Source organism: Salmo trutta, chromosome 14 (assembly GCF_901001165.1).
Source record: "Salmo trutta chromosome 14, fSalTru1.1, whole genome shotgun sequence".
In the NCBI taxonomy this organism is placed as follows: domain Eukaryota; kingdom Metazoa; phylum Chordata; class Actinopteri; order Salmoniformes; family Salmonidae; genus Salmo; species Salmo trutta.
The window spans coordinates 77,908,491-78,027,393 of NC_042970.1; the positions used below are offsets into that span (position 1 = coordinate 77,908,491).

Genomic DNA, 118,903 nt, shown 5'->3' on the forward strand with positions numbered 1-118,903 from the left:
TTCAACCACCCCAGTGCTACTCAGTAGTCTGTCTTTCAGTCAGATTAATGGTTGTTGTGTTGACATGTCAGTAGAGACCACTGTGGTACAGTACACTGGAATACCAGGTTTTAGTGTAGCTGGTGAGACATACAGAAGTACAGAGAAATAAGCCAGTTGTTATGGACGTATTATAGGGATATTTTCCAACAATTCTTCTCGTATAATAAGTGTGCTCCAAAAATGCATTTCTTGTAAAGACCTTCACTGATGTTTTGGTTGTTAGGAAGAGGCATCATGAAGACAGGACGCCAGCTCTGCATCACCATTTTAGCCCCTCAGTACATCTAGCTGGTGTCAACCTCAGACATCACATTATTCTGTTTCACACAGTCAGTAAGGTCCCCTACCAAAAATCTCTCTCTTCACCATGTAACACTTGATAATATATTATACTGAACCTTACCATTCTGGTTTATTATATATGTTTGCATTATGAATGCTTGCATGTGGGTATCATTGTATAATGTACATCTGGAGTGTGGTTTCATATATTTTGTTTTGTTTAGCATTGCTGATTCCACATAAATGTTTTAATAAAGACTGTTTAAAATAAATACTAGTTGAGTATGGAGAGGAGACCAGGATATGTTGTTGGCCTGGGTCCCAATACTCAATGTTATAGTCATGGTCCTGAGAATAGAGACCAGGATATGTTGTTGGCCTAGGTCCCAATACTCAATGTTATAGTGATGGTCCTGAGAATTAAACAGGTTTAAAACAATCAACAGAGAACCACGTGTCTTACAGTGCTACACATCTGTTATAATAAGTGCTTTTTTCAATTGAAGTATCAGGATTAGTTACTCACCAGTTATAAAGTGTGTTTTAGTTGTTTATCTTCATGTTTCTAAGACTGCAGGGAGGGTGATGCAACGACGGCCTTGAGAACAGCAGGAAGTGTGTTGGTGGTCTTTCTCTCTGTCTCTGTCACGGCCCCTCCTCTGCAGTGCAGGGGCGGTTCCTCCTCCAGGCAGCGGAGGGTCGTTAGTGATTGGAGCTGGTGTGATTGGAGCCACCTGGGCTCAGGGTATTTAAAACTGCTACACTAACCACTCTCTCTCTCTCTCTTTCTCCCTGCTCCTCCAGGTATGATCCTGTTTTGTTTGTTCCTTTGTAGGTTTACTTATTTTCCACTCAGTTATGTTCACACACACAGATTCATGCATCCATGCACTTTATGACATTTCCACACCTCATTCCTTTTTCTTTGTTTAAAGTTAATAGTTTTTTGGTTTACAATAAGGAACCTTTTGATTGGCCTATACCTGTTGTTCATGTCCCCTCATTTTTGCCACAGGCTATGATCCGGCCTGTGACACTCTGTTCTGTGGCAGGTTTGGCCTCATTCATAATTTTTCAGTAACCATTTTTCTTCTATGCTTTGCAACTCAATCTATATACATTTTTAATAAAGGAAAGTTGTTTCTCAATGTTTTTCTGGCATGCATTGTTCATATTTAGGAGCTGTTCTTCACAGATGCACTAGTGGTTTCCATAACTCTCTCAGCAACTGTGAAACTAACTGAGTCAGAGGGATCAGAGGGATGCTTGTCTGTGGTTGCTATTCACACTCAATTTTGCAGCTACGGTAAACAAGTGTGGACAAACTCTACTGTCAGTATGAGCCAACAGGTTTGTACTTAATTTAATGTCCTTATTTTGTGTGATTGTAGGTAGGGGTAAAAGTGACTAGGCAATCAGCATGTGTGTAATGTTGAGATGGAATTGTCAATCAGTAAAGCAGAAGCCAAGGGGTTAATAAGAACAGTAGCTAAAAACAAATGGCAAGAGTTGTGGAACAAGGAGAGAAAGGGAAGACACCTGTATAAGATCCAGGAAAGGGTGGGGGCAGGGAGGTCCTCAAGCCGAGAGAGAAGGGAGGAAAGTGTAGTCACAAGGCGGAGACACAAGGCTAAATAGTACATTGAAATTGGTGGGGAAACATCTGACTGGGAGGTGTGATCATTGCCAGAAATATGTGAGGGAAAGTGAGCGATTGTTATTAGTTTTGAGGAGTAATGGGGTTGAACAGCCAGGATTAAGTGAACAGCTGGAGAAATCTTCAGGGGATGAAGATAAAAAGAGAGCAAACTAGAATGCTATTAGGACATAAACAGAGAGTACACAGTGGCAGAGTACCTGACCTCTGTGACTGACCCAAAATTAAGGAAATCTTTGACTATGGACAGACTCAGTGAGTATAGCCTTGCTATTGACAAAGGCCCCCTGAAGCCAGACCTGGCTCTCGAGATGACGGGCTTTGTGCACACTATCCACAAAATGAGGTGGAAACTGAGCTGCAATTCCTAACTTCCTGCCAAATGTATGACCGTATTAGAGACACACATTTCCCTCAGATTTAACCGATTCACAAAGAATGTGAAAACAAATACAATTTTGATAAACTCACATATCTATTAGGTGAAATACCACAGTGTGCAATCACAGCAGCAAGAAGTGTGACCTGTTGCCACAAGAAAAGGGAAACCAGTGAAGAACAAACACCATTGTAAATGCAACCTATATTGTTTATTTATTTTCCCCTTTGTACTTTAACTATTTGCACATCATTACAACACTGTATATAGACATAATATGTCATTTGTAATATCTTCATTCTTTTGTGACCTTTGTGAGTGTAATGTTTATTGTTAATTTTTGTATTGTTTATTTCACTTTTGTTTATTATCTATTTCACTTGCTTTGGCGATATGTTTCCCATGCCAATAAAGCATCTTAAATTGAATTGTGAGAGAGGGAGAGAGAGCAGGGTTCAGTTGGTAGAGCATGGTGTGTGCAACGCCAGGGTTGTGGGTTCGATTCCCACGGGGGGCCAGTACAAAAAAAAATAATAAGAAATGCTTGAAATGAAAATGAAATGTATGTATTCACTACTGTAAGTCGCTCTGGATAAGAGCGTCTGCTAAATGACTAAAATGTAAACTGTAAAATGTTGTCCACCTTAGTTATATGGTAATTCAATACGTAAATTCCAAAATGGTGACAAATACTGAGATTTTATCAATTACAAATTATATGACCCTCCCCCTGGACTAAATAAAAAAAATACTAAGCCCTCCCCCTAACTGAAATGGAAAAAGCATGACCCTGCTCCATTTGAAATACAGTAATTGCTTACATGTCTGAATAATGGATTTATACTATAGTCCAGTTGGGGGCGGTATTGCAAGATATTGGGATGCCAACCACCAATGAAGTAAACTGAAGAAGAACAACAACAATTTCGTCTTCACAAATATTTTCCGGTATTTGAGGTAATTTAATTGTTCTCTGTAATATCGTATAGATTTGGATTCGTGACATTATCTACTGGTAATGAAAATATACAGGTTTCTCGACTCATTCCCTGACTATTCGTTTAGCAACCGCGTGACCCAGCATGACAACGTGAACCAGATTGTTCGACAGTCTGCTGGGTGAGGCGATATACGTTCCTCCATTCATTAACGAATGGGGTTCCTATATTCTCCTTTCTTTAAATATCTCTACCATGAACTCTTAAATGGAGATAGCTGTGTATGTTGCTACTGAATGGCCAGTGTGAGCCAGAATGCTAACTAGCCAGCTACATGTCAGTCTGTAGTTGTTCTTTCAAATACGGTGGTGACTGGATAAACGAGCTCTGAGTTGAACATATGTCAGAAAACGAACTAGTAGCCAGTTGTTGTTGCCCATGGTGGAATCATATCAAACCCACAGGCTCCTGAAGCACATATGTCCCTACACGAACTCCCGAGTCAGCTAGCATCGCAAACTATCATTTCGCTAGCTAGCTAAGCTGTTATATGACAAAACGGGTTATATGAATCAAACACTAACATTAGCTAGCAAGCCTCCTCGGCGACAACGTTATTGTGGCGCAGGAATGTTATATTTGTGTTTTAACTTTGTTAACTGTCATTGAAGTTGATGCTTACTATTAGCAGATCCAAAGTATGATAAATTGTCCGTTATGTTGTGTGTTTCGTTAAGGACTCAGAATTTCGACTCCCGGAACACTTAAAACAAAGTAACTGTACTACTGTAGCCAACACACTTCTTGTCTAAGACAAGTTGTCTGATGAAGAAACAATAGATTCCACAACGGAACCGTTAAGTCTGGTTTCCTTTTAACAGTATAGGCCTGCTGATGCTATATAAAATGCATAGGCCTATGTAACAGGTGTAAAATATACGAAAATCCATCATATTTATTTTAAGGTTATTTTGAGATATATTACATTACTTTCAAGAGTGAACTATTTTATTGTAATTATTTTCTAGGTCGTGTTAATGCTGTGATGTCATCAACGGGAGCCATTATTTTACTCCTCAGTTTGATCAGCGCGTGATGAGGAGAGGTGTGTGTTATGTAGCTTCGGTCTTTTGAATGCACAAGAAAAGACAAGCTACATTTATATCGTCACTGATTTAGTGTTGCATTGCTGTTTATATGAATATATTAATGTGAATGGGGATAATGTTCGAGTGCAACTTTGCAAGGCTAGGCCAGCTACTGTTAGCTTTGTTGCGGGAGAGGGTCTCTTTCAGGTGCATACATCTTGAGTTTTCTGATGATTTTCTCAGGGCATTCTGCACTGTCTTTTATCAGGCAAATATACTTGTATGGGAGTCCAGATGGCAGCACTAACTTTTGCCTTGTATTTGTATCCATTCCTTCCAGGTATGTTGTGAAATGTGACGATTTTGTATTTCATGTGCCTAGTTAGCTGTCGTTCATTTTGCTACCTGTCCGGTCATGTAAAAAATGGCGTTGTTGCTTCATTTGTATGCCTCAGGTATAATGGTACAATAGTACACTCTAAGAAATATTTAGCACTTATTAGCAAATTATTAGTGTATTGGTGTACAACATTTTGAAAACAAAATGTGAGTTTAAAAAAAAAAATAACATGTCTTTTTTGTTGATACTTTTACTAATGAGTTTGCTCAGAGCGTGATGAGGAGAGGCAAATATACTTGTATGGCAGTCCAGACGGCAGCATTAACTTTGCCTTGTATTTGTATCCATTCCATGAAGTCATTAAAAGAGAGACAACCAGCAGAATTGTGTCCAGGGCCTTGTCTTCCACCTACACCTTACCAGAACACAATGCTGAAAGGTACTGGTACAGAACCGGTTACATTGGTGCCGTGACCCAGATCAACGTGGATTGTTATGAATCGCTGTTGATCAACACCAGCTTGGTCGCCAGGAGTTGCTATGCTATAAATAGTTTGGAAGTGAAATCTCTTACACACACAAAAAAATAACTTATGTTTTGTTTGGTATATCTCTTAGATTAACTGATAAATTTGAAATTGTTGATGCATATATTCCATTTTATTTGTGTAGTTTGATAGTGAATGTGACTTACAGTTGAAGTCGGAAGTTTACGTACACTTAGGTTGGAGTCATTAAAACTCGTCTTTCAACCGCTCCGCAAATTTGTTGTTAACAAACTATAGTTTTGGCAAGTCGGTTAGGACATCTACTTTGTGCATGACAAGTAATTTTTTCAACAGTTGTTAACAGAGTATTTCACTTATAATTCACTGTGTCACAATTCCAGTGGGTCAGAAGTTTACATACACTAAGTTAACTGTGCCTTTAAACAGTTTGGAAAGTTCTAGAAAATGATGTCATGGCTTTAGAAGCTTCTGATAGGCTAATTGACATCATTTGAGTCAATTGGAGGTGAACCTGTGGATGTGTTTCAAGGCCTACCTTCAAACTCAGTGCCTCTTTCCTTGACATCATGGGAAAATCAAAAGAAATCAGCCAAGACCTCCGAAAAAAAATTGTAGACCTCCACAAGTCTGGTTCATCCTTGGGAGCAATTTCCAGACTCCTTAAGGTACCACGTTCATCTGTACAAACAATTGTATTCACGTATAAACACCATGGGACTACACAGCCGTCATACTGCTCAGGAAGGAGACTCGTTCTGTCTCCTAGAGATGAACGTACTTTGGTGCGAAAAGTGCAAATCAATCCCAGAACAACGGCAAAGGACCCTGTGAAGATGCTGGAGGAAACGGGTACAAAAGTATCTATATCCACAATAAAACGAGTCCTATATCGCCATAACCTGAAAGGCCGCTCAGCAAAGAAGAAGCCACTACTCCAAAACCGCCATTTAAAAAGCCAGACTACGGTTTGCAACTGCAAATGGGGACAAAGATTGTACTTTTTGGAGAAATGTCCTTTGGTCTAATGAAACAATAATAGAACTGTTTGGCAATAATGACCATTATGTTTGGAGGAAAAAGGGGGAGGCTTGCAAGCCGAAGAACACCATGCCATCCATGAAGCACGAGGGTGGCAGCATCATGTTGTGGGGGTGCTTTGCTGCTGGAGGGACTGGTGCACTTCACAAAATAGATGGCATCATGATGAGGAAAATTATGTGGATATATTGAAGCAACATCTCAAGACATCAGTCAGGAAGTTAAAGCTTGGTCGCAAATGGGTCTTCCAAATAGACAATGACCCCAAGCATACTTCCAAAGTTGTGGCAAAATGGCTTAAGGACAACAAAGTCAAGGTATTGGGAGTGGCCATCACAAAGCCCTGACCTCAATCCTATAGAAAATGTGTGGGCAGAACTGAAAAAGTATGTGTGAGCAAGGAGGCCTACAAACCTGACTCAGTTACACTCGCTCTGTCAGGAGGAATGGGCCAAAATTCACCCAACTTATTGTGGGAGGCTTGTGGAAGACTACCCAAAATGATTGACCCAAGTTAAACAATGTAACAGTAATGCTACCAAATACTAATTGAGTGTACCTAAACTTCTGACCCACTGGGAATGTTATGAAAGAAATAAAAGCTGAAATAAATCATTCTCTACCATTATTCTGACATTTCACATTCTTAAAATAAAGTGGTGATCCTAACTGACCTAAGACAGGGAATTTTTACTAGGATTAAATGTCAGGAAATGTGAAACTGAGTTTAAATGTATTTTGCTAAGGTGTATGTAAACTTCCGACTTCAACTGTATATTGTTGGAAAAGGAGACTGTGTTTTCAGTGATGAGCTTGAACTGGGTCTTGGGAGAGGGAGGTTTTTCAGAGATTTGCCTCAGACCCCAGCTAGAACTATAGATGTTGTAGATTCACCACATTTTTGCTCTACTCGGGTGCCAAACGACACACCCTCAACTCCTGTAAATATGCTTAGTGACGCTCACTCAGATAGTTCAGATGTGGCCAGTCCTGATTTGGGAAATCTTACTACACAACTCGCCCATCAGATAGGACCGTCTATATCAGCTCAAAATAGGAAGGAGGCTAGAGAGCTCCAGTGCAGGCCAGACATTCACTGACACACCCTCCCTTAATATATCATGTCCAAGCTTCTGGGGAGAGCTAGAGACCTCGTAAATATAACACTCCGCAGTAATACATCTCTGAAACCTCAAGAGAATCCCGAAGTGATAATAGATATACTGAAATAACTTTTCAGGGAGTCAGCATATTCATCCATGCGTCTTGCCTAATTTTTTTATAACACTTTGCAAGTACTAGGAGAAAATGCCATGGAGTACCGGATCCGTTGGAACAAGGCAGTAGATGTGGCGACGAGTGTTTGAGGAGGCAGGGTCGGAGCATCGAGTACTCCAGCTGAGAGGTAACGATGATGTTTGTGAAACACTGCCCAGATCCTTCTCTTTCTGCGGTTTTCAAGTTTAAAACAGCTGATAGGTGGATGGAAGCTGAGATACAATAATTATTTTCTCACGGGCATTCCGCACGGTCTTTTATCAGGCAAATATACTTGTTTGGTGGTCCAGACGGCAGTATTAACTTTTGCCTTGTATCCGTTCCATGCAGGTATGTTGTGAAATGTGACGATTTTGTATTTCATGTTTAATGTGCCTAGTTAGCTGTCGTTCATTTGTTACCTGTCATGTCAAAAATGACGTTGTTGCTTCATTAGTATGCCTTAGGTATAATGGTACAATAGTACACTAAGAAATATTTAGCACTTATTAGCAAATTATTATTGTGTTGGTGTACAACATTTATAAAATGAAATGTGAGTCTTTTGAAAATACGAACATGTACAATGTATTTTTTTGTTGATGCTTTTACTACTGAGTTTGCTCAGAGCGTGATGAGAGGCAAATATACTTGTATGGGAGTCCAGACGGCAGCATTAAGTTTTGCCTTGTATTTGTATCCATTCCATGCTGTCATTAAAAGAGGGACAACCGGCAGAATTGTGTCCAGAGCCTTGTCTTCCACCTACACCTTACCAGAACACAACGCAGAACGGTACCGGTACAGAACCGGTTACACCTAGTTTTCATAGTCTTTGATCCACCACATTCCTGTGGACTGTTAATGGCTGGACAAAAAAAACATGACTAAAACTTGTTGGGATTTTTCTTCCTTCAGCAAAGTAACCTACTACTTTAACATGTGTAGGAATCTGTGTCTCTTATCTCTCATTCCTCTTAGTGTATACTTATTCACCTCAACTGATTTGAAAGTCTCATCAACACAGCAAATGAGTCAGAACATATAACTACTCTGCTTGACTTCCTCCAACCACTGCAAGGTCAACAGTACGACCATCAGCTCAGCCTGGTGGTCTGTAATTTGTCTTCTGACAGCCACCCCACTTTCCTGTTCAACAAAGGCTGATCCAGTCTGACCTGTCCTTGGGTCTTCTGATCCATCTGTATATATGGGCAAAAAGACACTGATTTGCAGTTTCCAGTCGCCTTTTAAAGAACTCTCATGGATCAACCCCCTCCCTGTCTTTCCGTACTCTCTCCAACACTTGTAAATCAACTACTGGAGGTGGGAGTAGCCATGGTGGACTCACAGGGATAGGTACCGTGGGGCTGAAGTCCCTGCAATACAATCCCATCTGCCTCTCCTGGTTGTCACCCACCCATCCAAAGCTTTTATTCTGTCCACGTTCAGGCTCCCAACTTCTCTGTAGCACCTCTTTTGTGGGGTGAGACATATCATGTTCCTTTAAATTAACCTAATAAATAATTCCCAGCGATTGCCTTCTAATATGTAATGGCAGTGAAAATAAATTTCTTAAATGTAAGTTAGTCGATTCCACAGCCACAAAGTAAAAAATGTATGTCGTGGAAGTTCATGGGGAAAAAAATGTGCTTTTTTATTTTAAGGTTAGGGTGAGTCATATTAACAGTGTGGTTAAGGTTAGGTTTAAGATTACATTTTAAGTAGATCCATTTTTTAAATAGGCGTGGTTCATGACTTTGTGGCTGTGGTAGCTAATGTCGACCTGGCACTATTGTTTTTTTCTCAAAGTTGCTGGCATGGCACGTGTCCTACTTTTATCAGTATACTCGTAACAACCTAATCATTCTGATACGGATATAAAATAATTTACGTCACAAGTCGCCTCTTCCTCTGTTTTGAAAGGAAATTACTGGTATAATAAATATGGTGGAAACTGACTAGCCCATGCCTCCGCCAACCCAATGCTATTAGATTTTTGGGACGTAGTGAACAATTGAACATTTGAGGAAAAAGGAGATATTCTAGGGATTCCCAAATAGACTAAATTAATACAATATTTGGTTTAATGATAAACTATGTTTAATATTTCTTGCCGCCAGAACCAGGGGTGGAAATCTCGGGGGGGACGGGGGGACACGACCCCCCCCATCCTGGGAAAAATATGATTTGTCCCCCCAATATATCACTGAAACATAACTATGTATTTTAAATAATATTAATAATACGCAATGAAAGCAATTGTGCTGATTATAGACACTTAATAGCGCGTTTTTAAGTTTCAAAAGATTGCAACCCCCCCACCCTTTGCCTCACAATGGTTTGATCCACTGCCAGTTCCTTAGCTTGCTACGTAACTGACGTGAGGTTAATCCAGTCAATCGCGCACACACACACTAGCTGAATATGCAGAGCTAGCGCGCAAATATTAACTATTAAGCTAGCTAGTACCTATTCCATTTATGTGGTGTCGTCAAAGATGGAATCAGCATGCAGATGATGTAAGTTAGTGCTTCAAAGTCCCTGTGATAAGGTTAGCGATAAACTGAAATCCAAATGAACAGAACTACACTCTCTTCTACCATTGTCTTAAATATATTTAATGGTCTCGTTGCAAAAGCTAAATTGTCGCAAGTGAACTTTTATTTATTTATTTTATTTCACCTTTATTTAACCCGGGTAGCAAAGATTATAGCAAACACCACTGAAACTGAATTGGTGCTCGCTAGCTTTGCAAATTCAGCTATTGTTGGAAGCCAGCCAATATGAAACAAACTATTAAAATTACAAAAGGTTGCAGCATATGTTGTGTAAATGGTGAACTCATACAGCTGTCAACTCTTGTCATTTTAATCCGTTTCACATTTGCTAGCTACCTTTTAGATCGAAGCCCAAATAGAATGATAAAAGATAAGATGATAGAAGCCCATCTCCTACTGTAAATAACCTACACTCTGTGTGTGTGTGTGTGTGTGTGTGTGTGTGTGTGTGTGTAGCCAGCCAGCCAGGTAGAAAAATGGCAGAAAAATAAAAGACGGACATCAGAGTATTTTTCAGTACACCAAAAGGCAAAGTAAGAACCCTAGTAGCCTAATATCTCAAAGACTAGTTGATAAAATGTTCATAAGAAATAAATGAAATTCTAATGGAAATGTTTCACAATGATGTCATTAGGCAAAGCAGGCAACAGACGGCACACAGACAGCAGAGTTGGGGACAGATATGCAGGGACAGACTGGCAGAGACAGGGAGTCTCAGGTAAGTTTGTTGAGTCTTTGTTTGGCAACATTATGAAAGGTTCTCAATTTTTTTTTAACTTGTAAAATAGGAACATAATTGGAAAATGCCATGGATACCCCCACTCTCAACTTAACCTGGTGACTGAACTAAGATTTGTTAAAGGCAATGGTATTGCTGTTGTGATTAGTTGTGTAGTTTTGGGTACCGGTAGTTAGGAGTACGGCAAACACCTTATTTCTTTGTTTCCTCAATATACATTTACCATATTACAATGTAGGCTATGTGTTACAGCACTACTTTTGGTGTCACCCTCAGGAATTGCTCTTGAGAAAATTTCATGTAATTGTCCTCTCCAAAGTTGATATCAGATTTTCGCCCCTGCTTCTTACATCAGCTGATATCTCAAAGTGCTGTACAGAAACCCAGCCTAAAACCCCAAACAGCAAGCAATGCAGGTGTAGAAGCACAGTGGCTAGGAAAAACTCCCTAGAAAGGCCAAAACCTAGGAAGAAACCTAGAGAGGAACCAGGCTTTGAGGGGTGGCAAGCCATCTTCTGGCTGTGCCGGGTGGAGATTATAACAGAACATGGCCAAGATGTTCAAATGTTCATAAATGACCAGCATGGTCAAGTAATAATAATCACAGTAGTTGTCGAGGGTGCAACAAGTCAGCACCTCAATAGTAAATGTCAGTTGGCTTTTCATAGCCGATCATTGAGAGTATCTCTTCCGCTCCTGCTGTCTCTAGAGAGTTGAAAACAGCAGGTCTGGGACAGGTAGCACGTCCGGTGAACAGGTCAGGTTTCCATAGCCGCAGGCAGAACAGTTGAAACTGGAGCAGCAGCACGGCCAGGTGGACTGGGGGCAGTAAGGAGTCATCATGCCAGGTAGTCCTGAGACATGGTCCTAGGGCTCAGGTCCTCCGAGAGAGAAAGAAAGAGAGAATTAGAGAGAGCATACTTAAATTCACACAGGACACTGGATAAGACAGGAGAAATACTCCAGATATAACAGACTGACTCTAGCCCCCCGACACAAACTACTGCAGCATAAATACTGGAGGCTGAGGCAGGAGGGGTCAGGAGACACTGTGGCCCCACCCGATGATACCCCCGGACAGGGCCAAACAGGCAGGATATAACCCCACCCACTTTGCCAAAGCACAGCCCCCACACCACTAGAGGGATATCTTCATCCACCAACTTACCAACCTGAGACAAGGCCGAGTATAGCCCACAAAGATCTCTGCCACGGCACAACCCAAGGGGGGGCGGCAACAGTTACTCAACCCACTCAAGTGACACACCCCTCCTAGGGACGGCATGGAAGAACACCAATAAGCCAGTGACTCAGCCCCTGTAATAGGGTTAGAGGCAGAGAATCCCAGTGGAGAGAGGGGAACCGGCCAGGCAGAGACAGCAACGGCGGTTTGTTACTCCAGCCTTTCCATTCACCTTCACACTCCTGGGCCAGACTACACTCAATCATAGGACCTACTGAAGAGATGAGTCTTCAGTAAAGACTTAAAAGTTGAGACCGAGTCTGCGTCTCACATGGGTAGGCAGACCATTCCATAAAAATTGAGCTCAATAGGAGAAAGCCCTGCCTCCAGCTGTTTGCTTAGAAATTCTAGGGACAATTAGGAGGCCTGCGTCTTGTGACCGTAGCGTACGGTAGGTATGTACAGCAGGACCAAATCGGAAAGATAGGTAGGAGCAAGCCAATGTAATGCTTTGTAGGTTAACAGTAAAACCTTGAAATCAGCCCTCATTCAGAGCTGCAGGTGAAGGTGTCTTCCTCCACAGAGGAATAGAAGAGAACACTGACCTGTAGCACCACCTGTCTTCTGACTGACAACCCCAACCCCACCTACATCTGGTACAAGAACGGACAACATCTCCATCACCCTCCTCCCCAACAATACTCCTGTAATACTCTAGTGGTCTGGTGTTACTCTGCAGACAGTTACTCCTGTGCTGTAAAAGACCATGAGGAAATTATACAGTATAATAGAAAAGGTATAAAATTCCTGGTATCTTACCTTGTTATAACGTTTTAAAAAAACATATATTTTTTTATCAATTTTAGAATAAGTCTGTAACGTAACAAAATGTGGAAAAAGTCAAGGGGTCTGAAAACTTTCCGAATGCACTGTATGTGTCTATATTTTTAATTAATTTTAAATGAACCAATCCAATACATTTAAAACACCTAGTCTCATTATTGTTTGAGGAATTGATCAGATACATTTTGTCTCAGATGTTCGTTGTCAGAGCGGTTTGAATGTGACTCACACCAAGAGGAGTATATGTGCCTTGAAGGGGTCAACAGTGGACATTACCTGTACGTATAGACATCCCAGCTGGCATAACGTCACAGAAGTATCCTGGTTCAACAAATGGGAGTCTGGAGTTACTACAGATCTAAGCCAGGACCCAGAGTATGCAGGTAGTGTGAAGTACCATCCTACTACAGACAATGACTCCACCTTGAGAATCACAGACCTGAGAGAGAGTGACTCAGCTGAATACAAGTTTAGATTTACAACAACTGAGGTAAAATGGGGATACAGATGACCTGGAATAACTGAATGTCACAGGTATTACTGTCCTTACAGTATTATATCATCTAGTCTAAGTCATTATATTATTGGTAGAAATAATGATGATTGTGCTATTTTGTCTTCATTTACCCATTTAAGTCATTTAGCATTTAGCAGACCCTCTTATCCAGAGCGACTTACAAATTGGTGCATTCACCTTATGATGTCCAGTGGAACAACCACTTTACAATAGTGCATCTAAATCTTTTAAGGGGGGGGGGGTTAGAAGGATTACTTTATCCTATCCCAGGTATTCCTTAAAGAGGTGGGGTTTCAGGTGTCTCCGGAAGGTGGTGATTGACTCCGCTGTCCTGGCGTCGTGAGGGAGCTTGTTCCACCATTGGGGTGCCAGAGCAGCGAACAGTTTTGACTGGGCTGAGCGGGAACTGTGCTTCCTCAGAGGTAGGGAGGCGAGCAGGCCAGAGGTGGATGAACGCAGTGCCCTTGTTTGGGTGTAGGGCCTGATCAGAGCCTGAAGGTACGGAGGTGCCGTTCCCCTCACAGCTCCGTAGGCAAGCACCATGGTCTTGTAGCGGATGCGAGCTTCAACTGGAAGCCAGTGGAGAGAGCGGAGGAGCGGGGTGACGTGAGAGAACTTGGGAAGGTTGAACACCAGACGGGCTGCGGCGTTCTGGATGAGTTGTAGGGGTTTAATGGCACAGGCAGGGAGCCCAGCCAGCAGCGAGTTGCAGTAATCCAGACGGGAGATGACAAGTGCCTGGATTAGGACCTGCGCCGCTTCCTGTGTGAGGCAGGGTCGTACTCTGCGAATGTTGTAGAGCATGAACCTACAGGATCGGGTCACCGCCTTGATGTTAGTGGAGAACGACAGGGTGTTGTCCAGGATCACGCCAAGGTTCTTAGCACTCTGGGAGGAGGACACAAGGGAGTTGTCAACTGTGATGGCGAGATCATGGAACGGGCAGTCCTTCCCCGGGAGGAAGAGCAGCTCCGTCTTGCCGAGGTTCAGCTTGAGGTGGTGATCCGTCATCCACACTGATATGTCTGCCAGACATGCAGAGATGCGATTCGCCACCTGGTTATCAGAAGGGGGAAAGGAGAAGATTAATTGTGTGTCGTCTGCATAGCAATGATAGGAGAGACCATGTGAGGATATGACAGAGCCAAGTGACTTGGTGTATAGCGAGAATAGGAGAAGGCCTAGAACCGAGCCCTGGGGGACACCAGTGGTGAGAGCACGTGGTGCGGAGACAGATTCTCGCCACGCCACCTGGTAGGAGCGACCTGTCAGGTAGGACGCAATCCAAGCGTGGGCCGCGCCGGAGATGCCCAACTCGGAGAGGGTGGAGAGGAGGATCTGATGGTTCACAGTATCAAAGGCAGCAGATAGGTCTAGAAGGATGAGAGCAGAGGAGAGAGAGTTAGCTTTAGCTGTGCGGAGAGCCTCCGTGACACAGAGAAGAGCAGTCTCAGTTGAATGCCCAGTCTTGAAACCTGACTGATTAGGATCAAGAAGGTCATTCTGAGAGAGATAGCAGGAGAGCTGGCCAAGGATGGCACGTTCAAGAGTTTTGGAGAGAAAAGAAAGAAGGGATACTGGTCTGTAGTTGTTGACATCGGAGGGATCGAGTGTAGGTTTTTTCAGAAGGGGTGCAACTCTCGCTCTCTTGAAGACGGAAGGGACGTAGCCAGCGGTCACGGATGAGTTGATGAGCGAGGTGAGGTAGGGGAGAAGGTCTCCGGAAATGGTCTGGAGAAGAGAGGAGGGGATAGGGTCAAGTGGGCAGGTTGTTGGGCGGCCGGCCGTCACAAGACGCAAGATTTCATCTGGAGGGAGAGGGGAGAAAGAGGTGTGGTGGCTAATTTCCGCATTACCAAATGAGGATTTACAAACACACCAGTTCGAGTTAAACTACATCTTTAATACTTAAGATACTTTTGCAAAAGTTCTTGACCCCCAATAATGCATTCTCTCGAATGAATCATTTAATGAGGTGCTTACAGAATGGCTCAGGGATCTTTTATAGCAACGATACAGCCCCTTCAACGTACATTGACAAACCACAGATACTTAGTAACAGTTCACAAAGGTTACGTTTTGTATGACAGATATCAATAAAACACATCAGACAGTAACTGCTATGTCAACCTGGTTCATTATATAGCCCAGTATCTGGTCTCCTTAGAACTGTCCCTCCCTGGTACGGTATAGAACGAAAACACCATTTCATCCAATGGCATATATCAATTGTCAACTCTAGATACTCCCATCTCAAGCAAACCCCCTCTTGACCCCACTCCTGGACAGGCTCACTGGAGGGAGTGAGCCTCTAGGCCATATATTATCACAGGATAAGTGTGAGATCTAAAAGACCATGGTCCCAGACACTGCCATAAACCTCCACACAATAAGGAAAAGGAGGGTGTGACTTGCTCACAGACATTGTGGAGACAAGTCATTGGTTCCCCATTAATCACGCATCCCTTCACATGGTTTAAGAAATAGGTAAAGACACATTCCCATGACGACAAGTCTGACCTCTCCCCTCTCTGGGCCCCAAGTGTCTGAGCCCCAGCTAAGGTAGACATGCAACTGAAAAGACACCAGAGTCCAATGGACACTTTCTAATGACAAGTACCTCAAATAAGCATATTATACTAATAAAACATCTTAATTTCCTATGTTACCCAACTAATTCTGATTCGTCCACGACACCTTCTCTATAAGTTTACTAAGTCTGATTACCATGGTAACCTGTGTAGTATGATATTCAGCCCTGGATCCATATGTATCAAGTGTGTTGGAGTAGTGGTGCTGATCTAGGATCAGGTCCCCTATCCATGTATTCTCATTTTGATCTAATTGGCTTAATATCATCATGGAAAATGTCATAGTGAACCGTTTGTGTGTAGTGGGGGATGTTGAGGTGGGTGGGGGTGTTCAGAGCTGTATCTTATTTAAATAACTCATATTATCCATTAAATAATTGTATAATGTAGAGTAATGTTTCAACAATACTAGGTGTGTATTCTTGAATTCAGTAGATCAGTATATTAAATACATTATCTGCTCAACCACATCTGCTTCTCACTTCATTTAAGTGTTGTTTTTTATATGGACCAGAGCCCTCTTCTAGAATAAGTTTTCTCCAAAAAGATCTTGACATATTTATTGTAAAACCTTTTACCAGGTTTTAGTGCAGCTGATGGGACATACAGCAGAATGCAGCTATAGGAATTGTAGTTGTGGTTTTCATCCTCTGTCTCTCTGGGTTTATGTGGTTCAGGTGACCATCTTTATAAGACTTATCTTATTTTGACTGTTATTCAATGACTCGTGATTAATTAATTAGTGTAAAAAAGTTTTGGAATGTACAGGTGAGTTGAGGTCAAAAGGTATTTGTTTTCTTTCAGATCTTTTTATCAGTGCTCGATTAATCTTGACTGGCACAATGGAACCAATGGAATAGTCCCAAGGTATGCTTATATTGTCTGTCTTTTGTCCTCTAGGGAGACTCAGTCCAGTGTATGACGTCTCGGGCATGGCCATGGCCCCTATTGCAGCACAGACGAGCAGGGTGACGTTCACTACGCCAATGTCCACCTCTCTTAATAACCAGGAAGTAACTCTGTACTCCACTGTCCAACTGCACCAACACAAGAAAGAGGATGAGGATGTCCAGTATGATGGTGTGAAATTCAACTGCCCCAGTGCTGCCACCTGGTGAGCAAGTCAAGCCATTACAACATCTCAGATAATTTTTTAATTAGATGGTTCTAGCGCTTGACAGTTAGGAATGCATACAGACCAGCAGTTGGTTGGTTTAAATGTATTAACATCTACATGATTACTTAAAATGAGACCCCAGAAGTGAAGATTGGTGATGACATGTTGCATCTCCTTTCTTCCAGGCTGCATCACATCCGGCCGTCATTGGGAGGCGCACAATTGGCCCAACGTCATCCGGCACAAGAAGCTTGGGAGGACCCCTCTGTGCTATATAGAACAGTCAACAAACCCAGAACCAAAAAGACCACAATCAACAGACCTGAACACAACAAGACCTGAATTCAGGATGGGCTTCCTCTCACTACCATATTTGGAAACGCCAAGCGGATGCTTCACATTTCTACATCCGGTGAAATATCTGTCTCATTGTTCTGTGATACTACAACAAAACAATTAGACATTTCACCGGATGTAGAAATGTTCCAAATGGTACCTTGTTCCCTCTAGTGCACTATGTAGGGAATAGTTGCCATTTTGGATGCACTCTGAACACCAGAAGACCTGAACACAAGATGATTCAATCAAAGTTGCATTATGGACAGGCATACTGCACTTGAATTTTTAAGGTAATAACACTTAAGCCAAACTCCATAGCATTTACCATGAATGTGATTGTAAATGTCAGGGAAATTGTCTTTAAAAGCTGTGTTGTCAGGAGCACAGAAGAAAGAAGTCTCTATTTTTATTCAGACTTTTTATTGTTAAAATAGTGTTTAATATAGTATACTATAGGCTCTACTATAGCATTTAATATAGTATACTATAGGGTCTACTATAGGGTTTAATATAGTATACTATAGGGTTTACTATAGGGTTTAATATAGTATACTATAGGGTCTACTATAGGGTTTAATATAGTATACTATAGGCTCTACTATAGAGTTTAATATAGTGTACTATAGGGTTTAATATAGTATACTATAGGGCTTGGACAATTTCTACATGGGTTGTGGGCTCATGGCTTGAGACTGTGCTGTGGCTAAAAGCTTTGCTTTGTATATCGAAAGAGAACAAGATAATTTACCAAACTCATCATTGTGCAGTTTTTTTTTTTGCTCTTTGTGTGTGTTTTAGCGAGAGAAAACTGTTGTAAATGTTGTAAAGTGTCAGGGGTCATGGCACAACAAACTGATAAATAATTTCTGTAACTTCATTAATGTACAAGACTATACACCCACACTTCGGACCCTATTCAGACTTGAGGACTTAACATCGACTTAAGTCCCAAAATATTTCCTAATGTCCATGTTTTATTGACTTAAGTCCATGTTACATCAACATATCTCAATTACGAATCGGGCCCTCCATACACAACATGCAATTAACATTGTAATTGTTTTGATTTTTAGTAAAATGTTTTGTAAAATCAATATAATTTAACATGAGAAGGATTTTCGGTTAAACCATCCCTTTTTAAACAAAAATATGCTGGGCTTGATTTCACTAAGTACACTCCATGTATTAAATAACACAATATAATCAGCTTTATTTAATGAATTCTAACAATACATCTTTACAGAGATTTGAACATTTTCTCTTTCCGTCCTGAATGAGATAAGTCACAGGTCCCAGTCTCCAGATTACTGTCGCCTGAATCCATTTCTCTTTCCCTGTCGAACTTGTTCTTCCTCCTGGAAAATTTGATGGTGTAGTCCACCATTGTCATGGTGTTTATTTTGTTTGGCATGTTTGTCTTCCACTGTTTTAGCTAAGTCAGGTCGGAGTAGGTTGAAGAGTGCTCGGATCTGGCGCTTCAGGAAGAGCTCAGCAGGGATCCGACATGTGACACTGTGGGGGGTACTGCGGAACATTGGCTAAGCGATCAGAGCTCGCTTGAGTATCTAGACTGACCTTTCTGCTGTGCCATTCGAGTCAGGATGGTAAACAGGAACAAGGGTCTGCTTGATTCTGTTGTTTTGTAGGAATTGTTTGAAATCAGTAGAGACCAACTGGAGTCCATTATCAGAGACAATTTATTTGCACAATCCATCGGCTGCAAACAGCCTTCTTAGGTTTTCGATGAAGTTCGTAGATGTCATTGAAGTTATGTGAAAAACTTCCAACCACTTTGAATGGCTGTCGATTATCACCTCGTAAAGGAATGTTCTCACCTAACAAAGGAATGTTCTTCCCTAATAAAAGAATGTTCTTACCTAACAAAGGAATGTTCTTACCTAACAAAAGAATGTTCTCACCTTGCATTGGAACGTTCTCACCTCGCAAAGGAATCTTATCACCTAGCAAAGTAATGTTCTCATTGAGCAAAGGAATCGTCTCACCTAGCAAAGGAATCGTTTCACCTGCAACGGAATCTTCTCACCGAGCATAGGAATTTTCTCACTGCGTTTTCTTTCATGGCAGGTGAGTCAGAGCATCATGGTAACACAGCTCCGAGACCAGAGAGACAGCGGCCTCTGTGTCTAACTGCATGTCCAAATCCTTTTCATCCAATGTCACATTCATTGTAACGCCCTTTTTCCCATTGGAAGTAGTGTAAACTGTATATACACTTCTAACAACTTTGAATCTTATTCCCCCTCAGGAGACTGAAAAGATTCGGTATGGGTGCTCTGAACCTAAAAATGTTCTATAGCTGCACCATCGGCCTTCGACCGCAAGGCACTACAGTGGGTAATGTGTACAGTCCAGTACATCACTGGCGCCAAGCTTCCTGCCATCCAGGACCTCTATACCAGGCGGTGTCAGAGGAAGGCCCTAAAAATGGTCAAAGTCTCCAGCTATCCTAGTCTTGGACTGTTGTCTCTGCTACCGCATGGCAAGCGGTATCGAAGCACCAAGTCTAGGTCCAAAAGGCTTCTTAACAGCTTCTACCCCCAAGCCATAAGTCTCCTGAACAGCTAATCAAATAGCTACAAAGACTATTGCTCCTCTTTACGCTGCTGCTACTCTGTGTTTATTATCTATGCATAGTCACTTTAACTCTACCTACATGTACATATTACCTCAATTACCTCGACTAACCGGTGCCCCCGCACATTGATTCTCTGTACCGGTACCCCCTGTATATAGCCTCACTTCTGTTATTTTACTGCTACTCCATTATTTGTTCAATTTTTTTACTTAACATTTATTTTTCTTACAACTTCACTGTTGGTTACGGGCTTGTAAGTAAGCGTTTCACTTTAAGGTCTACACTTGTTGTATTTGGCGCATGTGACAAATAAAGTTCGATTTGATTTATACCACCCCTAACTTGTCACAACACAACTGATTGGCAACACATAAAGGAGGAAAGAAATTCCACAAATTAACTTTTAACAAGGCACACCTGTTAATTGAAATGCATTCCAGGTGACTACCTCATGAAACTGGTAGAGAATGCAAAGAGTGTGCAAAGCTGTCATCAAGGCAAAGGGTGGCTACTTTGAAAAATCTAAAACATAACATATATTTTGGTTTGTTTAACACTTTTTTGGTAACTACATCATATGTTTTATGTCTTCACTATTATTCTACAATGTATTAGTAGGTCTGTCCAAACTTTTCACTGGTACTGAATGTCGGTTGACATTTGGGATGCAGCTATCCTCTCTAACAGTTAGAAGCCAAACAAATAATGCCAGGAACTCCAAATGTCCTTATGTCAGTCTTGTGGCTTGCCGATGCAACAACGTCACACAATTATTCAACGCCATGGTGATGCGCCAGGACTATTTCTTTTGACGGTTGAAGTGTTGTCGTCGAGTGGGCGTGGCAACACTACACTTTTAGAAAATAAAGGTGTTATCTAGAACCTTAAAGGGTTCTTTGACTTTCTCCATAAGATAACCCTTTTCACTTCCAAATAGAAACTTTTTGGTTCCAGGTAGAACATTTTTGGGTTCCATGTAGAACCCTTTCTACAAGGCATTCTACATGGAACCCAAAAGGGTTCTCCTATGGGGACAGCCGAAGAACCCTTTTGGAATCATTTTTTCTAAGAGTGTACCCTGCATGTGTCACAGGTGTAACCATGGTCTTATAATGAGTGACATCATCCTCGCCTCCTCCATGATGGCAAGACTGTCGCTCCTGGCAACGGCTCAAGGTTCTGAGCATGGTCGCTAGGCGACAGTCCAGGGAGGAGAGATGCAGCTCGGAGAGGGGCCCCAGAGAAAAGAGGATCATGGAAAAGAGAGTCCCTCATGACATCACAAACTGTACTAGGGCAGGGAGAGGAGACGCAGACAGACGCAGTAGGGTGGAGCGACGGATCCTAGAGAAGGAGAAAGAGAGCGAGAGAGAAATGGAGTGAAAGTTGAGAAAGAAGAAGGATTTTTTTTTCTCCATTTATCATGTTCTCTTCACTAGCTGAGTATATATGTTCATGATAACACAACTTATTGCACCTTAATGTTTAATTATGTACCATGTTTTACCTGCAGCACTGCTCCAGAGGTGTCAGGATAGAGGGTTCATCTGTAGAGTGGCCTCCAAACCTGTAGTCAGCACACACAGTCTCAATGTTACAATCAACTAACGTTAGTTAAACCTGTAGTCAGCACACACAGTCTCAATGTTACGATCAACTAACGTTAGTTAAACCTGTAGTCAGCACACAGACAATGTCAGTGTTACAATCAACTAATGTTAGTTAAACCTGTAGTCAGCACACACAGTCTCAATGTTACGATCAACTAACGTTAGTTAAACCTGTAGTCAGCACACAGACAGTGTCAATGTTACAATCAACTAACGTTAGTTAAACCTGTAGTCAGCACACAGACAATGTCAATGTTACAATCAAATAACGTTAGTTAACCTTTCTGGGCTAGGGGGCAGTATTTTCACGGCCGGATGAAAAACATACCCAATTTAAACAGGTCACTACTCTGACCCAGAAACTAGAATATGCATATTATTAGTAGATTTTCATAGAAAACACTCTGAAGTTTCTAAAACTGTTTGAATGGTGTCTGTGAGTACAACAGAACTCATATGGCAGGCAAAAACTTGAGAAAAATACAACCAGGAAATGAAAATCTGGTGCCTGTAGTTTTTTCAAGTCATTGCAAATCGAACACACAGTGAGTTAGGGTTCATTGCACTTCCTAAGGCTTCCACTAGATGTCAACAGTCTTTAGAAAGTTGTTTGAGGCGTCTATGATGAACAGAGACCGAACAAGAAGGCTGGGAAGTTGGTGACCCAGGGAAGGACATCAGTTCATTGGCGCGCATTCACGTGAAGAGGTAGCTGTGTTCCAAAACGTTTTTCAAGACAATGGAATCGTCCGGTTGGAATATTACTGAAGTTTCACGTTAAAATGGCCCTAAAGATTGATGCTATACAACGTTTGACATGTTTGAACGACTTTTCGTCGTGACATTTTCCTCGCGCGTCCTACATTTTGAGTAGCTTACTGAACGCGCTAACAACATGGAGTTATTTGGACATAAATTATGAACTTTATCGAACAAAACAACATTTATTGTGGACCTGGGATTCCTGGAAGTGCCTTCTGATGAAGATTATTAAAGGTAAGTGAATATTTATAATGCTATTTATGCATTTAGATGACTCCAAAATGGCGGGTATCTGTATTGCCTAGTGTATTTTTCTGAGCGCAGTACTCAGATTATTGCAAAGTGTGCTTTCCCAGTAAAGTTATTTTGAAATCTGTCAATGCGGTTGCATTCTGGAGGTGTTAATCTATAATTCTTTGAATAACAGTTTAATATTTTATCAACGTTTATAATGAATATTTTTGTAAATTGTTGTGCTGATTCACCGACAGTTTTGGGGGAAATACATTTTCTGAACGTCACGCGCCAATGTAAAATGCTGTTTTTGGATATAATAAAAATAATAATAATAATATTCCACCCGGACGATTCCAATGTCTTGAAAAACGTTATGGAACACAGCTACCTCATCACGTGAACACGCGCCATAAAACTCATGTCATTTTCTGAGTCACCAACTTCCCGGCCTTCTTGTTTGCTCTCTGTTCACTGCAAAAGCCTGAAACTAGGTTCTAAAGACTGTTGACATCTAGTGGAAGCCTTAGGAAGTGCAAAATGAACCCTAAGTCACTGTGTGTTCGATAGGCAATGACTTGAAAAGACTACAAGCATCAGATTTCCATTTCCTGGTTGGATTTTCTCAGGTTTTTGCCTGCCATATGAGTTCTGTTATACTCACAGACATCATTCAAACAGTTTTAGAAACGTCAGAGCGTTTTCTATCCAAATCTACTAATCATATGCATATTCTAGTTTCTGGGCCCGAGTAGTAGGCCATTTAATTTGGGTACGTTTTTCATCCGGCCGTGAAAATACTGCCCCCTACCCAAGAGAGGTTAGCAAAGGACATATTAAATATTCATACTTTTACTTTTAATACTTAAGTATATATGAGCAATGATATTTATTTAGTTACATAAGTATATTTAAAACTAAATACTTTTAGACTTTTACTCAAGTAGAATTTTACTGGGTGACTATCACTTGTACTTGACATTTACAATTATGGTATCTTTATTTTGACTCAAGTACGACAATTGGGTACTTTTTCCACCACTATTTTTTTACCGGAGAATTACTTGTGAATTAGGTTTGATGCAACCATTGCAAAGACTTGCATAAACAGCTATTTGTCCTGTCTGTGCTGGTAATGTACAGCAACCGCCATTATAGCAGCAGCCAAAGACCAGAAGTAGTAATTCTCAGACACCTCTCACGAGAGGCCTATTCAAGATACTCCCTCTTTGCGCATGTGTTCCAAGTGACTGCCAAGCAAAGGTAGAAGATAGTAGACAACAAGATTCTTAACGTTTTCTTGACTTTACTCGACTTTTATAGATCACGTAAAATGTTATCCAGGAACTTTCTGAAGTAATATTAGGCTACATGAGACGTTTATTTGTTTCAACTTAATTCCGTTTTGATATTGAAGTAGATGTTTGATTGCTCTGGTCTAGGGACGCATCATTTGCAGCCTTGGGAATCGTATTTTCTCTCCGCAACTCCTTAGTCATTATCTCTACACTACAACAAAGAAGTCAAACTGTACTGGAGCCTACAACATTTCATTCCATACAAAGAAACAATAGCTTCCACAATGGATCGGGTAAGTCTGGCTTTAACAGTATATGCTTGCTGTGTTGTACAAAATGTCTAGGCCTAGTTTAAATCGTCTTTGATCCTCCACATTCCTTGTTGGGTTTAAACGGTTCAACAAAAAACACAACGGTAAAACTTGTTGGGATTTTTCTTCTTCGTCAAAGTAGCCTGCTACTATATCATGTTTAGGAATCGGTGATTATGAACGAATTATCTCTCCTTCCTCCACAAAGTGTTCAAATTCCTTTCGAACACGTTATCCATTATTTGACCATATACTCAAGTGGCCGTTCTAACAAAGAAAATAAATGTTTTCAACAATGGAAGGCAATCAGTAAAGAGGCAAGATCAGGTGGGACCATTATAGCCAATGAGAGGGCAGACCTGCGTGTTTACACAGCCACAGGCGTCTATATCGCATTTTTATTTATTTCGGGTTAGGAATAACGTTAGAAGTGTTGTTAAGTGTTGTTAAGGTTAGGGTTAAAATCACATTTTAATAAGATCAATAAGATCAATGGTAGAAATGGGCGTGGTTTATGGCTTTGTTTGCGGTAACTAGTGAGGTCCAGGCACTACTCCCATATGAAGTTTCCTACTTTTATCAATACTCTCCTAACAACCTAATCGTCACGAAATGTATATTAGATCAAATAAGGCAGAAGCCAGATTTTGGGCCCAGTTATCCTTCTCGCTTTACCTCTTCATTGCTGTTTGAAAGGAAATGAATTGTATGAGATATGGTGGAAACTAGCCCATTCCTCCACCAAACCAATACTATTAGATTAGTGGGAAGTAGTGAATGATTGAACATTTGAGGAAAAAGGAGATGTTCTAGGAATGCACCCAAGTCAGAGGTTTAGACTGAATTAATACAATATTTGGTTTAATGTTAGTCTATGTTAAATACTTCCAACAGGACAAATCTAGCCCGTCCCTCTCCATCCACACTGAATCCCCAGGTCAATCGCCTCCCTGTACTTAACTGATGGGTCTAGTTCATCTGCAGGAAAACAACGGGGCAGAGTGGAACTGAGAGAGGAGAAGAGGAACATGGAGATTTGATTTCATTAAGTAAGAACCATGGTGTGTGGATAAGATTACAGTCTGCTTCAGTAACAATTTAATTGATGAAAATATCTGGTCGTTCCACCCAATTTTCATTTTAGTTGTATTTATTACCCCATTATTTAACCAGGTAGGCAAGTTGAGAACAACTTCTCATTTACAATTGCGACCTGGCCAAGATAAAGCAAAGCAGTTCGACAACATACAACAACACAGAGTTACACATGGAGTAAAACAAACATACAGTCAATAATACAGTAGAAAAATAAGTCTATATACAATGTGAGCAAATGAGGTGAGATAAGGGAGGTAAAGGCAAAAAGGCCATGGTGGCAAAGTAAATACAATATAGCAAGTAAAACACTGGAATGGTAGATTTGTAGTGGAAGAAAGTGCAAAGTAGAAATATAAATAATGGGGTGCAAAGGAGCAAAATAAATAAATAAATAAATACAGTAGGGGAAGAGGTAGTTGTTTGGGCTAAATTATAGATGGGCTATGTACAGGTGCAGTGATCTGTGAGCTGCTCTGACAGCTGGTGCTTAAAGCTAGTGAGGGAGATAAGTGTTTCCAGTTTCAGAGATTTTTGTAGTTCGTTCCAGTCATTGGCAGCAGAGAACTGGAAGGAGAGACGGCCAAAGGAGGAATTGGCTTTGGGGGTGACCAGAGAGATATACCTGCTGGAGTGAATGCTACAGGTGGGTGCTGCTATGGTGACCAGTGAGCTGAGATAAGGGGGGACTTTACCTAGCAGGGTCTTGTAGATCACCTGGAGCCAGTGGGTTTGGCGATGAGTATGAAGCGAGGGCCAGCCAACGAGAGCGTACAGGTCGCAGTGGTGGGTAGTACATGGGGCTTTGGTGACAAAACGGATGGCACTGTGATAGACTGCATCCAGTTTATTGAGTAGGGTATTGGAGGCTATTTTGTAAATGACATCGCCGAAGTCGAGGATCGGTAGGATGGTCAGTTTTACGAGGGTATGTGTCAAAGGAATTATTCTATCCCAATGATAATAATTAACAATCAATAAGCCTTGACTAATACCCAAGGTTTGTAAGACAATGGGTTAATAATTAGGCAAGGACTCAGCTTTCTGCAAGAGGTTCGTACAGTTTATTCAGAGAACGTTCTGCCCAACATTAAGAAAGAAGTTCATTTTATCCTCTCCGCTTACGCACACACCTCCACACCAAAAGTAGATAACCTACGCACACACATACACACAAACAGTAGGTGAACAGTATCTCTCCCCGGACTTCCCACCACTGTTAATCACTATCGAAAGCTTTGGCCAGGTCAATGAATACGGCAGCACAGTATTGTTTCTTATCGATGGTGGTTACAATATCGTTTAGGACCTTGAGCGTGGCTGAGGTGCACCCATGACCAGCTCTGAAACCAGATTGCATAGCGGAGAAGGTGCGGTGGGATTCGAAATGGTCGGTAATCTGTTTGTTGACTTGGCTTTCGAAGACCTTAGAAAGGCAGGGTAGGATAGATATAGGTCTGTAGCAGTTTGTGTCAAGAGTGTCCCCTCCTTTGAAGAGGGGGATCAAATCAAATCAAATCAATTTTATTTATATAGCCCTTCTTACATCAGCTGATATCTCAAAGTGCTGTACAGAAACCCAGCCTAAAACCCCAAACAGCAAGCAATGCAGGTGTAGAAGCACAGTGGCTAGGAAAAACTCCCTAGAAAGGCCAAAACCTAGGAAGAAACCTAGAGAGGAACCAGGCTATGAGGGGTGGCCAGTCCTCTTCTGGCTGTGCCGGAGATTGGAGATTATAACAGAACATGGCCAAGATGTTCCAATGTTCATAAATGACCAGCATGGTCAAATAATAATAATCATAGTAGTTGTCGAGGGTGCAACAAGTCAGCAACTCAAGAGTAAGTGTCAGTTGGCTTTTTCATAGCCGATCTTTGAGAGTATCTCTACCGCTCCTGCTGTTTCTAGAGAGTTGAAAACTGCAGGTCTGGGACAGGTAGCACGTCCGGTGAACAGGTCAGGGTTCCAGCAGGTCTGGGACAGCAGGTCTGGAACAGGTAGCACGTCCGGTGAACAGGTCAGGGATCCATAGCCGCAGGCAGAACAGTTGAAACTGGAGCAGCAGCACGGCCAGGTGGACTGGGGGCAGCAAGGAGTCATCATGCCAGGTAGTCCTGAGGCATGGTCCTAGGGCTCAGGTCCTCCGAGAGAAAGAAAGAGAGAATTAGAGAGAGCATATTTAAATTCACACAGCACACCGGAAAAGACAAGAGAAATACTCCAGATGTGACAGACTGACCCTAGCCCCCCGACACATAAACTACTGCAGCATAAATACTGGAGGCTGAGACAGGAGGGGTCAGGAGACACTGTGGCCCCATCCGATGAAACCCCCGGACAGGGCCAAACAGGCAGGATATAACCCCACCCACTTTGCCAAAGCACAGCCTCCACAACACTGGAGGGATATCTCCAACCACCAACATACCATCCCGGGACAAGGCCGAGTATAGCCCACAAAGATCTCCGCCACGGCACAGCCCAAAGGGGGGGCGCCAACCCAGACAGGAAGACCACGTCAGTGACTCAACCCACTCAAGTGACGCACCCCTCCCAGGGACGGCATGGAAGAACACCAGTAAGCCAGTGACTCAGCCCCCGTAATAGGGCTAGAGACAGAGAATCCCAGTGGAAAGAGGGGAAACCGGCCAGGCAGAGACAGCAAGGGCGGTTCGTTGCTCCAGCCTTTCCGTTCACCTTCACACCCCTGGGCCAGACTACACTTAATCATAGGACCTACTGAAGAGATATGTCTTCAGTAAAGACTTAAAGGTTGAGACTGAGTCTGCGTCTGGGTAGGCAGACTATTCCATAAAAATTGAGCTCTATAGGAGAAAGCCCTGCCTCCAGCTGTTTGCTTAGAAATTCTAGGAACAATTAGGAGGCCCGCATCTTGTGACCGTAGCGTACGTGTAGGTATGTACGGCAGGACCAAATTGGAAAGATAGGTAGGAGCAAGCCCATGTAATGCTTTGTAGGTTAGCAGTAAAACCTTGAAATCATCTCTTGCCTTAACAGGAAGCCAGTGTAGGGAGGCTATCACTGGAGTAATATCATCAATTTTTGGGGTTCTAGTCAGGATTCTAGCAGCCGTATTTAGCACTAACTGAAGTTTATTTAGTGCTTTATCCAGGTAGCCGGAAAGTAGAGCATTGCAGTAGTCGAGCCTAGAAGTAACAAAGGCATGGAATAATTTTTCTGCATCATTTTTGGACAGAAAGTTTCTGATTTTTGCAATGTTACGTAGATGGAAAAAAGCTGTCCTTGAAACAGTCTTGATATGTTCTTCAAAAGAGAGATCAGGGTCCAGAGTAACGCCGAGGTCCTTCACAGTTTTATTTGAGACGACTGTACAACCATCCAGATTAATTGTCAGATTCAACAGAAGATCTCTTTGTTTCTTGGGACCTAGAACAAGCATCTCTGTTTTGTCCGAGTTTAAGAGTAGAAAGTTTGCAGCCATCCACTTCCTTATGTCTGAGACACAGGCTTCTAGCGAGGGTAATTTTGGGGCTTCACCATGTTTCATTGAAATGTACAGCTGTGTGTCATCCGCATAGCAGTGAAATTTAACATTATGTTTTCGAATGACATCCCCAAGAGGTAAAATATATAGTGAAAACAATAGTGGTCCTAAAACGGAACCTTGAGAACACCGAAATTTACAGTTGATTTGTCAGAGGACAAACCATTCACAGAGACCAACTGATATCTTTCTGACAGATAAGACCTAAACCAGGCCAGAACTTGTCCATGTAGACCAATTTGGGTTTCCAATCTCTCCAAAAGAATGTGGTGATCGATGGTATCAAAAGCAGCACTAAGATCTAGGAGCACGAGGACAGACACAGAACCTCAGTCTGACGTCATTAAAAGGTAATTTACCACCTTCACAAGTGCAGTCTCAGTGCTATGATGGGGTCTAAAACCAGACTGAAGCGTTTTGTGTACATTGTTTGTCTTCAGGAAGGCAGTGAGTTGCTGCGCAACAGCTTTTTCAAACATTTTTGAGAGGAATGGAAGATTCGATATAGGCCGATAGTTTTTTATAATTTCTGGGTCAAGATTTGGCTTTTTCAAGAGATGCTTCATTACTGCCACTTTTAGTGAGTTTGGTACACATCCGGTGGATAGAGAGCCGTTTATTATGTTCAACATAGGAGGGCCAAGCACAGAAAGCAGCTCTTTCAGTAGTTTAGTTGGAATAGGGTCCAGTATGCAGCTTGAAGGTTTGAGGCCATGATTATTTTCATCATTGTGTCAAGAGATATAGTACTAAAACACTTTAGTGTCTCCCTTCATCCTAGGTCCTGGCAGAGTTGTGCAGACTCAGGACAACGGAGCTTTGGAGGAATATGCAGATTTAAAGAGGAGTCCCTAATTTGCTTTCTAATGATCATGATCTTTTCCTCAAAGAAGTTCATGAATGTATTACTGCTGAAGTGAGAGCCATCCTCTCCTGGGGAATGCTGCTTTTTAGTTAACTTTGCGACAGTATCAAAAATACATTTCGGATTGTTCTTATTTTCCTCAATTAAGTTGGAAAAATAGGATGATCGAGCAGCAGTGAGGGCTCTTCGATACTGCACGGTACTGTCTTTCCAAGCTAGTCGGAAGACTTCCAGTTTGGTGTGGCGCCATTTCCGTTCCAATTTTCTGGAAGCTTGCTTCAGAGCTCGTGTATTTTCTGTATACCAGGGAGCTATACATGATGACAGCAGCTGCTTTCCAATCTTTGGAAGTGTACCAAAAAAAGTTTGATTTCACATCATTTTAACATTCTGTCATAAAGATCACGTGTTCAACTTAATAAAACACATGTTTTGCCATCTCAAGAGGTTAAATGAAATATAAATACTATAGTAAGAGCCAATGTGCCAAATAAAGTAACAGGGTTGACCGTAACAGGGGACTAGTGAAAACAACAAAACATTACATTGGTAGAATAGTCCTTTAAATCAGTCATGAATCTGCTTGTGACAGGGGGAATGGAAGCTAGTATTGTGCAACAGGGAGTAGCAATTGAATGCAATCTTAACAAAAAAAAGTTATTGTTAAAACAGTATGTTTATGTATATATATATATATATATATAGTAAGTTTATGGATAGAAGGGTTGAGATGCTCAGTTTTCCACCACAAAACAGCAGAGAATTTACAAAAAGTAGAACCAGCTCACCTCCTTTTACTCTGATTTGACTATTAGATGTTCAATGTTTCTTATGCAAAAAAATATTTTTTTAAAGATTAGTTTAACCATATTAAAATGAGAGTTCAGTTCATGTAACAGGGTTGACCTTAAAATGAGGGACAGACGTAAATGAATCACTAATCACATGAAATAAATCATGTTCAGAAATGACTGTCATAGTAACCAAATAACTAGGGCTTTACATGCACGCGAATCATTTCCTATTAAACTGATTATGGCAGAAGGCCGAGTATGGTGTTAGTCATGTAAACGTCTCTCTGCTTATCTTAATTGATGTAAGGTCATAACCGAAGTAAGCATATGCCTTTAAAAAGACCTGGTTTTCTGAACAATCTGTAGAATGATTAGGACATGTAAACACTTTAATCAGAGTTATAGAGGTGTATTTAATCTGTGCATGTGCTAACACAAGCAGCACAAGCTAACTTCTTTTGACCGAGTCCAGTGAGTTCAGGAAAAACTGAAAGTATGCAGCTTAGAAATAGTTTTCACATACAAACTTTAAACTGCTTCAAAATAATAGCATAGTCGTTGTAGTAGACCGTTTATTTTGCTTGGCAATTTTCAGCGTTTATCAAAGTCCCGTCAGGTAGCCTTATTTCAGATGTGTCCATGTAAACAGGTTTATTAGGGAAATTGTTTTTTCAAAGCATGTCAACATTTAAATCAAACTCCTATACTAATTGACTATTCACATTAATCGTATTATTCTGCGCTTGTAACTTGACTCAATGATGGTAAAACTTGGAGTAATTATTGTATTAGGTGGATTAAAATCTTTCTAGAAGTTAAATAGGGTTGACGGAGGGACCTGTTAAAATGCTGAATTGTGTCACTTCAGCAAGTTTTTATTCAAATACAAATCTGATTAATTGAATTCTCCATGTGTTCTGTATTAACTGGCACTTTAATATAAGTTTTCAAATTAAATATTAGTATGCAATTATTACAGGAAAAATGCCAAAGGGACCCAAAAGGCATTCATTTCATAGAAAGACATCTGTTTATGGATCCATATTTGCAAAACGTAATTATTCAATGTCTTTTTTTCACAGGGGACAGCTGTAATCATTGCTCTTTGTGGGAGGGGCTTATCATCTGTGGAGCCTCAACAACATCATGATGCTGACAAGAAAGAGAAGAGTCTCTCCAGCTCAGAACACCTCAAGAAACACCAGCAGAGACGAATAGGGAAGAAACCTCACCACTGCTGTTCTGACTGTGGGAAGAGTTTTGCTAAACAGATGGAATTGATGATTCGTGAGCCGATTCACAATAGAAAGAAACCGTATCACTGCTCTCAGTGTGGGAAGAGTTTAGCTGCATCTAAAATCTTAAAATCTCATCAGAGAATTCATACAGGGGAGAGGACTTACACCTGCTTTGATTGTGGGAAATACTTCAGTCATTCAGGAGACCTGACTGCACACCAACGCATACACACAGGAGAGAAGCCTTATAGCTGTGATCAGTGTGGGAAGAGCTTCAATCATTCAGGAAACCTGACTAAACACCAACGCATACACACAGGAGAGAAGCCTTATAGCTGTGATCAGTGTGGGAAGAGTTTCAATCAATCAGGAGCCCTGACTGTACACCAACGCATACACACAGGAGAGAAGCCTTATAGCTGTGATCAATGTGGGAAGAGCTTCAATCGTTCAGGATCCCTGTCTACACACCAAGGCATACACACAGGAGTGAAGCCTTATAGCTGTGATCAGTGTGGGAAGAGCTTCAATCATTCAGGAACCCTGACTAAACACCAACGCATACACACAGGAGAGAAGCCTTATAGCTGTGATCAGTGTGGGAAGAGCTTCAATCAATCAGGAGCCCTGACTACGCACCAACGCATACACACAGGAGAGAAGCCTTATAGCTGTGATCAGTGTGGGAAGAGCTTCAATCACTCAGGAGCCCTGACTACACACCAACGCACACACACAGGAGCGAAGCCTTATAGCTGTGATCAGTGTCGGAAGAGCTTCAATATTTCAGGAGACCTGACTAGACACAGACGCATACACACAGGAGAGAAGCCTTATAGCTGTTATCAGTGTGGGAAGAGCTTCAATCACTCAGGAGCCCTGACTACACACCAACGCGTACACACAGGAGAGAAGCCTTATAGCTGTGATCAGTGTGGGAAGAGCTTCAATCGTTCAGGAAACCTGACTATACACCAACGCATACACACAGGAGAGAAGCCTTATAGCTGTGATCAGTGTGGGAAGAGCTTCAATCAATCAGGTGCCCTGACTACACACCAACGCATACACACAGGAGAGAAGCCTTATAGCTGTGATCAGTGTGGGAAGAGCTTCAATCGTTCAGGAAACCTGACTATACACCAACGCATACACACAGGAGAGAAGCCTTATAGCTGTGATCAGTGTGGGAAGAGCTTCAATCTTTCAGGATACCTGACTACACACCAACGCATACACACTGGAGAGAAACCTTATAGCTGTGATCAGTGTGGGAAGAGCTTCAATAATTCAGGAGACCTGACTACACACCAACGCATACACACTGGAGAGAAACCTTACTCCTGTTTATGTGGAAAGAGCTTTGCTCATTCAGGGTCACTGAAAAAACACAAGGAAAGACATGCATGTTTTCTTTCATCTCCCTCATCTCCGCCACCGGTTCCAGATTCCTAAAAAAAGTTTAAATGGAAAACAACCTGTTATCCATCTCCCATTTTCTAACAGTTAACTAAGTCTGATTACCATGGTAACCTGTGTAGCATAATATGCAGCTCTGGATCCATATGTGTCAAGCGTCTTGGAGTAGGAGTGCTGTGTGTGTGGTGGGGTGGGGGTGTTCAGAGCTGTATCTTATTTCATTAACTCCTATTTTTCATTAAATAATGGACAATAATGTTTCTCCAATAATAGGTGTATATTCATGTGTGAGGGAAACGTTGTCTGAAGGGAGAGCCTTGAATTGTACATCTTGTCTCATACAGTCATTAGTTCCTGTAGGTGCTGGGTAGAGATATGAGGGGGAGACGGTCATGACCCCCTCAGACATTTTGACAGAACATCCAGAATATGTTCTATAAGTTACATGCAGGAACCAAACGTTAATGATGAATAATGTAAATCAAGATAACTTGTCTGTGTAAGCAGTGTATAAGAGAACTAACGGAACTGCCCGAAAGAGCTGCTGACGGACGTGTACTATGGTGCATTAAGTTTGTTGGAACCTCTCCAGCTTGCTGATAATAATTAATGATTCATTTTTGTTTGACTTTGATTCTCTGCTGGTAATTTCCATGACGTTTTCAATACATCAATAAATGAAATCCATGATCTTATGTGAAGGAGATGTCGCACTGTATGAGGCAAATGGTGGTCACACCAGACACTGACAACCTTAAGGTATCTGTGACCAACAGATGCATATTTGTATTCCCAGTCATGTGAAATCCATAGATTAGGGTCTAATTCATTTATAATAATTGCCTGATTTCTTTATATAAACTGTAACTCAGTAAAATTGTAGAAATTGTTCAGTTTATATTTTTGTTGAGTGCAATAATAATTGAAACTAATTGAATAAATGATTGGGCCTACTACTGTTTTAGGTGTTCTGGGTAAGAACTGTTTCAACGTAACTTACACCCATCAGAGTATCTGTGCTGTGAAGGGCTCAACAGTGGAACTGCCCTGTACATATCAACATCCAAGTTATCATGTAGTCTCAGAACTAAACTGGTATATCCAAGAGAAATGTAATGAGGTGCCTAAAATCCTGAGCTCGGTGCCACAGTATGCAGGTCGTGCAGAGTACCTTGGGACTAAAGAGAATGACTGCAACCTGAGAATCTTAGACCTGAGAGAGATTGATTCAGCTGAGGACAAGTTCAGATTTAAAACACTGAAATTCATTTTAGTATAAGGCTGTAACAACAAAATATGGAAAAAGTCAAGGGTTCTGAATACTTTCCGAATGCACTGTGTGGGTCTATATATGTTTTTCATTTTAAATGAATCAGTCCAATACGTCTAAAACACTTGAAAATAGTCTCATTATTGTTTGAGGATTTGATCAGATACATTTAGTTTCAGGTGTTAATGGTCAGAGCTGTTTTTAGCTACATAAAAAGCAGCATTCCCCAAGAGAGGATGGCTTTCACTTCAGCAGTAATACATTCATGAATTCTTTGAGGAAAAGATCATGATCATTAGAAAGCAAATTACAGACTCCTCTTTAAATCTGCATATTCCTCCAAAGCTCCGTTGTCCTGAGTCTGCACAACTCTGCCAGGACCTAGGATGAAGGGAGACACTAAAGTGTTTTAGTACTATATCTCTTGATACAATGATGAAAATAATCATGGCCTCTAAACCTGCAAGCTGCATACTGGACCCTATTCCAACTAAACTACTGAAAGAGCTGCTTCCTGTGCTTAGCCCTCCTATGTTGAACATAATAAACGGCTCTCTATCCACCGGATGTGTATCAAACTCACTAAAAGTGGCAGTAATAAAGCTCTTGAAAAAGCCAAATCTTGACCCAGAAATTATAAAAAACTATCGGCCTATATCGAATCTTCCATTCCTCTCAAAAAATGTGAAAAAGCTGTTGCGCAGCAACTCACTGCCTTCCTGAAGACAAACAATGTATACGAAACGCTTCAGTCTGGTTAGACCCCATCATAGCACTGAGACTGCACTTGTGAAGGTGGTAAATTACCTTTTAATGACGTCAGACCGAGGCTCTGCATCTGTCCTCGTGCGCCTAGATCTTAGTGCTGCTTTTGATAACATCGATCACCACATTCTTTTGGAGAGATTGGAAATCCAAATTGGTCTACATGGACAAGTTCTGGCCTGGTTTAGATCTTATCTGTCAGAAAGATATCAGTTTGTCTCTGTGAATGGTTTGTCCTCTGACAAATCAAATGTACATTTTGGTGTTCCTCAAGGTTCCGTTTTAGGACCACTATTGTTTTCACTATATATTTGACCTCTTGGGGATGTCATTCGAAAACATAATGTTAAATTTCACTGCTATGCGGATGACACAGAGCTGTACATTTCAATGAAACATGGTGAAGCCCCAAAATTACCCTCGCTAGAAGTCTGTGTTTCAGACATAAGGAAGTGGATGGCTGCAAACGTTCTACTTTTAAACTCGGACAAAACAGAGATGCTTGTTCTAGGTCCCAAGAATCAAAGAGATCTTCTGTTGAATCTAACAATTAATCTGGATGGTTGTACAGTCGTCTCAAATAAAACTGTGAAGGACCTCGGTGTTACTCTGGACCCTGATCTCTCTTTTGAAGAACATATCAAGACTGTTTCAAGGACAGCTTTTTCCATCTACGTAACATTGCAAAAATCAGCAAATTTCTGTCCAAAAATGATGCAGAAAAAATAATCCATGCTTTTGTTACTTCTAGGTTGGACTACTGCAATGCTCTACTTTCCGGCTACCAGGATAAAGCACTAAATAAACTTCAGTTAGTGCTAAATACAGCTGCTAGAATCCTGACTAGAACCAAAAAATGTGATCATATTACTCCAGTGCTGGCCTGCCTACACTGGCTTCCTGTTAAGGCAAGGGCTGATTTCAAGGTTTTACTGCTAACCTACAAAGCATTACATGGGCTTGCTCCTACCTATCTTTCCGATTTGGTCCTGCCGTACATACCTACACGTACGCTACGGTCACAAGACGCAGGCCTCCTAATTGTCCCTAGAATTTCTAAGCAAACAGTTGGAGGCAGGGCTTTCTCCTATAGAGCTCCATTTTTATGGAATGGTCTGCCTACCTACATGTCAGAGACGCAGACTCAGTCTCAACCTTTAAGTCTTTACTGAAGACTCATCTCTTCAGTAGGTCCTATGATTAAGTGTAGTCTGGCCCAGGAGTGTGAAGGTGAATGGAAAGGCTGGAGTAACAAACCGCCCTTGCTGTCTCTGCCTGGCCGGTTCCCCTCTCTCCACTGGGATTCTCTGCCTCTAACCCTATTACAGGGGCTGAGTCACTGGCTTATTGGTGTTCTTCCATGCCGTCCCTAGGAGGGGTGTGTCACTTGAGTGGGTTGAGTAACTGACGTGGGCTTCCTGTCTGGGTTGTGCCGTGGCGGAGATCTTTGTGGGCTATACTTGGCCTTGTCTCAGGATGGTAAGTTGGTGGTTGGAGATATCCCTCCAGTGGTGTGGGGGCTGTGCTTTGGCAAAGTGGGTGGGGTTATATCCTGCCTGTTTGGCCCTGTCCGGGGGTATCATCGGATGGGGCCACAGTGTCTCCTGACCCCTCCTGTCTCAGCCTCCAATATTTATGCTGCAGTAGTTTATGTGTCGGGGGCTAGGGTCAGTCTGTTACATCTGGAGTATTTCTCTTGTCTTATCCGGTGTCCTGTGTGAATTTAAATATGCTCTCTCTAATTGTCTCTTTCTTTCTTTCTCTCGGAGGACCTGAGCCCTAGGACCATGCCTCAGGACTACCTGGCATGATGACTCCTTGCTGCCCCCAGTCCACCTGGCCGTGCTGCTGCTCCAGTTTCAACTGTTCTGCCTGCGGCTATGGATCCCTGACCTGTTCACCGGACGTGCTACCTGTTCCAGACCTGCTGTCCCAGACCTGCTGGAACCCTGACCTGTTCACCGGACGTGCTACCTGTCCCAGACCTGCTGTTTTCAACTCTCTAGAGACAGCAGGAGCGGTGGAGATATTCTCAAAGATCGGCTATGAAAAAGCCAACTGACACTTACTCTTGAGTTGCTGACTTGTTGCACCCTCGACAACTACTATGATTATTATTATTTGACCATGTTGGTCATTTATGAACATTTGAACATCTTGGCCATGTTCTGTTATAATCTCCAATCTCCGGCACAGCCAGAAGAGGACTGGCCACCCCTCATAGTCTGGTTCTTCTCTAGGTTTCTTCCTAGGTTTTGGCCTTTCTAGGGAGTTTTTCCTAGCCACTGTGCTTCTACACCTGCATTGCTTGCTGTTTGGGGTTTTAAGCTGGGTTTCTGTACAGCACTTTGAGATATCAGCTGATGTAAGAAGGGCTATATAAATACATTTGATTTGATTTGATTTTTGAATGTGACTTACACCAAGAGGAGTATCTGTGCCTTGAAGGGGTCAACAGTGGACATTACCTGCATGTATAGACATCCCAGCTGGCACAACGTCACAGAAGTATCCTGGTTCAACAAATGGGAGTCTGGAGTTACTACAGATCTAAGCCAGGACACAGAGTGTGCAGGTCATATGAAGTACCAAAGGGTTCAAAGGTTCAAAACAATTGACAGAGAAACACTTTACTTACAGTGCTACACAACTGTTATGATCCACATTCTGCATGCAGTTTGGTCTCTTCAACACGGCTTCAACATTTGTGACATCAACGTACATTGACAAACCACAGATACTTAGTAACAGTTCACAAAGGTTAAGTTTTGTATGACAGATATCCATAAAACACAGCAGACAGTAACTGCTATGTCAACCTGGTTCATTGAATAGCCCAGTATCTGGTCTCCTTAGAACCGTCCCTCCCTGGTACGGTATAGAACAAAAACACAATTTCATCCAATGGCATATATCAATTGTCAACTCTAGATACTCCCATCTCAAGCAAACCCCCTCTTGACCCTACTCCTGGACAGGCTCACTGGGGAGGGAACCTCTAGGCCATATATTATCACAGGATAAGTGTGAGATCTAAGAGAGGACATACAAGGGTCCATTTACTGCCATAATCCTCCCCACAATAAAGAAAAGGAGGGAGTGACTTGCTCACAGACATTGTGGAGCCAAGTCATTGGTTACCCATTAATCACGCCATCCCTTCACATGGTTTAAGAATAGGTAAAGACACATTCCCATGACGACAAATCTGACCTCTCCCCTCTCTGGGCCCCAAGTGTCTGAGCCCCAGCTAAGGTAGACGTGCAACTCCAATGGACACTTTCTAATGACAAGTACCTAAAATAAGCATATTATAATAATAAAACATCTTAATTATCTATGTTACCCAACTAATTCTGATTCGTCCACGACACCAGTGAAGAACAAACACCATTGTAAATACAACCTATATTGATGTTTATTTATTTTCCCTTTTGTACTTTAACTATTTGCACATCATTTCAACACTGTATATAGACATAATATGATTTGAAATGTCTTCATTCATTTGGAACTTTTGTGAGTGTAATGTTTACTGTTCATTTTTGTATTGTTTATTTCACTTTTGTTTATTATCTATTTCACTTGTAAACATATGATTCCCATGCCAATAAAGCACCTTAAATTGAAATTGAGAGAGAAAGAGAGATAAAGAAAAGAGAGAGAGCAGGGTTGTACACTGAGGTTAGATGGGAATTCAATACGTACATTCCAAAATGGTGACAAATACTGACATTTAATCAATTACAAATTATATGACCCTCCCCTGGACTAAATTTTTTTAAAAAACACTAAACCCTCCCCCTGACTGAAATTGAAATAGAATGACCCTCCCCCATTTCCTCCGTGAAATACAGTAATTGCTTACATTTCTGCCTGTCCCTAAAGCATAATGGATTTATACTATAGGATTGGGGGCGGAAATGCAAGATATTGGATGCCAACCACTAATAACGTCCACTGAAGAAGTACAACAATTTTGTCTTTGCAAATATATTTCGGTATGTGAGATAATTGACTTGTTCTCTGTAATATCGCATAGGTTTGGAATCGTGACATTATCTACCGTGGAGGAAAATAAGCAGGTTTCTCGACTCATCTGACTTTTCGTTTAGCAACCGCGTGACCCAGCATGACAACGTGAACCAGATTTTTCGACAGTCTGCTGGGTGAGGCGATATACGGTCCTACATTCATTAACGAATGGGATTCCTATATTCTCCTTTCTTTAAATATCTCTACCATGAACTCTTAAATGGAGATAGCTGTGTATGTTGCTACTGAATGGCCAGTGTGAGCCAGAATGCTAACTAGCCAGCTACATGTCAGTCTGTAGTTGTTCTTTCAAATACGGTGGTGACTGGATAAACGAGCTCTGAGTTGAACATATGTCAGAAAACGAACTAGTAGCCAGTTGTTGTTGCCCATGGTGGAATCATATCAAACCCACAGGCTCCTGAAGCACATATTATGTCCCTACACGAACCCCCGAGTCAGCTAGCATCGCGAACTATCATTTCGCTAGCTAGCTAAGTTGTTATATGACAAAACAGATGATATTAATCAAACACTAACATTAGCTAGCAAGCCATCCTCGGCGAAAATGTTATTGTGGCGCATGAATATCATATTTGTGTTTTAACTGTCATTGAAGTTAATGCTTACTATTAGGTTTCAAATCCGAAGTATGATAAATTGTCCGTTATGTTGTGTGTTTCGTTAAGGACTCAGAATTTCGACTCCCGGAACACTTAAAACAAAGTAACTGTACTACTGTAGCCAACACACTTCTTGTCTAAGACAAGTTGTCTGATGAAGAAACAATAGATTCCACAACGGAACCGTTAAGTCTGGTTTCCTTTTAACAGTATAGGCCTGCTGATGCTATATAAAATGCATAGGCCTATGTAACAGGTGTAAAATATACGAAAATCCATCATATTTATTTTAAGGTTATTTTGAGATACTATTTTATTGTAATTATTTTCTAAATTGTGTTAATGCTGTGATGTCATCAACGGGAGCCATTATTTTACTTCTCAGTTTACTCAGTGTTGCATTGCTGTTTATATCAATATATATTAATGTGAATGGGGATAATGTTTGAGTGCAACTTTGCAAGGCTAACCCAGCTACCGTTAGCTTTGTTGCAGGAGAGGGTCTCTTTCAGGTTGTTAAGTCGCGTCAATTCGAATCTGGTATCGGAACAAAATAGTCAGCACATAGTAACTAATGATTTCTTTGTACTTTAATTAATGCAAACACTTGAAGGGTAAATAGGTGGTTCGTATATACGTGCTCCCTGCAACACCTCGCAGGGCATTAAATACTCTGACAGAGATAGTTCCCGCTCACTGCTGGCCTGTCAGAGGGAGGATGAGCGTGGTTTAAATTTACTCATCCAATCGTTGGCGTGCAGGTTGGTCCCAACCTCGAGACGCCTCCTGTTGCCGGGCGTAGTTATTATCTTTGGCAGTCGATTTATCTTGTGGCTGCACAACGCACAGTTCTCTAAAACCCCGACACCCTCCGCATATACATTTCACCCATATCCTGCATTTAACAAGCTCTTCCACATCCCTGATTTACAGCATCTGCATTCTTTCCATATGACTCACCATCCCATGAGCCCCTTCCTCTCACACAGCAGTATGAGTATAGAGTAGAGTATAAACTTAATATTATAGCATAGCTTCTTTGTTATATTATATAGGTTATGTAAACAAATAGTTGGTCAAACCCTAACAAGGTGCAGACATCTTGAGGTTTCTGATGATTTTCTCAGGGCATTCTGCACTGTCTTTTATCAGGCAAATATACTTGTATGGGAGTCCAGATGGCAGCACTAACTTTTGCCTTGTATTTGTATCCATTCCTTCCAGGTATGTTGTGAAATGTGACGATTTTGTATTTTATGTTTAATGTGCCTAGTTAGCTGTCGTTCATTTTGTTGGCTGTCTGGTCATGTCAAAAATGGCGTTGTTCCTTCATTAGTATGCCTCAGGTATAATGGTACAGTAGTACACTCTAAGAAATATTTAGCACTTATTAGCAAATTATTAGTGTATTGGTGTACAACATTTTTAAAACGAAATATTTTTTTGTTGATGCTTTTACTAATGAGTTTGCTCAGAGCGTGATGAGGAGAGGCAAATATACTTGTATGGGAGTCCAGACGGCAGCATTAACTTTTGCCTTGTATTTGTATCCATTCCATGAAGTCATTAAAAGAGAGACAACCAGCAGAATTGTGTCCAGAGCCTTGTCTTCCACCTACACCTTACCAGAACACAACGCAGAACGGTACCGGTACAGAACCGGTTACATTGTTGCCGTGACTCAGATCAACGTGGATCATTATGAATCGCCGTTGATCAACACCAGCTTGGTCGCCGGGAGTTGCTATGCTATAATAAATAGGTTGGAATGAAATCTCTTAAACACACAAATAAATAACTCATGTTTTGTTTGGCATATCTCTTAGATTAACTGATAAATTTGAAATTGTTGATACATATATTCAATTTTATTTGTGTATTTTGATAGTGAATATGACTTACAGTTGAAGTCGGAAGTTTACGTACACTTAGGTTGGAGTCATTAAAACTTTTCAACAGTTCCACAAATTTCTTGTTAACCTCTCTCCGCTAGGTGGGACGCCAGCATCCGGTGAAATTGCAAATTCAAAAATACAATATTCGGAATATTAAACATTCGTAACATACAAGTGTCCTACATCATTTAAAAGCTTAACTTCTTGTTAATCCAGCCGCTTTGTCAGATTTCAAAAAGGCTTTACAGCGAAAGCATACCATGCGATTATCTGAGGACAGCGCCCCGCACAAAAGAGCATTGCATTCATTTTTCAACCAAGCAGAGTCATCCCTAAAGTCAGAAATGGCGATTAAATAAATCACTTACCTTTGAAGATCTTCTGGTTGCAATCATAAGAGTCCCAGTTACATCACAAATGGTCATTTTATTCGTCGAAGTCCTTCTTTTTACCCCAAAAAAGTCAGTTTAGCTGGCGCGCTTGACTCAGTAATCCACCGGTTTCCCTCGTTCAAAATGAATCCCAAACGTTACCAATAAATTTCTCCAAACAATGTTTATAATCAATCCTCAGGTACCCTATTATGTAAATTAATGATAACATTTAAGATGGAGAATAGTATGTCCATTACCAGAGATAAACAAGAAGTAAGCGCTCTCATCCTGGTGCGTCATAACACTACAAGCCGAAATGGGAGCCTCCTGGAAAAACTACAAATTCTAGCTAATTTTTCTAAAAACAAGCCTGAAACTTTTTCTAATGATTGTTGACATCTAGTGGAAGCCCTAGGAACTGCAATCTGGGAGGAATTCCTGTTATTTTCCCACTGACAGGCATTCTAATCAGGGGTGAGCTGGAGAAAAAAAAATTCTGGATGGATTGTCCTCTGGTTTTTCGTCCTCATCCTCGCCATATCAGTTCTGTTATACTCACAGACATTATTTTAACAGTTTTGGAAACTTTAGAGTGTTTTCTATCCAATACTACCAATTATATGTGTATCCTAGCTTCTGGGCCTGAGTAACAGGCAGTTTACTTTGGGCACCTTATTCATCAAAACTTCAGAATTCTGCAATTCTGAAATTAACAAACTATAGTTTTGGCAAGTCGGTTAGGACTTTGTGCTTGACAAGTCATTTATCCAACAATTGTTTACAGACAGATTATTTCACTTATAATACACTATCACAATTCCAGTGGGTCAGAAGTTTATGTACACTAAGTTGACTGTGCCTTTAAACATTTTGGGAAGTTCCAGAAAATGATGTCAATTAGCCTATCAGAAGCTTCTAAAGCCATGACATCATTTAAGTCAATTGGAGGTGTACCTGTGGATGTATTTCAAGGCCTACCTTCAAACTCAGTGCCTCTTTCCTTGACATCATGGGAAAATCAAAAGAAATCAGCCAAGACCTCAGAAAAAGATTTGTAGACCTCCACAAGTCTGGTTCATCATTGGGAGCCATTTCCGAACGCCTGAAGGTACCACATTCTTCTGTACAAACAATAGTATTCAAGTATAAACACCATGGGACTACACAGCCGTCATACCGCTCAGGAAGGAGACTCATTCTGTCTCCTAGAGATGAACGTACTTTGGTGCGAAAAGTGCAAATCAATCACAGAACAACAGCAAAAGACCTTGTGAAGATGCTTGAGGAAACAGGTACAGAAGTATCTATATCCACAATAAAATGAGTCCTATATCGACATAACCTGAAAGGTCGCTCAGCAAAGAAGAAGCCACTGCTCCAAAACCGCCATTTAAAAAGCCAGACTACGGTTTGCAACTGCACATTGGGACAAAGATCGTACTTTTTGGAGAAATGTCCTCTGGTCTAATGAAACAAAAATAGAACTGTTTGGCCATAATGACCATTATGTTTGGAGGAAAAAGTGGGATGCTTGCAAGCCGAAGAACACCATGCCATCCGTGAAGCACGAGGGTGGCAGCATCATGTTGTGGGGGTGCTTTGCGGCAGGAGGGACTGGTGCACTTCACAAAATAGATGCCATCATGATGAGAAATTATGTGGATATCTTGAAGCAACATCTCAAGACATCAGTCAGGAAGTTAAAGCTTGGTCGCAAATGGGCTTCGAAATGGACAATGACCCCAAGCATACTTCCAAAGTTGTGGCAAAATGGCTTAAGGACAACAAAATCAAGGTATTGGGATTTGTAACTTCTTGACCAGTGTGGCAGGGGGTGTTTGTTTTGTGTGTTTTGGGGTTTTGATGCATGTTCTATATTTCTATGTTCATTCTATGTTCCCTATCCTTGTTTTGTATTTCTGTGTTTTGGCCTGGTATGGCTCTCAATCAGGGACAGCTGTACTTTGTTGTCGCTGATTGGGTGCCATACTTAGGTAGCCCTTTTTCCACCTGTCTTTTGTGGGAAGTTGATTTTGCACAGCTGTGAGTAGCCTGCAATACTGTTCGTTCGTTGTGTTTTGTTTATTGTTTTGCTGGTTCACGTTAATTAAAATATGATGAATCCAACCCACGCTGCGCCTTGGTCTACTCCTTCAGACGGACGTTACAGGAGTGGCCATCACAAAGCCCTGACTTCAAGCCTAAAGAAAATTTGTGGGCAGAACTGAAAAAGCATGTGAGCAAGGAGGCCTACAAACCTGACTCAGTTACACCAGCTCTGTCAGGAGGAATGGGCCAAAATTCACCCAACTTATTGTGGGAAGACTACCCAAAATGTTTGACCCAAGTTAAACAATTTAAAGGCAATTCCACCAAATACTAATTGAGTGTACGTAAACTTCTGGCCCACTGGAAATGTGATGAAAGAAATAAAACCTGAAATAAATCACTCTATCTACCATTATTTTCTCGAGCGTCGTAGTGATTGGACCAAAATGCAGCGGGGATGTGAATGCTCATTTTCTAATTTATTAAATAAATGAAGACTGAACAAAAAGAACAACGAAAACAGTCCTGTCAGGCACACAGCTAAACAAGAAACAACTACCCACAAAACCCATAGAAAAACACCCCTACTAAATAGGACCTTCAATTAGAGGCAACGAGGAACAGCTGCCTCCAATTGAAGGTCAAAACAATAAACTTAACATAGAAATATAATAACTAGAAAATATAACATAGAAATACAAAACATAGAACACTACCCAAAAACCCTGACAACACAAAACAAACACACCCCTGCCACGTCCTGACCAAACTACAGTAAGAAATAACCCCTTATACTGGTCAGGACGTGACAATTGAGCTCAAATTAGGAAGGAAGGTGAGCGGAAGGATGATGGAGGCGCACATGCTCAGAGCTCCAGTGCAGGCCAGACATTCACTGACACACCCTTCCTTAATTTATCTGGTATGAAGTTGGTCATGCAGTCTGATGTGAGAGAGCCTCCATGTTTCAGAGGGGAGGGGTCTGACAAGTGCTCAGTACATGATGGGAGGAGCTCATGGACGCTTACCTGAGAATGAGGGGCGTGCCGGTCATAGAACAGTCACAGGAGATCATGTCCAAGCTTCTGTGGAGAGCTAGAGACATCGTAAAGATAACACTCCGCAGCAATACATCTCTGAAACCTCACAAGAACCCCCAAAGTGATAATAGATATACTGAAATATCTTTTCAGTGAGTTGACATATTCATCCATGGCTCTTGCCAAACATTTTTTATAACACTTAGCAAGTACTAGGAGAAAATGCCATGGAGTACTGGATCCGTTGGAACAAGTCAGTAGATGTGGCCGTCGAGTGTTTGAGGAGGCAGGTCGGAGCATCGAGTACTCCAGCTGAGAGGTAACGATGATGTTTGTGAAACACTGCCCAGATCCTTCCCTTTCTGCGGTTTTAAATTTCAAAACAGCTGATAGGTGGACGGCAGCTGAGATACAAGAATGATTTTTCTCACGGGCATTCTTCACTGTTTTTTGTCTTTTATTAGGCAAATATACTTGTATGGGAGTCCAGGCGGCAGCATTAACTTTTGCCGTGTATTTGTATCCATTCCATGCAGGTATGTTGTGAAACGTGACGATTTTGTACTTCATGTTTAATGTACCTAGTTAGCTGTCATTTGTTTTGTTACCTGTCCGGTCATGTAAAAAATGGCGTTACTTCATTAGTATGCCTCAGGTATAATGGTTCAATAGTACACTCTCTAAGAAATATTTTGCACTTAGCAAATTATTGTTGTATTGGTGTACAACATTTATAAAATGAAATGAGTCTTTTAAAAATATGAACATGTAAAATGCATTTTTTTTTAATGCTTTTACTACTGAGTTTGCTTAGAGCGTGATGAGGAGGCAAATATACTTGTATGGCAGTCCAGATGGCAGCATTAACTTTGCCTTGTATTTGTATCCATTCCATGAAGTCATTAAAAGAGAGACAACCGGCAGAATTGTGTCCAGAGCCTTGTCTTCCACCTACACCTTACCAGAACACAATGCAGGAAGGTACCGGTACAGAACCGATTACACCTAGTCCTTACATTTATAGGGTCCTAGACTACAGATTAACAATATATATACATTATGAGGTTTAATATTGTTCCACAGTGCTTTTCTGGGCTCTCTGCCACTTATGAAGAAACTGTCTGAGAAATGTGTGACAGTGAAGACAGAACTCTGCAGGGGAGTGTAAGAGATAGAAGACTAGTCAGACGTTCCACTATAAATCAACTTGGACATTTACTGCTAAGCTTTTAGATAACACTAAAAGCCTTGTTTATATAGCTGTGTAGGCATGGTTTTGGTCTCATGAGTAAAAGATAATGACGTAGGCAGTGACATCACTAGGGCTGTATGCCGTGGAATATTGCCTCAGAAATATAACACTCTTACGAGAACTTGTGAATTCAATATAGACTTTAATACAGAGTATCAAAGCCTAGCCCTTCCATGGAAGGACCCTATTATACACGTAACAGAGCCGAGCCCTTCCATGAAAAAGACTAAATTCTCATATTACAGAGTCCTACCTTTATAGGATTCTGTCTTTGCATAACATATTGAGTCCCCTCCCTCTATATGAAAATAGCTTTCCTTGACCTTTCTCCATTATTATCTTTCCATCTCAGTTCTTGCTTCTTAACGCCCACATCTGACAGCTGTATAGGTTATAATGGTAGCAGGGCCTGGTCATATATGTTCCATTCCTTATATGGCTATTCTGTCTCAGCTCTTCAAAGTGGACAGCCTAAATGCTGCTGATAATGGAAATGTAATCATAGTCATGAGTTTTTCTCACACATGGAATTTGGGTTTGATAAAATAACTTGGGACCATTTCATTGATGCAGAACTTACTCGGAAACATGCGTTATGTTCCTGTTGTCAACTTCTGTCTGCAATTGCATTAATAAAGGTTTTTGAATGATTTAATTAAAGATATTGTCATAATGCTAATTTCACCAATGAGGCAATGATTGACAAGGAACAAGGAAACGAACCCCAACAGCTTATCAAACTCAATTCCTGTACCCCTTCTCTCTCATACTGTATCAGTCTCTCTTTCCCTATCATACTGCATCAGTACATGCTCCACTGTCTCTGTTTCCTGGCAATAATCACATCTTCCTGTTGAATGATTTCCTATCACATTTCATAACTTATTCAGCTGGCTGTGCCCCACTCTTAGCCTTGTAAGGATAGCCTCCTTCCTCTCTTCTGTCCATTCCTACCATCCTCCCCTACTTTACTCTGTACCTGGAATAGGGGTGGCAGGTAGTCTAGTGGTTTATAGTGTTGGGCCTGTAACCCGAACCGACTAGGTGAAAAATCTGTCAATGTACCCTAGAGCAACTTAATCCTAATTGCTCCTGTAAATCGCTCTAGATAAGTGTCTGCTAAATGACTAAAATGTCAACAATGAATAGATGCCTGCCTTATTGTCACTGTTCCACTGCTCCTGTCATCTCTGCCCATATCATTCCCTTAGCCTCTGCTTTGCTCATTGGCACCTCCACCTCCTGTCTCCTAAGGGCCTGTTTAGCTAGCACATCTACTTCCTCATTCCCTTCCACCCCCACATGGGCCGGGACCCAAGCAAAGCTTATTAGGACACACATCTGTCTCACCTGGGCATGAATTTGAATTCCTTCATATAGCAGGCCTTTTCTGCTTAATGAGCTAAATGATTACAGGCTCATCAACACAACAAATGAGTCAGAACATATAACTACTATGCGTGACTTCCTCCAACCACTGCAAGGTCAACAGTACGACCATCAGCACAGCCAGGTGGTCTGTAATTTGTCTTCTGACAGCCACCTCACTTTCCTGTTCAACAAAGGCTGATCCAGTCTGACCTGTCCTTGGGTCTTTTGATCCATCTGTATATATGGGCAAAAAAACACGGATTTACAGTTTCCATTAGCCTTTTAAAGAACTTGCATGGATCAACCCCCTCCCTGTCTTTCCGTACTCTCTTCAACACTTGAAAATCAACTACTGGAGGTGGGAGTAGCCATGGTGGACTCACAGGGATAGGTACCGTGGGGCTAAAGTCCCTGCAATACAAACCCATCTGCCTCTCCTGGTTGTCACCCACCCATCCAAAGCTTTTATTCTGTCCACGTTCATGCTCCCAACTTTTCTGTAGCACCCCTTTTGTGGGGTGAGACACATCATGTTCCTGTAAATTAACCCAATAAATAATTCCCAGCGATTGCCTGCTAATATGCAATGGCAATGAAAATACATTTCTTAAATGTCAGGCAGTCGTTACCACAGCCAGAAAGTCAAAATGTATGTCGTGGAAGTTCATGGAAACAAAATTTAGCTTTTTTATTTAAAGGTTAGGGTGAGTCATAAGGTTAACCGTGTGGTTACGGTTAGGTTTAAGATTACATTTTAAGTAAATACATTTTTGAAATATGCGTGGTTCATGATTCGACTGCAGGAAAACACCGAGGCAGAGTGGAACTGAGAGAGGAGGAGGAGAAGATAAGGAAGATGGAGATTTGTTTTCATTAAATAAGAACCATGGTGTGTAGATTAGACTACAGTCTGCTTCTGTAACAGTAGCAGAGGTGCATAAAGATGGCGGCCCGCATGTACTTACCACAAATTGCCTCATTTTGCTGAGTTCACTGTATTCTACATTCCTCTCCTTTACTGTTGGTATGGTCATTAGCACAGTAAACATGATCCCAATTTTAGTTTCAAGATGCTGTAATTTAAAAAAACGAAAAAGATAAAGTAACGGTGCATAGATGCGACAAGGAATACAACGTGGCTGCTATGAAAGTGAATTGTGTCTACGCCTGATCAGGGATGTGTTCGTTCCCCCAATTCTGTTAAAATGTTTCTTGAACAGAACCAAATGGAACAAAATGGGGATGAACATACCTGAAGTTGAGCTAACATCAAGGCGGTGACCCGATCCTGTAGGTTCATGCTCTACAACATTCACAGAGTACGACCCTGCCTCACACAGGAAGCGGCGCAGGTCCTAATCCAGGCACTTGTCATCTCCCGTCTGGATTACTGCAACTCGCTGTTGGTGGGGCTCCCTGCCTGTGCCATTAAACCCCTACAATTCATCCAGAACGCTGCAACCCGTCTGGTGTTCAACCTTCCCAAGATCTCTCACGTCACCCCGCTCCTCCGCACACTCCACTGGCTTCCAGTTGAAGCTCGCTTCTGCTACAAGACCATGGTGCTTGCCTACGGAGCTGTGAGGGAAACGGCACCACCGTACCTTCAGGCTCTGATCAGTCCCTACACCCAAAGAAGGGCACTGCGTTCATCCACCTCTGGCCTGCTCGCCTCCCTACCTCTGCGGAAGGGTTTGCGACATTCAGAAAATGACTGATGAGGTAATAATACATTAATAAGTGACTGTAAATCAATAATATATGAAAATGTGAAGAAAGTTACATTCGAGAAATAGTGACTCTATAAACAACCTTTTCCCATGGTGCCCCGACTTCCTAGTTAATTACTGTTTACGTGATTAGTTTAAATCAGGTAATAATTACACATAGAGAATTTATTTGATATAACAGTCTTCACATTAACCTGTTATGGATAGGGGGCAGTATTTTCACGGCCGGATAAAAAACGGGCAGGAGTAGTTTCTGGGCAGGAGTAGTAACCAGATTAAATCGGGTACATTTTTTATCCGGCCATGAAAATACTGCCCCCTATCCCAAAGAAGTTAAGTCATAGATGGTTTTCTCTGCTCTGGTACGGCAAGTGGTACCGAAGTGCCAAGTCTAGGACCAAAAGGCTCCTTAACAGCTTCTACCCCCAAGCCATAAGACTCCTGAATAATTAATAAAATGGCCACTGGACTATTTACATTGACAACCCCCCACCTCCATTTGATTTGTACACTGCTGGTATTAGCTGTTTATTATCTATGCATAGTCACTTCACCCCTACCTACATGTACAAATTACCTCGACTAACTTGTACCCCCGCACATTGACTCGGTACCGGTACCCCTTGCATATAGCCTCGTTATTGTTATTTTATTGTGTTACTTTTTAATATTTTTACTATAATTTATTTGGTAAATATTTTTTTAACTCTTTCTTGAACTGCACTTTTGGTTAAGGGCTTGTAAGTAAGCATTTCACGGTAAGGTCTACACTTGTTGTATTCGGCACGTGACAAAACGTTTTATTTGATTTATACCACCCCTAATTTGTCACAACACAACTGATTGGCAACACATTGAGGAAAGAAATTCCACAAATTCACTTTTAACAAGGCACAACTGTTAATTGAAATGCATTCCAGGTGACTACCTCATGAAGCTGGTTGAAAGACCCAATGCCAAGATTGTGCAAAGCTGTCATCAAGGCAAAGGGTGGCTACTTTGAAGAATCTAAAACATAACATATATTTTGGTTTGTTTAACACTTTTTTGGTTACTACATGATTTCATAGTTTTGATGTTTTCACCATTATTCTACAATGTATGAATAGGTGTGTCCAAACTTTTGACTGGTACTGAATGTCAGTTAACATTTGGGATGCAGCTATCCTCTCTAACAGTTAGAAGCCAAACAAATGATGCCAGAAACAGCAAATGTCCTTATGTCAGTCTTGTGGCTTGCCAATGCAATGACGTCACACAATTCATCAACGCCATGGTGATGCACCAGGACAATTTCTTTTGACGGTTGAAGTGTTGTCGTCGACTGGGCATGGCAACACTACACTTTGAGAAAAAAAGGCGCTATCTAGAACCTTAAAGGGTTCTTCGGCTTTCTCCATAAGATAACCCTTTGAAGAACCCTTTTCACTTCCATATAGAACCTTTTTGGTTCCAGGTAGAAGCCTTTTGGGTTCCATGTAGAACCCTTTCTACAAAGGCATTCTACATGGTAACCAAAGGGTTCTACCTGGAACCCAAAAGGGTTCTCCTATGGGGAGAGCTGAATAACCCTTTAAGGTTCTAGATAGCACCTTTTTTTTCTAAAAGTGTAGTGTTGCCACACCCACTCAAAAACAACACTTCAACTGTCAAAATATTTTTTTTCTAAGAGTGTACCGTGCATGTGTCACAGGTGTAACCAAGGTCTTGTAATGAGGGACATCATCCTCACCTCCTCCATGGCGGCTACACTGTCACTCCTGGCGACGGCTCAAGGTTCTGAGCACGGTCGCTAGGCGACGGTCCAGGAGAGGGGCCACGGAGAATAGAGGATCATGAAAAAGAGAGTCCCTCATGACATGACAGACTGTACTGGGGCAGGGAGAGGAGACGCAGACAGAAGCAGTGGGGTGGAGCGACGGATCCTAGATAAGGAGAAAGAGAGCGAGAGAGAAATGGAATGTCTCCTCTAGCTGAGTATATATGTTCATGATAACACAACTTATTGCACCTTAATGTTTAATCATGTACCATGTTTTACCTGCAGCACTGCTCCAGAGGTGTCAGGATAGAGGGTTCATCTGTAGAGTGACGTCCAAACCTGTAGTCAGTACACACAGTCTCAATGTTACGATCAACTAACGTTAGTTAAACCTGTAGTCAGCACACACAGTCTCAATGTTACGATCAACTAACGTTAGTTAAACCTGTAGTCAGCACACACAGTCTCAATGTTACGATCAACTAACGTTAGTTAAACCTGTAGTCAGCACACACAGTCTCAATGTTACGATCAACTAACGTTAGTTAAACCTGTAGTCAGCACACAGATAGTGTCAATGTTACAATCAACTAACGTTAGTTAAAACGTGGGTCAGCACACAGACAATGTCAATAATACAATCAAATAATGTTAGTTAAACCTGTAGTCAGCACACACAATCTCAATGTTACGATCAACTAACGTTAGTTAAACCTGTAGTCAGCACACAGACAGTGTCAATGTTACAATCAACTAACGTTAGTTAAACCTGTAATCAGCACACAGACAATGTCAATGTTACAATCAACTGATGTTAGTTAAACCTGTAGTCAGCACACAGACAATGTCAGTGTTACAATCAACTAACGTTAGTTAAACCTGTAATCAGCACACAGACAATGTCAGTGTTACAATCAACTGATGTTAGTAAAACCTGTAGTCAGCACACAGACAGTGTCAATGTTACAATCAACTAACGTTCATTAGCTAGCATTCGAGGGCTGACTGTTCTCAAATATTTGTGCAGTGTAAACATGACATTTTGGTAATTGGTGTAGTCTGACTACTGCAGCAGGCTACTGCTTGTCCATATGGTAACTAACAAGAAATCCAGACGAGAGAAACGTGAACGCATCCAGGCAGCAGAGAAGAGCTTGTCATTAGCTAGCTAATGTTAGCTATATTGTAGCTATAAAGCATTATGTTTACTGTTATTTTGAAATAACATCTTTATTTTATACAAGTTATATACATAGACAGAAGGGAGTTAGTTATAAATACAGTATATTTGGCTGTAGTTTAGTTTAGAAGAAAGACTTAAGTAAAAATACTTTAAAGTGCTACTTAAGTAGTTTTTTGGGGGAATCTGTACTTTGACTACTTTTACTTCACTACATTCCTAAAGAAAGTTAAATACTTTTTACTCCATACATTTTCCCTGACACACAAAAGTAAAATTTGAATGCTTAGCAGGACAGAAAATGGTTAAATTCACACACTTATCAAGAGAACATCCCTGGTCATCCCTACTTACTCTGATCTGGCAGACTCACTAAACACAATTGTTTTGGATGTAAATTAAGTCTGAGTGTTGGAGTGTGCCTCTGCCTATCTGTAAATTTTAAAAAACAAGAAAATGTTTTGCTTATTATAAGGACATTTTAATTATTCATACTTTTAATAGTTAAGTATATTTGAGCAATTACATTTATTTTGATACATAAGTATTTTTAAAACCAAATACTTTTACTCAAGTAGAATTTTCACTTTTACTTGTCATTTTCTATTATGGTATCTTTACTTTTACTCAAGTATGACACTTGGGTACTTTTTCCACCGCTGGACTTAAGTTTATTTTTGACCGGAGAATTAATTGTGAATTAGGTTTGATGCAACCATTGCAAAGGCTTGCATAAACAGCTCTTTGTCCTGTCTGTGCTGGTAATGTACAGCAGCTGCATTATAGCAGCAGCCAAAGACCAGAAGTAGTAATTCTCAGACACCTCTCACGAGAGGCCTATTCAAGATACTCCCTCTTTGCGCATGTGTTCTAAGTTACTGCCAAGCAAAGGTAGAAGATAGTAGACAACAAGATTCTTAACGAAAGGGGGTGTTGAACGTTTTCTTGACTTTACTCGAATTTTATAGATCACGTAAAATGTTATCCAGGAACTTTCTGAAGTAATATTAGGCTACATGAGACGTTTATTTGTCCTAACTTAATTCCGTTTTGATATTGAGGTAGATGTTTGATTGCTCTGATCTAGGGGCGCATCAGTTGCAGCCTTGAGAATCGAATTTTCTCTCCGCAACTCCTTAGTCATTATCTCTACACTACAACAAAGTAGTCAAACTGTACTGGAGCCTACAACATTTCATTCCATACAAAGAAACAATAGCTTCCACAATGGATCTGGTAAGTCTATATGCCTGCTGTTTTGTACAAAATGTCTAGGACTAGTTTTAATCGTCTTTGATCCTCCACATTCCTGTTGGGTTGGGTTTTAACATATCGACAAAAAAAACATAACGGTAAAACTTGTTGGGATTTTTTTTTCTTCTTCAAAGTAGTCTACTACTATATCATGTTTAGGAATCTGTGATAATGAACTAATTATCTCTCCTTCCTCCACAAAGTGTTCAAATTCCTTTCGAACACGTTATCCATTATTTGACCATATACTCAAGTGGCCGTTCTAACAAAGAAAATAAATGTTTTCAACAATGGAAGGCAATCAGTAAAGAGGCAAGATCAGGTGGGAACATTATAGCCAATGAGAGGGCAGACCTGCGTGTTTACACAGCCACAGGCGTCTATATCGCATTTTTATTTATTTAATGTTAGGCATAAAGCTAGAAGTGTTGTTAAGGTTAAAATCACATGTTAATCAGATCAATTATGGTAATGCGGTGGTTTATGGCTTTGTTTGCGTTAACTAGTGACGTCCAGGCACTATTTCCATATGAAGTGTCCTACTTTTAGAATCCTAACAATCTGATCTTTACGAAATGTATATTCGATCAAATAAGGCAGAAGCCAGATTTTGGGCCCAGTTATACGTCTCGCTTCACCTCTTCATTGCTGTTTGATAGGAAATGACTGGTATGAGATATATGGTGGAAACTAGCCCATTCCCACCAATCTAATGCTCTTAGATTTGTGGGTTGTAGTGAACGATTGAACATTTGAGGAAAAATGAGATGTTCGAGGAATGCACCCAAATCAGAGGTTTAGACTGAATTAATACAATATTTGGTTTAATGTTAATCTATGTTGAATACTTCCAACAGGACAAAGCTAGCCCGTCCCTCTCCATCCTCCTGGAGTCCCCAGGTCGACCGCCTCCCTGTACTTTACTGCTGGGTCTGGTCGTCTGCAGGAAAACACCGGGCCAGAGTGGAACTGAGAGAGGAAAAGGAGAAGAGGAACATGGAGATGTGATTTCATTAAGTAAGAACCATGGTGTGTGGATTAGACTACAGTCTGCTTCTGTGACAATTTAATTGATGAAAATATCTTGTCTTTCCACCCAATTTTAAGAAGTGTACCAAAAAAAGTTTGATTTCACGTAATTTTAACATTCTGTCATAAAGATCACGTGTTCAACTTAATAAAACACATGTTTTGCCATCTCAAGAGGTTAAATGAAATATAAATACTATAGTAAGAGCCAATGTGCCAAATAAAGTAACAGGGTTGACCGTAACAGGGGACTAGTGAAAACAACAAAAACATTACATTGGTAAAATAGTCCTTTAAATCAGTCATGAATCTGCTTGTGACAGGGGGAATGGAAGCTAGTATTGTGCAACAGGGAGTAGCAATTGAATGCAATCTTAACAAAAAAAGTTATTGTTAAAACATTTCTAGCATGTCTGTGTAAAAGGGTTGAGATGCTCAGTTTCCCACCACAAAACAGCAGTAAATTGATAAAGAGTAGAACCAGCTCACCTGCTTTTACTCTGATTTGACTATTAGATGTTCCTTATGCAACAAAAATATTTTCTTATTTTTTTTTTCAAAGAATAGTTTCACCATATTAAAACAAGAGTTCAGTTCATGTAACAGGGCTGACTTTAAAATGAGGGACAGATTACATGAAATAAATTACATGAAATAAATAATGTTCAGAAATGACTGTCAAAGTAACCAAATAACTAGGGCTTTACATGCACACTGTCGTGTCTTTGGCATCATAAAACTGAAGATTAATCTTTATCAAAAATTCTCTGTAATTATTATTACGTGATTAAACTAGTTAATCATGTAACTGTAATTAACTAGGAAGTCGGGGCACCAAGGAAAATATTCAGATTAAAGTTATAATTTTCCTAATATAACTTTCAGATATTTTAATATCTGATCACTTAGTCTTCTGATTAAGGATTTATTCTTTACCTCATGTTAGTCTCATTCCAAACGTCGTAAATTGTTGGTTATCTGCACGAACCCAGTCTTCACTATGAGTCACCCATACATCAATTGTCTTAAAATAATTGTTTTACTAAGTGCTCACACAAATGCATCACACAAACAAACAAAGTAGATATGGTTACAAAGAAATGATAGTGGATGTGGGCTAAACCGGCATGGCGGCTTGTTAGACAAAAGGGGAGTGGGGGTCAGCTGAGAAGGCACTACAGAGTTGATAATTATAACAATTGAAATGCTAATCCTTTGCACATGAACGCTCAATAGTTGCAATCAATATATTTACGCTCAATGTGTCATCGGGATCTCTGTTGAAAAGTTTGTTTCTGTTGGAGAGTTTGTCCGCCCTCTCTTTCTATCTGCCGTGGTTAGGATGGATAGTTCAGAGTGACATTCATTCATGTCGTTATAGGATAGATGTTTCGGCGGTTGTCGGTCTTCGCGTTCAATGATACCGAATTCCTAGCTGCAGACTAGTAATTAATATCAAAGACTTGTTCTTATTCTGTCGGTAAGAGTTTAACAACGTGGGATGGTTAAAAGATTCAGCAATCTACTCAGACCCTTATTGCCCTCTGTGATAGAGGTACTGGTCTGGTCTAAAACCTTGGCCCTCTCGTGGAAATCGAGGTAGGCTGGTCTGGTGATAGAAAACCCAGGTGGGCGTTTTATTCGGAACATAGAAAAGGGCTGTCTCATGACGCCGGGTCCTGTCTGTGTCCCTGGGGGCGTGCCAATGACTTAGTGAAACTTTAAACAGAAATACAATTCTCTCACATTAACATCATTACATAGCATCACATCATTTCACAAGTTTCATCTTTACTCATTCATTTTGTACAACAATTAGATGTAAGCCTCATAACTGAGACTGTTGTATAAACAGGATTATGGTAATGTGGCGATATTGTCTCTCATGAGTTTCATAAAATTGTACCAAACGGACCAGTTCGTAGCTCGTTACTTCACCGATCTTTTATACATTCTTCAGAACACGAATATTGTTCGGACCTCAAGTTCTGGTCCCGTGTGGCTCAGTTGGTAGAGAATGGTGTTTGCAACGCCAGGGTTGTGGGTTCGATTCCCACGGGGGACCAGTACGGAGAAGAAAAAAAATAATGTATGAAATGTATGCATTCACTTCTGTAAGTCGCTCTGGATAAGAGCGTCTGCTAAATGACTAAAATGTAAATGTAGGTGGAAGAAATTCCTTTGTTCTATGAAAACTCACTCTCTCTATACTGTCTGGCCATGAGGCAGGATTCTCCTCCAGGAATTTACGACCTGAGGTTGTACCAGCCTGGGTGTAGGAGAGACAGAGAGAGGGGGAATAGTGCTCGCTGTACCCAAAGAGTGCAACGTCATGACAACGCCAATCATTTCCTATTAAACTGATTATGGCAGTAGACTGAGTATGGCATTAGTCATGTAAACATCTCACTCTGCTGATCTTAATTGGTGTAAGGATACGCCTTTAAAAATACCTGGTATTCTGAACAGTCTTTAGAATGATTAGGACATGTAAACACTTTAATCAGAGTTCTGGAGGTGTATTTAATCTGTGCATGTGCTAACACAAGCAGCGCAAGCTAACTTCTTTGTGCAGTGCGTTCAAGAAAAACAAGTATGCAGCTTAGAAATAGTTTTCACATACACACTTTATTTGTCCAAACTCAGAATCAAATATGCTTTAAAAAATGACATGGTCGCAGTTGTAGAAAGTTTATTTTGATTGACTACTTTTTGCATTTATCAAAGTCCCATCAGGTAGCCTGATTTCAGGTGTGTCCATGTAAACAGGTTTATTAGGGAAATTGTTCTTTCAAAGCATGTAAACATTTAAATCAAACTCTTATACTAATTGACTATTCACAATCATATTATTCTGCGCTTGTAACTTTACTCAAAATGCTAAAATGTCATTTAGAAAGTCTTTATTCATATTAAAAATCGGATTAACCTAATTCTCCAAGTGTTCTGTATTAAAGCGCACTCTATTTAATATAACAGAGATTTAAAATTGAATATTGGTGCACAATTATTACTGGAAAAATATCTAACGGACACAAAAGGCATTTATTTCATATAACGCCCCATCTGTTTATGGACCCATATTTGCAAAACCTAACTATTCAATGTCTTTGTTTCACAGGGGACAGCTGTAATCGTTGCTCTCTCAGTGGGAGGGGCTTATCATCTGGGGAGCCTCAACAACATCATGATGCTGACAAGAAAGAGAAGAGTTTCTCCAGATCAGAACACCTCAAGAAACACCAGCATAGAGGTATAGGGAAGAAACCTCACCACAGCTGCTTTGACTGTGGGAAGAGTTTTGCTAAAGAGAAGGATTTGATCATTCACAAACAGATTCACACCGGAGAGAAACCATACCACTGCTCGCAGTTTGGGAAGAGTTTCCCTGCATCTAAAACCTTAAAATCTCATCAGAGAATTAATCCAGGGGAGAGACCTTACACCTGCTTTGACTGTGGGAAATACTTAACTCAATCAGGAGACCTGACTACACACCAGTGCATACACACAGGAGAGAAGCCTTATAGCTGTGATCAGTGTGGAAAGAGTTTTGTTCGAGATTACAGTCTGACTATACACCAACGCATACACACAGGAGAGAAGCCTTATAGCTGTGATCAGTGTGGGAAGAGCTTCAATCAATCAGGAGCCCTGACTACACACCAACACATACACACAGGAGATAAGCCTTATAGTTGTGATCAGTGTGGGAAAAGATTCAATAATTCAGGAGCCCTGACTACACACAAACGCATACACACAGGGGAGAAGCCTTATAGCTGTGATCAGTGTGGGAAGAGCTTCAATCATTCAGGAAACCTGACTAAACACCAACGCATACACACAGGAGAGAAGCCTTATAGCTGTGATCAGTGTGGGAAGAATTTCTCTACGTCTGGATGCCTGACTACACACCACCGAGTACACAGAGGAGAGAAGCCTTATAGCTGTGATCAATGTGGGAAGAGATTCAATAATTCAGGAGCCCTGACTACACACAAACGCATACACACAGGGGAGAAGCCTTATAGCTGTGATCAGTGTGGGAAGAGCTTCAATCATTCAAGATCCCTGATTATACACCAACGCATACACACAGGAGAGAAGCCTTATAGCTGTGATCAGTGTGGGAAGAGCTTCAATTATTCAGGATCCCTGATTATGCACCAACGCATACACACAGGAGAGAAGCCTTATAGCTGTGATCAGTGTGGGAAGAGCTTCAATTATTCAGGATCCCTGATTATACACCAACGCATACACACAGGAGAGAAGCCTTATAGCTGTGATCAGTGTGGGAAGAGCTTCAATCAATCAGGAGCCCTGACTACACACCAACACATACACACAGGAGAGAAGCCTTATAGTTGTGATCAGTGTGGGAAGAGCTTCAATCAATCAGGAGCCCTGACTACACACCAACGCATACACACAGGAGAGAAGCCTTATAGTTGTGATCAATGTGGGAAGAGCTTCAGTCGATCAGGAGACCTGATTTCACACCAACACATACACACAGGAGAGAAGCCTTATAGCTGTTATCAGTGTGGAAAGAGTTTTGTTCGAGATTACAGTCTGACTATACACCAACGCATACACACAGGAGAGAAGCCTTATAGCTGTGATCAGTGTGGGAAGAGCTTCAATCTTTCAGTACAGCTGAGTAGACACCAGCGCATACACACAGGAGAGAAGCCTTATAGCTGTGATCAGTGTGGGAAGAGCTTCAATCATTCAGGAGCCCTGACTACACACCAACGCATACACACAGGAGAGAAGCCTTATAGCTGTGATCAGTGTGGAAAGAGCTTCTATCATTCAGGAGCCCTGACTACACACCAACGCATACACACAGGAGAGAAGCCTTATAGCTGTGATCAGTGTGGGAAGAGCTTCAATCGTTCAGGAAACCTGACTACACACCAACGCATACACACAGGAGCGAAGCCTTATAGCTGTGATCAGTGTGGGAAGAGCTTCAATCAATCAGGAAACCTGACTTCACACCAACGCATACACACAAGAAAGAAGCCTTATGGCTGTGATCAGTGTGGTAAGAGCTTCAATCAATCAGTAAAGCTGAGTAGACACCAACGCATACACACAGGAGAGAAATCTTACTCCTGTCTATGTGGAAAGAGCTTTGCTCATTCCGGGTCACTGATAAAACACCAGAAATCACATACATGTTTTCTTTCATCTCCCTCCTCTCCGCCACCGGTTCCAGATTCCTAAATAAAGTTTAAATAGAAAACAACCTGTTATCCATCTCCCATTTTCTAACAGTTTACTAAGTCTGATTACCATGGTAACCTGTGTAGCATAATATGCAGCTCTGGATCCATATGTATCAAGCGTCTTTGAGTAGGAGTGCTGTGTGTGGTGGGTTGGGGGTGTTCAGAGCTGTATCTTATTTCATGAACTCCTATTATCCATTAAATAATGTAGAATAACGTTTCAACAATAGTTGGTGCATATCCATGTGTGATGGAAATGTTGTCTGAAGGGAGAGTCTTGAATTGTACATCTTGTCTCATACAATCATTGGTTTCTGTAGGTGCTGGGTAGATATATGAGGGGGAGATGGTCATGACCCCCTCAGATTTTTTTGGCAGAAGGCCCAGAATATGTTCTGTAAATTAAGATAGGAGACAGTGCCAGTCACATGCAGGAACCAAACATTATTGATGAATAATGAATAATGTAAATCATTCAAATATAACTTGTCTGTGTAAGCAGTATATGAGAGAACTTAACGGGACTGCCCCGAAAAAGCTCCTGACCGACGTGTACTGTAGTGCATTAAGTTTGTTGGAACCGCTCTAGCTTGCTGACAATATATCATTATTCATGAAAGTTTGACTTTTGAGTCCCTGTTGTAATTTCCATGACACATGTATTCAATACAAATAAATAAAATCCATTGTCATGGAAATTACAACAGGGACTCAAAAGTCAAATCTGTCGTTCTGCCCCTGAACAAGGCAGTTAACCCACTGTTCCTAGGCCGTCATTGTAAATAAGAACTTGTTCTTAACTGACTTGTCTAGTTAAATAAAGGTTAAAAACAAATAAAAATAATAATTTGACCCTAATCTATGCATTTCACATGACTGGGAGTACAGATATGCATCTGTTGGTCACAGATACGTTAAAAAAAGGTAGTCAGTATCTGGTGTGACCACCATTTCACATAAGATACATGTATTCAATACAAAAATAAATAAAATCCATTATCTTATGTGAAATGGTGGTCACACCAGATACTGACTACCTTTTTTTTTAAGGTATCTGTGACGAACAGATGCATATCTGTACTCCCAGTCATGTGAAATACATAGATTAGGGTCAAATTTATTATTTTTGCTTGTTTATTAACCTTTATTTAACTAGACAAGTCAGTTAAGAACAAGTTCTTATTTACAATGACGGCCTAGGAACACTGGGTTAACTGCCTTGTTCAGGGGCAGAACGACAGATTTTTACCTTATCAGCTCGGGAATTTGATCTAGCAACCTTTCGGTTACTCACCCAATGATCTAACCACTAGGCTACCTGCCGCCCCCCAATTCATTTATTTCCATTGACTGATTTCTTTATATGAACTGTAATTCAGTAAAATCTTAGAAATTGTTGCATGTTGTGTTTATATTGTTGTTCAGCGCAATAATAATTGAGGAAACTAATTGAATAAATGAATGGGCCTACTACTGTTTTAGGTGTTCTGTGTCAGAACTGTTTCAACGTGACTTACACCCATCAGAGTATCTGTGCTATGAAGGGCTCAACAGTGGAACTGCCCTGTACATATCAACATCCAAGTTATCATGTAGTTTCAGAACTAAACTGGTATATCCAATAGAAATGAATGAGGTGTCTAAAATCCTGAGCTCAGTGCCAGAGAATGCAGGTCGTACTGAGTGCCTTGGGACTAAAGAGAAGGACTGCAACCTGAGAATCACAGACCTGAGAGAGAGAGAGAGAGAGAGAGAGAGAGAGAGAGAGAGATTCAGCTGAGTACAAGTTCAGATTTAAAACACAGTATGCAGAATGGGGGTACAGCTTCCCTGGAACTGTCACAGGTAATATATTATATCTAATTCTACTAATACTATACTATTGTATCGGTTGTCGTCGGATATAGACCAAAATGCAGCGGGGAAATGTGCACTCATCTTCTTTATTATAAACGGACAAGAAGGAGAACCAAAACAAACACCTACACCAAGAAAACACAACAACTAATCACAGGCTGGCAAGGCACAAGGCTATACACAGAACAATCTCCCACAAAGTACTCAACAAACACATACCTATATATAGGACTCTCAATCAGAGGCAACTAGAAAACACCTGCCTCCAATTGAGAGTCCAACCCCAATGAACAAAACATAGAAATACAAAAGACTAGACAGAACATAGAAATACACTAACATAGAACAGTGCCCAAAAACCCCCGGAATACATAAATCAAATACCCTACTAAACAAACCACCACACCGAACCACATAAAACAAATACACTCTGCCACGTCCTGACCAAACTAGAATAACAAATAACCCCTATTACTGGTCAGGACGTGACAACTGTTAACACAGGTAATATATTACATCTAATTCTACTAATACTATACTATTAGCACAGGTAATATATAATATCTACTACTTCTACTACTATAACTACTAACACAGGTAATATATAATATCTACTGCAACTACTTATACAAATATATAAATTGTAATCCAGTACAATATCATATTGCAAGTTCTAATAATTATCATTCAGAGCTGCAGGTGAAGGTGTCTTCCTCCACAGAGGAATAGAAGAGAACACTGACCTGTAGCACCACCTGTCTTCTGACTGACAACCCCAACCCACCTACATCTGGTACAAGAACGGACAACATCTCCATGACCCTACTTCCTAACAATACTCCTGTAATACTCTAGTGGTCTGGCGTTACTCTGCAGACAGTTATTCCTGTGCTGTAAGGGGTCAACAGTGGACATTACTTGCACGTATAGACATCCCAGCTGGCATTTCACACACCTCATGTTGTCTGTCCTCTCTCCTCATCAGGGAAACTCTAGTCCAGTGTATGACAACATCTCAGGCATGGCCATGGCCCCTGCTGCAGCACAGAGAGCGATCACAGACGAGCAGGATGACGTTAGCTATGCCAGCATCCAACACAGGAACCAGGAAGTTCCTCTGAACTCCACTGTCCCACTGTCTCACCCCCAGAAACAGGACCAGGATTTCCAGTATGCTACTGTGAAATTCAACAGCCCCAGTGCTGCTCAATAGACATTGGGCGGGATTCAATCCAATCATGGGTTATAGGCTTTGCAGCTTTTAATGTAAAATTTTTTTTTTAATGCTTTTTGAAAATGCTATATAATTTCTCAACTAGAATGACTTTGATTTTGGCTTGAACTATCCATTTAAATAAAAGTATAGGCCAAACTGTTCAGTCCATATTCTACTGTTCTATTATGGTGCAGTGGTGTCAGAGGGGAAAAAACTGTTAGTTTCTTACAGTAACTCATTTGTTGTTGTAATATCCCAAACGGACAGTTTCAGCATGAAAGATTCCAAGTTAAATAACACAATATAGTAAATGTACATTACACAGTGATTTAAACATGCTATCCCATCCATACACCACACTAAACCTACACAGAGTCTGTCTGAAATGTCATCTTATTCCCTACATACTGTCAGGTGACATTTCAGACACAGATATCCTCTTTAACTGTTAAGGGCCAAACAAATGATACCAGTGTAACAGGTTGAAGGTTGTAGCTGCTATGCCACCTTGTTTAATGAGGTGAGGTCCTCAATAAATGACTAAATACAACTAAACACAGGTTCTTCACATCAGGGGTGGTGCATGAAAATGAGACAGAGACATTGACATAGAAAGCTTCTGTTTATGTTTTGTATCTAGGCAACAATATATAGCAGCCATAAATCAATAATCAATGGAGTGCTCCACACAAACAAAATATAATTTGTCACTGTCACTCATACAACAAGCTGTCCAATGAAAATATTATACTTTAGTGGTCCAATAATTACAGACGTGTCTACCAGACGAGCTAAATCACTTCTATGCTCGCTTCGAGGCAAGCAACACTGAGGCATAAATGTGAGCATCAGCTGTTCTGGACGACTGTGTGATCACGCTCTCCGTAGCCGACGTGAGTAAGACCTTTAAACAGGTCAACATTCACAAGGCTTCGGGACCAGACAGATTACCAGGACGTGTACTCCAGGCATGTGCTGACCAACTGGCAGGTGTCTTCACTGACATTTTCAACATGTCCCTGATTGAGTCTGTAATACCAACATGTTTCAAGCAGACCACCATAGTCCCTGTGCCCAAGAACACGAAGGCAACCTGCCTAAATGGCTACAGACCCGTAGCACTCATGTCCATAGCCATGAAGTGCCTTGAAAGGCTGGTAATGGCTCATATCAACACCATTTTCCCAGAAACTCTAGACCCACTCCAATTTGCATACCGCCCAAACAGATCCACAGATGATGCAATCTCTATTGCACTCCACACTGCCCTTTCCCACCTGAACAAAAGGAACACCTATGTGAGAATGCTATTTATTGACCACAGCTCAGCGTTCAACACCATAGTACCCTCAAAGCTCATCACCAAGCTAAGGATCCTGGGACTAAACACCTCCCTCTGCAACTGGATCCTGGACTTCCTGACGGGCCGCCCCCAGGTGGTGGGGGTAGGGTGCAACACATCTGGCATGCTGATCCTCAACAGTGGAGCCCCCGAGGGGTGCGTGCTCAGTCCCCTCATGTACTCCCTGTTCACCCACGACTGCATGGCCAGGCACGAGTCCAACACCATCATTAAGTTTGCAGACGACACAACAGTGGTTGGCCTGATCCCCGACAATGACGAGACAGCCTATAGGGAGGAGGTCAGAGACCTGGCTAGGTGGTGCCAGAATAACAACCTATCCCTCAACGTAACCAAGACAAAGGAGATGATTGTGGACTACAGGAAAAGAAGGACCGAGCACACCCATTCTCATCAACTGGGCTGTAGTGGAGCAGGTTGAGAGCTTCAAGTTCTTTGGTGTTCACATCACCAACAAACTAGAATGGTCCAAACACACCAAGACAGTCGTGGAGAGGGCCCGACAAAGCCTATTCCCCCTCAGGAAACTAAAAAGATTTGGCATGGGTCCTCAGATCCTCAAAAGGTTCTACAGCTGCAACATCGAGAGCATCCTGACTGGTTGCATCACTGCCTGGTACGGCAATTGCTCGGCCTCCGACCGCAAGGCACTACAGAGGGTAGTGCGTACGGCCCAGTACATCACTGGGGCTAAGCTGCCTGCCATCCAGAACCTCTACACCAGGCGGTGTCAGAGGAAGGCCCTAAAAATTGTCAAAGACCCCAGCCACCCCAGTAATAGACTGTTCTCTCTACTACCGCATGGCAAGCGGTACCGGAGTGCCAAGTCTAGGACAAAAAGTCTTCTCAACAGAGTCAATGTGGGGGGGCACCGGTGTCTTGGGCGTGGCCACGCTACCCTGCAGCGGTAACAGGTGTAACCGGGAGAGAGAGACAGAGACAGAGACAGAGACAGAAAGTAAAAGGAGGATCATTGTTTTACCTGCAGCATTGCTCCAGAGGTGTCAGGATAGAGGGCTCTCTGCAGAGTGGTGTCCAAACCTGTAGTCAGCACAGACACAGTACACAAGGTTGAAGATAACAAAGGATAAGCCAACACAATAATTCAAATGATCTACAGCCACTTTATCACTAGATTCCTGACCACTGGTCACATTTTCAATGCTAATCCTGTAGAATCAGCAACGACACCGGTCCAATTGTTTTTATTTTTGGACGCTCAGCAAATAATTATTACGTTTTCTCAACCTATATTGTTCCTCCTAGCTCCACCCCCAAAACAGGAAGAGGATGTCCAGTACGCTGCTGTGGAACTCAACCTCCCCAGTGCTGCTCCATAGACTGTTCGAGTCAAATGAATGGCTGTTGCTGCTGTTAAGATGCCAGCAGAGAGAGCTGTGGTACAGTAAGGTTTTAGTGTGGCTGATGAGACATACAGAATTACAGTCTAACTAATAAGTCTATTAGTGTGGTCAAATAATGTTATTGCATTTGTTTTAAAGTATTTACATTTTTTAGCTTTTTAAATTTTAGCTCTGCATCTCCCTTCAGGTCCACAGTACATCTAGTTGGTGTCAACCACAGACCTCACACTCTTCTGTTTCACACAGCCAGTAAGGTCCCCCTACCAAACCTCTCTCTCTTCACCCTGTAAGTACACTTGATAAGACATTATACCTCACCATACATTTTTTTATTGGGGATTTCTTCGGCAGAACACATGCTTGAATGTGAATGGTATTGTAAAATGTACTCGAGTGTGGTTTGTTTTGTTGAGCATTGCTTTTGAAACACTTTATTTTTTATGTTTAGTTGTATTATGTAGAAGAGACCAGGATATGTTGTTGCCCTGTGTAGCAACACTCAATGTTATAGTCATGGTCCTGAGAATAAAAACAATCGACAGAGAAACACGTGGAGGGAGATGCAACATAGGGCTTGAGAACAGCAGGAATAGATAAATAATGGTTTACACACATCTCTCAGCAACAGTAAAACAAACTGCATCAGAGTTAGCCTAACCATTCTCAGTACGCTAGCCTATAATACCCACGATATAGTTAGAATCACCATTCCCGGTACGCTACCCTATAATAACCATGATATAGTTAGCCTAACCATTCCTGGTAAACTAGCCTATTATAACCACTATACAGGCCCTATAGACAGGTACAAATATCCAGTGGTGTAAAGTACTTAAGTAAAAATACTTTAAAATACAACTTAAGTTCTTTTGTGGAGTATCTGTACTTTACTATTTATATTTTTGACAACTTTTACTTTTACTTCACTACATTCCTAAAGAAAATGATGTACTTTTTACTCCATACATTTTCCCTGACACCCAAAAGTACTCATACATTTTGAGTGCTTAGCAGGACAGAAAATGGTCCAATTCACACACTTAACAAGAGAACATCCCTGGTCATCCCTACTGCCTCTGATCTGGTGGACTCACTAAACACAAATGCTTTGTATTTAAATTATGTCTGAGAGTTTGAGTGTGACCCTGGCTATCCGTAATAAAAAAAAACAAGAAAATGATGCCGTTTGGTTTACTTAATATAAGGAATTTTTTATTATTTAAATTATTTAAATTATTCATACTTTTACTTTTGATACTTAAGTATATTTTAGCAAATACATTTACTTTTGCTTAAGTATATTTAAAATCAAATATTTTTAGACTTTTACTCAAGTATTATTTCACTGGGTGACTTTCACTTTTACTTGAGTCATATTCTATTAAGGCATCTTACTTTTACTCAAGTATGAGAATTTAGTACTTTTTCCACCACTGCAAATATAAAAAAGATGTATAAAATCAATCTCAGAGGTCAGCTTCAGGTGGTCCTCTCCCGAATTGAATGGTCTCACTTCTTTTGGTCAGGGCCTCATCCCTCTCTTTCACAACCTCAGGATTGGCACTTGGTAGGTGCAGGAATAATCTTTGAAGCTTTGAATGTGCTTAGATATGTTGATTCTTGACAGTGTTGGAAACATGCCTATCAATATCCATGTCTGATTTATATGCATTTATCGGCCACACCACGCCCAAATGATTGCTTATTGGTCAGTAGCGGTCATTTTGTTATGTCCACAATAATCGCATTATTGTGTGCATGTAACTGTACTCAGTCTCTCCTTTACTTTTAGCCTAGACAGACTGGCATGCATAGTATTGATATTAGCCCTCTGATTACAGTAAAGAGCAAGACAATAACAGCTTAAGCCTCCTGTTGTCACGTTTCCTCAAGGGCAGGAGGAAGGGGCAGAGTCAAGAGCAGGAGACTGAGGTCCAGTAGTGCCGAAGTTTTATTCACACCGAAACAATCGGTGGTCAAAAAGGCACAGGGTGCGCACAACGCCCAAAAGGGAAAACAGGTAACCACGAACTAATACGCACGGGGCGCAGCCCGGCAATATAATCATACAAAGTGCCACGCTGAAAAAACAACAACAGCGTACACTACACACTGCCCGTCGACATACAATTAATCCCGCACGAATACAGAACACAAAGGAACAAACTAAATACCCCCCCACTAATGACAGACAAGGAACAGGTGCGGACCTAGACAGACAAAACCCAAAGAACACAGAAACATAGTTAGGTGGCAGCTAGTAGACCGGCGATGACGACCGCCGAGCGCCGCCCGACTGAGGAGGGGCGCCTCCTTCTGTGGATACTGTGACAGTACCCCTCCTCTGACGCGCGGCTCCAGCAGCGCGCCGACGCCGGCCTCGGGGACGACCCGGAGGGCGAGGCGCCGGCCGATCCGGACGGAGACGGTGGAACTCCTGCAGCATAGCTGGATCCAAAATGTCCCCCACCGGAACCCAGCACCTCTCCTCCGGGCCGTACCCCTCCCAGTCCACGAGGTAATGCAGGCCCCCTACCCGACGTCGGGAGTCCAGGATGGCCCGGACTGTGTACGCCGAGGCCCCCCCGATGTCCAGGGGGGCGGAGGGACCTCCTGCACCTCAGCGTCCTGCAGCGGACCAGCTACCACCGGCCTGAGGAGAGACACATGAAACGAGGGGTTAATACGGTAATATGAAGGGAGTTGTAACCTATAACACAACTCGTTTATTCTCCTCAGGACTTTGAACGGCCCCACAAATCGCGGACCCAGCTTCCGGCAGGGCAGGCGGAGGGGCAGGTTCTGGCTCAAGAGCCAGAGACTCTGTCCCCCGGATTATACACGGGGGCCTCACTGCGGCGGCGGTCAGCGCTCTCCTTATGTCGTCCTATCGCCCGCTTCAAACACTCCTGGACAGCACTCCAGGTCTCCTTAGAGCGCTGTACCCATTCCTCCACCGCAGGGGCCTCCGTCTGGCTCTGCTGCCATGGCACCAGGACCGGCTGATAACCTAATACAACCTGAAAAGGTGACAGGTTAGTAGAGGAGTGGCGCTGAGAGTTCTGGGCCATTTCAGCCCATGGCACGAACCTCGCCCACTCCCCTGGCCGGTCCTGGCAATACGACCGCAGAAACCTGCCCACATCCTGGTTAATGCGTTCTACCTGCCCATTACTCTCGGGGTGAAAACCCGAGGTAAGGCTGACCGAGCTCCCAGCCTCTCCATAAATGACCTCCACACCCTGGAAGTGAACTGGGGACCGCGATCAGATACGATGTCCTCGGGCACCCCGTAGTGCCGGAAGACATGGGTGAATAGGGCCTCCGCGGTCTGTAGGGCCGTAGGAAGACCGGGGAAGGGGAGCAGACGGCAGGACTTCGAGAACCGATCCACAACAACCAGGATCGTAGTGTTCCCCTGAGATGGCGGGAGATCCGTGAGGAAATCCACCAAGAGGTGAGACCAAGGTCGCTATGGAACGGGGAGGGGCTGTAGTTTCCCTCGAGGCAGGTGCCTAGGAGCCTTGCACTGGGCGCACACCGAACAGGAAGAGACATAGTGTCTTACATCCTCAACCAAGGTGGGCCACCAGTACTTTCCCTTCAGGCCCCGCACTGTCCGTTCCACCCCAGGATGACCCGAGGAGGGTAGAGTGTGGGCCCATCGGATCAGGCGATCGCGAACACCAAGCGGAACAAACTTCAGACCCGCGGAACATTGAGGTGGAGTGGGTTCTGACTGAACCGCCCGCTCGATGTCCGCATCCACCTCCCATACCACCGGTGCCACCAGACAGGAAGCAGGGAGTATGGGAGTGGGATCGATGGTCCGCTCCTCGGTGTCGTAGAGACGCGACAGTGTGTCGGCCTTCCGGTTCCGGGAACCCGGAATGTATGAGAGAGTAAATTGGAACCTTGTAAAGAACATGGCCCACCTGGCTTGATGAGGATTAAGTCTCCTCGCTGCCCAGATGTACTCCAGGTTACGGTGGTCGGTCCTGATGAGAAAAGAGTGACGTGCCCCCTCAAGCCAATGTCTCCACATCGTCAAAGCCTTGACCACGGCTAACAACTCCCTGTCCCCCACATCATAGTTGCGCTCCGCCGGGCTCAGCCTCTTGGAAAAGAATGCGCCGGGGCGGAGCTTCGGAGGAGCGCCCGAACGCTGCGACAGCACTGCTTCTACCCCAGCCTCGGACGCATCCACCTCCACTATGAATGGCAAAGAGGGGTCCGGCTGCGCCAGCACCGGAGCGTCGGTAAACAGAACCTTCAGACGACGGAAGGCTCTATCCGCCTCTGCCGACCACCGCAGTCGCACCGGACCCCCCTTCATCAGTGAGGTAATGGGAGCTGCCACCTGACCAAAACCCGGGATAAACCTCCGGTAATAATTGGCGAACCCCAAGAACCGCTGCACCTCCTTCACCGTGGTAGGGGTCGGCCAATTACGCACAGCCGTAACGCGGTCATATTCCATCACCACCCCTGTGGTGGAAATGCGATATCCCAGAAAAGAGACGGCTCGTTTGGAGAACTCACATTTCTCAGCCTTGTTATGCTCCAGCAGCCGCCCAAACACTTTACGCACCAGAACCACATGTGCGGCGCGTGTGGCGGAGTAGATCAAGATGTCATCGATGTACACCACCACACCCTGTCCGAGCATGTCTCTGAGAACCTCATCCACAAAGGATTGGAACAGCGGGAGCATTTTTTAACCCATACGGCATGATGAGGTACTCATAATGGCCAGATGTGGTACTAAATGCGTTTTTCCACTCGTCTCCATCTCGGATACGCACCAGGTTATACATGCTCCTGAGATCTAGTTTGGTGAAGAAGCGCGCCCCGTAAAATGACTCCACTGCCGTAGCAATGAGAGGTAGCAGGTAACTGAAACCCACCATGATAGAATTTAGACTTCTATAGTCAATGCACGGGCGCAGACCTCCCTCCTTCTTCTTCACAAAAAAGAAGCTTGAGGAGACGGGTGACTTGGATGGCCGAATGTATCCCTGTCTCAAGGACTCAGTGACGTATGTCTCCATAGCCACTGTCTCCTCCTGAGACAGAGGATACACGTGACTCTTAGGAAGGGCCGCGTCAGCCTGGAGGTTTATCGCACAATCTCCTCGTCGATGAGGGGGTAATTGAGTCGCCTTCGTTTTACTGAAGGCGATAGCCAAATCGTCATATTCAGAGGGAATGTGCATGGTAGAGACTTGGTCTGGACTTTCCACCGTGGTTGCACCGATGGAAACTCCTATACACCTACCTGAGCACTCCCTCGACCACCCCTTAAGAGCCCTCTGCCTCCACAAAATCTGAGGGTTGTGAGTGGCTAGCCAGGGGATTCCCAGTACCACCGGAAACGCCGGGGAGTCAATGAGGAATAGGCTGATACGTTCCACATGACTCCCCCACGTCGCCATAACCAGTGGCACAGTAACCTCCCCCACTTGGCCGGACCCTAGCGGTCGACTATCTAGGGTGTGCACAGGGAAGGGGTGGTCCAGCTGAACCAGGGGAATCCCCACGGTCCATAAAACTCCCAGCTGCACCTGAATCGACTAGTGCCTTATACTGGAAGTGAGGGGAAAAATCGGGAAAACAAACTGAGGTGTACATGTGGTCGACAGGGGGCTCTGGGTGGGGCTGGTGCTGACTCACCTGGGGGGTCGATGTAGTGCTCTGCCTGCCATCCGAACTCCCGGGTGGACCCCTCCAGCACCGGTCCGCAGTGTGTCCTCTGCGCCCACAGTGGGTGCAGGAGAGGCCCCCCCCTCCGGTCCTCCTAGAAGCAGCTCCTCCTATCTCCATGAGCAGTGGAGCAGGAGGGCTGGGAGGTGGAACGAACAGGCCCCGACTAGAACGTCCCCGGGCAGCCAGCAGGTTGTCCAGCCTGATGGACAAATTCACCAGCTGGTTTAGGGTGATGGTGTTGTCCCTACAAGCCAGCTCCCGGCGGACATCCTCTTGGAGACTGCATCGATAGTGATCCATCAGGGCCCGCTCATTCCACCCCGATCCCGCGGCGAGAGTCCGGAACTCCAGGGCGAAGTCCTGAGCGCTCCTCGTCCCCTGTCTCAAGTGAAACAACCGCTCACCCGCCGCCTTCCCCTCCGGGGGATGATCAAATACCGCTCGGAAGCGACGGGTGAACTCCGGGTAGTCGCCCCGAGCCGAGTCTGGGCCATCCCAGACCGCATGGGCCCATTCCAGGGCTCTACCCGTAAGACAAGAGACGAGGACGCTCACTTTTTCTTCGTCGGAGAGAGAGGGGTGGACGGTCGCCAGGTACAGTTCTATCTGGAGCAAGAACCCCTTACACCCTGCGGCCATCCCATCAAATTCCCTCGGAGGCGTAATCCGGAACCCGCTTGAGCCCGCTTCAGGGTGTGTCGGTAGAGGCACCGGCTGAGGAACCGGAGCTGGTCTGGTGGGGGAAGCACCTCTCTCCCAGCTCTCCAATCGGGCTAGCACCTGGTCCATCGCCGAGCCCAGGCGGTGGAGGAGGCTGGCGTGTTGTGACACCTGCTCCGCCACTGACGGTGCTTCTGCTCCTGCTGACTCCATCGTTTAGTGGTGCGGGATTCTGTCACGTTTCCTTAAGGGCAGGAGGAAGGGGCAGAGTCAAGAGCAGGAGACTGAGGTCCAGTAGTGCCGAAGTTTTATTCACACCGAAACAATCGGTGGTCAAAAAGGCACAGGGTGCGCACAACACCCAAAAGGGAAAACAGGTAACCACGAACGAATACGCACGGGGCGCAGCCCGGCAATATAATCATACAAAGTGCCACGCTGAAAAAACAACAACAGCGTACACTTCACACTGCCCGTCGACATACAATTAATCCCGCACGAATACAGAACACAAAGGAACAAACTAAATACCCCCCCCCCACTAATGACAGACAAGGAACAGGTGCGGACCTAGACAGACAAAACCCAAAGAACACAGAAATATAGATCGGTGGCAGCTAGTAGACCGGCGACGACGTCCTCCGAGCGCCGCCCGAACCGAGGAGGGGCGCCTCCTTCTGTGGATACTGTGACACCTGTTTGGAATTCATGCTGAAATAACTGCAGAAAATCAAATCAAATTGTATTCATCACGTGCCGAATACAACTGGTGTAGACTTTACTGTAAAATGCTTGCTTACGAGCCCAGAGTTTAAAAATAAAATAGTAACACAAGGTCCAGAATAGTAACACAATGAATATGGGTCTATTTTTCATGAGCTGTGGTCCTGGCAGAATTGTGTAACGCCATCAGGGCCGGATTAATGCAGAGGATTAACGGGGCTGAATCCAAAAAGGCAACAAAATGTTTTAAATAATAATAAATAAATACATGTGCATACTGTACCAGTCAAAAGTTAAGACACACCTAATCATTCAAGGGTTTTTCTTTAATTTTACTATTTTCTACATTGTAGTATAATAGCGAAGACATCAAAACCATGAAATAACACATGGAATCATGTAGTAACCAAAAAAGTGTTATTTTATATTTGTGATTCTTCAAAGTAGCCACCCTTTCCCTCGATGACAGCTTTGCACACTCTTGGCTTTCTCTCAACCAGCTTCATGAGGAATGCTTTTCCAACAGTCTTGAAGGAGTTCCCACATATGCTGAGCACTTGTTGGCTGCTTTTCCTTCACTCTGCGGTCTCAATTGGGTTGAGGTCGGGTGATTGTGAAGGACAGGTCACCTGATGCAGCCCTCAATCACTCTCCTTCCTGGTCAAATAGCCCTTACACATTCTGGAGGTATGTTTGGGTCATTGTTGAAAAACAAATGATAGTCCCACTAAACACAAACAAGATGGGATGGCGTATCGCTGCAGAATGCTATGGTTGCCATGCTGGTTAAGTGTGCCTAAGAATTCGAAATCAATCACTCACAGTGTCACCAGCAAAGCACCATCACCCCTCCTCCTCCATGCTTCATGGTGGGAACCACACATGCAGAGATCATCCGTTCACCTACTCTGCGTCACACAAAGACAAGGTGGTTGGAACAAAAAGTCTCAAATTTGGACTCATCAGACCAAATTACAGATTTCCACCGGTCTAATGTCCATTACTTGTGTTTCTTGGGCCAAGCAAGTCTCTTCTTCTTATTGGTGTGCTTTAGTAGTGTCACGTCCTGACCAGTATAAGGGGTTATTTGTTATTGTAGTTTGGTCAGGACGTGGCAGGGGGTATTTGTTTAGAGTCTTTTGGGGTTTGTTGGGCTATGTGTTTAGGTAGAGGGGTGTTTGTTTAGATTGTTCTGGGGTTTTTGGTTATGTTCTATGTTAATATATTTCTATGTTCTGGTCTTGTCTTTTTAGTTGTATGTTTAGGGTTATTGGATGGACCTTCAATTGGAGGCAGCTGTTCCTTGTTGCATCTGATTGAAGGTCCTATATAGAGGGGTGTTTTGTAATGGGTTTTGTGGGAAGTTGTTTTTGCACTGCTGTGTTTAGCCAGCAATACTGTGCGTTCGTTCGGTTTCTTGTTTTGTCATTTAATTTACTACATCACTGCACGCTGATTACACCTCCACACCTGGTCACATTAATTTATTACATCACTACACCCTGGTTACACCTCCACACCTGGTGACATTAATTTACTACGTCATTACACCTCCACACCTGGTGACATTCATTTACTACATCACTACACCCTGGTTACACCTCCACACCTGGTGACATTAATTTACTACATCATTACACCTCCACACCTGGTGACATTAATTTACTACATCACTACACCCTGTGTACACAATCCACACCTGGTGACATTCATTTACTACATCACTACACCCTGGTTACACCTCCCCACCTGGTGACATTCTGAAATTATGGAATGGATGATCGGAGAGAATTTGCCATCAGAGTAGGAGAGCTGGGATCAGGTCGACTCTGTCCATATAACACTCGTATTCATTATGATCTGACCTTTGCTAAATTCTTAGTCTGGATTGTTGTCTTGTGTCAAAATGGACCCTGTATATTCATGAAATATGATTATTAAAGGAGGGCTCACCTGCTAGCACTGTAGTAGTACCTAATACATATAGAATACTTGTATCAGCTGTTGTAGATACATTTTATGATGATGAGCTCCTACATCTGCTCCAGTATTAAAGTTGCCTTGCAGTGGCCACTACCACTCCTCCAGCCACATCTGGAACTCCAAGACAGACAGACAGACAGAGAGAGACACACGCACACAGAGTCTGAGAGCTGGGAAAAAAAGACAAATGTAAAACAAATGTTGCTTTTTCATAGGTTGTACCTCAGACAGTGAGTCTCGTCATGTCATTGTTATGAATGTTCTCCAAGCCTTCCTCCGCCGTCGGTGCCATAGACGTTCACAAAAGTCGCGATGGATGGAGGCTAATGACTATTTTGTCTAAGTAACACTGTAGTGGCCTGGAAATATGACATTGCGAAAGTAGGCATATGTTTTGTAGTTAACAACTTTGACATCATTATCATGTCTTCAAATGGATGGCAATGTTGTCATTAGCTACAAGTTCATCAAAAATAGCTATCAATGCTAACAGCAGTTAGCTAAGATTTGGTGGTATCCCCTCAATCTTAGCGAGCTAGCTAATGTTATGCTGCATATCTAAAGTCAATCTGGCGACATAAAAATTATGACAAAAGGTTTTCTTACTAATTATTTGCCTCCTTTTGCAATGTCATTGTATTTCCAAGCCACCGTAATTAACGTTTTGAAAAAATCAGCTCTCATTGACGAAACATTGAGTAGAATGCTCGATCAGTCGGACACGCTTCTCAGATAGGGGCTTGCTTGTTCGTTCTTGTTTGAGAATAGACATAGCTAGCTAGCATTGTGATCCCCTCAAGAGTATCTAATTTCAGTGCATCATTCATATGGCTTGGAGAGGGGGAGTGGAAGTAGACATGACAATATCCAGATTGGGGGTGTATGTTTTCTTTTTATCTATTTTTTTTTATTCAACCACAGGAGCTCACTCTCAATTTTCAAAATACACCAGAGAGCCTCATTTAGCCACAGAGGATCAATAGTTTCCAAAAAATAACTGTGGATTAAGTTGACATTTTATCACAAGCACATACAGGTAACTGCCGAGCTCTTTCCCAACAATGCAGAGTTAAAAAGTAAGAAAAAAATAGCTAAGGAAAATAGTAACACAATAAAGTAACAATAAGGGGGCTATATACAAGGAGTACCGATACCCAGTCAATGTGCAAGGATACAAGGTAGTTTAGGTAATTGAGGTAATATGTACATGTAGGTAGGGGTGAAAGTGACTAAGCAATCAGCACCTGTGTAATGTTGAGATGGAATTGTCAATCCTTAAAGCAGAAGCCAAGGGGTTAATAAGAACAGTGGTTAAAAACAAATGGTAAGAGTTGGGGAACAAGGAAAGAAAGGGAAGACGCCTGAATAAGATCCAGGAAAAAGTGGGGACAGGGAGGTCCTCAGGCCGAGAGAGAAGGGAGGAAAGTGTAGTCACAAGGCTGAGACTGGGACACACAAGGCTCAAGTACATTGAAATTGGTGGGGAAACATCTGACTGGGAGGTGTGATCATTGCCAGAAATATGTGAGGGAAAGGGAGCGATTGTTATTAGTTTTGAGGAGTAATGGGTTTGAAGAGCCAGGATTAAGTGAACTGCTGGAGAAATCTTCAGGGGATGAAGAAGAAAAAAAAGAGAGCAAACTAGAAGCTATTAGGCCCTAAACAGATAGTACACAATGGCAGAATACCTGACCTCTGTGACTGACCCAAAATTAAGGAAATCTTTGACTATGTACAGACACAGTGAGCATAGCCTTGCTATTGAGAAAAGCTGCCGAAAGCAGACCTGGCTCTCAAGAGAAGACAGGCTATGTGCAATGCCCACAAAAATGAGGTGGAAACTGAGCTGTACTTCCTAACATCCTGCCAAATGTATGACCATATTAGAGACACATATTTCCCTCAGATTAAACAGACCCACTAAGAAATTAGAAAACAAAAACAATTTTGATAAACTCACATATCTATTATGTGAAATACCACAGTGTGCAATCACAGCAGCAAGATGTGTGACCTGTTGCGACAAGAAAAGGCCAACCAGTGAAGAACAAACACCATTGTAAATACAACCTATTTTTATGTTTCCCTTTCGTACTTTACCTATTTGCACATCATAACAACACTGTATATAGACATAATATGACGTTTGCTATGTCTTCCTTCTTTTGGAACTTTTGTGAGTGTAATGTTTACTGTTAATTTTTTATTGTTTATTTCCCTTTAGTTTATTATCTATTTCACTTGCTTTGGCAATGTAAACATATGTTTCCCATGCCAATGAAGCCCCTTAAATTGAAAATGAGGGAGAGAGAGATAAAGAAAAGAGAGAGAGACAGAATAGGGTTGTACACAGAAGTTAGATGGTAATTCTATACGTACATTCCAAAATGGTGACAAATACTGAAATTTAATCCATTACAAATTATATGACCCTCCCCTGGACTAAATAAAAAAACACTAAACCCTCCCCCTGACTGAAATTGAAATAGAATGACCCTCCCCCATTTCCTAAGGGAAATACAGTAATTGCATACATTTCTGCCTGTCCCTAATGCAAGAGTTCTTAAACGTTTTCAGCCTGGGATTCAAATGAGAAATTCTGTGTTTTCCTGGGACCCAAGCTCATGAAAATATGCAACTATACATAAACATCGGTACATGTCATTGCCCTTATGCCTAAAACAAATGCAATATAGACAAAAACAAATAACAATGAAATGAAATATCCATATAAATATGTATTAATGTTAATTTTCCTCCATTAAAAATACTTACATATCTGTCTAGGTTGGAACGGTTGCTCTTAAAATACAATATATTTTTTTTTATTCTGAACTGGAATAAACTGATTGATCACATCTGTAGACCAGAAAACCCCCACACAGTCCTAATGAGAGCATGTCTATTCTGGGATCTGTTTTTGACAGTGCATTATTGAGGTCATGCTCAGCCTTGAAACTGTTTCTGTACTTGTTTTTTAAGTATGTCAGAGTTGAGAACCCTGACTCACATAGGTATGTGGTGCCAAACTGGACCAGAACATCTACTGCTTTCTCAGTCAGGCAGGAGACCGCTTCCTACTGTAGATGAGCAAACCAGAACTGTGTGAGTGTGTTTGCCTCAAAAAGCATCTTGCTTCAATCAGTTTATTCCAGTTAAGAATAACAATTATTATTATATTTTAACAGCAACAGTTCCAACCTAGACTAGTTTTCAACAATAATTTCTACAGTAAGATGTACAGTAGGCCAGATCATTTTTCATCTATATCTGTACTGTTACTTGGGGTTGCACTATCAGTAGCTAGCTTGCTTTGGCGAATGTTAGCTATTAGCTGTGTACAAGGCCAGGGGATTGTTTGAAAGAGAAACATCTACTACTATGAGAGTTAGTTAGTACTCCCTTAATACTGCTTATTACTGCTTATTTTATACCTGTTATAAAAAAAACAATGCCTTGCTAGATTACTTACTTTTCCACTATCGAAGCCCTGTTTCCTGAAGCATTCTACCCTGTTCTGAAAGAACTCCCTGGGTTTACCGTCATGCTGTGGATGTTTGGTCAGGACGTGTCGTTTTATTACTTTGTTCGTTATGCCAGTCTCATTGCTAAGCACTTCCACACACAAAACACATTGTGGGCGCTCCTCGTGATAAGTTTGTATGAAAGAGAGATAAACTCATCGCTGTATATGCGTTTCGTGACAATTGAGCTCAGTCAGAACGTGTGGCTAGCATGAGTCCATTTGATGACAACGGTGAGTGATGGCGAGTGGGAATGACAAGTCAGTGGCTGACAGCGCATCATCTGCTGCCTGAACGACAGCGCTGCGTCGTGTGTGTCGCGGAGTGATCTTCAAGAAAACTGCAGAAAAAAAGAACATTGAACAATGTCACGCACCGTAGTTTCAAAACTCAGTGGATAGGTCTAAAACAATGTCATATCAGAATTCTGCCATCTTTATGCACTTTAGTCATTCATTGAATAATTATATATTGATGAAAATATCTGGGTCATTCCACCCATTTTAAAGTGTACCTGGGTCCAAAAATATTTCTCACCTAATTTTAACATTCTGTCATGTACAACTTAATACATGTATTTTTTTCCATTTCAAAACATTGAATTAAAATATTACTATACCAAGTGCCTATGTGCCAAATAAAGTAACATGCTGACCACACTGCTCGCGTCACGTGCACATAAATGTTATTCAATCATTGCACCCACACTGCTCGCGGGAGTCAGCGATCGTCAAATTGGTTCCATTTGTGACACTCAATGGGCTGCAAGTCCAGCCTTTCCCATCTCCTCATTAGTTTTTAGGAGCATATCCCACGTGGGTGATTGAAAGATGAATTTAGGTCCACACTCCGGTAGGTTGTAGTAATGCTGTAAAGTTGGTTGCCAACCACCATATAAAGTCCAAAGAAGAAAAAGAAGCCTCAAGGAAGGAGGAGAGATGACGCGAAACGAATTCGGTTTACCATTTTTTTTTTGTGGATTAATTGTCAGATGCATTTCAGGTAAATAACAACCCGATGTTTATATACCAGGACAAATTAGCAACAGCAAGCTAAATTGCCATACATGTTTAATGCTTTTTGACCTGTCCCCAAATTAATATAATTGGTTAAGTTTGTTTTCATATTTCAACCTGCGTCTCCTGATCGCTTCTGGTGTGGGTGAACAAAATCAATATGCGCGTGATGGCGCGCGCAGATACAAACGCCCGTCCAGGTTTGGTCAGCATGTAACAGGGTTGCTTTGGTCAGCATGTAACAGGGTTGACCGTAACAGGGGACTACTGAAAACAACAAAACCACCAGATTACATGGGTAAAATAGTCCTTTAAAGGAACCAAAAAACGCGTGTAACATGAGGAATGGAAGGTTGTTTTGTGCAACAGGGAGAGGCAATTGAATGCAATCTTTACAAAAAATGTTTTTAATTGTTAAAACATTTCTAGCATGTCTATGTATGCGTAAAAGGGTTGACTTGCTCAGTTTTCCACCACAAAACAGCAGTAAGTTGATAAAAAGACTAGAACCAGCTCACCTGCTTTTACTCTAATTTGACTATTAGATGTTCAATGTTTCTTTTGAAAAAAAATGTTTTTAAGGAAGAGTTTCACCATATTAAAACGAGAGTTCAGTTCATGTAACAGTTGACCTTTAAAATGAGGGTCACTAATCACATTGATAATAATCTTCATAAAGGACTTTGTCAAAGCAACAAAATAACTAGTGCTCCTACAATGAGTGTATTTACATGCAAACTCATCATTTGACATGAAACTAGTTATGGCATTAGTCATGTAAACACCTTACTCTGTTTATCTTAATTGACTTAAGGTCATAATCGAGGTAAGCATTCGCCTTTAAAAACACCTGGTTTTCTGAGCAATCTTGAGAATTTATTAGGACACATAAAGGCCTTCATCAGATTCATAGAGGAATATTTAATCTGTGCATGTGCTAGCACGAGCAGCGCAAGCTTCCTTCTTTTGCGCGAGTGCAGTGTCGTGACATGACTTAATGTGTTGACTGCTATTTTATCAAAACAATTAACTATGTTTAATCATTATGTGATTAAATTAATCATGTAACAATTAACTCAGTAGTAACTTGGGGCACCACGGGAAAAGTTATTTAACAAGTTACTATCTCCCGACTAAACTCTATAGATGTAAAATATATTTATATCAATCACAGTCAATTATTAATTCTTACCTCATCAGTCTCATTCTTAATTCAGTGATACACAAATTGGCTTATTTATTTACTAACTACCCACATAGAAATACATAAACACACACAGTTATAGGTTGAATTGATTACTAACATCATGCAATGAAAAGTCCCTAGTTGACTAACCCGATATGACGGTTTGTCACACAATGAAAGGAAGGGGCAAGATAAAGAGAGCGGGAGAGACCAAGTGTGGGCTGGTACATACATGTGGAAGCTATGCTCATGAGAATGAATACTTTGCACATGAATGACTGCTCATCCGAAAATAATTGCAACGTATATATTTACACTTGTATGTCTTGGTCGTCTCTCTGTTGAAATCACACGGTCCGTCTATATGGGGAGTAGTTCGATTGAAGTCTCTGGTTGTCTACCAGAGGTCACAGTGTCCGTAGTTGTAGGCGTCTTTGTTCTGGAAGTGTTTGTTAGAATGGTTACATCAGAGTACCACACGGTGGTGGGAGGGAAATGTTCTTCCCCTCTCGTCTTCATTAGACTGGATCCTTCAAAAGGTACACACGCGGTGGTCCTCGGTCGAGTTTACTGGACTAAAGTACTTAAACAGCTGCAGACTGAATGTTCCGACGTTGTCTATATCTTCTTAACTCGAGAGTTTGAGTCTTACCATTTTCTGGTCTGGTAGAGTCTAACCATTCGTGACGTCCGGCTCAACACCGTCCGTATACTGGTCTCAATGGTTGATTATTCATGGTACAGCTACGACCACTTTCCACACCGGCAGCAACCCCGGCATGTTATGGTCTCTATTTAAATTGCAACCATTTCAACGTGTATTCACCACTCCACATTTTCTGGTCTAATGTACATTTTGTATAGGAGTCCTTTTATGCACTCGCATTGGCGGGCGGTTCCATCACGTTGCCACAATGTCTGCTCACGTGGGCATGGTTACAGACTTGGCAAAAGTTTATATGAAAACAATTCTCATTTAGAAGGCTAAAATCGCATTTCATCTTCTCACAAATAGTTTCATGTTTAATCATAAGTTTTGTGTACACTTTCAGAGCTACAGTTGAAGTCGGAAGTTGACATACACTTAGGTTGGAGTCATTAAAACTCGTTTTTCAACCACTCCACAAATTTCTTGTTACCAACTACAGTTTTGGCAAGTCTGTTAGGACATCTACTTTGTGCATGACACAAGTAATTTTTCCAACAATTGTTTACAGACAGATTATTTAATTTATAATTTGTTGTATCACAATTCCAATGGGTCACAAGTTTACATACACTAAGTTGACTGTGTCTTTAAACAGCTCGGAAAATTCCGGAAAATGATGTCATGGCTTTAGAAGCTTCTGATAGGCTAATTGACGTCAATTGGAGGTGTACCTGTGGATGTATTTCAAGGCCTACCTTCAAACTCTGTTGACTCTTTGCTTGACATCATCTGAAAAACAAAAGAAATACGTCAAGACCTCAGAAAGAAAATTGTAGACCTCCACAAGTCTGGTTCATCCTTGGGAGCAATTTCCAAACGCCTGAACATACCACGTTCATCTGTACAAACAATAGTAGGCAAGTATAAACACCATGGGACAATGCAGCTGTTATACCGCTGAGGAAGGAGACACATTCTGTCTCCTAGAGATGAACGTACTTTGGAGCGAAAAGTGCAAATCAATCTCAGAACAACAGCAAAGGACCTTGTGAAGATGCTGGAGGAAACAGGTACAAAAGTATCCATATCCACAGTAAAACGAGTCCTATATCGACATAATCTGAAAGGCCGCTCAGCAAGAAAGAATCCACTGCTCCAAAACCGCATAAAAAAAATACAGACTAGAGTTTGCAAATGCACATGGGGACAAAGATCGTACTGTTTGGAGAAATGTCCTCTGGTCTGATGAAACAAAAATAGAACTGTTTGGCCATAATAGCCATCGTTATGTTTGGAGGAAAAAGGGGGAGGCTTGCAAGCCGAAGAATACTATCCCAACCGTGAAGCGGTGGCAGCATCATGTTGTGGGGGTGCAGTGCTGCAGGAGGGACTGGTGCACTTCTCAAAATAGATGGCGTCATGAGAAAGGAAAATTATGTGGATATATTGAAGCAACATCTCAATACATCAGTCAGGAAGTTAAGCTTGGACGCAAATGGACAATGACCCCAAGCATACTTCCAAAGTTGTGGTAAAATGGCTTAAGGACAACCAAGTCAAGGTATTGGAGTGGCCAACACAAAGCCCTGACCTCAATCCTATTGAACATTTGTGGGCAGAACGGTAAAAAGCGTGTGTGAACAAGGAGGCCTACAAACCTGACTCAGTTACACCAGCTCTGTCAGGAGGAATGGGCCAAAATTCACCCAACTTATTGTGGGAAGCTTGTGGAAGGCTACCCAAAACGTTTGACCCAAGTTAAACAATTTAAAGGCAATGCTACCAAATACTAATTGAGTGTATGTAAACTTCTGACCCACTGGGAATGTGATGAAAGAAATAAAAGCTGAAATAAATCATTCTCTCTACTATTATTCTGACATTTCACATTCTTAAAATAAAGTGGTGATCCTAACTGACCTAAGACAGGGAATTGTTACTAGGATTAAATGTCAGGAATTGTGAAACTGAGTTTAAATGTATTTGGCTAAGGTGTATGTAAACTTCCGACTTCAACTGTATTTAGTTATACACAAAACAACTGTTTTGACATGATTATTGTTTGAATCCCCACCAACCATTTCCCACATTCTTTATGTGAGAGATATTGTTTCATTATTCACTTTTGGATGTTGGAGTTTTGGCGGCAGATTCTCTCTCTACACACACACACAAAGGATTTTTGACTTCTCGATACTGCCATGCACGAGAGGAACTTTATGATGGGTCGTTAAAGTGGGAGAGGAGGGGGGGGGCTCTCTTTGACCATCACCCAGGAGGGAAAGTCATGACAGCAGTGAGTTAGGGGAAAAACTGAAAGTATGAATCTTAGAAATAGTTTTCACATACAAACTTCGTATGTCTGAATTTCAGAATAAAGTATGCTAATCAAAAATAACATGGTCGCTGTGGTAGTACGTTTATTTTGATAGACAATTTTCTGCATTTATCAAAGTCCCATCAGTTAACCTGCTATTCATTATCTTTGTTTCACAGCGGACAGCCCTAACCGTTGCTCTCTCAGTGGGAGGGGCTTATCATAAGGGGAGCCTCAACAACAACATGATGCTGACAAGACGTCTCTCCAGATCAGAACATCTCAAACACCAGCAGAGACTTATAGGGAAGAAACCTCACCACCGCTGCTTTGACTGTGGGAAGAGTTTTGCTAAACAGACAGAATTGATAATTCACCACCGTATTCACACTGGAGAGAAGCCTTATAGCTGTGATAAGTGTGGGAAGAGCTTCAATCATTTAGGACACCTGACTACACACCAACGCATACACACAGGAGAGAAGCCTTATAGCTGTGATCAGTGTGGGAAGAGCTTTAATAATTCAGGAACCCTGAGCGAACACCAACACACACACACACAGGAGAGAAGCCTTATAGCTGTGATCAGTGTGGGAAGAGCTTCAATCAATCAGGACACCTGACTATACACCAGCGCTTACACACAGGAGAGAAGCCTTATAGCTGTGATCAGTGTGGGAAGAGCTTCAACCATTCAGGAGCCCTGACAACACACCAGCGCATACACACAGGTGAGAAGCCTTATAGCTGTGATCAGTGTGGGAAGAGCTTCAGGAATTTAGGACACCTGACTATACACCAGCGCATACACACAGGAGAGAGACCTTATAGCTGTCATCAGTGTGGAAAGAGTTTTGCTCGAGATTTCACCCTGACCAAACACCATCTCATACACACAGGAGAGAAACCTTATAGCTGTGATCAGTGTGGGAAGAGTTTCAGGACGTCAGGACACCTGACTAAACACCAGCGCATACAAACAGGAGAGAAGCCTTATAGCTGTGATCAGTGTGCGAAGAGTTTTTCTCAAGACTCCAGCCTGAGCTTTGCTCATTCAGGATCATTGAAAAAACACCAGAAAGCTCAAACATGTTTTCTTTCATCTCCCTCCTCTCTGGCACCTGTTCCAGATTCCTAAATAAAGTTTAATAGAAAACATTTTGTAAAGAGTCATATCTTCCATTCTGTAACAGTTTACTAAGCCTGATTACCATGGTAACCTGTGTAGCATAATATGCAGCTCTGGATCCATATGTATCAAGCGTCTTGGAGTAGGAGTGCTGTGTGTGTGTGGTGGGGTGGGGGTGTTCAGAGCTGTATCTTATTTCATTAACTCCTATTATCCATTAAATAACTTTAATGTAGAATAATACTAGGTGTGTATTCATGTGTGGGGGAAATGTTGTTTGAAGAGAAATTGTACATCTTGTCTCATACAATCATTGGTTCCTGTAGGTGCTGGGTTGAGATATGAGCGGGGAGACGATCATGACCACCTCAGATTTTTAGGCAGAATGCCCAGAATATGTTCTATAAGTTAAGATCGGAGACGGTGCCAGTCACATGCAGGAACCAAACGTTAATCATGAATTAATGAATAATGTAAACCATGCATATATAACTTGTCTGTGTAAGCAGTGTATAAGAGAACTAACGGGACTGCCCCGAAAGAGCTGCTGACGGACGTGTACTATGGTGCATTAATTTTGTTGGAATCTCTCCAGCTTGCTGATAAATAATTATTCAATAAAGTTTGACTGAGTCCCTGGTAGTGTTTTCCACGACAGATGTATTCAGTACAAAAATACATTAAATCCTTTATCTTATGGGAAGGAGATGTCGCACTGCATGAGGCAAATGGTCACACCAGATGCTACCTTTTTTTAAGGTATCTGTGACCAACAGATGCACATCTGTATTCCTAGTCATGTGAAATCCATAGATTAGGGCCAAATTCATTTATTTCAATTGACAGATTTTTTTATGTGAACTGTAACTCAGTAAAATCTTACAAATTGCATGTTGCGTTTCTATTGTTGTTCAGTGTAGTAATAATAATAGAAGAAACTAATTGAATAAATGATTGGGCCTCCTACTGTTTTAGGTGTTCTGGGTCAGAACTGTTTCAACATGACTTACACCCATCAGAGTATCTGTGCTGTGAAGGGCTCAACAGTGGAACTGCCCTGCACATATCAACATGTAAAATGGCAGACGGAAGGGAGGGTGGTGCGGCAGGTGCCGCTTCTCCTACGAATGCTGTTATTTAATCTAAAACATCAGGTGTAAGCCGACCCCAGCTAAGTAACTCCTGCAAAGATTTAAAGCGCAATGATGTGTTTTATCTCCAGGACTTTGCCATGATTGTCAGTTATGTAGCTGCTCTACTGATAATCTCTGTGCGTCCTTGCTGGGATGACACAATCAATCTACTGCCGGAGAATATCAACACCAAACACATTGGTTCACCGTTCCATGGGAGCGGACAGTACACAGCATACCATAATGTTCTGAATAATGGCCAAGTCTACCTCGCTCCCTATTCCACTGAACCGCTTAGGCGTAACAAACACAAGTACAACATTTATCGGAAACTGTTAAACTACCTGTTCACTACCCTCCTGCTCTCTGGGGATGTGCAACTCAGTCCTGGGCCTAACATCACCGAGCCAGCGATACTCACCGGAGTGGAAAGCAGTGGATGGCCTCGTCCACTGATCGTTGCCGCTGTGGAAGTGGGTGAGTGCTATGGTCCCATGGTTTCACTCGACTCACCTGGCTCCAGGATGGAATTTGACTCTTCAAACATACCCAAGTCGCTAAATGCGATCCCTGACTCTGCTTCTGGCACACAAGCTGTTTTAATTAGATCCCCGCATTCAGTGCAATCGGGAGGGATAGATAATTGCGCAACTGAACTGCCCCTAATCAAAACGAAACAAAATGGCCTAAACCCAGCCGCCAGAAAACACCGAAAATGTAACTTTTTTCAATGTGTCAATCACTCTCGAGTCATCTGGGACCCACGAGCTAAGCCCAAGGGACTACTAGGGGGGCACTAGAACATTCATAGTGTCATTCCAAAAAGTGATCAAATTCAACATCTTCTCACAGACTCCAACCTTGGCTTCCTCTGCCTTTCAGAGACATGGCTCCATAAAAACTCTCCATATGCTGCTTTGATTGTACCTGGCTACAATGTTTTCAGGAGAGACAGGATTGATGGAAGAGGAGGAGGTCTGATGATTTACATTAAAGAACATATCCGATGTAAACAAATTGAGTGGTCATGTGATAATGAACTAGAATGTATTGGCCTGAACATTACACTGTCTCCCCAAATGTCTTTTACCCTTATTGGAATCTATAGACCACCTTCCACCAAAAGTGTGTTTTTTGATCAGTTTAATAACATGCTTAGGGAATGTGATTTTGGGAAAGAGGTCATCTTAATGGGAGATTTTAACATTAATTTTGAAGACAAGTCTTGTAGAAAAACCCTCAAACGGATCACTATTACCTTTGACCTTACACAGCTAGTTAAAGGTCCAACCAGGGTGACTTGTTGCTCTAAAACACAGATTGATTTGGTGTTCAGTAATAAACCAGAGAGAGTGACTAAATCATTAAATATGGTTACTGGGCTGTCTGATCATAATCTGACACTCATAGACAGAAAGTTTTCTAAGAGCAGGTTTAACCTCTCTACTGTTAAAAAGCCGGATCAACTAAGAATACCTAAGAGTGAATTAAATTATTTTGAAAACACAATTAAGGGAATTAATTGGTATGATCTCTTGTCCTATACAGATGTGGAAGCTGATAGTCAGGTTTTTCTATCCACAATCCAGACTACAATAAATGGCTTCCTAAAGAAAATCAAATCCAAACCTGGCCAAAAGAGCACTCTTCCTTGGCTAAATGGAGAAATGTGTAAATTGATGAAAGAACGAGATTATGCTCTAAAAACAGCCCTAAAATCCAAAATTGAGCATGACAGACGTAGGTTTACCATGTTGAGAAATAAGGTGATTAAAGAAATCAGACCGGCCAAGGCAAACTTTTTTATTAACATAATTGGTGAAGCAAAGGGAAATTCTAAATTGATCTGGGAGAACCTAAAAAAGTTAACAGGGAAAGACCATAGTAACACTGCAAAAAGACTAGAAATCATGGTGAATAACAATCTAACACAGGATGCAGTCGAAATAGCAATAGCCTTCAATTCCTACTTTATTGACTCTGTCAGGGTACTGACACAGAACCCCTCCACTGGTTTCTTAGGCTCAGTGCTAGTGAATGACGCTCAACCTGTCTTCATCATAAGGTTTCTGAGTCAAAGGTGAACAAGGTGATTAGCTCACTAAAGAACTCTAAAGCCAAATATGTGTTTGGGCTGGACTCTACCTTTCTTAAAAACTACAAAGAGTCACTCATTGGCCCCATTGCTAAGGTCACCAACACATCTATTGGTCTGGGGGTGTTTCCAAGGGTATGGAAGTCGGCCATAATAACGGCCATCTTTAAATTGGGTGACCCTGCTGACGTGAGTAACTACAGGCCCATTAGTATACTACCTGTGGTGTCGAAGGTTGTTGAAAAGTGTGTAGCAGAACAACTGATTGCCACCTCAACAACAGCCCCTTCACATTACACTCCATGCAGTTTGGCTTCAGAGCGAAACACTCCACAGAAACGGCCAACTGCTTTCTTCTGGAAAATGTGAAGTCCAAGATGGACAAAGGGGGAGTTGTTGGGCCTAAGGAAGGCTTTTGATACTGTTAACCATGAGATTCTCATCACAAAATTGTCCAAGTTCAACTTTTCCCCCTATGCCTTGAGATGGATGAAATCATACCTTGAAGGCAGAACTCAGCGTGTGAGCTGTTGCCCACTCTTAGCTATGATGTGGGCGTGACCCAAGGGTCAATACTGGGGCCCCTCCTGTTCAGCCTATATATTAATGATCTGCCTTCTGTCTGTACTGAGTCTGAAGTTCAAATGTATGCAGATGATACAGTGATATATGTGCATGCAAAGAGCAAACAACAAGCTGCACAAGAACTCACTACTGTAATGGTCCAGGTTACAAAGTGGCTAGGTGACTCGTGTTTGCATCTCAATGTGAATAAAACTGTCTGCATGTTCTTCACAAAGAGGGCAACAGATGCTACTGAGCCAGATGTCTATGTGTCAGGGGAGAAGCTCCAGGTGGTATCTGATTTTAAGTACCTTGGCATCATACTTGATTCCAACCTCTTTTAAAAAGCAGGTGAAAAAGGTAATTCAAATAACCAAATTCAACCTAGCTAATTTCCGATTTATACAAAATTGTTTGACTACAGAGGTAGCAAAACTGTACTTCAAATCTATGATACTTCCCCACTTAACATACTGCTTGACTAGTTGGGCCCAAGCTTGCTGTACAACATTAAAACCTGTTCAGTCTGTCTACAAACAGGCTCTCAAAGTGCTTGATAGGAAGCCCAATAGCCATCATCACTATTACATCCTCAGAAAGCATGAGCTCCTGAGTTGGGAAAATCTTTTGCAATACTCCGACGCATGTCTTGTATTCAAGATCCTAAATGGCCTGGCTCCCCCTCCACTCAGTATTTTTGTTAAACAGAAAACCCAAACCTATGGCAGCAGATCCACAAAGTCCGCCATGAGAGGTGACTGTATAGTTCCCTTAAGAAAAAGCACCTTTAGTAAATCCGCTTTCTCTTTGAGAGCTTCCCATGTCTAGAATACACTGCCATCAGACACACATAACTGCACCACCTATCACACTTTCACAAAAAACATGAAGACATGGCTAAAGGTCAATCAGATTTGTGAACATAACCCCTAGCTGTGTATTGCCGCTTTCCATGTTGTCTGTAGCTTGTGAGGTGTGGAAACACTTTGTTGCTTTTATGGATTTTCTTTTGTTGCTTTTTGTGCCATGTTGCTTTGTCTGCATGCTATGTCTTGCTTGTCCTGTGTTGCTCTGCGTGTGCTCACTGCTCATTGATTGTCTGTATTGTAATTGTTTTTAATAACCTGCCCAGGGACTGCAGTTGAAAATTAGCCGGCTGGCTAAAACCGACACTTTTACTGAAACGTTGATTAATGTGCACTGTCCCTGTAAAAATAGAATAAACTCACGCACTAGTCTCAGAACCAAACTGGTATATCCAAGAGAAATGTAATGAGGTGCCTAAAATCCTGAGCTCGGTGCCAGAGTATGCAGGTCGTGCTGAGTACCTTGGGACTGAAGAGAAGGACTGCACCCTGAGAATCACAGACCTGAGAGTGATTCAGCTGAGTACAAGTTCAGATTTAAAACACAATATGCAGAATGGGGGTACAGCTTCCATGGAACAACTGACTGTCGCAGGTAATATATAATATCTAATTCTAATAGTTTATTAGAATCATTCAGACTTGCAGGTGAAGGTCTCTTCCTCCACAGAGGAAAAGAAGAGAACACTGACCTGTAGCACCACCTGTCTTCTGACTGACAACCCCAACCCACCTACATCTGGTACAAGAACGGACAACATCTCCATGACCCTACTTCCCAACAATACTCCTGTAATACTCTAGTGGTCTGGTTACACCTCCACACCTGGTGACATTATTTTATTACATCACTACACCCTGGTTACACCTCCACACCTGGTGACATTAATTTACTACATCACTACACCCTGGTTACACCTCCACACCTGGTGACATTAATTTACTACATCACTACACCCTGGTTACACCTCCACACCTGGTGACATTAATTTACTACATCACTACACCCTGGTTACACCTCCACACCTGGTGACATTCATTTACTACATCACTACACCCTGTTTACACCTCCACACATGATGACATTAATTTACTACATCACTACACCCTGGTTACACCTCCACACCTGGTGACATTAATTTATTACATCACTACACCCTGGTTACACCTCCACACCTGGTGACATTAATTTACTACATCACTACACCCTGGTTACACCTCCACACCTGGTCACATTAATTTACTACATCAAATCAAATTTCAAATCAAATCAAATGTATTTATATAGCCCTTCGTACATCAGCTGAAATCTCAAAGTGCTGTACAGAAACCCAGCCTAAAACCCCAAACAGCAAGCAATGCATGTGAAAGAAGCACGGTGGCTAGGAAAAACTCCCTAGGAAAAACTCCCTAGAAAGGCAAAAAACCTAGGAAGAAACCTAGAGAGGAACCAGGCTATGAGGGGTGGCCAGTCCTCTTCTGGCTGTGCCGGGTGGATATTATAACAGAACATGGTCAAGATGTTAAAATGTTCATAAATGACCAGCATGGTCAAATAATAATAATCATAGTAGTTGTCGAGGGTGCAACAAGCACGTCCGGTGAACAGGTCAGGGTTCCATAGACGCAGGCAGAACAGTTGAAACTGGAGCAGCAGCATGGCCAGGTGGACTGGGGACAGCAAGGAGTCATCATGCCAGGTAGTCCTGAGGCATGGTCCTAGGGCTCAGGTCCTCCGAGAGAAAGAAAGAAAGAAAGAGAGAAAGAGAGAATTAGAGAGAGCATATATAAATTCACACAGGACACCGGATAAGACAAGAGAAATACTCCAGATGTAACAGACTGACCCTAGCCCCCCGACACATAAACTACTGCAGCATAAATACTGGAGGCTGAGACAGGAGGGATCAGAAGACACTGTGGCCCCATCCGATGATACCCCCGGACAGGGCCAAACAGGCAGGATATAACCCCACCCACTTTGCCAAAGCACAAATAAAAACACATTTCACACAAAAGTAGGATGGACGTCTGCATCTACCTCAGAGCTATAGCTGCCTCTCCGGTATGCTAGCCTATAATAACCACAATATAGTTAGCCTAACCATTCCCAGTATGCTAGCCTATAATAACCACGATATAGTTGGTCTAACCATTCGCGGTACGCTAGCCTATAATAACCATGATATAGTTAGCCTAACCAGTCCCAGTACGCTAGCCTATAATAAACACAGTATAGTTAGCCTAACCATTCCTGGTAAACTAGCCTATACAGGCCCTATACACCGGTACAGGCCTAATGATGATACTAGCCTATAATAACCATGATACAGGCCCTATACACCTGTACAGGCCTAATGATGATACTAGCCTGATGTGTCACGACTCCCACCGAAGGTGGTGCCCCCTCCTGCTCGGGTGGCGCTCGGCGGTCGTCGTCACCGGCCTACTAGCTGCCACTGATTCCTTTTGTTTTCCCCCTTTGTGTTATTGTTTGCACCTGTCCTTAGTTGGGTTGATTAGCGGGGCTATATTAGCTAGTTGGCCCGCCTGCTCTTTGTGCGGGATTGTTTCTCTGTTGGTTGCTTATGTATTTAGCGCTAGTGCGTGGATTTGCGCTCACTGTGTTTTGTCCCCTGTGTTTGGGGCACTTTGATTTTTGTGTGCGTTCAGTTCGCTATTTGGGTTGGCAGGTGTTTTGCTGTGTCGCTCATTAAAAGCCATCACCCGTATCGCTGCTTCCTGCGTCTGATTCCTCCTCCACTACGCCCGAGCATTACATGATGGGACATATGGAAGTACAGAAGTGTAAGGCTTGAGCGTTGTGGGAGAGGAATCAGACGCAGGAAGCAGCGATATCGGGTAATGGCTTTTAATGAGCCCAACTGCGAAAACACAAGCCACCCCAAATAGCAATATGAGCGCACACAAAACAAAGTGCCCCAAACACAGTCGGGGTGTACACAAGCAATACAAAAGAGAAACAATCCCGCACAAAGAGCAGGCAGGCCTACTGGCTAATGTAGCCTCGCTAATCACCCCAACACAGAACAGGTGCAAACAATAACGGAAAGGGGAAAACAAAAGGGAATCAGTGGCAGCTAGTAGGCCGGTGACGACGACCGCCAAGTGCCACCCGAGCACCATTTGCGCTCAGAACAACCTCAATTCATTGGGGCATGGGCTCTACAAGGTGTCGAAAGCGATCCACAGGGATGCTGGCCTATGTTGACTCCAATGCTTCCCACAGTTGGCTGGATGTCCTTTGGGTGGTGGACTATTATTGATACACAAGGTAAACTGTTGAGAGTGAAAAACCCAGCAGCGTGGACACAAACCAGTGTGCCTGGCACCTACTGCCATACTCTGTTCAAAGGCACTTAATAAATATTTTGTCTTGCCCATTCACCCTCTGAATGGCACATGTACACAGTTCATGTCTCAATTGTCTCAAGGCTTAAACATTCTTCTTTAACCTGTCTCCTCCCGTTCATCTACACTGATTAAAGTGGATATAACAAGTGACATCAATGAGGGATCATAGCTTTCCCCTGGTCACCTGAGCAGGTGTTCCTAATGTTTTGTAAACTCGGTGTAGACTGTCTTAAAAAGGATGTACAGTTCTGTATCAGCTACTTGTGTCCTGACCCATGTTCCCTCTAATGTTTTGGGGCACAGAGCTAATTTTAGGTCTTGTGAGTGGAAACTTGAACATTGTGAGAATTGTGTGCAACTTCCAGCACGCATTTACAGTGAACACTGAGGCTTTACCCTTACAGTTACAGACCAAGTAAAATATTAATTAATGAATGTCAAGCCTTTCATAAGGTAAAAACACTTTTAAAAGTCTCATGTAATGTAGGCCTGTATTGAACACCACATATAGCCTACTAGCCGGCTATTGTGGTTATTGGAGCATAATGTAGGCCTACCAACAAAACCAATGGAGCAAATCACATTAACATTTTCACATAGAAATAGCTGTTGATTTCTATGATATAGCTTACAGTAGCCTATATGTGGTGTTCAATGCAGGCCTACATTGCATGAGACTTTTAAAAATGTTTTTACCTTATGAAAGGCTTGACATTAATTAGTTAATATTAAACTTGGTCTGTGACACCATGGGCCAAAGGTGACTGTAAATTGCATTGTGTTGCAAGAAACCACGTACAAAAATAAAATGAATTATTATTACCATACAGAGAATTAGACATTGTAGGCTACCCCTCTGCCTATTGGCTTATTTGCATATTCAAGGCTGTCTCAAAATACAACACTGCCCCTTTAATTAAGGCTGGCTTTTTAACCTCTACGGGATCGGTGGGACGGTTGTGCTAATGTGCGCTAATGTGATTAGCATGATGTTTTAACTAATAATACATTTTCCCAGGACATAGACATATCTGATATGTGCAGAAAGTTTAAATTCTTCTCAATCTAACTGCACTGTCCACTTTACAGTAGCTATTACAGTGAAATAATACCATGCTATTGTTTTAGGAGAGTGCACAGTTATGAACTTGAAAATAGATTAATAAACCAATTGGGCACATTTGGGCAGTCTTGATACAAGACTGCCCAAATGATACAAGACTGCCCCCCCCCCCCCCCAGAAATGCATGTTTTTGTCTTTGTATTGTCTTTTACCAGATCTTTACCACTTTACCAGATTCACATTTACACAAACTTCAAAGTGTTTCCTTTCAAATGGTATCAAGAATATGCATATACTTGCTTCAGGTCCTGAGCTACAGGCAATTAGATTTGGTATGTAATTTTAGGCGAAAATTGAAAAAAAGGGTCCGATCCTTATCCTTAAGAGGTTTTAAAGACCTCTTGAAGTGTAGCCTACACGTTTTGTGCTCTTGTAGCAAACAGTAACATTGCTGACCTATACTTATCTATAACTGGGCGAATAACTCGCTAACTAGTAAAGAATATCAACAAATGTGCACAGGTGCGGCTCTGTGCTCTGATCTGAAAAGTGCGAGTGAAAGACCGCTCGCTCGTGGGCTACTCCTGCTAATATACTTCTACTAAGTTGCGCTCTGGATCAGCCTACAACAACATCTCTGACTTAATCTTGCAAAGTTAGATTTGTTTAAGTTTGTTGCATTGAAAAGGACTGATTATAATATTTATTCGAGCACAGAACAATTGTTTATCTATATGGTAATGTTCATAACTGTGCACTCTCCTAAAACAATAGCATGTGTACTTCACTCTGTAAGTACACATGATAATATCTTGAAACATTGTGTTTAATCATATGTTTTTAGTGATAAAATATATATTCTGATAATTATAGGACCCTTGGTCTCAATGCTATAGTCAGGGTTCTGAGAATAAAACAGATTCAGACCAACACATTAATAATCATGCTGTGTGCTAAGTATCAGGTGTAGTTATTTCACCAGTTATCAAGTGTTTTAGTTGTCTACCTTTATGTGTCTAAGACTGCAGGGAGGAAGACAAACAATGGCCTTGAGAACAGCAGGAAGTGTGTTGGTGAACTGTCTCTGGTCTGTGGCAGGTATGGGCTCATTCATTGGTTACTCTCTTTCTCTGTATTGTTCAATCTACATATAGTGCCTTCAGAAAGGATTCACACCCCTCAACTTTTTTTCACATTTTGTTATCACAGCCTGAATTTAAAATTGATTACATTGAGATTTTGTGTCCTTCACACAATACCCCATAATTTCAAAGTGGAATTATGTTTTTAGAAAGTTTTACAAATAAATAAAAGATGAAAAGCTGAAATGTCTTGTGTCAATAAATATTCAACCCCTTTGTTAAGGAAAGCATAAATATGGTCAGGAGTACAAATGTGCTTAAGTCACATAAGTTGCATGGACTCACTCTCTGTGCAATAATAGTGTTTAACATGATTTTTGAATGACTACCTCATTTCTGTACCCCACACATACAATTAATTATCTGTAAGGTCCCTCTGTCGAACACGGAATTTCAAACACAGATTCAACTACAAAGACCAGGGAGGCTTTCCAATGCCTTGCAAAGAAGGGCACCTATTGGTAGGTGGAAAAAATACAAATAAATGGAATATCCCTTTGAGTGTGGTGAAGTTATTAATTACACTTTGGATGGTGTATCAATATACCCAGACACTATAACAATATAGGCGTCCTTCCTAACTCAATTGCCGGAGAGGAAGGAAACTGCTCAGGGATTTCAACATGAGCTAATGGTGACTTTAAAACAGTTAGAGTATAATGGTTGTGATTGGAGAAAACCGAGGATGGATCAACAACATTGTAGTTAATCTACAATACTAACCTAAATGACAGAGTGACAAGAAGGAAGCCTGAAAGGAATAAAACATATTCCAAAATATGCATCCTGTTTGCAATAAGGCACTAAAGTAAAACTGCAAAACAAATGTGACAAAGAAATGTACTTTGTTCTGAATACAAAGCGTTATGTTTGTGGCAAATCCAACACAACACATCACTGAGTACCACTTGTGGTGGAGTCTAGGGATATGGCTTTTGCTCTTCTGTTCAGGGACTTATTTATATATATATGTATTGCCATGTATTGTTTTACTTTTACCACTTTTTCTCAGCAATTGGTATTTACAGTCTTGTCCCATCGCTGCAACTTCCATACGGACTCCGGAGAGGCGAAGGTCGAGAGCCATGCGTCCCCACGAAACACACACAACCCTGCCCAGCCGCACTGCTGCTTTGTTCAGGGACTTTCCAAGACCACTATGAGCCAGGTGACGTCACGACCGGCTGAAAGGACCGGGGAGAGGTGGCGCGAGTGAGTGCGTTGGCGGGTATGTTGCAGAAGGAGGTGAACGATAACGAGTAGAGAGGAGCCGAATTCAGAAGGTAACATAAATTGGAGTAAGAGGACGTACTATTTCTGGAAGAGGATTGTTCCATACCACAGAATGACTGTCATTTCCGCCTTTGGGTTTAACGTAAATTCAATCGATGGAGGTAGCTACCACTAAAGTTACCAGCCAGAGTGAAGTTAGCTAGTTACCCACCGGAGTGATGGACATCAACTAATTGTTACCGACATCAGAATAGAGCTGTGAGTTTCCCGTGGAAGTAATTTAACTTTCAGTTAAGGCCCTGAAAGAAGAGGACATCTAAAGACTTTTCATTTAGGGCTAATTAACCATTCAAAGCTGTGACAGCGTTGCAGACTAACGTTACTTCTATTATTTTAGTCCCTGCCAGCCCTCCTACAGACTCCATGAACACAGTAATGGGTGTTATTCTTTATTTTTGTTTGTTATTGTGATATCTGAGGTAAATGCTGTAAAACTGCTAGATTGTATTGCTATGTTTTCATTGGTTGTCTTCAATCTAGGCTACACGTGCACGTGAGGTAGGTTACAGTAGGCTATTCTGTGAACTGTGAAATTGTGTCTGTTGCCTAAAACTGACTATATTTTCATTATTTTAAAGCAGAACTGTCTTTTCATTACTATTGCCTTGGGGCATGTGGCCTAACCTGTTTTAGGTATTGCAGGTTAATGCTCCATGATTGTGTTATTGACTGTACGTTTGTTTATTTGTTTGTGTAACTCTGTGTTGTTTTTGTCGCAAGGCTTTGTCTTGGCCAGGCCGCAGTTGTAAATGAGAACTTGTTCTCGACTGACCTACCTGGTCAAATAAATGTGAAATAAGAATGATATTAAACAATCTGAGGTTCTGCTTACAGTGGGTTCTTTTTTTACTTTTCACCCTATACTATTAGGATTGGTGCCACTACTACTAAGTACTGTGGTGAGGTTAAATGTGTTGGGCAACAGGGACACAGCTCTGTTTGTTACACAACCTCCCAAGGCTGATCTGAGAGAGACTTGTTGTCTAGCAATGATTAACAAACAATTTGGCAGAGCTTGAAGATTAAAAAAAATATAGAATGTGCAAATTGTACAATCCAGGTGTGCTAAGCTCTTAGACTTACCCAGAAAGACTCACAGCTGTAAATAAATGTGCAAATATTTCTAAAAACATGTTTTCACTTTCATTATGGTGTATTGTGTGTAGATGGGTGAGAAAAAATCTAGTTAATCCATTTACAATTTAGGCTGTAAAACAACAAAATGTGGAGTAAGTCAAGGGGTATGAATACTTTCTGAAGGCACTGTATATATCTACCTACAGTACACTAGACTAACCAAGGGAAGCTAGCTTTACCATAGACCTACATACACAATTCAAAAATTTCATAAAACAATTAAGGATAAGTCTTTCACACCTCACTGAGTGACACTTTTCTATGGATTCTAATGACACTCAACTCAACAACCTCGGCCACAAAGTGTGGACAGAGGGTAACGCTGACCGGTAGAACCACCTGTCCTCTGAGTGACAACCCCAACCCCACCTACATCTGGTACAGGAATGGACAACGTCTAGATGAACCCACCGTTCAACAATACTCTGTTATCAGTTATTTTACACAGTTACTCCTATGCTGTAAAAGGCCATGAGGATCTGCACTCTCCTGCAGTGTGTGAGTCGGTAACTACAGTATTTTTTGTAAAAGATTATTAGGATTATTCATATTTTTTAAGTTTGCATCTTACCACAATTCTTACTATCACTAAAGTGTTATTGTTCAGTCCTGAATTAACTGATTTAATGATAATTGACTAATTGATAAAACTCTGATGGGTTACTTTGGTATTTTAGGTGTTCTGGGTAAGACCTGTTTCAACGTGAGTATCTGTGCCTTGAAGGGCTCAACAGTGGAACTGCCCTGCACATATCAACATCCAAGTAATCATGTAGTCTCAGAACCAAACTGGTGTATCCACGAGAAATATAATGAGACGCCTAAAATGCTGAGCTCGGTGCCAGAGTATGCAGGTCGTGCTGAGTACCTTGGGACTGAAGAGAGAGACTGCACCCTGAGAATCACAGACCTGAGAGAGAGAGATTCAGCTGAGTACTGGTTCACATTCAAGACTCAGACGCAACTCGATTGGTATAATGTCCTCCAAAGAGAGACGCGTGTCCGGCTGTCTGTCACAGGTACACCATTATGTGATACCTAATCAGTTACATTCAAGTATTTTGACCTTAGTGGGAATGACAGTCTGTATAATATGAATGTTTTGCTTTATATGATTAGAATTGTAATACGGTATTTTTAATCCCAGGTCTGCAGGTGAAGGTGTCTTCTGCCATGGTGACAGATGGAAAGGCGGTGATACTGACCTGTAGAACCATCTGTGCTCTGACTGACAACCCCAACCCCACCTACATCTGGTACAAGAACGGACAACTCGTGAACACCCAAGGTAACTACCTGTTCCTAGACCCAGTCAGCAGAGAGGATGCAGGCAGCTACTCCTGTATTGCAAAAGGATATGAGAATCTCCACTGCTGACGAGACTCTCACTGTCATTTGTAAGTATTTGTAAATAAAGGACAGTTTTAAACTTCACTCCTAACTGATTGTGGCTCCTAACCGATTGTGCTGTTTTTTTCACGTTGTTTGTAACTTATTTTGTACATAATGTTTCTGCCACCGTCTCTTATGACCGAAAAGAGCTTCTGGAAAACAGAACAGCAATTACTCACCTCGAACTGGACAAAGGTTTTTTCGTTAATGAGTCTGACGCAAAGGATATACTGCTGCTGCTGGACCAGGCCCAAATCCCGTCATTCGCATGAAGAGGAGACAGAGATACAGGGGCCGCAGATCCAGGTGCCTTGTGAGAATTTGTCGGCGAGTGGGTAACCCGCCTCTACTATCCGTCGTATTGGCCAACGTGCAATCACTGGAGAATAAACTGGATGAGCTCCATTTGAGACAATCCTACCAACAGAACATTAAAAACGGTAACATCTTATGTTTCACCGAGTCGTGGCTGAACAACGACATAGATAATACACAGTTGGCTGGGTTTTCCGTGCATCGGCAAGAAAAAACTGCTACCTCCGGTAAGACTAGGGGTGGTGGTCTGTGTCTATTTGTCAATAACAGCTGGTGCGGGATGTCTAATATTAAAGAAGTCTCAAGGTTTTGCTCACCTGAGGTAGAGTACCTTATGATAAGCTGTAGACCACCCTATCTACCAAGAGTCACCGTCTATATTTTTCATACTCTATTTACCACCACAAACCTATGCTGGCACTAATATCACACTCAGCGAGCTGTATAAGGCCATGAGCAAAAAATAACATTGTCATCCAGAAGCGTGGCCGGGGACTATAATACAGCAAAACTTAAATCAGTTTTTACCTAATTTCTACCAGCATGTCACATGTGCAACCAGAAGAAAAAAAATTGTTGGCCACCTTTACTCCACACAGAGATGTGTACAAAGCTCTCTCTCGCCCTCCATTTGGCAAATCTGAGCCTAATTCTATCCTCCTCGTTCCTGCACTGTGATTATTATTATTTGACCCTGCTGGTCATCTATGAACATTTGAACATCTTGGCCATGTTCTGTTATAATCTCCACCCAGCACAGCCAGAAGAGGACTGGCCACCCATCATAGCCTGGTTCCTCTCTAGGTTTCTTCCTAGGTTCTGGCCTTTCTAGGGAGTTTTTCCTAGCCACTGTGCATCTACACCTGCATTGCTTGCTGTTTGGGGTTTTAGGCTGGGTTTCTGTACAGCACTTTGTGACATCAGCTGATGTAAGAAGGGCTTTATAAATACATTTGATTTGATGATGATTTGCTTACAAGCAAAAACTAAAGCAGGAAGTACCAGTGAGTGGCTCAATACGGAAGTGGTCAGATAACGTGGATGCTAAGCTACAGGACTGTTTTAATAGCACAGACTGGAATATGTTCCCGGATTCATCCGATGGCATTGAGGAGTATACCACCTCAGCCACTGGCTTCATCAATAAGTGCATCGATGACGTCATCCCCACAGTGACCGTATGTACATATCCCAAGCAGAATCCTTCCATTACAGGCAACAGCCGCACTGAGCTAAAGGCTAGAGCTGCCGCTATCAAGGAGCGGGAAACTAATCCAGACGCTTATAAGAAATCCCTCTATGCCTTTGAACCATCAAACAGGCAAAGTGGCTCTGAAGATCATTTGATGTGGAAGGGCTTGCAAACTATTAGACTACAAAGCGAAACCCAGGCACGAGCTGTCCAGGCAGGCTAAATGCCTTTTATGCACGTTTTGAAGCAAGCAACACTGAAGCTTGCTTGAGAGCACCAGCTGTTCTGGACGACTGTGTGATCACGCTCTCTGTAGCAGATGTGAGCAAGACCTTTTAAACAGGTCAACATTCACAAGACCGCGGGGCCAGACGGATTACCAGGACGTATACTCACAGCATGCGCGGACCAACTGGCAAGTGTCTTCACTGACATTTTCAACCTCTCTGTAATACCTACATGTTTCAAGCAGACCACCATAGTCCCTGTGCCCAAGAACGCAGAGGTAACCTGTCTAAATGACTATCGCTCTGTAGCACTCACCTCTGTAGCCATGAAGTGCTTTGAAAGGCTGTTCATGGCTCACATCAACACCATCATCCCGGAAACCCTAGACCCACTCCAATTTGCATACTCCCCCCCCCCCCAACAGATCCACAGATGACACAATCTCAATTGCACTCCATACTGCCCTTTCCCAATACAGCTCAGAGTTCAACACCATAGTGTCCACAAAGCTCATCACTAAGCTAAGGTCCCTGGGACAAAACACCTCCCTCTGCAACTGGATCCTGGACTTCCTAACGGGCTGCCCCCAGGAGGTAAGGGTAGGCAACAACACATCTGCCACATCTGCTCAACACTGGGCCCCTCAAGGGTGCGTGCTTAGTCCCCTCGTGTACTCCCTGTTCACCCACGAATGCATGGCCAAGCATGACTCCAACACCATCATTAAGTTTGCCGATGACACAACAGCGGTAGGCCTGATCACCGACAACGCTGAGACAGCCTATGGGGAGGAGGTCAGAGACCTGGCAGTGTGTGTCACGTCCTGACCAGTATAAGGGGTTATTTGTTATTGTTGTTTGGTCAGGGCGTGGCAGGGGTGTGTTTGTTTTGTGTTATCGGGGTTTTTGGGTATGGTTCTATGTTTTTGTTTTTCTATGTTGTGTATTTCTTTGTGTTGGCCTGGTATGGCTCTCAATCAGGAACAGCTGTACATCGTTGTTGCTGATTGGGAGTCATACTTAGGTAGCCCTTTTTTCACCTGTCTTTTGTGGGAAGTTGGTTTTGCATTGCTAGTTGTGAGCCTGCAAACTGTCAAGCTGTCATTCGTTTTCTTGTTTTTTCGTTAAGTGTTCAATAAAAGTTTAAGATGAGCACTCAACCCGCTGCGCCTTGGTCTACTCCCTTCGACGGCCGTTACAGAACTTCCCACCACCAACGGACCAAGCAGCGGGGTAAGGAGCTGGAGAGGAGCTATCGGGAGTCGTGGGCCTGGGAGGAGATCCTAGCCGGAGAGGGACCATGGAGGAAGGCTGGAGAGGACCAGGAGTGTTTTGCTGGAACACGGCTGGCATGGAAGCCTGAGAGGCAGCCCCCAAAATGTTTTTGGGGGGGCACACGGGTAGTTTGGCTGGGCCGGGGTTGAGCCCTAAGCCAACTCCCCGTGCTTACTGGAGGCAGCGTGGTACTGGTCAGGCCCTGTGCTATGGGGTGATGCGCACGGCGTCGAGGCCAAGCATCCACAGGCCGGTGTGCTCGGTGCCAGCGTCCCGCATTTGCTGGGGGGAAGCGGGCACCCAGCCAGTACGGGTGGTCACGTCTTGCACTCGAGACCGCCAGTGCGCCTCCACGGCCCAGTGTATCCTGTTCCCGCTCCTCGCACTAGCCTTGGGGTGCGTGTCTCCAGTCTGGTACCTCCACTACCTCACGCACCAGGCCTCCAGTGCGTCAGCCCAGTCCAGCTCGTCCTGCTCCTGCTCCTCGCACTAGCCCTGTGGTACGTGTCCCTAGTCTGGCGCTTCCTAGGCCAGCCCCACACATCAGGCCTTCAGTGCGCAGTCCCCGTCCAGAGCTTCCGGCAACAGTGCCCTGTTCAGAGTGTCTGGCAACAGTGCCTCATCCAGAGTGTCCTGCCACAGTGCCTCGTCCAAAGTGTCCGGCCTGGTACCTCCACTACCAGCCCCACGCACCAGGGCTCCAGTGCGTCAGCCCAGTCCAGCTCGTCCTGCTCCTGCTCCTCGCACTTGTCCTGTGGTGCGTGTCCCTAGTCTGGTGCTTCCTAGGCCAGCCCCACGCATCAGGCCTTCAGTTCGCAGTCCCCGTCCAGAGCTTCCGGCAACAGTGCCCTGTTCAGAGTGTCCGGCAACAGTTCCCCGTCCAGAGCTTCCGGCAACAGTGCCCTGTAGAGAGACGGCCCACAGTCCGGAGCCAGCAGAGACGGCCCACAGTCCAGAGCCAGCAGAGACGGCCCACAGTCCGGAGCCAGCAGAGATGCCCACAGTCCGGAACCGAGAGAGACGGCCCACAGTCCGGAACCGAGAGAGACGGCCCACAGTCCGGAACCGAGAGAGACGGCCTACAGTCCGGAACCGGCGCAGCCAGAGTCGGCCTACAGTCCGGAACTGGCGCAGCCAGAGTCGGCCTACAGTCCGGAACCGGCGCAGCCAGAGTCGGCCTCCAGTCCGGAACCGGCGCAGCCAGAGTCGGCTTCCAGTCCGGAACCGGCGCAGCCAGAGTCGGCTTCCAGTCCGGAACCGGCGCAGCCAGAGTCGGCCTCCAGTCCGGAACCGGCGCAGCCAGAGTCGCCCTCCAGTCCGGCGCAGCCAGAGTCGCCCTCCAGTCCGACGCAGCCAGAGTCGCCCTCCAGTCCGACGCAGCCAGAGTCGCCCGTTGCTAGGGTCCCCAGTCCGGGGTCGACGGAGAGGGACCTCGCTCTAGAGGCGACACTGAAGTGGGGTGAGCCAGTGGTGGAGCGGGGTCTGCGTCCCGCTCCTGAGCCACCTCCGTAGGGGGGAGTATTGGGAAGGGGGGGTGTTGCAGAAGAACCGTCGGTGACAGTGGCCACCCTCCCTTCCCTTCCCTGTAGTTTTGGGATTTTTTTGTTGTGGGTTATTGTTTTGCTAGTTTTTTGTTTCAGGTGCATCCGGGGTCTGCGCCTTTGGGGGGAGGGTACTTTCACGTTCTGACCAGTATAAGGGGTTATTTGTTATTGTAGTTTGGTCAGGGCGAGGCAGGGGTGTGTTTGTTTTGTGTTATCGGGGTTTTTGGGTATGGTTCTATGTTTTTGTATTTCTATGTTTTTCTATGTTGTGTATTTCTTTGTGTTGGCCTGGTATGGCTCTCAATCAGGAACAGCTGTACATCGTTGTTGCTGATTGGGAGTCATACTTAGGTAGCCCTTTTTTCACCTGTCTTTTGTGGGAAGTTGGTTTTGCATTGCTAGTTGTGAGCCTGCAAACTGTCAAGCTGTCATTCGTTTTCTTGTTTTTTCGTTAAGTGTTCAATAAAAGTTTAAGATGAGCACTCAAACCGCTGCGCCTTGGTCTACTCCCTTCGACGGCCGTTACAGTGTGGTGCGAGGACAACAGCCTCTCCCTCAACGTGAGCGAGACAAAGGAGCTGTGCACTACAGGAAAAGGACGGCCGAACACGCCCCCATTCATATCGACAGGGCTGTAGTTGAGTGGGTCGAAAGCGTCAAGTTCCTTGGTGTCCACATCACCAACAAACTATCATGGTCCAAACACACCAAGACAGTTGTGAAGAGGGCACGGCCACGCCTATTCCCCGTCAGAAGACTAACAAGATTTAGCATTTAGCAAGTTCTACAGCTGCACCATTGAGCGCATCTTGACCGGTTGCACTACTGCCTGGTATGGCAACTGCTCGGCATCTGACCATAAGGCGCTACAGAGGGTAGTGCGTACGGCCCAGTACATCACTGGGGCCAAGCTTCCTGTCATCCAGGACTATACTAGGCGCTGTCAGAGGAAGACCCAAAACATTGTCAAAGTCTCCAGCCACCTAAGTCATAGACTGTTCTCTGCACTGGCACGGCAAGCGGTACCCGAAGAGCCAAGTCTAAGACCCAAAGGCTCCTTAACAGCTTCTACCCACAAGCCATAAGACTGTTGAACAATTAAACAAATGGTTAACCAGACTATTTGCACTTTACCCCTACCTACAGTAGTATATATTACCTCAGTTACCTCGACTAACCTGTACCCCCGTATAGCTCGTTATTGTTATTTTTATAGTTTTTATTTTATTTTTAACTTTAGTTTATTTTTCTTCCTGTATTATACTTTTAAAAAAAAGTGCCCCTTTTTTCTCCCCAATTGGTAGTAGTTACAGTCTTGTCTCATCGCTGCAACTGCCATGCGTCCTCCGAAACACAAACCAACCTAGCCGCACTGCTTCTTGACACAACGCACATCCAATCCGGAAGCCAGCCGCACCAATGTGTCGGAGGAAACACCGTACACCTGGCGACCTGGTCAGCGTGCACTGCGCCCGGCCCGACACAGGAGTCGCTAGTGCGCAATGAGACAAGGATATCCCTGACAGCCAAACCCTCCCTAACCCAGACAACGCTGGGCCAATTGTGAGTCGCCCCATGGACCTCCCAGTCGCGGCCGGCTGCGACAGAGCCTGGGCTCAAACCCAGAATCTCTGGTGGCACAGCTAGCACTGCGATGCAGTGTCTTAGACCACTGCACCACAGTGCCTTAGACCACTGCACCACCCAGGAGGCCCCCTGTATTATACTTATTCTAAAATCTTTGTTCTATTCTTCTGAGACATTTACTTTATGTTCATATTGTTATCTGTTATTATGCCTTATTGGTGTTGCATTATTGAGAAGGAACCTTCCAGTAAGCATTTAGTTGGACAGTGTATACCATGTGTATCCTGTACATATGACTAATAAAACTTGAAACAATGACTTTAAATGAGACCCTAGAAGTGAGGATTGATGATGACATGTTGCATCTCCTTTCTCATCTCTGTGGTTTATAGCACTGTCAACACACCCGGAACTAAGATGACCTGAACACAACAAGAAGTACTGAACACAAGATGACTCTGCTTGGGATTCAATCGAAAGCACATAGTCGACAAGCATACTACACTTGAATTTTAAAGTTGATTTAAGCCAACATCCGCAGCATTTACCGCAAATATGATCTCTGCAAACATCAGGAAAATCCTTGAAAAACTGCAACGTCAGCAGAAGACACTTTTTAGACATGTTTACTTTTTATTGCTAAATATAGGGTCTACTATAGGGTTTAATATAGTATACTATAGGGTTTACTATAGGGTTTAATAGAATATACTATAGGGTCTGCTATAGGGTTTAATATAGTATACTATAGGGTCTACTATAGGGTTTAATATAGTATACTACAGGGTTTAACCCTATAGGGTTTAATAAAGTATACTATAGGGTCTACTATAGGGTTTAATATAGTATACTATAGGGTTTAATATAGTATAATATACGGTTTAGTATAGTATAATATAGGGTCTACTATAGTGTTTAATATAGTATACTATAGGGTTTAATATAGTATAATATACGGTTTAGTATAGTATAATATAGGGTCTACTATAGGGTTTAATATAGTATACTATAGGGTTTACTATAGGGTCTACTATAGTGTTTAATATGCTATACTATAGGGTCTAATATAGAGTTTAATATAGTATAATATAGGATCTTGGCCTATTTCTACATGTCTCATGGCTTGAGACTGAGCTGTTGCTAAAAGCTTTACTTTGTATTTCTGAAAGGGAACAAGACAATACCAAACTCGTCATAAAGCAGTATTTCTTTAACTCTTTGCGTGAGGTTTAGCGAGAGGAAAATGTTGCCCATAGTCTTTTGGGTCGCTGTGGGTGACGGCACAACAAATTGGGAAATCATTGCTGTAACTTCATTACTGTTACCAATTAATGTACAAGACTGTACAACCACACTGTTGTTTACTTCGGGCCCTACTCATACTGGAGATAATTTGACTTCACATGGACTTAAGTCACAACTACTCATCTCAAGTCTGAATCGGGCCCTTCAATCACATGTTGCTATTAATATTATAATTGTTTGTTTATTTGTAAAATGCTTTTGTAAAATGCAATATCATTACTCAATTAGAATGACTTTGATTTAGGGTTGAACTATACTCTTAGTTTTAGCATATACTTTTATTTGAGCTTGATTTCACTAAGTACGTTCCATGTATTCAATAACACAATATAATCAGATTTATTTAATGAGGCCTAATAATAAATGTACACAGTGATTTAAACATCACATCCCATCCCATCCATACACCACGCTAAACCTACACATAGTATGTGTCTGAAATGGCATCCTATTCCCTACATACTGTACTGTTTGGGTGACACTTCGGACACAGCTAACCTCTCTAACAGTTAGGAGACAAACGAATGATGCCAAGAACTCCAAGTGTAAATATGTCACTCTTGTGACTTGCCGATGCAATGACGTCACACACAAATCATCATCACCATGGTGATGCGCCATGACATAATTTCTTCAGGCGGTTGAAGTGCTGTTGTCGAGGGGGCGTGACCACACTACCGTGCAGGTGTCACGTGTTTAACCAAAGTCTTGTAATCAGTGACATCCTCATAGATGACATCATCGCCTTCTCCATGGCGACTACGTTGTCGCTCCTGGCAACGGCTCACGGTTTGGAGCACGGTCACTAGGCGACGGTCCAGGGCGGAGAGGTGCAGCTCCGAGAGGAGGGGGGCCACGGAGAATAGAGGATCATGGGAAAGAGAGTCCCTCATGACATCACTGAGACGGTACTGGGGCAGGGAGAGGAGACGCAGATGTAGGAGGGTGGAGCGACGGATCCTGGAGAGAGAGAGAGTGATGGAGTGAGAGTTATGAGAAAGAAGATAAATAAATTATGATCGTGAGGCGGTGGGGGGGGTTCTACTAAGATAACATACTGAATTGTTTTAAGATGGTCATACCAAGAGTCATTTAGTTATTTTATTTAGAATTTTAGGACCTCTTGGTATATAAAACATTTTTTTTATTGCCTACAGAAACACATTGAATAACAGATTCATACATGGAAAAACAATACAGCAGAAGGAAGTTTGTTTTCAAGTGTCTATCCAATATCTGAGAGTTATAAGAAAGATAAGGAAATGATTGTATTTTTTTACACATGTTTAACCCCTTTTGTTAGAACACCATCGTGTTCGTGAGTCTCATCTTTCCATAGAGTGGTCACATTACTTTGTATGCCAAACCGTTCGGATGCTATCTATGTTTGAGAAATACGAATTTCTGGATGTCTGCTGGTCTGAAAAACACCGCTGTAGCTCTGCCACCTCCCACTGTATATGCGGAAGGCCGACATCGGTGGATGGGGTGGATTGAGACGCAGCCCATGCAAAAACAGATATCGCTATCTGAAACAGACTGATTTTTATGGAGATGTTTTTATTATGCTACTTAGATTCCTGCGGGGGTGCGGGGGTGCGGGGGTGCTTAATTATGCACCCCGTGTTATACCTGCAGCACTGCTCCAGAGGTGTCAGGATAGAGGGTTCATCTTTAGAGTGACGTCCAAACCTGTAGTCAGCACACAGACAGTGTCAATGTTACAATCAACTATCGTTAGTTAAACCTGTAGTCAGCACACAGACACAGTGTCAATTTCAGACACACACACATGCATGCACACACCATTAAAAAAAACAGATCATCAATTTCATTGTCAGGATACTCACGCCCTCCCATTGTCTAAGTGCAGAAGGAAAGTGTTGTTGCCAAACTTCTCAAACGTCTCATAGTGGTGTCGGTCCATATTACCTGGAACAAAATAATTAGTGTTGAACTCGTGTTTGTTTGTGTTTTATTTTCAGCTTTTTCCTCTTTCTGCTAATTGAAAAGACTTTGGTCTCCATGAACAGCACAATAGAAAGGTATTGTTATTACAGTATCATTACTATCATAATTCTAATATGTTATTATGTCCTGACACAGACCTACCCATGAGGAAGTCTAGTATAGTCATGTCTATCAGGTCCACCAGTCTCCCTCCCCAGTCCAGACCTACCCATGAGGAAGTCTAGTATAGTCATGTCTATCAGGTCCACCAGTCTGGTTCCCTTGTTGTATGGTGGGGTCGTCTTCACTGTGTCACAGTAGTCTGGGTCTTTCTCCCACCTGCAACGTGACAACAGGGTTAGAGTTGAGGCTAGTGTTAGAGTTAGGGTTGAGGGTTAGAGTTAGAGTTGAGGGTTAGAATTAGGGTTGAGGCTAGGGTTAGAGTTAGGGTTTAGGGTTAGAATTAGGGTTGAGGCAAGGGTTGGAGTTAGGGTGGAGGGTTAGAATTAGGGTTGAGGCTAGGGTTAGGGTTGAGGGTTAGAGTTAGGGTTGAGGGTTAGAGTTAGGGTTGAGGGTTAGAATTAGGGTTGAGTGTAGGGTTAGAGTTAGGGTTGAGGGTTAGAATTAGAGTTGAGGGTTAGAGTTAGGGTTGAGGGTTAGAATTAGGTTTGAGGCTAGGGTTAGAGTTAGGGTTGAGGGTTAGAGTTAGGGTTGAGGGTTAGAATTAGGGTTGAGGCTAGGGTTAGAGTTAGGTTTGAGGGTTAGAATTAGGGTTGAGGCTAGGGTTAGAGTTAGGGTTGAGTGTAGGTTTAGAGTTAGAGTTAGGGTTGAGGCTAGGGTTAGAGTTAGAATTGAGGCTAGGGTTAGAGTTAGAGTTGAGGGTTAGAGTTAGGGTTGAGGGTTAGAATTAGGGTTGAGGGTTAGAGTTAGGGTTGAGGGTTAGAATTAGGGTTGAGGCTAGGGTTAGAGTTAAGGTTGAGTGTAGGTTTAGAGCTAGAGTTGAGGCTAGGGTTAGAGTTAGGGTTGAGGGTTAGAGTTAGGGTTGAGGCTAGGGTTAGAGTTAGAGTTGAGGCTAGGGTTAGAGTTAGGGTTGAGGGTTAGAGTTAGGGTTGAGACTAGGGTTAGAGTTGAGGCTAGGGTTAGAGTTGCGGCTAGGGTTCGAGTTAGGGTTGAGGGTTAGAGTTAAAGTTGAGGCTAGGGTTAGAGTTAGGGTTGAGGGTTCAAGTTATGGTTGAGGCTAGGGTTAGAGTTAGAGTTGAGTCTAGTTTTAGAGTTGAGGCTAGGGTTGGAGTTGAGGCTAGGGTTAGAGTTATTATCTATCTATAGATATAGCTATAGACTCTAAACCCACACTGCCAGTTTGCTGCGGCTGTAGGAGCGTTTCCAGGGAGACCTCCAGGTACGTCTGGTGGCCAGGGAGGGGTCCGGCAGCATCATGGCCAGGGAGGCCTCCAGGTTCTGGGGTCGACCACACACAGCGTGCTCCGTACTGCAGTAGTAGGAACACTGGCCATAGAAACACACATTATTCACTAGGGGAGATAGAGGGGGATGGAGGGGGGAGAGGAGAGTTTGAGTGCACTCTTCTCTTCATCATCAGTGTAGATGACAGGAGAGGCAGCAATTCAAGAGCTGACAGAGAGAAAGATTGAAAATGAAAGAAATTAATTCAGCAGAAATTGCCTTTCCGCTGAATAATATGCAGCATCTATTTTCATATTCCCCACTAGAGAAAACAGAGATGTGAAACGTAATATAAGGAGAGAGTTGGTAAAGAAAGAGGAGTGAGAGAGAGGGAGGTGGGGTGAGTGTGATAGAGGGATAGAGTGAAGGAAGGAAGGAGTGATATAATGATAAACAGACCAGGAGAGGTGAAGAAGGTCCGGGCCAGTTTGTGGTCAGTGGTGATGTCTTTGATCTCTGTTACCACGTCAACCAGCCTCCCTACGGCTGGGGGGATCCGTCTGTAACCCAACACCCTGAGAGAGAGGAGGTGAGTGGAGAGGAGAGGAGGGACAGGGGAGAGAGATGGGAGAGGTGGGGGTTGTAGATAGAGGGAGAGGAGAGAGAGGCAGAGACAGATGGGAGAGGGGGATAGAGAGAGAGAGGAGAGGGGGAAAGAGAGAGAGAGAGAGAGAGGAGTCCATGTTTAATGCTTCTCAATGTCTTCTCATCATTCTCCACCATTTCAGTCAGTGCTGTGGTATGCTATATACTCCCCTGGCTGTTGCTATCAAGGTGAGAAACAAACTCATCGTTTACCTGTCCAGGTGAAATGCAGCGATCTCTGCGTTGTGTCTCTCAAAGTCAGAGAAGTAGTAGAGGTTGAAGTTGGTCTCCTCATCACGCTCTTGTCTGACAGAGATACAGTCAACACAGGAACACAGCTATACAGACTATACACAGTCAACACAGGAACACAGATATTCAGACTATACACCCCAAACCATCACAATTGGGTTGAGGTCGGGTGATTGTGGAGGCTAGGTCATCTGATGCAGCACTCCATCACTCTCCTTCTTGGTCAAATAGCCCTTACACATCTTAAAGGTGTGTTTTGGGTCATTGTCCTTTTGAAAAACAAAATTATAGTCCCACTAAGAACAAACCACATGGGATGGCGTATCGCTGCAGAATGCTGTGGTGGCCATGCTGGTTAAGTGTGCCTTGAATTCTAAATAAATCACTGACAGTGTCACCAGCAAAGCACACTCACACCATCACACCTCCTCCTCCATGCTTCACGGTGGGAACCACACATGCGGAGATCATCCGTTCACCTATTCTGTGTCCCACAAAGACACGGCGGTTGGAACCAAAAATCTCAAATTTGTACTCATCAGACTAAAGGACAGATTTCCACCGGTCTAATGTCCATTGCTGGTGTTTCTTGGGCCAAGCAAGTCACTTCTTATTATTAGTGTCCTTTAGTAGTGGTTTCTTTGCAGCAATTCGACCATCAATGTCTGATTCACACAGTCTCCTCTGAACAGTTGATGTTGAGATGTGTCTGTTACTTGAACTCTGTGCTTGATGGTTCTTGCGACTGCACTTGAAGAAACTTTCAGAGTTCTTGAAATTTTACGGATTGACTGACCTTAATTTCTTAAAGTAATGATGGACTGTCATTCTCTTTGCTTATTTGAGCTGTTCTTGCCATAATATGGACTTGGTCTTTTACCACCCCTACCTTGTCACTACCTTGTATACCACCCCTACCTTGTCACAACACAACTGATTGGCTCAAACGCATTAAGAAGGAAAGAAATTCTCTAAAATTAACATTTAACAAGGCACACCTGTTAATTGAAATACATTCCAGGTGACTACCTCATTAAGCTGGTTGAGAGAATGCCAAGAGTGCGCAAAGCTGTCATCAAGGCAAAGAGTGGCTACTTTGAAGAATCTCAAATATAAAATATATTTTGATTTGTTTAACACTTTTTTGGTTACTACATGATTCCATGAGTGTTATTTCATAGTTTTGATGTCTTCACTATTATTCTACAATGTAGAAAATAGTACAAATTAAGAAAAACCCTTGAATGAGTAGGTGTGTCCAAACTTTTGACTGGTGCTGTACGTGTGTGCGTGCGTGTGTAAGTCTCTCACTTCATTGGTTTGAGCATGGCCTGTCCGTAGTTAGGAAATGACATCACCAGCTTGAGCTGTGTCCCTCCAGACTTCTGCACTGAGAGAGATAGAGAGAGACGGGTTACCATAGCAACACTTGACATTCACATACTGAGTACACACTGAGCTCTCTCTATCACACACACACACACACACACACACACACACACACACACACACACGCACAGGGTTACCTTGTTTGAAACTAAATAACGTCATCCAGTGTTTATTTTCATCCTGCAGTTCTACGTTAATCCACTAGTGGTCTCCCCATACCTGACTCTAAACATCCCAACAGAGACTACCTCCCAACTATGGGAGATGGTGCTCTTCATCCTCTGTGTGTACAGGACATAACGCCCCCATATCTCCCACCCCCCAACAATCAGGCTCCCAAGATCCCTCCCCAACACACACACCACCCAAACACACCATCCACGCACACCACCCACACCACCCACACACACTCCAGGGTGAAGTTTCCCTTTGACAGACATCTAGGATCAGCTTCCCCTCCCCCAATTCTAACCCTAACCCCCTTAGTGGGGAAATTGCTAAACTGATCCAAGACCAGTGTCAAGGGGGAACTTCCCCCTATTCCGCCACACACACACCTGCGCTGACGATACGGTGTGTGCTGAGCTGATGAGCAAGAGATGCCATGTTGGGGTCCAGGTGGGGGTAGAGCTGCCAACGGGAGATACCAAGATGGAACCTCAGCCAGGGGGGGTGGCTGTCACTGCTCCTGTTCCAATGGGCTGAGTCATCGCCGATGTCACTGTCACTCACCCTGGGGAGGGTGGAGGGGGAAAGAGAGGGAGAGGAGAAGAGGGTTGGAGACACAAGAGGAGAGGACAAGAGCGAAGTAGTTCAAAGGAGGAGACGACAGGAGGAGAGGACAAGAGAGAAGTAGTTCAGAGGAGGAAGAGGAGGAGAAGAGAGGAGGGTTGGAGACACAAGAGGAGAGGACAAGAGAGAAGTAGTTCAGAGGAGGAGACGACAGGAGGAGAGGACAAGAGAGAAGTAGTTCAGAGGAGGAGACGACAGGAGGAGAGGACAAGAGAAAAGTTGTTCAGAGGAAGAGGAGGAAGAGGAGGTAATGCTAGGAGAAACAGGAGGGATATTTGCCATAATGAACTAAAGGATCATGCAGCATGTGTCCTTGATTCACTTAAAAAGATTGTCTGTTTTTTCAGAACAATCACGCTACTTCCCTAAACTCACCACATCTGTGTGCTCGTCTCGCGCGCCTTCCCTTTGGGCTTCACCTTCAGCAGCCAATCATCTTCATGGATGGGTGGGGTTGGCATGTTGTAGAGCGGGTGGCTAAAAAGAGCCTCTAATTTCGACATCCCGGACCCCATAGGCTTCATCCCCATCGAGCCAAACTTTCCTACCCTTACCGTCATGTTGAGTGAGTCTACAGGCCCTTCCTCCTTACGTCCATGACCTACCTTGACGGCCATTTTGGTTGTGACAGCGTCCTTTTCGGCCAATTTTTGAGGGCCATTGCTGTCCATATGGGAAGAGTCCACTTTTCTGGTGTCCGGGGGTATCTTGGCATAGCTGGCGTGGTTGTCCAACATCCTGGAGGTGTAGTTGGTATCCACCAGGGCTCGGAGGGTGTGGAGGTGTGTCTGACGAGGGGAGGGGGCATCACAGGGGTTCTGGTAGACGGATCGGGATAGGATGGCGAGGAGGAGGTGGAGAGAGAGGGAGGCAATGGCCAGCGATAGGCAGACAGTCCGAGAGCGACGGCGCGTATACCACCTCATCGTCCTGAGGGAGAGAAAGAGTTGGAGAAAGACTGAGAGACAAAAATATGTAAAGGAGGAGATAGAAGGAAGAGAGAGAGTAGGGGGAAGAGGAGAAAAACTGGATAAATATAGGTGAAAGGATGAGGGAGGATTGGAGAGAGAGAAAGGAGGAGGATGAGGAGGAGAGGTTGAGGGGGTGAATGTGGGAGAATGAGAGAGAAAGTTAGAGGAACGAGGGAAGGAAAGAGTCTCAGAAACAGCGTGGAGTGAGAGATAGAAAGAAGTCTCTAGAGACTCGACCATTCGAAAGTCAGAGCAGCCCTCTATTCTGGCATAGATACCCTCCAATACAACTACCTAGATACCCTCCAATACAACTACGTAGATACTTCCAATACAACTACCTAGATACCCCCGATACAACTACCTAGATACCCTCCAATACAACTACCTAGATACCCCCGACACAACTACCTAGATACCTCCAATACAACTGGCTGGCTAACTGGCTGTTAGCCAGCCGGTCAGCTTAGTGGAGTCTGCCACTAGCACAGTCAGTGTAGTCAGCTCAGCTATCCCCATTGAGACCGTGTCTGTGCCTCGATCTAGGTTGGGCAAAACTAAACATGGTGGTGTTCGCCTTAGCAATCTCACTAGAATAAAGACCTCCTCCATTCCTGCCATTATTGAAAGAGATTGTGATACCTCACATCTCAAAATAGGGCTACTTAATGTTAGATCCCTCACTTCCAAGGCAGTTATAGTCAGTGAACTAATCACTGATCATAACCTTGATGTGATTGGCCTGACTGAAACATGGCTTAAGCCTGATGAATTTACTGTGTTAAATGAGGCCTCACCCCCTGGTTACACTAGTGACCATATCCCCTGCGCATCCCGCAAAGGCAGAGGTGTTGCTAACATTTACGATAGCAAATTTCAATTTACAAAAAAAACAACAACGACATTTTCGTCTTTTGAGCTTCTAGTCATGAAATCTATGCAGCCTACTCAATCACTTTTTATAGCTACTGTTTACAGGCCTCCTGGGCCATATGCAGCGTTCCTCACTGAGTTCCCTGAATTCCTATCGGACCTTGTAGTCATCGCAGATTATATTCTAATTTTTGGTGACTTTAATATTCACATGGAAAAGTCCACAGACCCACTCCAAAAGGCTTTCGGAGCCATCATCAACTCAGTGGGTTTTGTCCAACATGTCTCTGGACCTACTCACTGCCACAGTCATACTCTGGATCTAGTTCTGTCCCATGGAATAAATGTTGTGGATCTAAATGTTTTTCCTCATAATCCTGGACTATCGGACCACCATTTAATTACGTTTGCAATCGCAACAAATAATCTGCTCAGACCCCAACCAAGGAGCATCAAAAGTCGTGCTATAAATTCTCAGACAACTCAAAGATTCCTTGATGCCCTTCCAGACTCCCTCTGCCTGCCCAAGGACGTCAGAGGACAAAAATCAGTTAACCACCTAACTGAGGAACTCAATTTAACCTTGCGCAATACCCTAGATGCAGTTGCACCCCTAAAAACTAAAAACATTTGTCATAAGAAACTAGCTCCCTGGTATACAGAAAATACACGAGCTCTGAAGCAAGCTTCCAGAAAATTGGAACGGAAATGGCGCCACACCAAACTGGAAGTCTTCCGACTAGCTTGGAAAGACAGTACCGTGCAGTATCGAAGAGCCCTCACTGCTGCTCGATCATCCTATTTTTCCAACTTAATTGAGGAAAATAAGAACAATACGAAATTTCTTTTTGATACTGTCGCAAAGCTAACTAAAAAGCAGCATTCCCCAAGAGAGGATGGCTTTCACTTCAGCAGTAATGAATTCATGAACTTCTTTGAGGAAAAGATCATGATCATTAGAAAGCAAATTATGGACTCCTCTTTAAATCTGCGTATTCCTCCAAAGCTCCGTTGTCCTGAGTCTGTACAACTCTGCCAGGACCTAGGATCAAGGGAGACACTAAAGTGTTTTAGTACCATATCTCTTGACACAATGATGAAAATAATCATGGCCTCTAAACCTTCAAGCTGCATACTGGACCCTATCCCAACTAAACTACTGAAAGAGCTGCTTCCTGTGCTTGGCCCTCCTATGTTGAACATAATAAACGGCTCTCTATCCACCGGATGTGTACCAAACTCACTAAAAGTGGCAGTAATAAAGCCTCTCTTGAAAAAGCCAAATCTTGACCCAGAAATTATTTAAAAAACTATCGGCCTATATCGAATCTTCCATTGCACTCAAAAAATTTTGAAAAAGCTGTTGCGCAGCAACTCACTGCCTTCCTGAAGACAAACAATGTATACGAAACGCTTCAGTCTGGTTTTAGACCCCATCATAGCACTGAGACTGCACTTGTGAAGGTGGTAAATGACCTTTTAATGACGTCAGACCGAGGCTCTGCATCTGTCCTCGTGCTCCTAGATCTTAGTGCTGCTTTTGATACCATCGATCACCACATTCTTTTGGAGAGATTGGAAACCCAAATTGGTCTACATGGACAAGTTCTGGCCTGGTTTAGATCTTATCTGTCTCTGTGAATGGTTTGTCCTCTGACAAATCAACTGTAAATTTCGGTGTTCCTCAAGGTTCCGTTTTAGGACCACTATTGTTTTCACTATATATTTTACCTCTTGGGGATGTCATTCGAAAACATAATGTTAAATTTCACTGCTATGCGAATGACACACAGCTGTACATTTCAATGAAACATGGTGAAGCCCCAAAATTGCCCTCGCTAGAAGTCTGTGTTTCAGACATAAGGAAGTGGATGGCTGCAAACTTTCTACTTTTAAACACGGACAAAACAGAGATGCTTGTTCTAGGTCCCAAGAAACAAAGAGATCTTCTGTTGAATCTGACAATTAATCTGGATGGTTGTACAGTCGTCTCAAATAAAACTGTGAAGGACCTCGGCGTTACTCTGGACCCTGATCTCTCTTTTGAAGAACATATCAAGACTGTTTCAAGGACAGCTTTTTTCCATCTACGTAACATTGCAAAAATCCGAAACTAGATCTTTGTGGGCTATACTCAGCCTTGTCTCAGGATGGTAGGTTGGTGGTTGGAGATATCCCTCCAGTGGTGTGGGGGCTGTGCTTTGGCAAAGTGGGTGGGGTTATATCCTGCCTGTTTGGCCCTGTCCGGGGGTTTCATCGGATGGGGCCACAGTGTCTCCTGACCCCTCCTGTCTCAGCCTCCAGTATTTATGCTGCAGTAGTTTATGTGTCGGGGGGCTAGGGTCAGTCTGTTACATCTGGAGTATTTCTCTTGTCTTATCCGGTGTCCTGTGTGAATTTAAATATGCTCTCTCTAATTCTCTCTTTCTCTCTTTCTTTCTCTCTCTCGGAGGACCTGAGCCCTAGGACCATGCCTCAGGACTACCTGGCATGATGACTCCTTGCTGTCCCCAGTCCACCTGGCCGTGCTGCTGCTCCAGTTTCAACTGTTCTGCCTGCGGCTATGGAACCCTGACCTGTTCACTGGACGTGCTACCTGTCCCAGACCTGCTGTCCCAGACCTGCTGGAACCCTGACCTGTTCACCGGACGTTCTACCTGTCCCATACCTGCTGTCCCAGACTTGCTGGAACCCTGACCTGATCACCGGACGTGCTACCTGTCCCAGACCTGCTGTTTTCAACTCTCTAGAGACAGCAGGAGTGGTAGAGATACTCTCAAAGATCGACTATGAAAAAGCCAACTGACACTTACTCTTGAGTTGCTGACTTGTTGCACCCTCGACAACTACAATGATTATTATTATTTGACCATGCTGGTCATTTATGAACATTTGAACATCTTGGCCATGTGCTGTTATTATCTCCACCTGGCACAGCCAGAAGAGGACTGGCCACCCCTCATAGCCTGCCCTGGTTCCTCTCTAGGTTTCTTCCTAGGTTTTGGCCTTTCTAGGGAGTTTTTCCTAGCCACCGTGCTTCTACACCTGCATTGCTTGCTGTTTGGGGTTTTAGGCTGGGTTTCTGTACAGCACTTTGAGATATCAGCTGATGTGAGAAGGGCTATGTAAATAAATTTGATTTGATTTGAACTACCTAGATACCCTCCAATACAACTACCTTGATACCCTCCAATACAACTACCTTGATACCCTCCAATACAACTACCTAGATACCCTCCAATACAACTACCTAGATACCCTCCAATACAACTACCTAGATACCCTCCAATACAACTACCTAGATACCTCCAATACAACTACCTAGATACCCTCCAATGCAACTACCTAGATACCCTCCAATATAACTACCTAGATACCCTCCAATACAACTACCTAGATACCATCCAATACAACTACCTAGATACCCCCGATACAACTACCTAGATACCCTCCAATACAACTACATAGATACCCTCCAATACAACTACCTTGATACCCTCCAATACAACTACCTAGATACCCCCGATACAACTACCTAGATACCCCCGATACAACTACCTAGATTACCTAGATACCCCCGATACAACTACCTAGATACCCCCGATACAACTACCTAGATACCCTCCAATACAACTACCTAGATACCCTCCAATACAACTACCTAGATACCTCCAATACAACTACCTAGATACCCCCGATACAACTACCAAGATACCCTCCGATACAACTACCAAGATACCCTCCGATACAACTACCAAGATACCCTCCGATACAACTACCTAGATACCCTCTGATACAACTACCTAGATACCCTCCGATACAACTACCTAGACACCCCCCGATACAACTACCTAGATACCCCCGATACAACTACCTAGATACCCCCGATACAAATACCTAAATACCCTCCAATACAACTACCTAGATACCCTCCGATACAACTACCTAGACACCCCCCGATACAACTACCTAGATACCCCCCAATACAACTACCTAGATACCTTCCAATACAACTACCTAGATACCCCCCAATACAACTACCTAGATACCTTCCAATACAACTACCTAGATACCGCCCAATACAACTACCTCTTTCTTTACCGAGATACCCCCCAATACAACTACCTCTTTCTTTACCTAGATACCACCCCAATACAACTATCTAGATACCCCCCAATACAACTACCTAGGTATCATTTTACCACCTCTCTCCTCTCTCCTCTCTCCTCTCTCCTTTCTCCTTCCCTCGTTACTGACCTTTCTTTCTTTAAAGGTTTCCCCCCCAATGTTCTCCTCTTTCTTCTTTCTTGTTTTTTTCTTGTTTCCTCACTCCCCGGAATGAGACAGAGCTCTGATATCTGGTCAACCTATATTCATCTGTTTTCTCTCTA

The 118,903-nt window shown here is 42.8% G+C and overlaps 2 protein-coding genes, 1 long non-coding RNA gene and 1 pseudogene across 3 annotated transcripts in view; 3 read left to right on the top strand and 1 right to left on the bottom strand.

The window, feature by feature from the left end:
- Window positions 1-3,252: 3,252 nt before the first annotated feature.
- On the top strand, window positions 3,253-5,110 carry LOC115147469 (uncharacterized). Its single transcript, XR_003866349.1, has 2 exons — window positions 3,253-3,317; window positions 4,327-5,110. It is a non-coding gene; the product is annotated as an uncharacterized LOC115147469 (long non-coding RNA).
- Window positions 5,111-23,684: 18,574 nt separating this feature from the next.
- On the top strand, window positions 23,685-60,267 carry LOC115147887 (zinc finger protein 107-like). The gene is given in 6 exon segments (XM_029690148.1): window positions 23,685-24,213; window positions 31,595-33,064; window positions 33,067-33,213; window positions 53,656-53,751; window positions 54,627-54,798; window positions 57,920-60,267. Coding segments are annotated over 6 exon segments (4,011 nt in total). The 5' UTR covers window positions 23,685-24,204; the 3' UTR covers window positions 60,037-60,267.
- A 19,127-nt stretch (window positions 60,268-79,394) lies between these two features.
- Window positions 79,395-84,740, top strand: LOC115147888 (zinc finger protein 239-like; annotated as a pseudogene).
- A 21,811-nt stretch (window positions 84,741-106,551) lies between these two features.
- The window catches only part of LOC115147470 (extracellular serine/threonine protein kinase FAM20C-like), a 12,450-nt gene continuing 98 nt past the window's right edge, over window positions 106,552-118,903 (bottom strand). The window contains exons 1-11 of the mRNA XM_029689714.1: window positions 118,770-118,903; window positions 113,044-113,598; window positions 112,434-112,609; window positions 111,799-111,877; window positions 110,449-110,541; window positions 110,050-110,165; window positions 109,538-109,718; window positions 108,416-108,525; window positions 108,087-108,168; window positions 107,869-107,928; window positions 106,552-107,196 (exon numbers count right to left, since the gene is read on the bottom strand). The exon at window positions 118,770-118,903 is cut by the window's right edge and continues 98 nt beyond it. Of these exons, the coding sequence (XP_029545574.1) occupies window positions 106,911-107,196; window positions 107,869-107,928; window positions 108,087-108,168; window positions 108,416-108,525; window positions 109,538-109,718; window positions 110,050-110,165; window positions 110,449-110,541; window positions 111,799-111,877; window positions 112,434-112,609; window positions 113,044-113,594 (1,734 nt within the window). The 5' untranslated portion in view covers window positions 113,595-113,598; window positions 118,770-118,903 and the 3' untranslated portion in view covers window positions 106,552-106,910. The remainder of the gene's footprint in view (window positions 107,197-107,868; window positions 107,929-108,086; window positions 108,169-108,415; window positions 108,526-109,537; window positions 109,719-110,049; window positions 110,166-110,448; window positions 110,542-111,798; window positions 111,878-112,433; window positions 112,610-113,043; window positions 113,599-118,769) is intronic.